The sequence below is a fragment of the Salarias fasciatus genome, chromosome 9 (genome assembly GCF_902148845.1).
Source record: "Salarias fasciatus chromosome 9, fSalaFa1.1, whole genome shotgun sequence".
NCBI classification, from domain to species: Eukaryota; Metazoa; Chordata; class Actinopteri; order Blenniiformes; family Blenniidae; genus Salarias; species Salarias fasciatus.
The window spans coordinates 189,075-319,808 of record NC_043753.1 but is presented as its reverse complement, the minus strand read 5'-3'; the positions used below and the strand labels follow the sequence as shown (position 1 = coordinate 319,808).

Here is a 130,734-nt window from a genome sequence, read left to right as displayed (position 1 = left end):
GATAATTCCTTCATGTCGTCCCGATCAAAAAAGCAAATGGTAACCATATTGTATTATCAACGGTGTTGCCGTGGCGATGGCTGAAGTTCCCCATGTTATTCTAATGGGCCCAAGTGAAAAATCTCCCATCAAATCAAATTTACTGGTTGCCATGGAAATGTGCCAAATTTGACAAACATCAATGAAAGAATAAAACGGGGCGGGTCAGGTAAGCGGCGGGCGAGGGCCTTTTGACGCCGCTCGCGGCTTTAATTCTTTAGGCCCGAGCCCCTGGCCTGCCAAGGGCGAAGGGCCTATTGTTTCTGCAACACAGACGACTAGTCGAGCGCGCAGCGCTCGACCTCAGGCCTTTCACACTCTCAAAACACACAACAATGACAAGTCGAGCGCGCAGCGCTCGACCACAGACATCATTCAACATGTCCAGACGCACACACACCGACACGCACTCACACATACGCGTGTACAAACACAAAAACGCACACACACACACAAATTTTCGAGCGCGCAGCGCTCGACCAAGGCCTTTCACACACTCAAACGTACAAAGATGACACGTCGAGCGCGCAGCGCTCGACCTCAGACATAGGTCAACATGTCCAGACATACACACCCTGACATGCACTCATACACACGTGTACAAATACAAAAAACACACACACACTCTCACACACAAACATGACTTGTCGAGCGCTCGACCACAGACATTCACACTCTCAAACACCTCACAGACACGTTGGGCTTGTCGAGACCTTTCCGAAAATATATAACATGTGGGCGAAATAACGGCAGGAAAAAAAAAGCATATTGTTTTTGCAAAAAATATTATTAGGCCCGAGCCCCTGGCCTGCCAAGGGCGAAGGGCCTATTGTTTCTGCAACACAGACAACGACTCGTCGAGCGCGCAGCGCTCGACCTCAGGCCTTTCACACACTCAAAACACACAATGATGACAAGTCGAGCGCGCAACGCTCGACCACAGACATCATTCAACATGTCCAGACACACACACTCCGACACGCACTCACACATACACGTGCACAAACACAAAAACGCACACACACACACGATTTGTCGAGCGCGTAGCGCTCGACCACAGGCCTTTCACACACTCAAACGTACAAAAATGACAAGTCGAGCGCACAGCGCTCGACCTCAGACATAGGCCAACATGTCCAGACACACACACCCCAACATGCACTCATACACACGTGTACAAACACAAAAAACGCACACACACTCTCACACACAAACATGAATTGTCGAGCGCATAGCGCTCGACCACAGGCATTCACACTCTCAAACACCTGACAGACGCGTCGGGCTTGTCGAGACCTTTCCGAAAATATATAACATGTGGGCGAAATAATGGCAGAAAAAAAAAAAGCATATTGTTTTTGCAAAAAATATTATTCTTTCTTTCTTCTTCTTCTTCTTCTTCTGCTCTTTAAACACGAATTTGACCCCCTGAACATGCTCGAAAACTCACCAAATTTTGCACAAAATTCAGTTCCGGTGAAAAATTTTTTTTAATATGTGTTTCAATATTGGGATTTAAAAATTGCCTCTACAGCGCCACCTGCAAAACCCAAAATGCATTGCGTCAATGGGAGGGGGTCTGCAATAAACTTTGTCGTACATCCACAAAATTCGGTATACACATGCGCGTTGTCGGGACAAACAAAAAATATTATTATGACCCCGCCTTCAAAACAGCAGGAAAGCAGCGAGCTGGGATTGAATTTTCAAAATTGCTGAGTCAGCGTTTTCCAGGACGTCGTACAAAATGTTCGTTTTGATCGCGCGCTTCTCCGAATGAGCTGAAATTTGGTGGACACCATCTACACGAGTAGACAATTAAAAGTTATCCAATTCACAAATCTTCAGATCACGGTTTCCGCGTGGCAACGCCGCAAAGTTGATGTCAAATTTTGCCATTTTTTCAGTGTGATAAATGGCTGCCATTTCTACATAATGACTCCAATCCAAACCAAATTTTAAACACTGATTAATCCTTCCTTCCTGGATACATTGACAGTGAAATTTTCACAATCGGCATTACAGCGCCCCCTACAGAATCAAAATAAAATCTGTATGGGGAGTAAAATTATTAGTTTATCAGAAATGAATGGAATTTGGGTGATAATTCCTTCATGTCGTCCCGATCAAAAAAGCAAATGGTAACCATATTGTAATATCAACGGTGTTGCCGTGGCGATGGCTTAAGTTCCCCATGTTATCCTAATGGGCCAAAGTGAAAAATCTCCCATCAAATCAAATTTACTTGTTGCCATGGAAATGTGCCAAATTTGACAAACATCAATGAAAGAATAAAGCGGGGCGGGTCAGGCAAGCGGCGGGCGAGGGCCTTTTGACGCCGCTCGCGGCTTTAATTAGGCCCGAGCCCCTGGCCTGCCAAGGGCGAAGGGCCTATTGTTTCTGCAACACAGAGAACGACTCGTCGAGCGCACAGCGCTCGACCTCAGGCCTTTCACACTCTCAAAACACACAACGATGACAAGTCGAGCGCGCAGCGCTCGACCTCAGACATCATTCAACATGTCCAGACACACACACACCGACACGCACTCACACATACGCGTGTACAAACACAAAAACGCACACACACACACGAATTTTCGAGCGCGCAGCGCTCGACCACAGGCCTTTCACACACTCAAAGGTACAAAAATGACAAGTCGAGCGCACAGCGCTCGACCTCAGACATAGGCCAACATGTCCAGACACACACACCCCGACATGCACTCATACACATGTGTGCAAATACAAAAAACGCACACACACTCTCACACACACACATGAATTGTCGAGCGCGTAGCGCTCGACCACAGACATTTACACTCTCAAACACCTCACAGACGCGTCGGGCTTGTCGAGACCTTTCCGAAAATATATAACTTGAGCGCGAAATAACGGCAGAAAAAAAAAAAACATATTGTTTTTGCAAAAAATATTATTCTTTCTTTCTTTCTTTCTTTCTTTCTTCTTCTTCTTCTGCTCTTTAAACTGGAATTTGACCCCCTGAACATGCTCGAAAACTCACCAAATTTTGCACAAAATTCAGTTCCGGCGAAAAATTTTTTTTAATGTGAATTTCAATATTGGGATTTAAAAATTGGCTCTACAGCGCCACCTGCAAAACCCAAAATGCATTGCGTCGATGGGAGGGGGTCCGCAAAAAACTTTGTCGTACAGCCACAAAAGTTGGTATACACATGCGTGTTGTCGGGACAAACAAAAAATATTATTATGACCCCGACCTCAAAACAGCAGGAAAGCAGCGAGCTGGGATTGAATTTTCAAAATTGCTGAGTCAGCGTTTTCCAGGACGTCGTACAAAATGTTCGTTTTGATCGCGCGCTTCTCCAAATGAGCTGAAATTTGGTGGACACCATCTACACAAGTAGACAATTAAAAGTTATCCAATTCACAAATCTTCAGATTACGGTTTCCGCGTGGCGACGCCGCAAAGTTGATGTCAAATTTTGCCATTTTTTCAGTGTGATAAATGGCTGCCATTTCGACATAATGACTCCAATCCAAACCAAATTTTAAACACTTATTGACCCTTCTGATCAGGACACATTGACAGAGAAATTTTGAAAATCGGCGTTACAGCGCCCCCTATGGATTAAAGATAAAATTTGTATGGGGAGTAAAATTATTAGTTTGTCAGAAATCAATGAAACTTGGGTGATAATTCCTTCATGTGGTCCCGATCAGAAAAGCAAATGGTAACCATGTTGTAATTTCAACGGTGTTGCCGTGGTGATGGCTGAAGTTCCCCATGTTATTCTAATGGGCCCAAGTGAAAAATCTCCCATCAAATCAAATTTACTTGTTGCCATGGAAATGTGCCAAATTTGACAAACATCAATGAAAGAATAAAACGGGGCGGGTCAGGTAAGCAGCGGGCGAGGGCCTTTTGACGCCGCTCGCGGCTTTAATTCTTTCTTCTTCTTCTTTAGGCCCGAGCCCCTGGCCTGCCAAGGGCGAAGGGCCTATTGTTTCTGCAACACAGACAACGACTAGTCGAGCGCGCAGCGCTCGACCTCAGGCCTTTCACACTCTCAAAACACCCAACGATGACAAGTCGAGCGCGCAGCGCTCGACCAAAGACATCATTCAACATGTCCAGACACACACACACCGACACGCACTCACACATACACGTGTGCAAACACAAAAACGCACACACACACACGATTTTTCGAGTGCGCAGCGCTCGACCAAGGCCTTTCATACACACAAACGTACAAAAATGACAAGTCGAGCGCGCAGCGCTCGACCTCAGACATGGGCCAACATGTCCAGACACACACACCCCGACATGCACTCATACACACGTGTACAAATACAAAAAACGCACACACACTCTCACACACAAACATGACTTGTCGAGCGCGTAGCGCTCGACCACAGGCATTCACACTCTCAAACACCTCACAGACGCGTCGGGCTTGTCGAGACCTTTCCGAAAATATATAACATGTGGGCGAAATAATGGCAGAAAAAAAAAAAACATATTGTTTTTGCAAAAAATATTATTCTTTCTTCTTCTTCTTCTTCTTCTTCTTCTTCTTCTGCTCTTTAAACTGGAATTTGACCCCCTGAACATGCTTGAAAACTCACCAAATTTTGCACAAAATTCAGTTCCGGCGAAAAATTTTTTTTAATAAGAATTTCAATATTGGGATTTAAAAATTGGCTCTACAGCGCCACCTGCAATACCCAAAATGCATTGCGTCAATGGGAGGGGGTCCGCAATAAACTTTGTCGTACAGCCACAAAAGTTGGTATACACATGGGCGTTGTCGGGACAAACAAAAAATATTATTATGACCCCGACCTCAAAACAGCAAGAAAGCAGCGAGCTGGGATTGAATTTTCAAAAATGCTGAGGCATCGTTTTCCAGGACGTCGTACAAAATGTTCGTTTTGATCGCGCGCTTCTCCGAATGAGCTGAAATTTGGTGGACACCATCTAAACGAGTAGACAATTAAAAGTTATCCAATTCACAAATCTTCAGATTACGGTTTCCGCGTGGCAACGCCGCAAAGTTGATGTCAAATTTTGCCATTTTTTCAGTGTGATAAATGGCTGCCATTTCTACATAATGACTCCAATCCAAACCAAATTTTAAACACTGATTAATCCTTCCTTCCTGGACACATTGACATTGAAATTTTGAAAATCGGCGTTACAGCGCCCCCTACAGAATTAAAATAAAATCTGTATGGGGATTAAAATTATTAGTTTGTCAGAAATTAATGAAATTTGGGTGATAATTCCTTCATGTCGTCCCGATCAAAAAAGCAAATGGTAACCATATTGTATTATCAACGGTGTTGCCGTGGCGATGGCTGAAGTTCCCCATGTTATTCTAATGGGCCCAAGTGAAAAATCTCCCATCAAATCAAATGTACTTGTTGCCATGGAAATGTGCCAAATTTGACAAACATCAATGAAACAATAAAGCGGGGCGGGTCAGGCAAGCGGCGGGCGAGGGCCTTTTGACGACGCTCGCGGCTTTAATTAGGCCCGAGCCCCTGGCCTGCCAAGGGCGAAGGGCCTATTGTTTCTGCAACACAGACAACGACTAGTCGAGCGCGCAGCGCTCGACCTCAGGCCTTTCACACACTCAAAACACACAACGATGACAAGTCGAGCGCGCAGCGCTCGACCACAGACATCATTCAACATGTCCAGACACACACACTCCGACACGCACTCACACATACGCGTGTACAAACACAAAACGCACACACACACACGAATTTTCGAGCGCGCAGCGCTCGACCAAGGCCTTTCACACGCTCAAACGTACAAAAATGACAAGTCGAGCGCGCAGCGCTCGACCTCAGACATAGGCCAACATGTCCAGACACACACACCCCAACATGCACTCATACACACGTGTACAAACACAAAAAACACACACACACTCTCACACACAAACATTACTTGTCGAGCGCTACGCGCTCGACCACAGACATTCACACTCTCAAACACCTCACAGACGCGTCGGGCTTGTCGAGACCTTTCCGAAAATATATAACATGTGGGCGAAATAATGGCAGAAAAAAAAAAAGCATATTGTTTTTGCAAAAAATATTATTAGGCCCGAGCCCCTGGCCTGCCAAGGGCGAAGGGCCTATTGTTTCTGCAACACAGACAACGACTAGTCGAGCGCGCAGCGCTCGACCTCAGGCCTTTCACACTCTCAAAACACACAACGAAGACAAGTCGAGCGCGCAGCGCTCGACCACAGACATCATTCAACATGTCCAGACACACACACACCGACACGCACTCACACATACGCGTGTACAAACACAAAAACGCACACACACACACAAATTTTCGAGCGCGCAGCGCTCGACCACAGGCCTTTCCCACACTCAAACGTACAAAAGTGACAAGTCGAGCGCGCAGCGCTCGACCACAGTCATAGGCCAACATGTCCAGACACACACACCCCGACATGCACTCATACACACGTGTACAAATACAAAAAACGCACACACACTCTCACACACAAACATGACTTGTCGAGCGCGTAGCGCCCGACCACAGGCATTCACACTCTCAAACACCTCACAGACGCGTCGGGCTTGTCGAGACCTTTCCGAAAATATGTAACATGTGGGCGAAATAATGGCAGAAAAATAAAAAGCATATTGTTTTTGCAAAAAATATTTAGGCCCGAGCCCCTGGCCTGCCAAGGGCGAAGGGCCTATTGTTTCTGCAACACAGACAACGACTAGTCGAGCGCGCAGCGCTCGACCTCAGGCCTTTCACACTCTCAAAACACACAATGATGGCAAGTCGAGCGCGCAGCGCTCGACCACAGACATCATTCAACATGTCCAGACACACACACACCGACACGCACTCACACATACGCGTGTACAAACACAAAAACGCACACACACACACGAATTTTCGAGCGCGCAGCGCTCGACCACAGGCCTTTCACACACTCAAACGTACAAAAATGACAAATCGAGCGCTATGCGCTCGACCTCAGACATAGGCCAACATGTCCAGACACACACGCCCCGACATGCACTCATACACACATGTACCAATACAAAAAACGCACACACACTCTCACACACAACCATGACTTGTCGAGCGCATAGCGCTCGACCACAGGCATTCACACTCTCAAACACCTCACAGACACGTCGGGCTTGTCGAGACCTTTCCGAAAATATATAACATGTGGGCGAAATAATGGCAGAAAAAAAAAAAGCATATTGTTTTTGCAAAAAATATTATTCTTTCTTTCTTTCTTTCTTCTTCTTCTTCTTCTTCTTCTTCTGCTCTTTCAACTGGAATTTGACCCCCTGAACATGCTCGAAAACTCACCAAATTTTGCACAAAATTCAGTTCCGGCGAAAAATTTTTTTTAATATGAATTTCAATATTGGGATTTAAAAATTGGCCCTACAGAGCCACCTGCAAAACCCAAAATGCATTGCGTCGATGGGAGGGAGTCCGCAAAAAACTTTGTCGTACAGCCACAAAAGTTGGTATACACATGCGCGTTGTCGGGACAAACAAAAAATATTATTATGACCCCGACCTCAAAACAGCAGGAAAGCAGCGAGCTGGGATTGAATTTTCAAAAATGCCGAGTCAGCGTTTTCCAGGACGTCGTACAAAATGTTCGTTTTGATCGCGCGCTTCTCCGAATGAGCTGAAATTTGGTGGACACCATCTACAGAAGTAGACAATTAAAAGTTATCCAATTCACAAATCTTCAGACTACGGTTTCCGCGTGGCAACGCCGCAAAGTTGATGTCAAATTCCGCCATTTTTTCAGTGTGATAAATGGCTGCCATTTCTACATAATGACTCCAATCCAAACCAAATTTTAAACACTGATTAATCCTTCCTTCCTGGACACATAGACAGTTAAATTTTGAAAATTGGCGTTACAGCGCCCCCTACAGAATCAAAATGAAATCTGTATGGGGAGTAAAATTATTAGTTTATCAGAAATTAATGGAATTTGGGTGATAATTCCGTCATGTGGTCTCGATCAAAAAAGCAAATGGTAACCATATTGTATTATCAACGGTGTTGCCGTGGCGATGGCTGAAGTTCCCCATGTTATTCTAATGGGCCCAAGTGAAAAATCTCCCATCAAATCAATTTTAACTTGTTGCCATGGAGATGTGCCAAATTTGACAAACATCAATGAAAGAACGAAACGGGGTGGGTCAGGTAAGCGACGGGCGAGGGCCTTTTGACGCCGCTCGCGGCTTTAATATTCTTTCTTTCTTTCTTTCTTTCTTTCTTCTTCTTCTTCTGCTCTTTAAACTGGAATTTGACCCCCTGAACATGCTCGAAAACTCACCAAATTTTGCACAAAATTCAGTTCCGGCGAAAAATTTTTTTTAATATGAATTTCAATATTGGGATTTAAAAATTGGCCCTACAGCGCCACCTGCAAAACCCAAAATGCATTGCGTCAATGGGAGGGGGTCCGCAAAAAACTTTGTCGTACAGCCACAAAATTTGGTATACACATGCGCCTTGTCGGGCCAAACAAAAAATATTATTATGACCCCGACCTCAAAACAGCAGGAAAGCAGCGAGCTGGGATTGAATTTTCAAAATTGCTGAGTCAGCGTTTTCCAGGACGTCGTACAAAATGTTCGTTTTGATCGCGCGCTTCTCCAAATGAGCTGAAATTTGGTGGACACCATCTACACGAGTAGACAATTAAAAGTTATCCAATTCACAAATCTTCAGATCACGGTTTCCGCGTGGCAACGCCGCAAAGTTGATGTCAAATTTTGCCATTTTTTCAGTGTGATAAATGACTGCCATTCGTACATAACACATCCAATCTCAACCAAATCTTAAACACTTATTGACCCTTCTTATCTGGACACATTGACAATGAAATTTTGAAAATCGGCATTACAGCGCCCCCTACAGAATCAAAATAAAATCTGTATGGGGAGTAAAATTATTAGTTTATCAGAAATGAATGGAATTTGTTTGATAATTCCTTCATGTCGTCCCGATCAAAAAAGCAAATGGTAACCATATTGTAATATCAACGGTGTTGCCGTGGCGATGGCTTAAGTTCCCCATGTTATCCTAATGGGCCAAAGTGAAAAATCTCCCATCAAATCAATTTTACTTGTTGCCATGGAAATGTGCCAAATTTGACAAACATCAATGAAAGAATGAAGCGGGGCGGGTCAGGCAAGCGGCGGGCGAGGGCCTTTTGACGCCGCTCGCGGCTTTAATCTTTCTTTCTTTCTTTCTTCTTCTTCTTCTTCTTCTTCTTCTTCTGCTCTTTAAACTGGAATTTGACCCCCTGAACATGCTCGAAAACTCACCAAATTTTGCACAAAATTCAGTTCCGGTGAAAATTTTTTTTTAATATGTGTTTCAATATTGGGATTTAAAAATTGGCCCTACAGCGCCACCTGCAAAACCCAAAATGCATTGCGTCGATGGGAGGGAGTCCGCAAAAAACTTTGTCGTACAGCCACAAAATTTGGTATACACATGCGCGTTGTCGGGACAAACAAAAAATATTATTATGACCCCGACCTCAAAACAGCAGGAAAGCAGCGAGCTGGGATTGAATTTTCAAAATTGCTGAGTCAGCGTTTTCCAGGACGTCGTACAAAATGTTCGTTTTGATCGCGCGCTTCTCCAAATGAGCTGAAACTTGGTGGACACCATCTACACGAGTAGACAATTAAAAGTTATCCAATTCACAAATCTTCATATCACGGTTTCCACGTGGCAACGCCGCAAAGTTGATGTCAAATTTTGCCATTTTTTCAGTGTGATAAATGGCTGCCATTTCTACATAATGACTTCAATCTCAACCAAATCTTAAACACTTATTGACCCTTCTTATCTGGACACATTGACAGTGAAATTTTGAAAATCGGCATTACAGCGCCCCCTACAGAATCAAAATAAAATCTGTATGGGGAGTAAAATTATTAGTTTATCAGAAATGAATGGAATTTGTTTGATAATTCCTTCATGTCGTCCCGATCAAAAAAGCAAATGGTAACCATATTGTAATATCAACGGTGTTGCCGTGGCGATGGCTTAAGTTCCCCATGTTATCCTAATGGGCCAAAGTGAAAAATCTCCCATCAAATCAATTTTACTTGTTGCCATGGAAATGTGCCAAATTTGACAAACATCAATGAAAGAATGAAGCGGGGCGGGTCAGGCAAGCGGCGGGCGAGGGCCTTTTGACGCCGCTCGCGGCTTTAATCTTTCTTTCTTTCTTTCTTCTTCTTCTTCTTCTTCTTCTTCTTCTGCTCTTTAAACTGGAATTTGACCCCCTGAACATGCTCGAAAACTCACCAAATTTTGCACAAAATTCAGTTCCGGTGAAAATTTTTTTTAATATGTGTTTCAATATTGGGATTTAAAAATTGGCCCTACAGCGCCACCTGCAAAACCCAAAATGCATTGCGTCGATGGGAGGGAGTCCGCAAAAAACTTTGTCGTACAGCCACAAAATTTGGTATACACATGCGCGTTGTCGGGACAAACAAAAAATATTATTATGACCCCGACCTCAAAACAGCAGGAAAGCAGCGAGCTGGGATTGAATTTTCAAAATTGCTGAGTCAGCGTTTTCCAGGACGTCGTACAAAATGTTCGTTTTGATCGCGCGCTTCTCCAAATGAGCTGAAACTTGGTGGACACCATCTACACGAGTAGACAATTAAAAGTTATCCAATTCACAAATCTTCATATCACGGTTTCCACGTGGCAACGCCGCAAAGTTGATGTCAAATTTTGCCATTTTTTCAGTGTGATAAATGGCTGCCATTTCTACATAATGACTTCAATCTCAACCAAATCTTAAACACTTATTGACCCTTCTTATCTGGACACATTGACAGTGAAATTTTGGAAATCGGCATTACAGCGCCCCCTACAGAATCAAAATAAAATCTGTATGGGGAGTAAAATTATTAGTTTATCAGAAATGAATGGAATTTGGGTGATAAATTCTTCATGTCGTCCCGATCAAAAAAGCAAATGGTAACCATATTGTAATATCAACGGTGTTGCCGTGGCGATGGCTGAAGTTCCCCATGTTATTCTAATGGGCCAAAGTGAAAAATCTCCCATCAAATGAAATGTACTTGTTGCCATGGAAATGTGCCAAATTTGACAAACATCAGTAAAAGAATAAAGCAGGGCGAGTCAGGTAAGTGGCGGGCGAGGGCCTTTTGACGCCGCTCGCGGCTTTAATCTTCTTCTTCTTCTTCTTCTTCTTCTGCTCTTTAAACTGGAATTTGACCCCCTGAACATGCTCGAAAACTCACCAAATTTTGCACAAAATTCAGTTCCGGCGAAAAATTTTTTTTAATATGAATTTCAATATTGGGATTTAAAAATTGGCTCTACAGCGCCACCTGCAAAACCCAAAATGCATTGCGTCAATGGGAGGGGGTCCGCAATAAACTTTGTCGTAAAGCCACAAAATTCAGTATACACATGCGTGTTGTCGGGACAAACAAAAAATATTATTATGACCCCGACCTCAAAACAGCAGGAAAGCAGCAATCTGGGATTAAATTTTCAAAAATGCTGAGTCAGCGTTTTCGAGGACGCCGTACAAAATGTTCGTTTTGATCGTGCGCTTGTCCTAATGAGCTTAAATTTGGTGGACACCATCTAAACAAGTAGACAATTAAAAGTTATCCAATTCACAAATCTTCAGATCACGGTTTCCGCGTGGCAACGCCGCAAAGTTGATGTCAAATTTTGCCATTTTTTCAGTGTGATAAATGGCTGCCATTTCTACATAATGACTCCAATCCAAACCAAATTTTAAACACTGATTAACCCTTCCTTCCTGGACACATTGACAGTGAAATTTTGGAAATCGGCATTGCAGCGCCCCCTACAGAATCAAAATAAAATCTGTATGGGGAGTAAAATTATTAGTTTATCAGAAATGAATGGAATTTGGGTGATAAATTCTTCATGTCGTCCTGATCAAAAAAGCAAATGGTAACCATGTTGTAATTTCAACGGTGTTGCCATGGCGATGGCTGAAGTTCCCCATGTTATTCTAATGGGCCAAAGTGAAAAATCTCCCATCAAATCAAATTTACTTGTTGCCATGGAAATGTGCCAAATTTGACAAACATCAATGAAAGAATAAAACGGGGCGGGTCAGGTAAGCAGCGGGCGAGGGCCTTTTGACGCCGCTCGCGGCTTTAATTAGGCCCGAGCCCCTGGCTTGCCAAGGGCGAAGGGCCTATTGTTTCTGCAACACAGACAACGACCAGTCGAGCGCGCAGCGCTCGACCTCAGGCCTTTCACACTCTCAAAACACACAACGATGACAAGTCGAGCGCGCAGCGCTCGACCACAGACATCGTTCAACATGTCCAGACACACACACACCGACACGCACTCACACATACGTGTGTACAAACACAAAAATGCACACACACACACGAATCGACCACAGGCCTTTCACACACTCAAACGTACAAAAATGACAAGTCGAGCGCGCAGCGCTCGACCTCAGACATAGGTCAACGTGTCCAGACATACACACCCTGACATGCACTCATACACACGTGTACAAATACAAAAAACACACACACACTCTCACACACAAACATGACTTGTCGAGCGCGTAGCGCTCGACCACAGACATTCACACTCTCAAACACCTCACAGACACGTCGGGCTTGTCGAGACCTTTCCGAAAATATATAACATGTGGGCGAAATAACGGCAGGAAAAAAAAAAGCATATTGTTTTTGCAAAAAATATTATTCTTTCTTTCTTTCTTCTTCTTCTTCTTCTTCTTCTTCTTCTTCTGCTCTTTAAACAGGAATTTGACCCCCTGAACATGCTCGAAAACTCACCAAATTTTGCACAAAATTCAGTTCCGGCGAAAAATTTTTTTTAATATTAATTTCAATATTGGGATTTAAAAATTGCCTCTACAGCGCCACCTGCAAAACCCAAAATGCATTGCGTCAATGGGAGGGGGTCCGCAAAAAACTTTGTCGTACAGCCACAAAATTTGGTATACACATGCGCGTTGTCGGGACAAACAAAAAATATTATTATGACCCCGACCTCAAAACAGCAGGAAAGCAGCGAGCTGGGATTGAATTTTCAAAAATGCCAAGTCAGCGTTTTCCAGGGCGTCGTACAAAATGTTCGTTTTGATCGCGCGCTTCTCCAAATGAGCTGAAATTTGGTGGACACCATCTACACGAGTAGACAATTAAAAGTTATCCAATTCACAAATCTTCAGATCACGGTTTCCGCGTGGCAACGCCGCAAAGTTGATGTCAAATTTTGCCATTTTTTCAGTGTGATAAATGGCTGCCATTTCTACATAATGACTCCAATCCAAACCAAATTTTAAACACCGATTAATCCTTCCTTCCTGGACACATTGACATTTAAATTTTGAAAATCGGCGTTACAGCGCCCCCTACAGAATCAAAATAAAATCTGTATGGGGAGTAAAATTATTAGTTTATCAGAAATGAATGGAATTTGGGTGATAATTCCTTCATGTCGTCCCGATCAAAAAAGCAAATGGTAACCATGTTGTATTATCAACGGTGTTGCCGTGGCAATGGCTGAAGTTCCCCATGTTATTCTAATGGGCCAAAGTGAAAAATCTCCCATCAAATCAATTTTACTTGTTGCCATGGAAATGTGCCAAATTTGACAAACATCAATGAAAGAATAAAACGGGGGGGGTCAGGTAAACGGCGGGCGAGGGCCTTTTGACGCCGCTCGCGGCTTTAATTAGGCCCGAGCCCCTGGCCTGCCAAGGGCGAAGGGCCTATTGTTTCTGCAACACAGACAACGACTCGTCGAGCGCGCAGCGCTCGACCTCAGGCCTTTCACACTCTCAAAACACACAACGATGACAAGTCGAGCGCGCAGCGCTCGACCACAGACATCATTCAACATGTCCAGACACACACACACCGACATGCACTCACACATACACGTGCACAAACACAAAAACGCACACACACACACGAATTTTCGAGCGCGCAGCGCTCGACCACAGGCCTTTCACACACTCAAACGTACAAAAATGACACGTCGAGCGCGCAGCGCTCGTCCTCAGACATAGGCCAACATGTCCAGACACACACACCCCGACATGCACTCATACACACGTGTACAAGTACAACAAACGCACACACACTCTCGCACACAAACATGACTTGTCGAGCGCGTAGCGCTCGACCACAGACATTCACACTCTCAAACACCTCACAGACGTGTCGGGCTTGTCGAGACCTTTCCGAAAATATATAACATGTGGGCGAAATAATGGCAGAAAAAAAAATCGCATATTGTTTTTGCAAAAAATATTATTCTTTCTTTCTTTCTTTCTTTCTTTCTTTCTTCTTCTTCTTCTTCTGCTCTTTAAACTGGAATTTCACCCCCTGAACATGCTCGAAAACTCACCAAATTTTGCACAAAATTCAGTTCCGGCGAAAATTTTTTTTTAATATGAATTTCAATATTGGGATTTAAAAATTGGCTCTACAGCGCCACCTGCAAAACCCAAAATGCATTGCGTCGATGGGAGGGGGTCCGCAAAAAACTTTGTCGTACAGCCACAAAATTTGGTATACACATGCACGTTGTCGGGACAAACAAAAAATATTATTATGACCCCGACCTCAAAACAGCAGGAAAGTAGCGAGCTGGGATTGAATTTTCAAAATTGCAGAGTCAGCGTTTTCCAGGACGTCGTACAAAATGTTCGTTTTGATCGTGCGCTTCTCCAAATGAGCTGAAATTTGGTGGACACCATCTACACGAGTAGACAATTAAAAGTTATCCAATTCACAAATCTTCAGATTACGGTTTCCGCGTGGCAAGGACGCAAAGTTGATGTCAAATTTTGCCATTTTTTCAGTGTGATAAATGGCTGCCATTCGTACATAACACATCCAATCTCAACCAAATCTTAAACACTTATTGACCCTTCTTATCTGGACACATTGACAATGAAATTTTGAAAATCGGCATTACAGCGCCCCCTACAGAATTAAAATAAAATCTGTATGGGAAGTAAAATTATTAGTTTATCAGAAATGAATGAAATTTGGGTGATAATTCCATCATCTGGTCCCGATCAGAAAAGCAAATGGTAACCATATTGTATTATCAACGGTGTTGCCGTGGCGATGGCTGAAGTTCCCCATGTTATCTTAATGGGCCCAAGTGAAAAATCTCCCATCTAATCAAATTTACTTGTTGCCATGGAAATGTGCCAAATTTGACAAACATCAATGAAAGAATAAAACGGGCCGGGGCAGGTAACCGGCGGGCGAGGGCCTTTTGACGCCGCTCGCGGCTTTAATTAGGCCCGAGCCCCTGGCCTGCCAAGGGCGAAGGGCCTATTGTTTCTGCAACACAGACAACGACTAGTCGAGCGCGCAGCGCTCGACCTCAGGCCTTTCACACACTCAAAACACACAACGATGACAAGTCGAGCGCGCAGCGCTCGACCACAGACATCATTCAACATGTCCAGACACACACACTTCGACACGCACTCACACATACGCGTGTACAAACACAAAAACGCACACACACACACGAATTTTCGAGCGCGCAGCGCTCGACCAAGGCCTTTCACACGCTGAAACGTACAAAAATGACAAGTCGAGCGTGCAGCGCTCGACCTCAGACATAGGTCAACATGTCCAGACATACACACCCTGACATGCACTCATACACACGTGTACAAACACAAAAAACGCACACACACTCTCACACACAAACATGACTTGTCGAGCGCGTAGCGCTCGACCACAGACATTCACACTCTCAAACACCTCACAGACGCGTCGGGCTTGTCGAGACCTTTCCGAAAATATATAACATGTGGGCGAAATAATGGCAGAAAAAAAAATTGCATATTGTTTTTGCAAAAAATATTATTCTTTCTTTCTTTCTTTCTTTCTTTCTTTCTTCTTCTTCTTCTTCTTCTTCTGCTCTTTAAACTGGAATTTGACCCCCTGAACATGCTCGAAAACTCACCAAATTTTGCACAAAATTCAGTTCCGGCGAAAAATTTTTTTTAATAAGAATTTCAATATTGAGATTTAAAAATTGGCTCTGCAGCACCACCTGCAAAACCCAAAATGCATTGCGTCAATGGGAGGGGGTCCGCAAAAAACTTTGTCGTACAGCCACAAAATTTGGTATACACATGCGCGTTGTCGGGACAAACAAAAAATATTATTATGACCCCATCCTCAAAACAGCAGGAAAGCAGCGAGCTGCGATTGAATTTTCCAAATTGCTGAGTCAGCGTTTTCCAGGACGTCGTACAAAATGTTCGTTTTGATCGCGCGCTTCTCCAAATGAGCTGAAATTTGGTGGACACCATCTACACAAGTAGACAATTAAAAGTTATCCAATTCACAAATCTTCAGATTACGGTTTCCGCGTGGCGACGCCGCAAATTTGATGTCAAATTTTGCCATTTTTTCAGTGTGATAAATGGCTGCCATTTCTACATAATGACTCCAATCCAAACCAAATTTTAAACACTGATTAATTCTTCCTTCCTGGACACATTGACAGTGAAATTTTGAAAATCGGCATTACAGCGCCCCCTACAGAATCAAAATAAAATCTGTATGGGGAGTAAAATTATTAGTTTATCAGAAATGAATGGAATTTGGGTGATAATTCCTTCATGTCGTCCCGATCAAAAATCCAAATGGTAACCATATTGTATTATCAACGGTGTTGCCGTGGCGATGGCTGAGGTTCCCCATGTTATTCTAATGGGCCCAAGTGAAAAATCTCCCATCAAATCAAATTTACTTGTTGCCATGGAAATGTGCCAAATTTGACAAACATCAATGAAAGGATAAAATGGGGTGGCTCAGGTAAGCAGTGGGCGAGGGCCTTTTGACGCCGCTCGCGGCTTTAATTCTTCTTCTTCTTCTTCTTCTTCTTCTGCTCTTTAAACTGGAATTTGACCCCCTGAACATGCTCGAAAACTCACCAAATTTTGCACAAAATTCAGTTCCGGCGAAATTTTTTTTTTAATGTGAATTTCAATATTGGGATTTAAAAATTGGCTCTACAGCGCCACCTGCAAAACCCAAAATGCATTGCGTCGATGGGAGGGAGTCCGCAAAAAACTTTGTCGTACAGCCACAAAATTTGGTATACACATGCGTGTTGTCGGGACAAACAAAAAATATTATTATGACCCCGACCTCAAAACAGCAGGAAAGCAGCGAGCTGGGATTGAATTTTCAAAATTGCTGAGTCAGCGTTTTCCAGGACGTCGTACAAAATGTTCGTTTTGATCGCGCGCTTCTCCAAATGAGCTGAAATTTGGTGGACACCATCTACACAAGTAGACAATTAAAAGTTATCCAATTCACAAATCTTCAGATAACGGTTTCCGCGTGGCAACGCCGCAAAGTTGATGTCAAATTTTGCCATTTTTTCAGTGTGATAAATGGCTGCCATTTCGACATAATGACTCCAATCCAAACCAAATTTTAAACACTTATTGACCCTTCGTATCTGGACACATTGACAGTGAAATTTTGGAAATTGGCGTTACAGCGCCCCCTACAGAATCAAAATAAAATCTGTATGGGGAGTAAAATTATTAGTTTATCAGAAATGAATGGAATTTGGGTGATAATTCCTTCATGTCGTCCCGATCAAAAAAGCAAATGGTAACCATATTGTATTATCAACGGTGTTGCCGTGGCGATGGCTGAAGTTCCCCATGTTATTCTAATGGGCCCAAGTGAAAAACCTCCCATCAAATCAAATTTACTTCTTGCCATGGAAATGTGCCAAATTTGACAAACATCAATGAAAGAATGAAACGGGGCGGGTCAGGTAAGCGGCGGGCGAGGGCCTTTTGACGCCGCTCGCGGCTTTAATCTTCTTCTTCTTCTTCTTCTTCTTCTTCTTCTTCTTCTTCTGCTCTTTAAACTGGAATTTGACCCGCTGAACATGCTCAAAAACTCACCAAATTTTGCACAAAATTCAGTTCCGGTGAAAAATTTTTTTTAATATGTGTTTCAATATTGGGATTTAAAAATTGGCTCTACAGCGCCACCTGCAAAACCCAAAATGCATTGCGTCAATGGGAGGGGGTCCGCAATAAAGTTTGTCGTACATCCACAAAATTCGGTACACACATGCGCGTTGTCGGGACAAACAAAAAATATTATTATGACCCCGCCCTCAAAACTGCAGGAAAGCAGCAATCTGGGATTAAATTTTCAAAAATGCTGAGTCAGCGTTTTCCAGGACGTCGTACAAAATGTTCGTTTTGATCGTGCGCTTGTCCTAATGAGCTGAAATTTGGTGGACACCATCTAAACGAGTAGACAATTAAAAGTTATCCAATTCACAAATCTTCAGATTACGGTTTCCGCGTGGCAACGCCGCAAAGTTGATGTCAAATTTTGCCATTTTTTCAGTGTGATAAATGGCTGCCATTTCTACATAATGACTCCAATCCAAACCAAATTTTAAACACTGATTAATCCTTCCTTCCTGGACACATTGACATTTAAATTTTGAAAATCGGCGTTACAGCGCCCCCTACAGAATCAAAATAAAATCTGTATGGGGAGTAAAATTATTAGTTTATCAGAAATGAATGAAATTTGGGTGATAATTCCTTCATGTCGTCACGATCAAAAAAGCCAATGGTAAGCATATTGTAATATCAACGGTGTTGCCATGGTGATGGCTGAAGTTCCCCATGTTATTCTAATGGGCCAAAGTGAAAAATCTCCCATCAAATCAATTTTACTTGTTGCCACGGAAATGTGCCAAATTTGACAAACATCAATGAAAGAATAAAACGGGGGGGGGTCAGGTAAACGGCGGGCGAGGGCCTTTTGACGCCGCTCGCGGCTTTAATTAGGCCCGAGCCCCTGGCCTGCCAAGGGCGAAGGGCCTATTGTTTCTGCAACACAGACAACGACTAGTCGAGCGCGCAGCGCTCGACCTCAGGCCTTTCACACACTCAAACACAACGATGACAAGTCGAGCGCGCAGCGCTCGACCTCAGACATCGTTCAACATGTCCAGACACACACACACCGACACGCACTCACACATACGCGTGTACAAACACAAAAACGCACACACACACACGAATTTTCGAGCGCGCAGCGCTCGACCACAGGCCTTTCACACACTCAAACGTACAAAAATGACAAGTCGAGCGCGCAGCGCTCGACCTCAGACAGAGGCCAACATGTCCAGACACACACACCCCAACATGCACTCATACACACGTGTACAAACACAAAAAACGCACACACACTCTCACACACAAACATGACTTGTCGAGCGCGTAGCGCTCGACCACAGACATTCACACTCTCAAACACCTCACAGACGCGTCGGGCTTGTCGAGACCTTTCCGAAAATATATAACATGTGGGCGAAATAATGGCAGAAAAAAAAATCGCATATTGTTTTTGCAAAAAATATTATTCTTTCTTTCTTCTTCTTCTTCTTCTTCTGCTCTTTAAACTGGAATTTGACCCCCTGAACATGCTCGAAAACTCACCAAACTTTGCCCAAAATTCAGTTCCGGTGAAAAATTTTTTTTAGTATGTGTTTCAATTTTGGGATTTAAAAATTGGCCCTACAGCGCCACCTGCAAAACCCAAAATGCATTGCGTCGATGGGAGGGAGTCCGCAAAAAACTTTGTCGTACAGCCACAAAATTTGGTATACACATGCGCGTTGTCGGGACAAACAAAAAATATTATTATGACCCCGACCTCAAAACAGCAGGAAAGCAGCGAGCTGGGATTGAATTTTCAAAATTGCTGAGTCAGCGTTTTCCAGGGCGTCGTACAAAATGTTCGTTTTGATCGCGCGCTTCTCCAAATGAGCTGAAATTTGGTGGACATCATCTACACAAGTAGACAATTAAAAGTTATCCAATTCACAAATCTTCAGATTACGGTTTCCGCGTGGCAACGCTGCAAATTTGATGTCAAATTTTGCCATTTTTTGAGGGTGACAAATGGCTGCCATTCGTACATAACACATCGAATCTCAACCAAATCTTAAACACTTATTGACCCTTCTAATCTGGACACATTGACAATGACATTTTCAGATTCGGCGTTACAGCGCCCCCTACAGAATCAAAATGAAATCTGTATGGGGAGTCATATTATTAGTTTGTCAGAAATGAGTGAAATTTGGCTGATAATTCCTTCATGTGGTTGCGATCAAAAAAGCAAATGGTAACCATGTTGTAATTTTAACGGTGTTGCCGTGGCGATGGCTTAAGTTCCCCATGTTATTCTAATGGGCCCAAGTGAAAAATCTCTCATCAAATCAAATGTACTTGTTGCCATGGAAATGTGCCACATTTGACAAACATCAATGAAAGAATAAAACGGGGCGGGTCAGGTAAGCAGCTGGCGAGGGCCTTTTGACGCCGCTCGCGGCTTTAATCTTCTTCTTCTTCTTCTTCTTCTTCTTCTTCTTCTTCTGCTCTTTAAACTGGAATTTGACCCCCTGAACATGCTCGAAAACTCACCAAACTTTGCACAAAATTCAGTTCCGGTGAAAAATTTTTTTTAATATGAATTTCAATATTGGGATTTAAAAATTGGCTCTACAGCGCCACCTGCAAAACCCAAAATGCATTGCGTCAATGGGAGGGGGTCTGCAAAAAACTTTGTCGTACAGCCACAAAATTCGGTGTACACATGCGCGTTGTCGGGACAAACAAAAAATATTATTATGACCCTGCCCTCAGAACAGCAGGAAAGCAGCAAGCTTTGATTGAATTTTCAAAATTGCTGAGTCAGCGTTTTCCAGGACGTCGTACAAAATGTTCGTTTTGATCGCACGCTTCTCCGAATGAGCTGAAATTTGGTGGACACCATCTACACAAGTAGACAATTAAAAGTTATCCAATTCACAAATCTTCAGATTACGGTTTCCGCGTGGCAACGCCGCAAAGTTGATGTCAAATTTTGCCATTTTTTCAGTGTGATAAATGGCTGCCATTTCTACATAATGACTCCAATCCAACCCAAATTTTAAGCACTGATTAATCCTTCCTTCCTGGACACATTGACATTTAAATTTTGAAAATCGTCATTACAGCGCCCCCTACAGAATCAAAATAAAATCTGTATGGGGAGTAAAATTATTAGTTTATCAGAAATGAATGGAATTTGTGTGATAATTCCTTCATGTCGTTCCGATCAAAAAAGCAAATGGTAACCATATTGTAATATCAACGGTGTTGCCGTGGCGATGGCTGAAGTTCCCCATGTTATCCTAATGGGCCCAAGTGAAAAATCTCCCATCAAATCAAATTTACTTGTTGCCATGGAAATGTGCCAAATTTGACAAACATCAATGAAAGAATAAAATGGGGCGGGTCAGGTAAGCGGCGGGCGAGGGCCTTTTGACGCCGCTCGCGGCTTTAATTTAAAATGCATTTGGTAGAGGTCTAATTAGTCTGCTATTCTGAACTGCATGAGTGAGGTGAGCTCCTTGCAGCATTTTTTAATTCAGATTGTTGGATTTGATTTGTTGAGCGTATAGATGAATGGAGCTTCTTCAGGAGCCACATCTTGTACTTGAATATGTGGTTCATTATTGTTCAAAACAAAAACTTTAATGTTGTGGTGTTTGGAGTTGAGCGAAGGTTTTGTTGTTGTCTTACATGAACCTGGGAAAGTTGCATTAAATGAAATATCATATACTTGAGCAGAATACTGGTAATTTTTTAAAAATTAGTTATTGAAGACAACCACACATCTTGGTGTCCCACATTGTCACACTCAGATAGTCTCTGTCCCACATGTGGTAAATGGGGATCTGGTCACCCTAGGTGTCCCCCACAAATCCCTCCATAAGCGCCAACTGGTCCAAAACTCAGCAGCTCACATCATCACCAAAACCCCTTCATCTCACCACATCACCCCCGTCCTCCAGCAGCTCCACTGGCTCCCTGTCAAAGTCTGGATCATTTTCAAGATACTTCTGTTTACATTTGAAGCTATCCACAATGCCCCCCCCCCCCCCCCCCCCCCCCCCCACCCCATCTGATCTTGATCTCATACATGTTGCCCCCCCCTCACGCTCCCTCAGGTCTTCCTCCTCTCTCCACCTCTCCGTGCCCTTGGGGAGCAGAGCATTCAGCCACTCTGTTCCTCGACTCTGGAACTCTCTGCCACCAGACATTCGCAACATCAACTCTCTGCCTCATTTCAAATCCAGACTGAAAACCCATCTGTTTCAATCGGCCTATCAATTGTAACCTCAATCTTTCTTTTTAACTCGTTGTGTTATCTTGTCTGTTGTTTTATTTATTTGTAATGTGTTTTTAATCTTTTTGTAAAGCAACCTTGAGTGTCAAGAAAGGCGCAGTGAAATAAAATGTTTTATTATTATTATTATTAAACTGAATTTTAAGGAGAGCACAATATGTTTCACTCTGGTTTGGAGGGTAAAAAAAAAGGTTTCTTACTTTGTGTCTGAAGGTCGAGGTTCACCACTGAAGTTTGGTGGAATGTCATTGGACCAGTCACTCTTCAGAGACAACCTGCTGGATCCTGAAGACTCTGCTGTGTGTCTGAGCTTCTGATAGCTGCATACACACACACACACACACACACACACACACACACACACACACACACACACACACACACACACACGATCCATTAAAAAAAAAATTGAATAGAGTAACAATGCTCACTGTCCTATATCTGTCTCTGTCTCCTAGAGAATTCCATATTTTCTGATGTCCAGTGACATGAGGTGTCTTGAAAGGATCTAATGATTAAAAGCTAGAAATATTAAAGGGGACATATTATGCTTTTTTCACTGTATTAACAGTTTCCTATGGTAGTATGTGTTGCCGTAGCCTCATTATGACGTTCAAATTTGAAAACTGTCTGCTCCCTCCTGTTAGGGATATACTTTATTTAGCACTACTACCATGGAATAATTGTATTAACTGCATATTAGGCCATTCCTGAGAGAAGTACACCAAGGCTATAAGATGCTCTGCTAAAGTGTAAACATACCCACACATTCCGGAGAAACCAACACACACTCACTAGTGTTCCAAAACATACTGGATAAGGATGTCAGCTCTTGGTTGGCAGCTGACATCAATATCAAATTGTCCAGTTGCGAACAAAGTCCAACCTATCTGTCGGGGCAGGCCCAGCCCAGAAGAACATGGAATAAAAACTCTGTTTCATCAACAATTAGGATCCTTTCGGGGCGAAATACCATACTGGCCCGAATATAAGACGACTCCGATTAAAACACGACCCCTATTTTTCAAAGATCATTTTGTGGGGAAAAAAAAAAAAAAAAATGCTGAAGACAATAAGGTCACTCATAAAACAACTTTATATTATACAAATATTATAAACTCAAAAACGCACAACTGAGATAACATTTCACGTGATATAAAATGAAAAAATATTACTACAGTAAGAAACAATAAGCAACAAACAAAAAGCTTCAAGGGGTCAAAACTGCATAAATGATGTAAATAACTTTCCAGTGCCTTCAGCTGAATCACGGCTCTGGTGGTGGACATTCCGTCTGTCCGTTTTTCAGAGACGTATTCACTCACCCTTCTATCAGTCTCTCTGAAGCGTCGCTCTTGGGACCACGGAAAGCTTTTCTCATAGCGTTAGCATCTGGAGGCGTTTTTTCTCTGCTCTCCAATAAGAACGAGGCTCTGCTACACCATACCTCCTGGCGGCTTGGCAGTTGTTTGATGACTCTGCTGCGTTGATCACCATCAGTTTAAAGTTGGTATCATAACTTCGCCTCTGTTGTTTGCTCAGTTGTTCAGCGTTCAGCCCCTTTGTTCCAGATGATCCGCCATTTTTCATCAGATCATTTGATCTCATTTCATCGCTCCACTCGCTCTCTGGTCAGTGATACTTTGGCTTCATCTAGCGGCGTGGATGCGTATTGACCATCTACCGTAAGTCCGCGATTATAACACGACCCCACTTTTGAGGATGCAATTTCTGGAAAAAAACATCGTCTTATATTCGGGTCAATATACTTTGTATATACTTTGTATCTTTCCCTGTAAGGTTCAGCGCTGAGCATTACATTTGGCTATACTTAAATAAACGGTAATAATCTGAAGTCAGTCATTTTGGCATTCTTTATAGCAGGCATAGAATAAAAGAACCGGGTGGAGTCAGCGGGACGGAAGTCTTGGGCTCTGTCCTGCTACACCACATTTTGTGAAAATGAAACTGAGACGGTTGTGTTTGAGTTTGGTCCGCTTATCCTGAAATAAGCGAATGTAACTCCTCCCCCCCAACTGTGCCCCCACCCTGTGTGTGTGTGTGTGTGTGTGTGTGTGTGTGTGTGTGTGTGTGTGTGTGTGTGTGTGTGTGTGTGTGTGAGAGTGGGTGTGGATAGATGCGTTCAAGTGCAAACTGGGAGGCAGGTTCAGAAACAGCCTGTTCTGAGGAGGGCTCGTCAGAGCGACTTTTTAGACTGCTGAAACCGAAAAACTACCGAAAAAAGGATGAATTTGGGGCGAACAAACTTAAATACTATGTTTTTGGGCTTCTGAGACCTATATGACGTGACTGAAAAATAGCATAATATGTCCCCTTTAATTTTATTAAAAAGAAATGTGAGTTAGTTAGATGGATTCAAATACTTTTCAAGCTGCTTCCATCTTTAAATGTGACTGACTGAAGTGTGTTTCATGCTGTGGTTGAATAAGTCTAATTCACTGCAATCTATAACAGCACAGACTTCCCCTGTAGTATTTCCCATGACCCTGACTTCAAGTGGAAAGACGGGGTTAAAGTCCCAGTGTGGATAAACTACACAACACTGAGACAAACAAGGTGGAGAAGGTCTATATCAGTGGGAGTCAGGGTCACCAATACTCTTCCAGAATCTAAAGTTTTTGTCATCACCAAACTAATAACAAACCCAAGTAATGATAACAGAAACTTGATGAGAATAAGCAGGTAACATGGAGACGTAGCACCACCAGATAGAGGAAGTGGATGATAGATAAGATCCATCCATTTTCTGCCGCTTGCTTCAGCCACCCGCTTGTCCTTTTCAAGGTGGCTGGAGCCAATCCCAGAGGGACATGCAACCATTCACACCTAGGGGCAATTTAGGGTGACCAATTAACCTGACATTAATGTTTTTGGACCGTGGGAAGAAGCCGGAGTACCCAGAAGGAACCCATGCACACAGAGGGAGAACATGCAAACTCCACACAGAAAGGCCCCAAGACCCGGCTGGCACTCAAACCCAGGGCCTTCTTGCTGTGAGGCAAGAGTGCTAACCACTGCCCCTAAAGTGCGGCCCTGGCTCTGGAACCAGGAAGAATGACCATCAAGCCCCACCCACCAATGGTGTTCTGTTCCGAGAGCTCTTATTTCTAAAGAAAAAAAAACTTTTCGAACACATTTATTGATTGAGACAACAGATTGTTTAAAGGGAATGTTTTTTCAATGACAATTGAAAAATGGGAAAGATATTTACTCATTTTATGGTAAATTTGATTCTGTTTAAAAATAAAACCATGTCAACACAGCACTTCCAGGAGTATGGAAACAGTTAAGAAGGTCAGCACAAATGGAAACCAGCATGGGGGAAGGTGACCACTTACATGTTGGGAGCAACACAGAACAACCACTCATGAACTCACAACAAGCCAATCACTACAAACTGTGAAAGAGGACATGACACTACAAGGCAGAACCTTTGTCAACTGGTAACATTGTCTGCCGATATTACTGTCAACCAACCAATTGGCTCAAGTTCTCGTTTAAATTTTTAAAGAAAATGTAGGTAAAACTAAAGATGAACAAAGAACAACAAAAGGCAAAACCCAGACAAAACAGCAGTCAATCAACCCTATAAAAGAAAGGACATTACACATTAAGAAAAGAGCTGTTGATTGTGACATTCTTGTCAATTGTGCAATTCAATCCATATCTTGGTGTGTTTGGGCAGACATGACATCCCACACAGCCCAACAGATACCGGTATCAGGGAAACAAGACTGTCAAAGGTACGTTATGTCAAAGTGCACATCAAAGAAATTCCTTAAAATATTGGAAAGGCTTGAAACAATCCTAATTGCCATGCCTAGCCCAGAGTCACAGGGCAGCACATGTAGCACACAGCAGGGTCAAAAGGGAGCCCTGCAGGCACAAGTGCCTTAAATACTCTCAGGGGCGGAGCCAGGGGAGGAGTTGACCCAATTCCCCAACGCATTCAAGTACAATTGGGAAATGACAATGTCCCCACTCCATCATCATGCTGGACACAGACGTTATTGTACACTGACCCAGCTACTTGGTTGTGTCTCTCCATGTGTACAGATCCTGCTTGTATGTTAAAAAAAACATACAAAAAAAACAAAACTATGTTCCAGACTGTCTGAGGAGCATCTTTTCACAGCTGCTCCTTGGATCTGATCTACTGTGGTCAACTCTTTCCTCTGTGGGTCTTGAGCTCAGTGTTTATTCTTGTGTTGCCATGATGGTGAATGTCCTCTTTATTTATATAGCACACTGAAATGAGGCCTTTGGCCAGCCAAAGTGCTTAACAAGACAGTAAAACCATCAAGACAGGAACAGGTATTAACAAAACAAAGCAGCCAAACAATGGAATAGAAAATTATAACATCCAGAGATGACACTGCTCAGCCAAAGGCCAAGGTGAGTAAGATGGTTTTTAGCCGGGAATTTAAGTAGAGAGGCTTCTCACAGACCGCCCCATGGCCTCCCCGCCCCCACTGGGCCCAGTGCTCCAGTGGTTCTCCTCAGGCCTGGCAGGTAGGAGCGCCAGTGTGTCGCTAACCACATGGTTTAGATGGGACTTATCCTTCCTGTATAAAGCTGAACTCTTAAATGACCATGTAAATGCCTGAGAACTTTGTTTGGAATTAAGTTTGAATCCAAACTTAGGCACAACTTTATTCCAGTCATTCTGCCCATGCTTCGCTGTGATGACGCAAAACTCCAAGACGGCGGCCCACGGCCCGCAGTTTGACTTGTATGGAGACGGTTTATTTCACAGGAGTTTTGGAAGAATTGGATATAATGAAACGAGTGGATGGACAGGTGCATAACAATGTGGACATTTTCAAAGCTGTAGCGTCAAAGTTAAGTACATCACAGCCGCCCCCTGTCCAATCAGAACGCTTTGCAGACCCCGATATCAGAGACGATTTAATCCTTTGCTTTTCTCATGAAAACACAAAGTTTCGAGTTCAACAATGAAGACACACAAGCAATCAAAATCATCACACAACAACCTAATGCCCAAACACTGCGAAGCATCTCTGTCTCACACGGGGGTCGCTGCAGCGAGGTGCAGCTGCACGACTGGGCGGTTTGCAGTGTGAGCCCGGCCGGTTTGTGGCTCCTTAAAAGCTTTCTGAAGAAAAGGTGAAGTCCAATTCCAGGTTTGGTCCTCTTTGGCAGCGGAGAGGAGGTGGGATCTCACAGTGACTGCAGCCGGAGTGTCCATTCAGACGATCTCATGCATCAACAAGGGAGAAAAGGAAAAATACGTTCCAGTCCACATCTTGCTCTGGAAGCGACGTGTTGCTCCATGGGGGAAGGTGCTGGACGTCCGTGGCACCTCTCAGAGGGAGAGCAGTTCAGTTCTGGTGGGTTTCGGCTGCAACAGGATTTTAAGGCTGGAGGGTGTGCCGACGTCCAGCCTCGACTCTGAAGGCTTCAACCAGAGGCAGTTTACACTTCTGGGCCCCCTGGGGTGTTCAGCACAGGCCTCACGTGCGCCATCAGGAGGTGGTGAGGTGGTAGTGCACCCAGGGGTACCGGACCCCCGCTATGAGCATCTGGTGAGAGCATGGACCAAAGCGCCATTGCTCTCCGTTCTCTAAGACCCTGGGCCACATGTGGCCAGCCTGAGGTCTCTCTGTCTCCATGCAGCCAGCACTTTCACACTGCCATGAGGACCCGGGTAATTAGCGGGTTTAAACGGGTTTTTTGGCCAGTGTGAAAGGGGTATTTGTCTCCATGCAGCCAGCATGGAGATTTCAACATGATCTCACATGATATACATGAATTACATCACATTTGATGTGTCCATCAAACACGAGGTCCCAACAGAGATGCATTTGTAGAAAGAACTTTAAAACTGTGCTGAGCTTTTCAAGAGTAATTTTTTGATTCATTTACTCAAATCAGATTTAATCTTGTGTATTTTTCCAGTAAACTTGTTTTTCAATGAGATTTCAATCATTTAGAGAGCAGCTGGAATGACATACTGAAAGAGAACAGGCAAACTGCAGTCTGGGACATCAAAGTGTCAAAATCAGCGTGAAGATCAACAAACTGTCACAAAGGAGACGTTCACAATGAGTGAAGCTCACTTTGAGCCAACAGAAACACTGAGAGCTGCATCTCTTCTTGTGTTCGGTGTCTTTATGGATTCTGTACCTGGACTCTGCAGGAGCAGCTGGCGTCTCTTCCCTGTCCACAGACTCTGCTCCGTCCTCCTCTTCACCCACATCACTCATCTTCAGTCAGGCTGAGAGAGAAACCAGCAACAAGAACAAAGCTGTGAAACCTGTTGAAGACTCACCGTCAGCAATCAGACTCCTCTCATGTGGAACCAGCTCCCAGTTTCAGTGATGGAGGTTTACACAGTCTCTGCTTTGAATGTGTTTACAACACACACACACACACTCACAGTCTTGTATTTCTATCCTTGTGGGGACCGTCCATTGACTCCCATTCATGTCTAGCCCCTAATCCTGACCCTTACCCTAACCCTAACCCACACCACAACAAAGCCTAACCCTAAAGAAATGTTTTTGCACTTTTACTTTTTTCAGTAACAACAACATGGTCAAGAAAACACTGTTTCTCCTACTTAGGACCGGAAAAAGGTCCCCACAAGGCACGTCATTCCACGTTTTGCTATCCTTGTGGGGACATTTGGCCCCGACAAGGATAGAAATACAAGAACACACACACACACACACACACACACACACACACACACACACACACACACACACACACACACACACACACACACACACACACACACCTCTTTTTCTCTCTCAGAACTCTTCTCTTCACTTTAAGATGATAATCTCTTAATCTGATGGACAAATTCATTGTTTAAGAAAGAGGAAACATTGAGCAGCTCAGGAATGCAGTTCAAGATAAAGATCAGGACCAGGGATGAATAAAACTTACGAAAAAAAGAGAGCGAGAACCAGCCATATATATAATTCATGATTGTAATTCTAAATAGATTTAGAAAGCATCTTTTTGAAAAAGAAAGATGAGCCGCTCATTTTAAAATCAACGGTTGCATCATTCCAAAGTTTAACCCCAGTAAATAAACATTGCTCAGACAGCAAAAACTGAATCAACGTTGTGCTATTGTCAGCCTGAAAAGTGGAATCAACATTAAAATAATGTTGAAATAACCAGGAACCGACCGTGCCCTGCACCACTTCGCTTCTGAGATCTGGTTACCCGGCATTGTCAAGGCAGTATGACCATGTTGACAGACCACACACATGCACGCACGCACGCACGCGCGCGCACACACACACACACACACACACACACACACACACACACACACACACACACACACACACACACACACACACACACACACACACACACACACACACACACACACAGAGTTTCTTTGGTTCTCAACACTTTGACATTAGAAGACAAGAGTTGGACAAACACTCACCTGCTCCTCCTTCTCTGACAGTCGACTGGAAGTTGAGTCTGAACTCACTCAGTTCTTGTCTTCATGTTTCCTGGTTGGACCGGTTGAACCAATGACGTATAGAATTCTATGCGTTCTATACGTCATTGGGTTGAACAGCTGCTCCTCCTCCTCAGTGTTTGAAATCACACCCTCACAGTGCAGGAAGTGTGAGACACGGATCAGCCTATCAGAATAAGATCATGTGTTTTGGATGCAGTGTGAACAAAGAGAAGAGACGAACTTCACGTCACTGACGATCATCACGATGAAGAAGAGGTCAGATTCTCACAGCATCCAGCAAAAAAACGCAATGTATTGAAAAGACAACAAGGACTCATCCACATGATCATCAGTCAAACACAGACAGAAAATCTGAGCAACAGTTATTCAGCCTTCCATAGTGTGGACTGGAGCCTCCAATAAAAGTCCAGGTGGACCCATTTGCTTCATGGTGAAGTTTGAACTGATCAATCGACCCCGCCGAATGCCTTAATTCTGAGCATGAAGACTCAGGAGCATTGTGTGGTTTGATTGGAAGTTAAAAGCTCTTCTGACATTGTTTGCTCCTTGACATCCTGGTATAAATCCAGTCTGATTAGCGCTGATTCATTTACAAAGATGTTTTTGTTTTCCGGCTGCCAGAATAGAACTGAGAATTCTTGCATCATTTCCCAGCAGGCTAGTCGTCCTACAAGAGGAGCTCCAGCAGGTCCTTCTGCCTCTTTATCAATCACTGTCATTATCGCCTCTGATTAGCTGTTGGGAGGGTCGTTTGTGGTGAAGGCATCCACAGAAACCTTGTAGAATTCACTGAGGAATCCATCTGCTCCTGGGATTTATTGTTTTTAAAGGATTATGGTTGCTGATATTTCTTCGTTTGGGATCGGTGCTGCTCGCTGCTCAGCTTCAGTTGTAGTTAGTTTGGTTCAGTTGATTTCTTCAAATGTCTCTTGCATTTTTTTCTTGGCTTTGCACATCTTCTGATGTGTCATGAAAGATTTGGGAAATTACTTAAATGCTTCAGCTCCCTGGAATCGAGGGGGGAACTGAACCCGTATCATTTCTGTAAAGTCGTCTTCCATAGTTTTTCATTTTTTGTGGTGTGACTGAGTCTGCAAGCATGGAAACATTTAGCTTCTCGTGTTTAAAACCCATTCTTTACAAGACAGCTGGAATCACCTCCCAGTGTTATTATGCAATGAGCTTCCTTTGCTGATATGCTGGTGTGTGAATGTGTGTGTGCATGGGTGAATGTGAATGTGTGTAAAGTGCTCAGGGCTCTGCTGTAGCATCATAAAAAGTGCTATATAAGTGTAGTCCATTTACCATTAACCACTCTTTGAAGAATGTGGAATCATCTTCATTTGGTGCACAGAGATGTTCATGATGGTCAGATCTCTCTTGATCCTATGATTATAATATTTCTGCCCTGTTTGTCTTTTATTTCCCTCTGGACACCGAAATCAACAAATGGATTCTTCAAAATCCACTACTGGGGCTTGATGCAGAAAGAAATGGCTCCACCCACTCATTATTTTATGTTCAGTGTCAATCTTTCTTCTCTTCAGAGGATTTATGATGCCTATAACATCATGAGAGACTCGGTTTAAACCAAAGGATGTTGTCAATTAAGTCTCCTCCTCCCTCCTCATTCCTCCTATTATGCTCAGTCTCGTTAATTCAATCCTCTGGTTTTCTGTTCTTCACTGTTCTTCGCTTTATGGAAACTTACACATTTCAAGGATAACAGAACTATTAGAGAACATATTTAAGTGACCCAAGAACATGTTTGACCTTCAAAAATCCAGTCGGCTGGAAGAAGGAACCCAGCTCCAGGTGGAATTCAGAGTGGTGACTTCTACATCTCTCTGGGAAAAATGGACAGAGTGTTGTCCAAATCCCCCACCAAAGAGAAAAGCCTTTTCTCTCATGAGACTGGAACACCATCTCGAGCAAAAAAAAAGTTTAAAAAAAATCTACGGAGGAGGAAGTGATAGAAGTGAAGGACACTGTCAGTGTTCTGTTACCTGAGCGCTGTTCTCACTGCGGCTTCACCTCCTCCAAACTACTCAACTACATCTGGGAGGAAAAACAATGTAACTCTTTTTTTTTTCTTGCCCATAAAATCAAAAGAAATGAAATGTTTGCTTTCAGTTTCATAGTCTGGAAAGTTGGAAAGTGGTGGAAAGTTCCCCCACCGCTTGTTTAAAGTCAGAATAACAATAATAAAAATATTACTCACATGCCCTGCGTTGATCACACAAAGTGCGTCACAGCATCACCGCGCACCGCTGCCACATCCAGCCGGAGAGGAGGCGCCGAGCGGCCGATCCATGAGGAGAAACTCCGCCGAGGGGAGCCACAGCCCCCCAGAGGAGGAGGCTTTCCTTTAATCCAAACACTGGAACAATGATGATGATGATGATGAAGGAAGAAACGAGCAGGAGTCCGGAGGTGTCCTCCAGGAGCGGACCGTGGCGCGTCTGTCCAGCCGGGGAAGGGAGGGGCGCACCGGGCAGCCTCACTCCGTCTGCTCCGCCGCTTCCTCCTCCGACATCTCCCAAAACTTCCTCCTGCGCCGTGCGCGTTAAATCCCGAGTATCGTCCCGAAAAGTGACTGCCTGCCGAAAAATGACCGCCCCAACACGGGAACGCACAACAACATGTTTCTGTATTTCTCCACTGCTCCCATACGATGTGCGCATGTTTCATAAAGTATTCTTTATGAATATTTCTAAGAGTATGTTTTTACAAATTACACAAACCATTTTATCAACAAACATCCCTCAGTTACAGGGGGCAGTCACTTTTCAGCAGCTGAGTGATGTACGGGGTGACATTGACCTCTTCAAAGGAGGTGAGGGGTGATACTCACAGAGTTTGCAGGACTGAAAGCAGAGGAGATCAGGCAGGTGCATGTACAGTGATTTTGGTCAGTGTCACCCCTCACATCACTCAGTTACAGGGGGCAGTCACTTTTATGCAAGCAGCCGCCGAATAGTGACTGCGCCCTGTAACTGAGGGATGTCTGTTGATTTAATGGTTTGTGTGTGTAATTTGTAAAAAGATACTCTTAGAAATAGTAATAAAGAATACTTTATGAGACATCCGCACAGCGTATGTGAGCAGTGGAGACATACAGAAACACGTCGATGAGTGTTCCCGTCGGGGGCAGTCATTTTCGCATGACACCGGACTGACGCACCCACACACACACACACACACACACACACACACACACACACACACACACACACACACACACACACACACACACACACACACACACTTGGGGGGGCTGGGAGGGCAGCACGCCTCCAGCTGAGTCAGACTGAAAGGAGCCCTGTCATGAAAAAATAGACTTCAATCATGCATATTTGATTAATCTACATAAATATTCAGTCCATGCTCGAGCTCCCCTCCTCTACTGGCTGGTAGATCTACATAGATCGGTGGCAACAATCATGAAGCGCCAAATCCATGTGCCCAGCATCATAGTTTACTTTAGGATGAAGGAAAACTATTTACCTCCATAGACGTTCATCTACTGTTGCTTCTCTGACAAACTCTACAAGATCACGGTATGTAGGCACACCCTTCCACCGTCAGAAGGGGGTGTTGAGCCGCTTTTTGTAATAACGGTGCATTTTGTAATAAATGCCCAAAATGTAATAATTTTGTCGTTTCATTTTGTAATAAACTGCCCCAACGCATTTGTAATAAATTTTGCTGCATTATGTAATAAATTATTACATTTTGAGAAGGTGCTATTTCCCCCAAAGCGGTGACATTCCATGTCCCTAGAGCTAGTCTCTGTGTCCAGGGATCGGGTCACAAGGCACCCTGCCGTCAGCTGCCACCCAATCCACATTGCACCTGGCCCGATGGGTGGTGCTTCTGCCGGAGGGTGGGCCCACGTCGCCCCTTCGGGCTGAGCCTGGCCGGGCCTTTGCCCACAGGGCCCGTTGTGAGGCCCAACCCCAGGCCTGGCTCCAGGGGGGGACCCTGGCTGCGACATACTGGGCGACGTCACGGTCCTTGATTTAACGTTTCTCATTGGGGGTTTCAGACCTGCTCTTAGTCCGACCCGTCACCCAGGACCAGTTTGCTATGGGAGACTCTACCAGGGGCATAAAGCCCCCAACAACAAATAGCTCCTGGGATCACGCCGGCACTCACATTCCCCCACCACTTTAAGGTCGCAGGTCAGGGTTCATAGTTTCGATAAAGGTAAAATGATGCATTGAAAGGGAAACTGGGCTACAGAAGCATGCTTGGTTTATTAGGCTATATTGTTGAAAGTATTGCTACTGAGATGCACTTTTTTCCCACAACACGGCTCAAAGGCAGTGCTACGGCTATCTCATGCTTCCTGCAACCTTCCAAGTCACTCTTGTCTAAGTTTATTGTTTGATGAACAATAAAAAGAGATATTATTACACAATGCACCACGCTATTACATTTTGCTGAAAATAAAAAAGTTGCAAGTGCATTTTGTAATAATCTTCTCAAAATGTAATAATTTATTACTTAATGTGGAAATATTTATTACAAAATGCGTTGGGGCAGTTTATTACGAAATGCAGCTTTATCACTAAATGAAACGACAAAATTATTACATCTTGGGCATTTATTACAAAATGTACCGTTATTACAAAATGCGACTTAAAAGGGAGTTTATATATAATGTGTCTGTGGTCATCATGCACATGCTCTCTTGCCAGTTTATCACATGATAACATGAGAGTTATATGTGGAGAGGTGTGGTTCAGTGAAGTCCAGTTGTTTGGACTTGTTTAAAAGATGGCATATAGAATTACTAAGACTTTGTAATATAAAAGTACTCCATCATGCCACCGGTGCTAAAATAGGCTATAATTGCCTCAAGCTGACTTTGGCAGGCTCAGAAAAGCATGATACAGCTTCTTTAAGGGAGCCGGGCCTCCATCACAGCTCAAGGGAGCTGGAGACGGCGGACCCTCCATGATTTGAGAATGAGAGAGCAAAGAAAATGGATAAATGAGCAACGAGGATGAGTTCACGGAGCACAAGGCTCATTGCTTGACCTTCAAATAGTGGTGAGTAGGACGATAGTTCTTCATATTGAAACTATGGACCATGTTTACCGCTGTGACAGTTTCACTAAACTTTATAGCTACAGGCTCTGGGGTGAAATGGGTTTGGCAATCTTAGAAAACTAGCATGTAGCACGAATGTAGCATCTTGGAGAAGCTCCCATTGGGAGTGGAGACGCAGAGACGTTCGCGTCACGGGCGGCACTTCCATGTCCAGTGCGTTCCTAGCGTAACCTGTCCTCAGCACTTCGTTTCTTCGTTTTTCTTTCTTTGCACTACGCCAAGTTATGGCGCACTCAACGGTCAGTAAACCCCTAAACATTCTTCTCCGCCATTCTGCAACGACGCTCCGTCCTTCTACGCGAGCACTGAACCAGGGTCAGTGCACGCCATTGACATGTACACGCAGGGGGCAGGTCGAACGGCAAAGGGATTGATTGGTTTAAAAAAAGGTGTCCCGGCAAGACTATTGGTTGCTGTTTTTCCCGTTTTACTCCTGCTGTAGATAGCGGATATTTTCTGCTCTACTTTAAAAACACGCTATGAATTGCTTCCCATCGGGTCATAAAGATCATTTTAACCAGTATTTAAAAAAATGTATCTCATTCAGAATGATGTGGTCGCTGTCCGTGGTGCTGAACTGGGCTTTGAGTTTGTGTAGTTTCATCATTAGTGACCATGGAGCCTCATGTTTTTATTGTTCTCTTGGTTTTTTTATACTTCATGGCCGTTTGACTTCAAAATGATACGGTCGCTCTCCGTGGCGCTGAAGTTCGTAAGCCCTGCTGTTGAGGTCATGTGTATGTTGTAAAATGATTGTTATCATTAGCTTGATGATTAAAGGGCCCGGTCATTTGCCCCGGCCAGACTCTGATTTGTTCTATTGACTCTGAATGTTTCAAATCAGAACTTCAGTCCAATTTATAACGACAGATATTGTTCTTCCAACTCCACCCCTCCTTCAGAGAGAGTTGCTCAGGTTGCCAGTTTAGGAGAGAACGGAGAATGTAGCTCCTAAACTCACTTCACTCAATTCATTGAAGATGATTTGAGCCAGCTGCTGTTCAAATACCTTTTTTGTTTTGTTGCTGCCATTGAAAAAGTATTTGGAAGTCGTTTTGGAGATGAAGATTTCAGTGACATAAAATACCAAGCGCTTCTCTTTGTTGGCCAACCTTGGAAACTCACATCTGATTGGCTCAGGAACCAGGAAGTAGTGATGGGGTAGCCCCGCCCTCGAGACTTGTTCTGTTCCTTTACTCTATTTGAAAAGAGAAAAACTACAGAAAGAAAAACAAAAACTTTTTTTTTTTTTATTGATTTTAACTTAACTTATTTTAAGTTATTTTTATGACTTTTAAATCACTTAAAAATATTTTTTTTGGCTTAATTTTCCCTAAATTTCAGATGAATATTCAGGATAATATCTTGACTTTTGTCACATTTAATCTTCTTTAAGGTTTAATAGGATGAACTTCTCAGCAAATATTTGATGACTTGACAACAGCTATTTACTTACATTTGAGATCATGTTAATGGTCAAATTAAAATAATTCTAATAAATATTAAACCAATTTCATGTTCATTTCAGTAGATTTTAGCTTAAAAAGAGAGGGAAAGGGAGATAGATAGGCAGATAGATTTTGAGCAGTTTCATTGTCCATTTAATTGACAACAGTAACGTTAATACATAAAAGAACTGGCCCCAACAATTATTGTGATTAATGTAATGGATTACTGTGAGAACTGTTGAGTTCCTTCCACAGCTGAGGTTACAGTCACTTATTATAACTACTGTTGATGAAACTCTGAGATGAATTTGGACTCAAGTCCAACGACTGTTGCATCACTTGACTTCTGCTGGATGAAAACTAAATTCAGAGTTTCTCTAAAGTCAAGTGCTAAAGGGCTTGTCTCAAAGTATCAGTTACTTTTTGGGTGTTTTACTGCAATGTCAGTTTCAGAATTTCAGTAGAAACTAAAAAAATACAACAATATTGATTTGTAACCCTGAATTCTGAAAACAGTATCAAACAGCTGGGATACATTTTTCATCACAACAGCCACAATATTATCTGCAATTGTATTTCAATTCAATATGTATGTGAGGCACACACAGTGTGACAATCAATACAGGTTGTCCTGAAAAAAAAAAAAAAGATGTTTTGCTTAATTTGACTTCAAAGATTTGAGATTCTAAAAACATTAATTCACAGAAACCAGGACAGAAGCTGGTTTTAAAGGCTGAGTTATCAAACTCTGTACAGCGTGGACCACCTGAGATCATGTTGAGCAGCAGCAGGAGCAACCTGATCCTCCCCGATCAGCTGTGGACGGTTCTCAGAGGAGACATGTTGAGTCCTGATGGGACCAGTCGGCCACAGCCACACTGTACAAAGCAGCTGCAGCAGCCTGCTGACCGGTGTGACGGTGCAGATCACTCAGTGTGACCGACACACAGCGGAGGATTCATTTCACTTTCAAAACACAATCAGAGCCGACTGGAGCAGGAAGTGTCTCTGTTCATGCAGCTCACTCTCTGTGCTGTGGACAAATCCTCAGCTGATGGAGGTGAAGGTGGTGAACAGCTTGATGGAGTGTTGAGCAGCTCCTGGTCCACTTTACAGAAGCTGAGAAACTCCACACAGACCAGTTCACTCTCTGAAGGTTACAGAGTCTCATTGTCCTCTGAAGGTTCAGTCCTCACAGTGTAGGGTGACAGACCCGGCTGCAGAAACAAATTAGAGGGGGGGGCATTACATTTTTTCAAGGGGGGCATAATTTTGTCGAACCTATCTGCCTCAGGCTGAACAGTGGCTCTGTGGGCACTCCTACAGTTTTGATATCCTTTTCTCACTAAAAACAGGCAGTTCATCCATCCATCCATACATGCATGTATATATATATATATATATATATATATATATATATATATATATATATATATATGGTATGCAGTTGTACAGTTACTGTTCTCACATTGTTTTAACACCTCATTTACCGCTGTCGCGGTAAACCAGTATTGACGATAATCGTGCTAATAAAAAATGAAATTTCAATATCGTGCTCAAAATGCGCACATGATAATATCGTAAAGAGGATCTAGTGCCACTTGAAACGTGTATTTTCAAAATCCGCTCCTGTTCTTCCGCCCTGCTTCGTCTCCCTCCTGCAGCCCCCCCCCCCCCCCCCCCCCCCCCCCCCCCCCCCCCCCCCCACCTCTCCCCCTCTCCTCAAATGTAAACACAGCAGCAGCGGTAGCCGCACGGCTCCTAGCTAGTGTGGCTCACAGTTAGCGAGCGTCACGACTGAACTAAACATGTCGGCTACGGCCGACAACGACAGCGAGACGCTCTATCCTCACCCGAAAAAAGTGTGTTTAGCAACACTGACTGCACGTTGATGCAAGCCGGGTAGTAGTGGGGCCCCATTAGGTAGGTTCCAGACGTGTCATTGTAATGTGTCCGGGGGATTTCAAGTTGTGTCGCTGATATCCGCCGTCTTCTCCGCCGGCCCCCTTCCAGCAACGAACCGGTGAGTACTCGGAAAAGGGCGCCATGCGGGGGATTTTCGACACGTTGTCGTTGCAGCGTCGAGTTTAGCGCCTTAAATCTGTCATTGAAATTGACTGATGTCAGCCGTCCCTCGGGGCCCCCTTCAGCTCGGGGCCCTAGCCAGTAGCGGCGCTTCTGGCTGGAGAGAAGCAGCTGCTGCTCATTCCGCCTCCGATTTAAACAAACAAACAAACAAAAGTTCTCGGCAGTGTGGTGGTGGTACAGGATTTCACCCCAACAGGGCCGTAGGTTTTCATAACCCACCAACCCTACGTAAATGACGCCTCTGCTGTGGATCCTCTGTTAATCAGTTCATCAGATTTTAATTAGTTGAGTGTAACTACACTTTTGGTATGCAGTTGTACAGTTACTGTTCTCACATTGTTTTAACACCTCATTTGACAGGTATTCTGAATGTAATTCATCTGGGAAAAGACAGAAAACAAACAAAAATAAAATTAAAGATGAATCTAAATGTTTGTACCATTATTAGTTAAATTTTTGCTGATATCATGATAATATCGTTATCGTGATATTTTTTTGCCCACAATAATCGTCAAGAGAAAATTTGATATCGTGACAGCCATATATATATATATATATATATATATATATATATATATATATATATATATATATATATATATATATATATATATATATATATATATATATATAAATATATATGTATATCAGTGGCGATTGCTCTAAGACTGCAAGGGAAGCTCAACTTCCCCTGAAATGTCAAAAAATAAGTGGTCCAATATTTACTGTTGTGTGAACATTTCATTGACTAAATATGCGCTACAACACGTTCATCTTTTGTTCAGAATTGGCTACTTATCTCAAGTAACTGACTCGGCTTTTTTCTCACTCCTCGCAGCAGAACGGCGCTTTAAACAGCCGGACGCTGAGCGTCCATGCGGAAGCCAGAGTGGGTTGTTCTGCTGCAGTGAAACTGGACGCTCATTGGATAAAATACTGGGCTGGTCCCGCCCACGGACGCTCAGCGTCTCTGGGGGTCTATGGGGCAGTGAGCTGGCCTGGACGCTGAGCTTCTGCGTGGTGATTGGATGATCTGTGTGAAGCTTGATTGACAGCGAAATGAGCAAATCAGCGATCTTGAAGTAAAAAATGCACCAAAGTGCTTCTGAAGTTTTTCATTCTGTTGTTCTGAGTTGATTCGGAGGCTTTGCTGATCCCTGGAGACTTTGTGTTTGTGAAAAACGACTAGTGTTGTGTTTGGAGACTCGTTTCAGTCACTCTGTGGTTTCTGTCCTCGACTAGCAGCTGTGGAGCTTCTCCCCTTCTCTCACACAGCTCCAGCGTCCAGCAGCTCCAGCTGCTCGCTAGCTGCACACAACGGCAGACAATGTGAATGTTGTGGACCGGATTTTGGCGAAGCCATTTGATAGTCTTCCTTACGAAGAGAAAATTGGTGTTAAACTGCATAACAGATCAACTCCTAAGACTGAGCTGGTGCCGAAAGGTGGGGAAAAGTAACAGGTCCTTTCAGCTGTCCTGGTCTGACCAGGTGAGCTGCTGACTGGAAGTGCTGTCACCAATAAAATGTACTGCTGGCCATGCCTCTGGATGAAACTATCTCAGGGAGGTGTTGTCTGGTCACAAGTGGGCTTTGGGGATCTGTCTAACTTTGTCAGGGCGTACAAAAGGCATGAAAGCTAATAGAATTTACATACAAAAAACAGATTACACATATTACAATGTATGCTGAAAATGAGCTTCCCCTCTTTGGAAGACCAGCAGCCGCCACTGATGTATATGTATGTATATGTGTGTGTGTGTGTGTGTGTGTGTGTGTGTGTGTGTGTGTAAAACAACAAACAGAAACCATTAGTGTAGTGCTATGTTTATTTATAACACTTAAAAGATGAAGAACAGCAATGGGAGCTGAGGTGACAAGAAAGCAAAATCCTCGATTTTTTCAACAACACTCGAGTTACGATTTTAATCGATTTTTCCCTCTCTAAAAATAAGCAAAAACATAGTGACATAAAAATGTAACAAATCAAGTTTGCCTTTATGTTGTCTAAATATTTCTCTTTTACTATATGAGAATATAAGACGACTGTGATTATAAGACTACCCCTATTTTTCATATATCATTTTGTGAAAATAAAAATATGTTGAAGACAATAAGGCTACTCATTAAACAACTTTTCATTGTAAGGTTATTCTTGGAAAACTCACAACAGAGATAACATTTCATGTGATTTAAGATCAAGAAATACTACTGCAGTGTTAAATAAAAAACTACATTCTCTTTCTCAAAATCTGAGGCTATGACTCAGTGAATAAGCAACAAATAGGTAGCCTCAAAGGTTCAGTAACTGCAGTAATGAATTAAATAACTTTATAACCATCAAAATCAAGTTATGTTCAACTTCATGAGCATTAGAAATTCAGTCTAATACATCTTGGCCGCTTGGCAGGTGTGTTGACTCTGCTGCGTTGAACCATCAGTTTAAAGTTGGCATCAAAACTTCGCCTCTGTTGTTTGCTCACTTGTTTCGTATTTGAGCCCCTTAATTCCAGATGGTCACCTCCCTCCATTTTTTATCAGATCACTGTGATGCTCCATTGGCTTCCTGGTCACTGCTACTTTGGCTCCATCTAGTGGCGCAGATGTATAACAACAATCTAGTCTTAGATTATAGTATGACTCCATTTTGGAGAATACAATTTCTGTAAAAAAAAAAAAAACTTAAACCTTTGCTGTCAGTCCAGGGCGGGCACACCCGACTCCGTGGGCGGGCACGGCCCCCCAAGGCTTCTCGGGGGTTGATGAATGTGCTTTATTATGCTTCAATGAAGCGAAACTAAGTTCTTTAACACAAATGAAATGCAAAAACTTGTAACAAAATAATAGCTCTCTTGGACTCTTTACAAATATTAGATCATGTTCGAAATATGAACTCTTCTGTTCGAAGATCCAGCTTCAACAACATATTTCTTAATAACTGTAATAAGATAGAAGAATATAAGAGTCTCACCAAAATACTAACTTAACAAACAAAAAAGATATACACTTTTATCTTTAATTGTTTTCTTCATCCTGCTTCTCTTCTACATTCTATTTTTCATCTCGGTATGTTGGAACTTTTTTTTGCAGTTCATCTGAGAAGCTGCTCTTAAGCTGAGGCTTTTTCCTGCTCCGCTGTCAAATTAAGTAGAGAAGGAATTCACCAGTTCTCCATAAATAGTGTTGTAAACAGTCGGAATGCAATGATCTCATACCTTGTATTAAAGCCAGGGTTGGCGATCTTGGAAAACTGGCATGTAGCACGAATGCAGCATCTCCCCAAGGCTCCGCCCAGCTCCCACCCCATTGGAGGAGCTCCGTTGGGAGCGGAGACGCAGAGACGTTCCGCGCGCGCAGTGCGCGCAGCACTTCCGCGTCCAGTGCGTTCCTGGCGTAACCTGTCCTCAGCGCTTCGTTTCTTCGTTTTTCTTTATTTGCACTACGCCAAGTTATGGGGCACTCACCGGTAAGTAAAGCCCCAAACATTCTTCTCCGCCATTCTGCAACGACGCTCCGTCCTTCTACGCGCGCACTGAACCAGGGTCAGTGCACGCCATTGACATGTACGAGCAGGGGGCAGGTCGAACGGCGAAGGGATTTGACTGGTTTAAAAAAAGGTGTCCCGTCAAGACGATTGGTTGCTGTTTTTCCCGTTTTACTCCTGCTGTAGATAGCGGATATTTTCCAAACTTCTTTAAAAACACGCTATGAATTGTTTCCCATCGGGTCATAAAGATCATTTTAACCAGTATTTAAAAAAAATGTATCTCATTCAAATCGCCAACCCCAGCTTTAACGGGGTTAATAAATAGAATTTAGATTGTTCTCTGATCCACTCTAGAGCGATAGGGGGCGCCTGTTGAAATGGTGCCATCCGCCGTTAAACAACACAGAAGAAGAAGCGCTCCGCTGTCTGAACAGCGCTGTCTGCTCCACTCCGTCTGTGTGTGTGTGTGTGTGTGTGTGTGTGTGTGTGTGTGTGTGTGTGTGTGTATGCACGCGCAGCGCAGATCGGCTCACAAGACGCCTCTCGGTAATTACGTCGCACAACAAAGTATCATAGTATTGTGTGCAAAGCGCTGGTCAATTTACGTTCATGTGCTACGAGAAACAGTGAACCCCGGACACTTCCTGGAATTTAAAAAACCCACCCGGACGCCCCGGACAGGACGTAAAGAGAGGACATGTCTGGGGAAAAGAGGACGTATGGTCACCCTAACACAGTGATGGTTCTGCATCACACCCAGAGGAACCCTGGTTCGATGCTGGACTCTCAGCTCTTCACACTGCTCCACTGACACTCAGCAGATCTTCTGGTGGTTCCTCTGTCACTCAGTCTGGATGAAGCTCTGCTCTCCTCAGTAGATCTTCAGGACACTCAGCTTCCTCTCTGCTCTCAGTTCCACCAGCTGCAGAGAGATGAGAGATGATCAACAAGCCTGTGGCTCCTCTGATTGGCTGACTGTGTGTCCTCTGCTGTCCAATCCTGAAGCTGCTCAGCGTTCTCCTCTCACAGCCTCACTGAGAGTCAAACACTGGATCTTTGTTCTCACACTGACTGTGTTTAGTACAAACCTGCTGAAAGCAGCATGGACTCACTCCAACCATCTACTGACCTCAGAGTCTGCAGGCTGCAGTCTGGACTCTGCTGAAGATCAACCAGCTGCTGCACATCTGGAGCCTTGAGATTGTTTTCCCGCAGATGGAGCAACCTCAGGTGGGAGGGGTTGGACTTCAGAGCTGAGGCCAGAGAAGAACAGCTGATCTTTGACAAACTGCAGTTGCTCAACCTGAATAAAGAGAGAAAACATTAGAATAAATGAGGAGGAACCAACCAGATGTGTTGATGGAGAAATGAGCAGCTCCACATTACTGTGTCCTGATCAATGAGCTGTTCTGTTGTTGTGGATCTTCATCACTCACATCATCCTCATGCAAAACTCAGCCACACCTGCTGATGAGGACCAGAGGGCGGGTCCACATGACACCAGCTTTAAAGTCGTAGCATTGGCTCCCTGTCTGCTTCAGGGTGGATTTTAAGCTTCTTTAACTACTTTTTAAATGTCTTAACGGCCTTGCTCCATCTTATTGATCTGATCAGCTTTGACCACATCGACCCTCGTGGATCCTGAGCTCCTCCAGCAGCTCCTCTGATCCACATCAGAAGAAGAACAAAAACTCACAGTGAGGCAGCTTTTAGCCACGATGGCCTCCATCTGTGGAACAGCCTGCTGGAGAAGCTCAGGACTGCAGAGACTGCTGAGAGTTTTAACAGAAGGTTAAAGACTCACCTTTTAAACAGGCTTTTAATTGACCTTTTTGCATCCATTTTATTGATGTATTTTTACTCTTTTAAATGTTCGCTTTATTTTAGCCCTTTCATTCTGTTCTTTTCATCGTTTTTTATACTTTTATTACCTCAGTGTTTCCTCAGGAGGTCCTCCACACTGGTGGCTGTATCAGCTCTGCTGCTGGGGGTTCTGTCCATGGGGCCCTTTGGCCCGGCTGGTTGGGGGGCTCCCCACCTCGGGCGCAGACGCCCCCGGCAGTCATGACCTGTGACCCCTCCCAGTGTGAATGGCCCCAAATCGTGGTGTTTTCTCCAATTCTCAGTGCCATGCCAGATCTCCCGACTGTTACTAGGTGTGTGTGTGTGTGTGTGTGTGTGTGTGTGTGTGTGTGTGTGTGTGTGTGTGTGTGTGTGTGTGTGTGTGTCACTGAATATGGAGGGATGGGTTCTCTGTTTCAGTTTTCCTTTGTTTAGTTTTTGTCCTTGTCAGGATTTTAACTTGTTTTCATTACTTTGTGCTGCTTAATACACCTTTCACACACCTCCTCATGTCCACACACACATCAGTAACCTGCTGCTGAGCTCAGTCCACTCTCTCACTGCAGGATCAGAGTCTCAGATCACAGCTGCTGACAAACATTTCTCCTTCTACAACAGTAACAGACAGTCAACTGACCTCAGAACCTCCAGACTGCAGAGTGGACTCTCCAGAAAACCACACAGCTTCTTAACTCCTGAATCCTGCAGCTGGTTCTCACTCAGGTCCAGATGTTTCAGATGTTTCAGGAGGGAGGGGTTGGACTTCAGAGCTGAGGCCAGAGAAGAACAGCTGATCTTTGACAAACTGCAGTCAATCAACCTGAAAATAGAGAGAAAGAAGTGAGATTAGAGGACAAAGTCTGATGCTGAAGTCATTGAGAGCTGAAGAAGGTTCAGACTGGAAGAGTTTAGAAATGTAAAGTCCAAACAGCTGAAGCCACCAGGAGGAGAAGAGCTCTCATCAACAAGCTGATCACTGACATGCTGCAAAGCTACTACTACACTCTCCTTCTAGATATTATGAATAAGGGGAAACACCTGGAAGGTTATTAGCTCACCTGTTATGTTGCCAAGCAGCCTCACAATCAATACCTCACGTTAAAGACGGTTTGGGATTGTTGGCAGAGGAACCACCCTTCACTGATTCAGTGTTCTCATCCTTTTATAAGTCACTAGGTGTGAGCTTCCTTCAGATTTGACTGATATTTATGCATTTCTGCAGACCCAGAATTTCCATTTCTAAGCATGGACACAGTTAATCAGTTACATTCTCCACTGACTGTTCAGGAACTTAAACTGACTCCACAAGTTTCCAGACTGTATTCTGTTTATTTTGAATCTGTCAAACGACTTTCTTCCTCTGACATTGAGACAAGCATCAGTCAGTGTTCAGTCCTGTCCCTCGTCCTCCAGGCCTCATGAACTGGATCAGTCTTGGTCAACCCCTCTGGCTTTACTGGAAACCTGCTGCTCATTTCCACATGAAAGATTTGGTTTCAGTTTAGAAAGCAGTTTAAATTTAGATCTTCCACCATATCAGCTCCACTGGTTGGAAATCATGTGTTTCAACCTGTGTTTACTGATCCCACCTTCACCTCATGGCTCAATAAATGACTGAAATGTTTTAGGGATCTTTATAAAGATGGGATTTTCTCTTCTTTTGCTAATTTGGCCAGTGAGTTCAACCTCCCATCTCTTTAGGTTTCTCCAGGTGAGGAACTGGGTAAAAGTCTGATTTCCTCTTTTTCCAAAACTCCCACCTGAGCAGATGAGGAGGAACCTCCACAATTCAATCCCCTGCAAAGATCTTTCATTTAAACATAGAGAATCATTCAGTCATATGATGGTTATTGAACTACCAGAACAAAGGAGGCTGGCAGTGTGAGATGGGTTTGGTCTTTGAGGAACGATGGAGGGAATCTGCTCGGAGTGTTTTTCATCAGACTTCCATCTGTGCTACTTTGACATTGATACAGTTGAAGGTTGTGTTCAGATGTCATTATTCCAAAACTAGATTTACTGAAATATCTCTGAACAAAGTCTATGTCTGTGACAGATGTTCTGGTTCACCTTGTAACCTCACTCACTTTTTTCTCCTGCCAGACTCTAGTGACTTTCTGGCCGTCTTACTTTGACATCATTGCTAAGATATTTTCAGAACAACTGACAATTGGGTTTCCTGAAGAACATTCTCATGTTTCATCTGAGCAGTTAGAGGTGTTTGGCATTCACTTCTATGATAGCAAGACTCCATCTCCTCCTCTACTGGAAATCCCAAAATGCTCCATCCTTTGGACCAATGAGGTGATGTTTTCTAAAAAGTAGAAAAAAAATAGATCCTCCAGGCAGGGCGAGCTGAACAAATGTAACATGAAATGGCAACCATTTATGGTTACCTTATGCTAATATTTAGGCTTAATTGCCCCACACTTATGAAATGGTTTATTATTGTATGTTATTTTACAGATTTTGTTCCTAGAGCCATATTTGACACTTTGAAACTTTTTATTGCACATTTTATTGTTTGTTTTTTATGTTGAGTTTGTTCAAGTTTAATTTGCTCGATATATAAAACGTGAAAAGACTAAAGGCGTACAGATGTGATTTCATGTCAGTGCCATAATGCACTGCACCGGACGGTAGAGGAGCTCCGCAGCTCCACCAGTGTCTGACTGAGACCCCACCATCCCCACCACTGTCAGATTGTTCAACTCCACTGTGAAGAAAATGTGCAACAATCCTGGCTATTATAATATCCTGCAATCACCATCACTTTATAACCCCCATAAAAAATCATTGACACTTCATAACGATTCATTCTGCTGCACTAAAAACATGCTTGTACATATTTGTATATTTATAGTTCCAGTTATATTTTTAGATTCAAGTTGTACATACAGTTAGATGTTTTCTTTTTTTTTTCTAGTTTTCTTTGATTCTGACTACGATTTGCACTATTACTTATTCTTTACTTGCACATTGCACTTGCAGAGGCTGTGCCCTACAAGCCTCTGCACCTGTACATTTTTCTGCTTTGAGTAAAGTTAGACTATTCTATTCTAATATTTTTGTGAGATTACCAATAAAAATAGATGAAACGAAATGATTCTAACTGATTTCATCTTTGTTCTTTTGGAGAGCTGAACTGATGTAAACACCGAACAGAAGCAGAGTCCAGTGGAGGACATGCCAACAGCCAAGGTGACTGGACATAAAGCCAACAAGTCAAGAGTTGGCAGAGTTTGAGAGAGTTTGGATCTTCAGCTGGGAGATCAGTGACAGCTTGATCCAGGAGAGATCAGCCTGCTTTGAAAGCTGAAGGTCAACATGGAGCGTGTCAGAGGTTCAGTCAATGATCCACTGCAGATCCTTTCCTCTTCTACCAAGCTTTGAAATGTGGAGCTGCACACGACCCTGCCACATTCACAAGACTGAAACACTGAGAAGAAGTCTCAGTTTCTCATGGAGATCCTCAGAGTGGATCACTCTCACATCAGCCTGATGTCTGCATCTCAGTGTCAACACAACTTTCACACAACACAAACTCAAACATGGAGTCTGACCACATAGTCTCCAGACTGCAGAGTGGACTCTCCAGAAAACCACACAGCTGCTCAACTCCTGAATCCTGCAGCTGGTTCTCACTCAGGTCGAGCCACTTCAGATGGGAGGGGTTGGACTTCAGAGCTGAGGCCAGAGAAGAACAGCGGATCTTTGACAAACTGCAGCCAAACAACCTGAATAAAGAGAGAAAGAAGTGAGATTAGAGGACAAAGTTTGATGTTGAAGTCATTAGGAGCTGAAGAAGGTTCAGACTGGAAGAGTTTAGAAATGTAAAGTCCAAACAGCTGAAGCCTCCAGGAGGAGAAGAGCTCTCATCAACATGCTGATCACTAACATGCTGCAGAGCTCAGTCCACTCTCTGTCCCTCCAACATCTGGAATCCTCCTAAACTCCTCTCAGTCATTTGACTCCAACAGATTCTAACTTCAGACAGTGAACTGACCTCAGAGTCTCCAGGTTACAGTTTGGACTCTCCAGTCCAGAACACAGAATCTTCACTGATGAATCCTGCAGCTCGTTGTCACTCAGGTCCAGATGTTTCAGATGGGAGGGGTCAGACTTCAGAGCTGAGGAGATCACTTCACAGTGAGAATCAGAGAGTCCACAGCCAGAAAGACTGTAATGAGACACAGAGAGGACAGGACGTTATGAGAGAGGACACTTTGTCGGACTGTTGGACATCAGAGCTTCAGATCTTCTTCTGTGGTTTGACTTCGGCTTCATGAAGGAGAGAACATGGAGTTCTGGAGTCATGGAGCAGTGAAGACTGACGGGCCGCAGGGTGGAGTAGAGGTTAGTGCCTCAGAGCAGGAAGGTTGTGGGTTTGAATCCAATACTTTGGATGACGGTCTCCCCGTTTGTGTGTGTGTGTGTGTGTGTGTGCGTGCGTGCGTGCTGAGCAGCAACTTCAGGCAGGAAGAATGACAAATGACTTCTCTTTGTCACCAGGGCTTTTATTTTGAAAGGCACACCGGGAAAGACCTCGGCAAAGACCTGAGACTCGAAGTTCCACCCCTGGTTGCTGTGCAGCTCCTCCGGGATCCCAAACCAGGTGAACATCTCCTCAACGAGCTTCTCTGCTGTCGTCGAGGCACTATGATCTGGCTTCTGGCCACTTAGCAAAGTAATCCATGGCCACCAGGACGTAGCGATTCCCAGATCGACAGGAAATGGCCCCAGGATGTCCACCCCAACGCGCTCTATTTGGGCCCCTACCAGGTACTGCTGCAGCGGCGCGTGGGACCGCTGGCTCGGCCCCTTCTGAGCAATGCAGACGTTGCAGCAGTGCACGTGTATTTACACATTCTTCTGGCAACCCAGCCAGTAGAATCTTGCCCGGAGCCTTGCAGGGTCTTGGCAGTCCCGTAATGGCCGGCCCCCACTGAGCCTTGGACTGTGTACAGGACTTGGGAGCTCCGGGGAACCAGTAGCTGCAGGATGTCACTACCCCAGCCCAGTGCCTGCCATCTCCGTTACAGCAGAACAGCAAAGAACTCGATGTTGCCGCTTTGGGAGTGGTAGGCCTTCACCTCGCGCACACATGCAGATACTTCGGATCGCTCCGGCCGCTGCCCCACTTCCAGCCAACTCTGGAGCAGACACAGCGTCTCATCAGCTGTCTGGTATTCCTGCAACTCAGCAGAAGACAATGCGAGGCTGTGGGAGATACTCACCACTGCCGTGCTCTGGACCTCGAGACGCCGCTCCTCCTGCCATTGGCAGTAGCGGCACTCAGCCGCAACTCAGGGACGCCGGGACAGCGTGTCAGCCTTGCTGTGCTGCCACCCCACCCGGTGCCAGATCTCAAAGTTGAACTCTTGGAGGATCTCAAGCCAGCTCATCAACCAGGTCATTGAGGCGTGATCTGTGCGAAGGAGGAACCAACGACCCAGAAGGTACGGCCGAAACTGGCACAGAGCCAGCACAACTGCCAGCAGCTCTTGATGTGTGACGCAGTAGTTCCTCTCTGAACGGCTCAGTGCTCTGCTGTAATAAGCCACGACTCTCTCAGTCTCCCCCTCTCCCTGTGACAGCACTGCCCCGACACCATCAGTGCTGGCATCGGTATCCACGATGAACGGCTGCTGCAGTGAGGGATACGCCAGGACGGGGGCCTCTGTCAGGGCGGCTTTAAGCTTGTGAAAGGTTGTCGTGCAGCTGTTGTAACACTGGAAGGGGCAAGCTTTGCCTCCTCAGAATGGGGATGTGAAAGTAGACTTCCGTGAGGTCGACCAACGTCATCCAGTCCCCAGGGTGGATGCTCTCCAGGAGGTGTCTGACCGTCAGCATGCGGAACCTCCTGGTGACTATGTGAGCGTTTAGGACCCGCAGGTCCAGAATGGATCTCATGCTGCCGCTCTTCTTGGGAACCAAGAAGTAGGGGGAGTAAAAGCCCGAATGTGCCTCCTCCATGCTCAGCTCCGTTAACGCACCCCAGCGTAGGAGCTAGGACACAGTGTTGTTTTTGGCAGCCTATTTTGATTTAGTTTTAGTCTTAGTCTTTTGGACGAAATGCTTATTAGTTTTAGTCACATTTTAGTCATTTCTACACTTCATCGTTTTAGTCTAGTTTTAGTCAACGAAAACCAAACGGGCTTTAGTCCAGTTTCAGTCATTAAAAAAAGCTTAAACAATACATGAGGAAAAAGACAGACAAAGGAAATTGTAAACCAAACAAACATAATAACATAATAAATATACTTACCGTATTGGCCCGGTATTTTTCTCCAGAAATGGTATTCTCAAAAATGGGGTTGTGCTATAATTGAGGACTAGATGGAGCCAAAGTACCGGTAACTTGTACTGCCTCTGCTTGCATGCAATGGCTCAGCCGCCCCATTAGGGGGAGGTAGTGAGTTGGACAGAGTGTAAGCCTACAGCAGTGTGAGAAGAAGACTGAGCAAGTGTGGCCAGTGACTACGTTTACATGCAATCAATATTCGGGTTAAGGTCAATATTCCAGTTTCTGAATCATTTGGAATAACCCGTTTACATGCTTAAACAGACAGAGTTACTCCTGTTTACATGATCAGGGATATCCCCATTCAAACTGCGGAGCACAAACGACGCCATGACTGCATTTGCACTTCATGCCACTAGGTGTGCTGTTTGCATGTTCAACTTTATTTTACACAGACACCACAGAAAAAGAAGGGCGCTGCAGGCTCTCTCTGCATGTTGTTAGAAAAAGAGTAAGCCAGCAAGACGTGGTAATATATTTAATGATGCGATGCACCATTTTTTTCAGTAAAAGAGAAGAACTGAACGATCATTTTGGCACATTTTATTTACTTAGTAGCAGTTAAACTGTGTCACAAGTAGTTCCTGGACTCAAATGACCGAGATTCCTTGCGGGTAGAACATGCGCAGAGCAGTATTTCATGTCCCTTTCGACCAGGATATTCTGATGTGCGTTTATATGACCAGAAATTCAGGTTAGAAAAGGAGTAACCCAGGGGTAATATTCAGGTTTTTAAAAACCGGAATATGAGCATATTCAGGTTTTTGCACGTGTTTACATGGCTGTGCGCAACCGGGTTATTGCCAATATTCTGGTTAAGAAAGGGTTATTGACTGCATGTAAACGCCCCCAGTGTTTGTTTTTCTAGAGTTGATTTCAAACAGCACATTAAAAATATATGCCTGTAAGTACTCGAATATACTTAGTTGATGTTCAGGATGGAGGTGAAATTGATACTTGTGAGTTTGTCAGTGTGTTTTGAAGTTTCAACACAGATGCTAATTCCGTAAGCATGTTAATGGCGTGTCCATTAGCATTGAGCTAGCGGCTTTCATTTTAAATACGGACTTGTTTTGTTTTTAGACAGTGATGTATGTTGTGATACATCTTGTGTATATGTTCACTTATATGTATATCTTGTTTGTTTTACAGTGCCTTCAGGAGTGTGTAATAAAAGCTCGGACCAGCTGAAATCTCCTGCTTTCTTTCTGAGGAATTGTTCTCTACAGGCCAAACTGAATCCAACATTCACGGAGGGCTGAATTATTAATGTGCATGAAGTTTAATAGAACTTGAATTTGATGGTTATAAAGTTATTTACATCATTAATGCACTTATTGAACCTTTGAGGGTACTTAATTGTTGCTTATTGTGTCTTATTTTGAGAAAGATAATTTATTTTTTATATACATTTTATTATATATTACTGGTTTTTTAAACTTAAATCACGTGAATCATTAACCATGATCCAGGAAGCCAGCCATGCACCTGTCTCTTTCAGACGGCAGCATGGGCTTTCCGCCGGGCCACGGAGTGGAGGTGGGTAACAGGCAGAGCCTCATGGAGTCCTCTATCATAGGTACTCTGGAGACAGGCGGCCAGCCGTCCACGCAGCAGTACTCACAGTAGCCCTTCACCGCCCCCTTGGTGGTGAGCGGAGCACACCAGTCACGCTGCACGTTGGCCTGGAGTGATGACACGGCGGGTCACAGCGCCGCAGTCCGGGATCGACCCGACCGCAGTCCGGGACCCGAGTGCGAAGTCGCGCTGTGCTCCGGAGGCTGCGGCGGGAGTGCCAGGCCAGTGCATTCTGCAGCAGTGGTGAAGAGGCCCGTGAGGTGTTCCACAGGCTCGTGGGGGGGTGCTGTGACAGCTGGCTTTGGAGAACGTGGAGAGGGAATCATTGTGCCGAGCAGATTTCACCAATCCAGAAGAGCTGCGGCAGCTGTGAAGATCCCTGCCCGACTCGGCCCAGTCGGTGAAGGAGGCGGGAACGGCGGTGAGGTCTGCGCCAATGTCGCTCGGGGCGGAAGTCGGTGGAAACGGCGCCCAAGACTGCCGCTCGCCGCTCGGATTCTTCGAGCGTCAGGGTGAGGCAGTCAGGGCAGGATGCCCGCTGGCACTGATGCTGCCAGCCCAGGCAGGTAAAGCAACGCTCGTGGCGGTCTTGCTCCAGGAGCAGTGTGGTGCAGCCGCAGCAGGAGAACGGCCCGACGCCGGATGGCAACTCTTCACGGGCCAGCTTGTCCATTCTTGACTCTTTGTGATGTCTTGAAGAGCTACGTAATGTCTCAAGGGCTGAGAAAAAAGAAGATAGTGGAGCGGGCGCACGCGGTCTGAGTGACTGGCTGGCAACAGAGGGGAGTACCAATCGTGAAGCCCGTAGGTGGGCTAAGCACCACACGAAGTAGAATCCATCCTTTCAAAATGTGTTAACTTCAGTCATGAAACAAAATGTGTTTGCAAGCACGATCTGAGTCCAGAATTATTGTTTTCATTTGATAATAACTAAAAGAGGGACTTCTCCATTTAACATTAACAGCATTTGGTTAAACAAAAAGAGCTACAAGTTGACCTCGCTGCTGAAAAAGAATGGGAAAAAAAACAGTGTGGACATGCAAAGCCGCACAGCAATACTGGAAGAGTGTAATTGCTGTAATAGCTAATAAAAGGATTTTCTACTGACTATTGAGAAGGGCAGGGTTTATTTCGGACATGTCACTTTTTGTTCAAATGTTGACATATATTGTTTTTATACACAATTATTTTTCTTGTACATCTTCTAATTCACATTTGGAAGAAGCCTGTGTCATTTCTGGTCATGAAAGAAAAGGAACTTGCTGGTTGAATACAAGTAACTTTAAGCCAAAGTATGCCTGGAGTATGAAGAATGTTAGGGATTACGTGAATCTTTATCCTCAGGACATCATGAAAATAACTCAAAAATTATGTAGTACATACACCGGGCCTTTAGGTGGCGCTGTAATTCTGCCACAGAAACACAACAAAACAAACAAGTGCACACATACATGGAGCTGAACATTCAGCTTGTGTTCTGGTCTTATTAAACCAAACAGCATCAGGAGCTTCTGCAGCACGATCAACTTGTCCACTCTCACAAACAGACACTGATATATTTTCTTGTTCGGGAATCGGACAGGCTTTAATTTGGGATAGACCAAAATGGATTTTTTACGGCTGATGCCGATAACGATTTTTTTCCATCGCCCTCAGCCGATGGCCAATTCTATACTGCCGATTTTCTTGAGCCGATATTTGGGGCCGACACTGCTTTTGCTCCCTCAATTTACAGAAGGGATGGGCAAACGCATACGGCCCACTCCCTCACTCCATACGGTCCTTAAATTAATTTTTGAAAATTATAAAAATGTTTCGGAAGAATTGATGGCTTTGATAGCAGGGCTCTTAGAACCATCGAGAACATCAGGTGGCCCCAGTGATTTTCCAATGAAGTGCTTAGAGCCTGCACAGGACAGCCCCGAGCATCTTCCTTGGTCGGACAACGCTGCACCCGCTGGCTTGGCCATGTCCTTCGCCTACCCCCAGAACATCCGACATGAGCCATTCTCCAGTCTGACCTAAAGGCCTCAGGCTGGAGATGACCGCGAGGGAAGCCCCGGACCCGATGGCTCGATGTCGTTGCGGGCGACCTCCAACAACACAGAGTTGCTGTGGAGGATGCAGAGCAGCTGGCACAAGATCGCTAGCACTGGAAAACTCTGGTTCATCTGGACGGCTCAACGCACCGGGACGGGATACCCTGACATGGGGCTGGGCGATATGGCAAAAAAAAAAAAAAGATCACGATTTTTTTTTTCATATCATTCAATCTCGATTAAAATCATGATATGTTATATTGTTTTTAAACCAGTTTTAAAGCATCTGCACTGAAAAGTAGAACTATAGAATAGTTTAACATTTTATTAACAAACCAAGCAAATAGCAATGCAAATTAAATAATATAAACATAGAAAAATATAAGAACAATCTCACTTAACAGTGCAGTAAATGGAAAAAAAAAATCTAGTACCAAGATAATAAAATCTTGCGATGCATCGTTTTTTCAGTAAAAAAGAAGAACTGAACGATCGTTAGTTAAAGTGTGACAGTTTACAGCCCATGAGGATTTTTGTTGCGATAAAAGATTAAAAAACTAAAGAAACCACCTGGGGATAATGAAGGTGCTTTAGAATGTAAACATTATTTTCAAGTTATGATGCTAAATATGCTGCTGCTATTATTAATGCTTGCATCAAATGTACAAAATTTAAAGAATCGAGTTTGGACAGATTAGACTTAAAATGTAACAGTACATAACTACAAAAATATGAAAAAAATAGACAAAAGTAATCGTTTTTCTCCTCTTAGAATGTTGCTCGTATGGTGCAGTGGCCTGAAAAGATGACACTGGCTACATTTACGTGCAGTCAATATTCGTGTTAAAGTTAGGGTAGACGATGTTGTCCAAAAGCACTTTTTGTCATACTGAGTGAAATGCTCCTTGCCCCCTGGGAGAAGTCAATACATTATGTGGACGGAAAAAGGTGCGGAAAAAAATCTAACAACTGTAGCGGCCACAGGAGTGTAAAAACTCCGACATATCGAAAGGCGCGGACCACTCTTAAGGAACCAATCAAATCCCTTCGCCGTTCCACCAGCCCCCTGCGCGTACATTTCAATGGCGTGCACTGGCCCTGGTTCAGTGCACGCGAGCGTTGCCAAGGAGCTCTCGGCGCTCACAGCTCGCGTGAAAAATAGAACGAAGCGGAGTGGGCGCACTGCGCTCCTATGCGCATTGTGTGCGGGCAGTCAGAAAGGTTAATAACATTGGAGGCGATCACAAACTCCGTGCGAGTGGCGCCTCCACGCGCACACACGCGGCACTTCCGCATCCAGTGCGTTCGCTCCCAACGAGAGCTCCTCCAATGGGGTGGGAGCTGGGTGGAGCCTCAGGGAGACGCTACATTCGTGCTACCTGCTAGTTTTCCAAGACTGTCGACCCAGGGCCGGCGCAGGCTTCTCAGGCACCCTGGGCAAGCCCGACACGAGCGCCCCGTGGTAGTGTCGCGGAGAGTCGCGCTGCGAGAGCTGTTGAGCGGGGGGAGGAAGAGGCCTCCGAGTGTCGCCGAAAGTTGTCGAGCGGGGCGGGGGGGGCGCAGTCTGCAATAGTTGTCGAGGGCCGCAAGCGAGCGAACCAAGCAGTGTGCTGCTCAAACGGCCGTCACAGCGGCGCACCCTGGGCGGTGCGCCTCAGAGCCTCATCAAGCGCCCCCCTATGGCTCGGCACCCTGGGCAAGTGCCCCGGATGCCCAGCCTAATCGCCGGCCCTGCGTCGACCCTAGCTTTAAGATAAGTATTCTGGTTTCTGAAACATTTGGAATAACCCCAGGGAGATCCTCATTCAGACCACGGTGCACAGACGACGCCATGACTGCATTTGCACTTCATGCCACCAGGTGTGCTGTTTGCATGTTCAACCTTGTTTTACACAGACACCACAGAAGAAGAAGGGTGCTGCAGGCTCTATCTGCATGTTGTTAGAAGAACAGTGTTAGCGGCAAGACGTGGTAATATGTTCAATGGTGCGATGCAGCGTCATTTTCAGTAAAAGAGAAGAACTGAATCATCGTTAGTTCAACTGTATCACCAGTAGTTCCTGGACTCAAAAGACCAGATTCCTTGCTGGTCGGTGTGTTAGCAGCGGTGCGGGTGGAGTAGCCTTTCCTGTCAACAGCAGGCTTATCTTCAGAGGATAACGCCGAGGCATGACTGACTTCATCTGCTTCACTGCCCTCAGCTCCACGTTCATCTCTGTTTACTGCTCAGACAACTTACAGGCGGAAGTTGAGCAGGAAAAAGTCGACTGTGATTGGCTGTGTCACGCACATTTCTGCCATGTCTGATCGAGTAAATGTGCTCACAGCTGATCACGGTGATCGACTGGAAATTAATCGCGATCACCAATCACGATCATATAATCGCCCAGGCCTACCCTGACACTCGCTGGAGCATTAAGCAAGTAAGTTTGCTGTACTGATTCAGTTGTAATGACATACTTTGGCCACCAGATGGCAACATGAATGGAGACGCCCTTCTCGTTTCCAGCAGCGTTCTCCACCAGTGAGGAAGAGAGAGACATGAGCCATGGCGAAGAATGAGTGAATCTCATTTTCAAAAAAAATTACAACTTTTATGCATGCATTTGAGCATGTGAAGTTATTGTACTGTGTGTTTGACCAGTAAACATATCTTATACAAATGTGTAAAATGGCACTTTTATCATATCTGGTTAAGTGTGTGGTCTTATGCGGCCCTCTGGTAGTGTTGACAAAAAAATGTGGCCGTCTCTATCATTTAAGTTGCCCATCCCTGTTCAACAAACATCACTGAGACATTGATCGTGAAGACATGTGGACTCACACAGCCTTCCTGCAGTTCCTCACAGCTGGGATCAGTCTCCGTCGTCCCTCCTCTGATGTGTTGTACTTCTTCAGGTTGAACTCCTCCAGGGCCTTGTCTGACATCTGCAGCATGTAGGCCAGAGCTGAGCAGTGGACCTCAGAGAGATTTTCTGATCTGTTCTCTGACTTCAGGAACTTCTGGATGTCCTGATGTACTGAGAGGTCCTTCATCTCCATCAGACAGTGGAAGATGTTGATGCTTCTGTCAGGAGACATTTCATCACTGTTGATCTCCTTCAGGTTCTGGATGACTCTCTGGATGGTTTCTGGACTGATCTCTGTCCGACCCAGCAGACCTTCTAAGAGTCTCTGGTTGGATTTCAGAGAGAGGCCATGAAGGAAGCGGACAAACAGGTCCAGGTGGCCGTTCTGACTTCTGAGGGATTTCTGCAGGACTTTCTTCAGGAACTCATCCAGAGATGAGAGAGCATCATCAATATGATCCTCACCATCATCCTCTTTGAATAACTTTGACAACTTATCACGAAAAGATTTTTTCTTTTGTCGCATGAGTTTATGGTCCTCTCTGAGGAAGGTGCTCAGTATGTCTGACTTCCTGTTGGTGAAACAGTGGATCATGAAGACTGCAGCCAGAAACTCCTGAACACTCAGATGGACAAAGCTGTAGACGGCTTTCTGGAAGATTACAGACTCTCTTTTGAAGATCCGAGTACAAACTCCAGAGAACAGCGAGGCCTCAGTCACATCCAGACCGCACTGCTCCAGGTCTTCTTGGTAGAACAGGATGTTTCCTTTCTCCAGATGTTCCAAGGCCATCCTGCCCAGCTTCAGAAGAAGCTCCCTGTCAGCCTCCGTCAGCCCCTGTGGACCCGTCTCAGGTCCTTCATGGTACTTGAGCTTCTTCCTGTGTGTCTGAACCAGCACAAAGTGGGAGTACATGTCAGTCAGGGTCTGGGGCAGCTCTCCTCTCTGCTCGCTGCTCAACATGTGCTCCAGAACTGTAGCAGTGATCCAGCAGAAGACTGGGATTCCACACATGATGTGGAGGCTCCTGGAGGTCTGGATGTGGGAGATGATTCTGCTGCTCAGCTCCTCGTCACTCAGCCTCCTCCTGAAGTACTCCTCCTTCTGGGCGTCAGTGAAGCCTCGCACTTCTGTCAGTCTGTCCACACATGATGGAGGGATCTGATTGGCCGCTGCAGGTCTGGAAGTGATCCAGACCCGAGCCGAGGGCAGCAGATCCCCCCGGATGAGGTTAGTGAGCAGCAGGCTGACTGAAGACTGCTGGGAGACGTCAACCAGCCGCTGTTTGCTGCTGAAGTCCAGAGAAAGTCTGCTTTCATCCAGACCGTCAAAGACAAACAGCAGCTTGCAGACAGCCAGCTCCTCTGCCGTCACCTTCTGGAGCGCCGGATGGAAAACATGGAGCAGCGTGAGAAGACTGTACGGCCGCTCTCTGATCAGGTTCAGCTCCCTGAAGGAGAGAACAACCAGCACACTGACATCCTGGTTCTCCAGGCCCTCGGCCCAGTCCAGAGTGAACTTGTGCACCGAGAAGGTTTTTCCGCTGCCGGCCACGCCGCTGGTCACAACCACTCGGATGCATCTGAGCTGCTGGGCCGAGGCTTTGAAGATGTCCTGAACCCTGATGGCAGTGTGATGGAGGCTCTCCTTCCTGGAAGCTGTCTCCAGCTGCTTCAGCTCAGGTTCCCTCTGAAGCTCCTCACTGAGTCCCTCTGTGATGTGGAGCTCAGTGTAGATCCTGTTGAGGAGGCTTCCTCCTCCTGCTTCATCACTTCCTTCAGTCACACGTTCACATCTCCTCCTCAGACTCTTCTTATGTTCTTCTAGAAGCTGCTGCAGTCCTGATGAAGAACCCTGGTCCTGCTGCTCCTCACAGACATCACTGCTCTTCTTCTCTCTGTGGACACCAAGAAACATTTACTCTGAGCAACACGACACACAGCAGAGACACAAAGATCCAGCTTCAACTCTCAAACTGCTTCAAAATATTGGAACTGAATCTGAAAGTGAGTATGAAAACTTTCACTCTGGTTTTGAGGAAATTAAAGGAAACAAAGAGTTTCTTACTTTGCATCTGAAGGTCCAGGTTCACCACTGAAGTTTGGTGGAATATCATTGGACCAGCCACTCTTCAGAGACAACCTGCTGGATCCTGAAGACTCTGCTTTGTGTCTGGGTTTGAGCACACGCACACACACATGATATTGTGTTTTTAGTGTCTTCCTCATTACATCACAGGTGCCCGAACTTCACTAAAATTTGAATTTTCCTCCTTGAGGAGACTGGACCTGATTTACACTACCTGCAAAGTCGTATGCATGGCCTCCCTTTTCCCCCACCCGGGCCTCTCAGATAACATCACTACCATGCTGACACCTGAATACAGAACTGCACTGAGAACCATAAGACCAACCCAAAAGAAGGTGTGTGTGTGGCCAGAGGGGACTTTTTCCGATGCTCTGAAAGACTGCTTCAGCACTACAAACTGATAAGCAACAGCCAGAGTCAACCTGTGCCAAGAAATCAAGGAAACAAAGCAACAGTACAGCAACAAAATGCGATCACTTGATCAGCACCAGAGATGTACAGTCTCTCTGGCATCTTCAAGTCACTCCCAGAATATAAACCTCCATCATGATCCAGTGAGCACAACACCACAATGCTGAACTGCCTCAATGATTTCTTTTGTTTCTTCAACACACCTGCACAGAATAGTACTCCTCTCCTGGATAAGCAGGCCATACATCTGACTCCAGTCAGCAGTGAGAAGGACCCTTTCCAGGATCAACACTCACAAAGCAGCCACAACGGACAACATTCCTGGTCGGTTCTGAAGGACCGTGTCGAGGAGCTGAAGGACGTCGTCACTGATATCTTCAAAATTTTTCTGAGCCAGGCTGTTTTCCACTGCTTTCCCTTTCACTCATTCTCTCTGTAATGACATTCTGGACTCTATTTCACCAATGACTTGAAAGAGTGAAAGGCTCTCCTACGTGATCATCTTCTCAGGTATCAACAGGCGGTGAAAGATGCAAAAGTTGAAAATTTCTCCTCACTTGCTGCTAAAAACATTCACAAACCTTTTTAAAATGTTTGACTCCTTTGTGAACCCCTGTGACGCTGTCTCTGTTAAACCTTATTTAAGGTTAAAGTTCTTTGTAAATAAGATCGCTGCAATAAAAATGCCACTGCCTCAGCCTGCTCGGGACCCCTCTATTATTAAAGTCAGATCAGCTGCTTATCACCAGTTTGAGCCCATTTCACTTCCTGCAATGACTGAACGCCTCCGTTCTGCTAACTGTCTCTCTGAGAAAATCCCATCTAGTCTGTTTAAAAAGGTTTTCAGCTCAGTTGGGTATTTTATCCTTTTTCTCATTGACCCGTGTCTTCGCTCTGGATGCGTTCCATCCTTCTTTAAACATGCCATGGTGAAGTTCTCTTTTAAAAAAGAAAAACCTAGATCCCTGGTTCTGTCTAATTTCAGGCCAATCTAAACTGCTTTTAATTTCCAAGATTTTGGAGAAGACAAAAATTTGAACGATTTCCGAACGATACATTGAAAATGGAATTGCAATCATAAAAATCTGATAAATTCCCACCCCGAACCCCATCCAGACCTGGAGGGGGAGACTGCTGTCGTCCCAGGAGCCAAGTCCCCACATTAAAGCTATAGTGCGTAACTTCGGTCGCCCTCTAGCGGAATTCTACGTTCTTACAACAATAAAGCCGGCGCTTCCACATGACGTGCGCCCAGGTGTGCCCGGTGTTCCCCCTCCCCCTCTCCCCCCAACCGCTGCCACGGTGATTCGCGTTTCCACAGTGCGTAATATTATTATTATTACCGTGTGACATTGTGTTAGCAGGTTGCTAACATTGCAACATAACGCTCATAGCACCATTTTCAAAAAATAATAAAGTACTTATATTAGGGGTGTGAATCTTTGACCCACAAAACGGTTCGATTCAATCTCGATTCACAGGCTACGATTCGATTCAAGGGCGATTCATAAAAAATATTTAGCGATTCGATTCGATCCAATTCGATCCGATTCGGTTCGATACAAATTGACAATTTAGTGTAACTCTCAGGCACTCTGTAACTAAGAGAGAAAAACAGAAATTAAACTTCAAAACAGGTTTTGTTTATTTTTTTGTATCCAGAGTAAACCAAAATAGACTTCAACAACTACAGTAATTTCAACAACTTCAAACTCTGCCTGTACTTAAACCTACACTAAGGAACTTTTCAACCTTAATAAAACATTTTAATATCTTTTGTGATGATACTAAGACTTACAACTAGTTGAATGACCCCTCTGTCACGGCCTGAGGGCGTCAGTATTGCTTTCACTTGGACTAAGCAACTGTGAGGAGGGTGGTAGGAACCCTGCACACTAAAAAGCTCCAAATGTGCGAACTGCTTTACGGCATGCGTCACATCACGATATAACATTGCTTAGCCACCATTAGATTCATTTAGATTCATTACCTCGTTGCTATCCATCCTTCACACAGCCACTGGAAACAAATGAAGGCGAGTTCAGTCTGACAGCACGCCACCGGGAGCAGCAATTTACGACACCACACGCTAGTCCTCATGGGAACTGTAGTATTCGTTCAGGCAAAACACTACCGCGTTTGTCCACTGGCGCCGCCAAAATCAACGAAAACTGAAAGTTCCTCAGTGTTGCTTTAAAATACAATCTCAATGAAAAAACTAAGGTATAAAAAAATTGATTAAAAAAAGAAATTATTACAAAATAAAATACATAAATATAATGTCTATAAATAAATAAAAATAATATATTAATATAAATAAATTAAATAATGATAAATATAAATAAAAAATGGCCAGCAAACAATCATATCTGGCCGACCAGACGATTTTAAGAATCTGAGGCAGCTGCTTCACAGAGGCAGTAACGCCATCGATTAACCTGTCAGGACCAGCTCCTCCTAAACCGCCTTCATTACCTGTGAAACACATTGAAACCCTCTGATTCAGTGAACAACCTGCCACTGTGCTGCGTTCAGGGACACTTCGTAAAAGCGTCCTGCTGCGAGAAGTCGCAGTCAGAGGTTAGCTTAGCTGTTAGCCACCGATGAACTAGCTGGATTTGAACGATTCTTTCATGCTTCAACATCAGACGATGGGACGCATCTCAACTTCTGGGTGGAAAGAAGATTTAAACTCGAGACAGATCGGTAAAGGTGTTGTTGACGGACAGTTCAGTTCTGAGAGTAAGCATATGAGTAGCGGCGGCTCGGAGAGAACGAGGGAAACATTGTTCTGGTAGGTTTAATTTTTGGGTTTAGCGTGGCTGTTTACTTTTCTGCTTGTTGTTTTATCTACATCTTGTTGCTCAGTGATCATGGTGTTGCTCTTGGATGCAGCAGGTGACGGTCGCTCAGCTGTGAGGCGTTCAGGTTCCAAAGTCACAATCAGGCTCTTTTCAGATCAGAGATAAAGCAGTAACATGGCGGCGAAGTGAGACACCGTTTTGCGCCGGAGGCAGCATTTATACTGGGCACAACATGTACTTGAATTTAAAAAACCGATGCGTGGGCATAAATCCGGGCCATCGGACCGTTCTTAATGCATCTGAACCGATCTCGGCTCCGTGGTCCGATCCACTGGGATCTTTTATGTTGCAAAAAGATAACCGATCCAAAATCGGTTATCGTTACACCCCTAACTTATATAATTATAAACCAAGTCACTTACTTATCCAACAGCAGCAAGGCAATCTGTGTCTGCCCTCAGCCCAATTTCTGCTTGCAATGCTCTCCACCGAGGAAAAGCCACACCAATACAAATCCTCGTTTGCCTTCTCTGTAGGTCACTTTCCTTCTTTGCCAGCAATCCTTCTGCCGACCGTCCAGGCTTTTTTTTTGGTGGTAGGATCCACTTCAGGACTTTTTCTCGGCCGTTTCTTTGGATTCTCTGCCATGTCGCTTCCTCGGTCTGCCTGAGCTCTGCCTGTTGCTATGAGACCCTCCCGCCCTCCCCCTCCCTTCTTGTTGTGACGTAAAATGTGTAATTTCCTGCGCGGCAGCATGGGAATGTCGCCGGTCGACAAGCAAAGCAAGAATAATGTACAATGAAAAATCCCACGAGATGTTAGAGGAGCCGATCGGCTTAATCTGCATTTTGTCATCTCCACTAGTAGCGGCTTGGCTGAAACGGACATTCATAGACATTTAAAGTTACGCACTATAGCTTTAAGCAGAGCAGGTCCAAAATAGTGGAAGTGAATCTTGAAGTGAGCACAATATGTCTCACTCTGGTTTTGAGGGGAAAAAAAGGTTTCTTACTTTGTGTCTGAAGGTCCAGCTTCACCACTGAAGTTTGGTGGAATATCATTGGACCAGTCACTCTTCAGAGACAACCTGCTGGATCCTGAAGACTCTGCTGTGTGTCTGAGCCTCTGACAGCTGCATACAAACAAATAAACAAACACACACACACAAAATCCAATAAGAAATACCAGTAATCAGAATAGAGTAAATATGCTCACTGTCCTTTAGCTGTCTCTTCCACAATTCCACATTTTCTGATGTTCGGTGACATGAGGTGTTTTGAAAGGAGCTAATGATTAATATTAATACAATTAAATAGCAATGTGAGTTAGTTGGATGGATTCAAATACTTTTCAAGCTGCTTCCATCTTTAAATGTGACTGAAAGAAGTGTGTTTCATGCTGTGGTTGAATAAGTCTAATTCACTGCAATCTATAGAGGCACAGACTTCCCCTGTAGTATGTCCCATGACCCTGACTTCATGAGGAAAGAAGGGGTCGAAGTCCCGGTGTGGATAAACTACACAACACTGAGATAAAAAAGGTGGAGAAGTTCCACATCAGTTGGAGTCGGGGTCACCAATACTCTTCCAGAATATTATGTTTTTGTCATCACCAAGCTAATAACAAACCCAAGTAAAGACAACAGAAACTTAAGAATGAGCACGTAACATGGAGACGCCACATAGGACATCTTTGAAATTTATGTTGTATGATGACAACCTGTTTTTTTGTTATGTATTGTTTCTTTGTTATGTATTGTATACAGCGCGCACACGGGAAGTTTAAAGGATTCTGAACTGATAAGGGGTAGATATTATAAGCTTTTGCTTCTTTCTGTACCTTTTCATTCATATCTGTGCTGAAGTATGCAGATGCAAGTATGTTGCATTCACTTTTTGTTTTATTTAAATGAATGAAATTAATAAATCAAATCAAAATCAAATATAGCACCACCAGATAGAGGAAGTGGATGATAGATAAGATCCATCCATTTTCTGCCATTTGCTTCAGCCACCCGCGTGTAATTTTCAAGATGGCTTGAGCCAATCCCAGAGGGACATGCAACCATTCACACCTAGGGGCAATTTAGGGTGACCAATTCGTTTCCAACGTATGTATCATTTTCAACAGAGCTTAAATGTGTCAGTCTGGTTCGATACTACAATATAATATTAGCATAAAGCAATATAAAAATTTATTTATGAGCCCCGCCTTCGTCTCATAGACCCCCATGTTATCTGAAAAAGCATCGGTCAACTTCAGCCAATAGATTTCGAGCTTCCGCATTCTCGTGTTGTCAATCAAAGTGTGGAGCAGCCAGAGAGCACGGCCGCTCGCCCAGCAGAGGAGAGTTAGCTACGCAGCAGCCGCCGCGCTTACCTCGGATATATCCACTGTCTGCTGAACATCCACCGTAAACAGCTAAACATGGAGGATGCTGTAGGACTTAGGCAAGGCTCTCATTTTCACCCGACAGATAATAGCGAGCACAATTAAAGGGGCGTGGCTTGGTCGCTCATGAAAGCAGAGGGAGGGGGGAACCTCGAGACATTGGAATAATAAAAAAAAAAACTCTCTCTTTCAAAACTCCGGACACGAGCTTTAATGTTTTTGGACCGTGGGAAGAAGTTGGACTACCCGGAAGGAACCCACGCGCACACGGGGAGAACATGCAAACTCCACACAGAAAGGCCCCAAGACCCGGCTGGTACTCAAACCAAGGGCCTTCTTGCTGTGAGGCAAGAGCGATAACCACTGCTTTAAAGTGCGACCCTGGCTCTGGAACCAGGAAGAATGACCATCAAGCCCCACCCACCAATGGTGTTCTGTTCCAGAACTCTTATTATGAAAAAAAAACTTTACCAACACTTTAATTCATGGAGATGACAAATTGTTTAAAGGGAATGTTTCTTGAATGACAATTGAAAAATGGGAAAGATATTTTTTCATTTTATAGTAAATTTCTTACTTGTTGCACCGTTAAAAAATAAAACCATGTCAGCACAGCACTTCCAGGAGTATGGAAACAGTTAAGAAGGTCAGCACAAATGGAAACAAGCATGGGGGAAGGTGACCCCTTACATGTTGGGAGCAACACAGAACAACCACTCATGAACTCACAACAAGCCAATCACTACAAACTGTGAAAGAGGACATGACACTAAAGCCTGTTTCACACTGGCCAAAAAAACGTTTAAACCCGCTAATTAACCGGGTCCTCATGGCAGTGTGAAAGGGTTCACTCGGCATTAGACCCGGGCTTTTCAACCCTGCAATCGACGCGGGTTTTTAACGGGTCGCTGCTATTGGCTTTTAGTCGGAGGGGCGAAAGGGAGTGTGAAAGGCAGACACGAGTCAACGTGGTAACTTACGTGATGACGTTGACGCAGCGTGGCTACGTTAGCGCGCTAGTTGTTGTTTCTGGACACAGCGTTTCATTCATCAAGATGACCCAGTATTAGCAAGCTAGCGAGACCAGAGAGCTCCTCTGGATCCGTGCAGAAGAGGAGATTCGTCTACAGGTAACGGGGACTGTGTTCAGCTGCATTGTTTACTTTCGCTTTGCTCCGTCGTGCTGATTATGTCATCAACGCGGGACACTATCAGTGCGAGAAGACGCAGCGATGCGGCTCACCAGCAGGCGATTGGATGCGTGTCTGCAGGCAGTGTGAAAGGACTCAAAAGGCAATTATTAGCGGGTCGAAAACACGGGTCGACCCGCCAGTTGCAGTGTGAAAGGGGTATAAAAGGCAGAACCTTTGTCAACCAGCAACCTTGTCTGCCGATATTACTGTCAACAAACCAGTTGGCTCAAGTTCTCATTTCAATGTTTTCAAAAAAGGCTCGGTAAAACTAAAGATGAATAAAGAACAACAAAAGGCAGAACCCAGATAAAAGAGCAGTCAATCAACCCTATAAAAGAAAGGACATTAGGCTACACATTAAGAAAAGAGCTGTTGATTGTGACATTCTTGTCAATTGTGCAATTCAATCCATATCTTGGTGTGTTTGGGCAGACATGACATCCCACACACAGCCCAACAGATACCGGTATCAGGGAAACAAGACTGTCAAAGGCACGTTATGTCAAAGTGCATATCAAAGAAATTCCTTAAAATATTGGAAAGGCTTGAAACAATCCTAATTGCCATGCCTACCCCAGAGTCACAGGGCAGCACATGTAGCACACAGCAGGGTCAAAAGAGGAGCCCTGCAGGCACAAGTGCCTTAAATACTCTCAGGGGCGGAGCCATGGGAGGAGTTGACCCAATTCCCCAACGCATTCAAGTACAATTGGGAAATGACAATGTCCCCACTCCATCATCATGCTGGACACAGACGTTATTGTACACTAACCCAGCTACTTGGTTGTGTCTCTCCATGTGTACAGATCCTGCTTGTATGTTAAAAGAAAAAAAAAAAAAAACACCAAAAAAACCTGAAACAAAACTATGTTCCAGACTGTCTGAGGAGCATCTTTTCACAGCTGCTCCTTGGATCTGATCTACTGTGGTCAACTCTTTCCTCTGTGGGTCTTGAGCTCAGTATTTATTCTTGTGTTGCCATGATGGTGAATGTCCTCTTTATTTATATAGCACACTGAAATGAGGCCTTTGGCCAGCCAAAGTGCTTAACAAGACAGTAAAACCATCAAGACAGGAACAGGTATTAACAAAACAAAGCAGCCAAACAATGGAATAGAAAATTATAACATCCAGAGATGACTCTGCTCAGCCAAAGGCCAAGGTGAGTAAGATGGTTTTTAGCCGGGAATTTAAGTAGAGAGGCTTCTCACAGACCACCCCACAGCCTCCCTGCCCCCACTGGGCCCAGTGCTCCAGTGGTTCTCCTCAGGCCTGGCAGGTAGGAGCGCCAGTGTGTCAGTCAACCACATTGGGTACGTTTCGATGGGACTTATTGTAACTGTATAAAGCCGAACTCTGAAATGACCATGATAACGCCTGAGAATTTTGTTTAGAATTGAGTTTGAATCCAAACTTAGACACAACTTTATTCCAGTCATTCTGCCCATGCTTCGCTGTGATGTTGCAAAACTCCAAGATGGTGGCCCACGGCCCGCGGTTTGACTTGTATGAAGACGGTTTATTTCACGGGAGTTTCTGAAGAATTGGATATAATGAAACGAGTGGATGGACAGGTGCATAACAATGTGGACATTTTCAAAGCTGTAGCGTCAAAGTTAAGTACATCACAGCCGTCCCCTGTCCAATCAGAACGCTTTGCAGACCCCGACAGCATAGAGGATTTAATCCTTTGTTTTTCTCATGAAAACACAAAGTTTCGAGTTCAACAGTGAAGACACACAAGCAATCAAAATCATCACACAACAACCTAATGCCCAAACACTGCGAAGCATCTCTGTCTCACACGGGGGTCGCTGCAGCGAGGTGCAGCTGCACGACTGGGCAGTTTGCAGTGTGAGCCCGGCCGGTTTGTGGCTCCTTAAAAGCTTTCTGAAAAAAAGGTGAAGTCCAAATCCAGGTTTGGTCGTCTTTGGCGGTGGAGAGGAGGTGGGATCACACAGTGACTGCAGCCGGAGTGTCCACTCAGAGGATCTCATGCATCAACAAGGGAGAAAAGGAAAAATATGTTCCAGTCCACATCTTGCTCTGGAAGCGACGTGTTGCTCCATGGGGGAAGGTGCTGGACGTCCGTGGCACCTCTCAGAGGGAGAGCAGTTCAGTTCTGGTGGGTTTCGGCTGCAACAGGATTTTAAGGCTGGAGGGTGTGCCGACGTCCAGCCTCGACTCTGAAGGCTTCAACCAGAGGCAGTTTACACTTCTGGGCCCCCTGGGGTGTTCATAGCGGGCCTCATGTGCGCCATCAGGAGGTGGTGAGGTGGTAGTGCACCCAGGGGTGCCGGACCCCCGCTGTGAGCATCTGGTGAGAGCATGGACCAAAGCGCCATTGCTCTCCGTTCTCTAAGACCCTGGGCCACATGTGGCCAGCCTGAGGTCTCTCTGTCTCCATGCAGCCAGCATGGAGATTTCAACAGGATCTCACATGATATACATGAATTACATCACATTTGATGTGTCCATCAAACACGAGGTCCCAGCAGAGGTGCATTTGTAGAAAGAACTGTAAAACTGTGCTGAGCTTTTCAAGAGTAATTTTTTGATTCATTTTTCAATGAGATTTCAATCATTTTGAGTGCAGCTGGAATGACATACTGAAAGAGAACAGGCAAACTGCAGTCTGGGACATCAAAGTGTCAAAATCAGCGTGAAGATCAACAAACTGTCAAAAAGGAGACGTTCACAATGAGTGAAGCTCACTTTGAGCCAACAGAAACACTGAGAGCTGCATCTCTTCTTGTGTTTGGTGTCTTTGTGGATTCTGTACCTGGACTCTGCAGGAGCAGCTGGCGTCTCTTCCCTGTCCACAGACTCTGCTCCGTCCTCCTCTTCACCCACATCACTCATCTTCAGTCAGGCTGAGAGAGAAACCAGCAACAAGAACAAAGCTGTGAAACCTGTTGAAGACTCACTGTCAGCGATCAGACTCCTCTCATGTGGAACCAGCTCCCAGTGTCAGTTATGGTTCACACAGTCTCTGCTTTGAATGTGTTTACAACACACACACACACACACACACACACACACACACACACACGCTCAGTCTCGTATTTCTATCCTTGTGGGGACCGTCCATTGACTCCCATTCATGTCTTGCCCCTAACCCTGACCCTTACCCTAACCCTAACCCACACCACAACAAAGCCTAACCCTAAAGAAATGTTTTTGCACTTTTACTTTTTTCAGTAACAACAACATGGTCAAGAAAACACTGTTTCTCCTACTTAGGACCGGAAAAAGGTCCCCACAAGGCACGTCGTTCCATGTTTTGCTATCCTTGTGGGGACATTTGGCCCCAACAAGGATAGAAATACGAGAACACACACACACACACACACACACACACACACACACACACACACACCTCTTTTTCTCGCTCTCAGAACTCTTCTCTTCAAGTTCATTGTTTAAGAAAGAGGAAACGTTGAGCAGCTCAGGAATGCAGTTCAAGATAAAGATCAGGACCGGTGGATGAATAATACTTAAGAAAAAAAGAGAGTGAGAACCAGCCATATATATAATTCACCATCGTAACTCACTTAAAATAGATTTAGAAAGCATCTTTTTCAAAAACAATAACAAGTTGCTCATTTTTAAATCAAAGGCCGCATCATTCCTAAGTTTAATTCCAGTAAATAAATATTGTCCAGATGGCAAAAACTGAATCAATGCTGTGCTACTGTCAGCTTGAAAAGTGGAATCAACATTGAAATAACGTTGAAATAACCAGGAACCAACAATGCCCTGCCCCACTTAGCTTCTGAGATCTGATGGGATTCTCAGGCATTCTCACCCCTGCTCTCCCCCTCCCTTCACCACTGAAAGTTCTCTGGAACCTGGAAGTGGCTTTACTCTGAACATCAGTTCTATTATTCATTATAAAACTCATAAAAGTCATCAGTTTTCATAACATGCAATTTAGCAAACTGAATTTGTGTGTGCATATTAATTTTATTTTATTCTGGAATGTTTTCATGATTTATGTAAAGTATTGATTGTATTTATAGTTGATTTGAAGATTGAACCTCACAGTTCTTCAAAATAAGGCTTTTGTAACAGAATAAGTGAACAAGAGATAATCAACAACACCTTCTAATTCGATAGCTCTATTGATTTGTACAGGATTGTCAGTGATTTTGAAATTTTCCATTTATCTAATCAGTGTTTTTACCTGGATAATTTGTGATCAATCGCAACCCCGAGGAATTATGTTTAAACTTTGTTTTAGAATGACAAATTTTGCATCCATGTTTATTTGTAATTAGTCCTTGTTGGAATTAGTTTTTACCTTTTTATTATTCATCCTTGCATCAGTGTTTCAGTGGTTTGGTATATTGTTCTGTCATGCTTTAACTGTTACTGTGGATTGTGAATATTGAAGCTTGAGTCTAAGAGACTTCATGATTTAAATCGAAATTTGATTTTTTTTTTTCCAAAAATCTTTCAGCCCGACCGAGCCTCTTTCCTTGATCATTCACCGTGTTTCATTCTGACATCTATCTCACCCTCAAGCTGGGTTTGCACTTGAACGATTCTGTGGCACACATTGCCACGAATCGAGTTGCAAACTACTCGTACAGTGGCGTGACGTGGCGTGAAGTGTGCATGAACCCGTCGTGACTGTGTGCCATGTCGGGACGAGAATCTTGAAATGTTCAAAATTTTTGTCACGATAAAATATCGCGAACGGGCCGCGATCTGTGCGCCAACTGTCCGTGATCTCCTCGTGAACGCGTCGGGACAATGCGGGAGGATGCGTGCCAGCCGTGGCCACCGGTGAATACCTGGAAAAGGGCCCCATGTGGGGGATTTTCGACACACTGTCGTTGCAGCATCAAGTGTCGTGCCTTTAATTTGTCATTGAAATTGACTGATGTCAGCCATCCGTCGGGGCCCCCTTCAGCTCGGGGGCCTGGCCAGCGCCTTTTCTGCTGCTCTTCAACCAGTGTTGCCAGGTGTACGATAATTATCGTATTTGTACGATAATTTTGGCCTCTGTATGATGTACGATCAATAATCCCAAAAAACACCAAATATCAGATAATTTGACCATTCCGTGAAAGTGTGGTTGTAAATGGTTGTAATCAGACTGTCACAGCTGTCTGTCGGATTTTTTTTGTGAACCCTGAAGGCATCTTTTTCCTTGTGACAAGTTTCAGGCCAATCGTGCTTTTCTAAATGTGAGCTGGCCTCAGAATAACAGTAATGATTGGCTGAATAGTCCGCTGCGCCCGCCCCATGAGTGAGGAAATGAAAAAAGAAAAAACGGAGACAGTTCGAGGACATGTGAAAAGCGCAGCTTCTCTGGCTCTGCAGCAGTCTTCATCAGGCTCAAACATGTTTGTTTATGAACATCGAACGATGTTTATATGTGTTTGCATTTGATAGCCTCCTGTACGTCCAGCTGCCTTGTTCTATGTGTTCTTTTTTTCTGCACCAAAATGACTAGATCGCTCAACAGAGTGATTTGATCCCAGGCAGTGCTTTCTACGGTTTGAAAATTGAGTAAAGGGACATTTTGTGAAAATCAGCTTATTTTGCTTGCCAAAAACGGATTCATGCCTCTGGTATTGTATACAGAGAGATATTTTGCCCCAAAATTATTTAATATAACACAGCAGAGTCAGATTTACAACATTTGAACACAACCAGTACTTTATGCCACTTGAAAAAAGAGTAAAGACATTACAATGTCAAAATCAGCTTATTTTGCTTGACAAAAACTGATTCCGCCTCCTGGAAATCACTTTCTGGCAAAAATCAAGTTCTGGCACGACACAGACACTTTTAAGTTTGCATAAGTGTAGTTTTTGTTTATTTTATGAACTGTTTTCATTGTGAGGACAGAGACAGCGTTGTTTCACTGAAAATAAAATTTCAATACGTGAAGCCAGATCTTTATTTATTTGTCAGTTATCATGAATACTATTTACCTTTTAAACCTGGTGCTATGTCTATTTCCTGACATTGGGTGGCCTCCAGGCCTCATGGTTTGGCTCATCAGTTCCCACCCGTCATTGTTTATGGGGGACACATTCGCCTAACTGTGGAGCTGCTGATGAATCCATTCAGACGTTCTTTGATCCATTCCATATTGGCGCAAAGCCGTGAGTGCCTGTTAGACGCTATTCAACACTAGAGTGACTATATATCAATAGACTTGCTTAGTTTGATTATGACGGGTGTACGATAATTTTCCTCAAAATACGATAATTTTATGTCTCTGGTACGATAATCCTACATTTCCCACCTGGCAACACTGTCTTCAACACAGAGCCGCTGCCAGGTACAGGCATCTTCTCTTCTCCACAATGATGGTGTCTCTGGCATTCAGCATGTTGTCTGTTCCACAGCAAATCCAAAAATGACCCGGGGTTGGGGAAGCCCCCTTTTTTATGACGTGCGTAATTGCGCGCGCAACCACGTTGTGTCAATGCGGGAAGCTCGTAAACTATGCGCAAACTATGCGTGAATGCGTCGTGAATGCGTCGTGCCAGTTCGCGACACGGACGGGCGCATTTGTGAACTATTCGTGAACTGGTCATGAACAGTGCGGGAGCCTGCCGGTTCGTGACTCCAGATTGGCACGCCTTGCCACGACAACATCGTGGCAAAAAGTCGTGCAAGTGTGAACCAAGCTTCACACTCTCACTCTCACTCACACACAAATTTCTTTTGTTCTCAACACTGACATTAGAAGACAAAAGTTGGACAAACACTCACCTGCTTCTCCTTCTCTGACAGTCGACTGAAAGTTGAGTCTGAACTCACTCAGTTCTTCTATTCATGGTTTCCTGGTTGGACTGGTTGAGCAGCTGCTCCTCCTCCTCAGTGTTTGAAATCACACCCTCACAGTGCAGGAAGTGAGACACGGATCAGCCTATCAGAATAAGATCCTGTGTTTTGGATGCAGTGTGAAACAGAGAAGAGACTTCACGTCACTGACGATCATCACGATGAAGAAGAGGTCAGATTCTCACAGCATCCGGCAAAAAAATGCAATGTATTGAAAAGACAACAAGGACTCATCCACATAATCATCAGTCAACAACAAACAAAAATTTCTGAGCAACAGTTATTCAGCCTTCCTCTTGATACTGGCTCTAAATTCATAGTGTGGAGCCTCCAATAAAAGTCCAGGTGGACCCATTTGCTTCATGGTGAAGTTTAAACTGATCAATCGACCCCGCCGAATGCCTTAATTCTGAGCATGAAGACTCAGGAGCATTGTGTGGTTTGATTGGAAGTTCAAAGCTCTTCTGACATTGTTTGCTCCTTGACGTCCTGGTATAAATCCAGTAGGATCGGCGCCGATTCATTTACAAAAATGTTTTTGTTTTCTGGCTGCCAGAATAGAACTGAGAATTCTTGCATCATTTCCAAGCAGGCTCGTCGTCCTACAAGAGGAGCTCCAGCAGGTCCTTCTGCCTCTTTATCAATCACTGTCATTATCGCCTCTGATTAGCTGTTGGGAGGGTCGTTTGTGGTGAAGGCATCCACAGAAACCTTGTAGAATTCACTGAGGAATCCTGGGATTTATTGTTTTTTAAGGATTTATTGGTTGCTGATATTTCTTCATTTGTGAACAGTGGTGCTCACTGCTCAGCTTGCTGATATAATGTCTATGGTCATCATGGACATGCTGTGTGAATGTGTGTGTGTGCATGGGTGAATGTGTGCACAGCGCTCTGGGCTCTGCTGTAGCAGCGTAAAAAGCATGATTATAACTGTAGTCCATTTACCATTAACCATAATTTGAAGAATGTGGAATCATCTTCATTTGGTGCACAGAAGTGTTCATGATGGTCAGATCTCTCTTGATCCTATGATTATAATATTTCGGTCATGTTTGTCTTTTATTTCTCCCTGGACACCGAAATCGACAAATGGACTCTTCAAAATCCACTACTGGGGCTTGATGCAGAAAGAAATGGCTCCACCCACTCTCTTCTTTTCTTCATTATTTTATGTTCAGTGTCAATCTTTCTTCTCTTTAGAGGATTAATGATACCTATAACATCATGAGAGACTCGGTTTAAACCAAAGGATGTTGTCAATTAAGTCTCCTCCTCCCTTCTAATTCCTCCTATTATGCTCAATCTCATGAATTCAATCGTCTGGTTTTCTGTTCTTCACTGTTCTTCACTTTATGGAAACTTACACATTTCAAGGCTAACAGAACTATTAGAGAACACATTTAAGTGACCCAAGAACATGTTTGACCTTCAAAAATCCAGTCGGCTGGAAGAAGGAACCCAGCTCCAGGTGGAATTCAGAGTGGTGACTTCTACATTTCTCTGGGAAAAATGGACAGAGTGTTGTCCAAATCCCCCTCCAAAGAGAAAAGCCTTTTCTCTCATGAGGCTGGAACACCATCTCGGGCAAAAAAAAAAAAAAAAGGAAAAAAAAATACAAGAAGGAGGAAGAATAATCTCCCCATATGTTTATCACTCCTTCAACTTTAATTTGAAAGTGGTGAGATCAGCTGCTCTCTGTAACTTCTAAAGAGACAGGAAATTGATCAAGATAAAGAAAATGAATTAGAAGTAAAGGACACTGTCAGTCTTTTGTTACCCGAGTTTTGTCCTCACTGCGGCTTCACCTCCTCCAAACTACACAGCAGGCGGCTGCAGGTCCGAGTTACCGGAACTATGAACATCTGGGAGGAAAAACAATGAAACTCTTTTTTTTTGCGCATAAAATCAAAATAAATTCAATGTTTCCTTTCAGTTTCATAGTCTGGAACGTGAAAGTTCCCCCAGCGCTTGTTTAACAATGATAATGTTACGGTCTGTACTGAGGCTCAGACGCAGACAGCAAGACGGAGGCGGGTCTGAAGAGTGCAAAGGTCAGTTTATTCTGGGGGTCACTAAGCGGCGAGTCCAGGCGGCAGGTCAGAATTGGCACTGTCCGAATCGTCGATGGTGAGCTTCGGTAATGGCGTCCTGGCTCTGTGTCCTGAGACAGTCTGGGGCAGGTGGGCGGCTGGAGAGGCAGAGAGCTGCTGGGCGCTGCGGCGAGCTGATCGGGACTCCAACTGCAAACAAGAATAACCAAGTTAGCTTGGGTAGCTACTAAGCTGAATGAACGAGCACACGTCACACACGGGTGTTGATGTTACGATCCAGCGCTGACTCCCAGCCTGGGCGTCGCTTAAATAGTGCCAGCGCCTCCAGCAACTGAAAGTCATCCCGCTGACGAGCTGAACCCAAGCTGCAGCAAGCCTCCTCTCCAGCTCCACCCACCTGAAAAACAAGACAAAAGAACCCGCACAGCGCCACTAGGAGGCCGCTGCAGTGCGGGTCATGACAGTACCCCTCCCCCTATGTGGGCCTCCAGGCACACGCGGCAACTGATCAGGGTGGCGGCGATAAAACTCCCGTATAAGATCCGAGTCTTCAATACGCCCCCGAGGAACCCAGGAGCGCTCCTCCGGACCATAACCCTCCCAAACCACAAAGTACTGGACACCCCGGCCCCAGCGACGAACATCCACAAGCCGCTGCACCGAATAAACAAGACCTCCATCCAGCATCCTGGGCGGAGGCGGGGAATGGACAGGGGGGGCCAGGTCACTCTCAGCCACCGGCTTGATCTGAGAAACATGGAAGGTGGGGTGAATGCGCATAGAGGAAGGAAGCTTGAGACGCACCGCACTGGGATTGATGATCCGGTCCACTTCAAAAGGTCCCACAAAGCGAGGAGCTAGCTTCTTGGATTCCACTTTGAGAGGGGAGGTCCTTGGCCCTCAACCAGACCTTCTGCCCAGGAGAGTAGGAGGGAGCCTGAGCAGGGCAGCCCGCGCCCTCTTCCAGACCCGTTCACACCTCCTCATGGCAGCCTGGACAGAAGGCACATCCAACTCCCGTTCCTGGGACAGGAACAGAGGAGGCTGGTACCCCAGAGAGCACTGAAACGGAGACAGGCCAGAAGAAGAGCAGACCAACTAAGCATGTGCGTACTCCACCCAAGGAAGGTGAGCGCTCCAAGCCAAAGGATCCTCCGCCGTCGTGCACTGGAGCAGGGTCTCCATCTCCTGATTTAAACATTCAGTCTGGCCATTAGACTGGGGATGAAACCCGGAAGAAAGACTCACGGTGGCCCCCAGAGCAGCACAAAACGCCCTCCAAACGTCCGACGTGAACTGGGGTCCCCGGTCAGACACGATGTCAGTGAGAATGCCATGCACGTGGAACACCTCAGAGACAAGCAGGTCAGCTGTCTCCTTGGCTGAAGGGAGCTTGTCCAGGGGGATAAAGTGGGCAGCCTTAGAGAACCTGTCCACTATGGACAGGATCACGGTCTTGCCGCTGGAGGGGGGCAGGCCTGTGACAAAATCAAGCACAATATGAGACCACGGCCGACCGGGTACCGGCAAGGGCTGAAGCAGACCAGAACTGGGCCGATTAGAAGTCTTGTTCCGAGCGCAGACAACACAGGCAGCCACAAACTCCCTCGTGTCCTTGTTTATGGAGGGCCACCAGAACCGCTGTCGCAGCACCTCCAACGTTCGAGTAACTCCAGGGTGGCAGAACAGCCGAGACGAATGTCCCCACTGACCTGAGAGCGAACAGAAGTGGGCACAAACAAGCAGTTAGCGGGTCCGTTACCTGGGCCGGGCTCCTGCAGTTGGGCCCATTGAACTAGGGACTCCACCTCCCAAGACAGCGATGCCACAGTGCAGGATCGTGGTAGTCTAGGTTCACTCTCAGAGACGGCATCCTCAGTGGCATACTGTCTGGACAAGGCGTCAGGCTTGATGTTACGGGAACCCGGACGGTAAGTCAGAGTAAAGTTGAAGCGTCCAAAAAACAACGCCCAGTGAGCCTGGCGGGACTTCAGCCATTTCGCAGAGCGTACATACTCCAGATTCTTATGGTCCGTCCAAACAATGAAAGGTTGCTCTGCCCCCTCCAACCAGTGTCTCCACTCCTCCGAAGCCAACTTGACCGCCAACAGCTCACGATTCCCGATGTCATAATTTAGTTCTGCTGGAGTGAGACAGCGAGAGAAAAAGGCACAGGGATGGAGCTTATTATCAGATACAGCTCGCTGAGAGAGAACAGCCCCCACACCAGAGTCAGAGGCATCCACCTCCACCACAAACTGGAGGCTAGTATCAGGTTGAACGAGAATAGGTGCCAAAGTGAACCGGGCCTTGAGTTCCTGGAAGGCCTTGGAGGCCTCAGGAGTCCAAATAAACGGCCGTGAAGTGGAAGTGAGAGCTGTTAGAGGAGCAGCGACCTTACTGTAATCCCTGATGAACCAACGGTAAAAGTTAGCGGACCCAAGGAAACGTTGGAGCTGCTTCCGATCCTCCGGTTGGGGCCACTCCTGTACAGCTGTCAGCTTGGAGGGGTCCATGCGTGTCTCTCCCTGCGAGATGATATAGCCAAGGAAAGACACAGTGGACCTGTGAAACTCACACTTCTCTGCCTTGACATACAGGTGATTCTTAAGGAGTCGTTCCAGGACCAGGCGAACGTGCTGGGTATGTTCCTCAACGCTGCGGCAATAGATCAGGACATCATCAATGTAGACAAACACAAAGCGACCAATGAAATCCCTCAGAACGTCATTCATGAGATTCTGGAACACTGCTGGGGCGTTTGTAAGTCCAAACGGCATAACCAGGTATTCGAAGTAACCCAGTGGTGTGTTGAAGGCCGTCTTCCATTCATCTCCCTTCCGGATACGGACCAGATGATAGGCATTGCAAAGATCAAGCTTGGAGAACACCGTGGCACCGTGGAGGGGAAGGAAGGCGGAGCTGAGCAGAGGTAAGGGGTAGCGGTTTCTAGTTGTTATGCTATTCAGTCCCCGAAAGTCAATGCAAGGCCTGAGCAAACTGTCCTTCTTACTCACAAAGAAAAACCCTGCACCAACCGGAGACGAGGGCGGGCGTGTTATGCCAGCTGCCAGGGACTCACGAATGTCGGTCTCCATGGCAGCGCGCTCGGGTCAGGACAGGTTATACAGCCGGCTGCGGGGCAGAGTAGCTCCTGGAAGCAGATCAATAGGGCAGTCATACGGACGGTGTGGCGGCAGAGAGAGGGCCTCACTCTTACTGAAAATCTCAGCCAAGTCGTGGTAATCCTTAGGGACTGCTGACAGGTCGACAGGCTCAGGTGGAGGAGACTGCGGAGACACATCAGGGGTGAGTGCCGAGCGTAAACATTTATTCAAACAGAACGGGCTCCAGGAATTAATCTCCTCCTTTATCCAGTCGATACGAGGATTGTGTTTACGCAGCCAAGGAAAACCCAGCACCAACGGCAGCTGCGAATGATCAATGAGGTGGAAGGTTAGAGTCTGATGGCTCCCGGCAAGCACCAAAACCACCGGACAGGTCTTATGACTGACCTGAGCAAGGTCGAGACCGTTCAGTGATCTCACAGCTAGCTCAGACTCAAGTTGAACGAAAGGAATGTTTAGCTGACGAGCGAGCTGGATATCCATGAAACTCTCCTCTGCGCCCGAATCCAAAGCTGCAACAGGAACGGATTGAGAGTGAAAGCAGAGAGTGCCGGTTACCTGAATGCGTTTAGGGGACTTGAAGGAGGTTCGGCTCACCTGCAGCCCCTCGTCTACTGGGGAGCCTGGTCTTTAAACGGCCACTTGGAGCAGTCGGCGAAGTAATGTCCAACCCCACCGCAGAAGAGGCACGCATTTAAGATAAGATAAGACTTTATTGATCCCACGATGGGGAAATTTCACTGTTACAGCAGCCCAAAGAAGAAGTACCACAGTCGCAAATAAATATCAATAAATAGAAAAACAAGAGCACAAAGTGCAAAAAAGTTTGCAGGCAAGCATTTCACACATTTTGCAGGCAACCACGTGCACATCCTCAGCACCAGAAACAGGAGGATGGGGCATGCGCCACTGCCCATAAATAGATGGTTGAGTATGCAGACCGGAGGAGGCAAAAGCACATCAAAAACACCACAGGGGAATTTATACAGTGGCATTGAAGAGTCTGACAGACGCTGGAATAAATGACCCGCGAAAACGCTCCTTCTTACACCTAGGGTGCACTAGTCTGTTGCTGAAGGAGCTTTTTAACGAGTTCACAGTTTGGTGCAGAGGGTGGGAGGAGAGACCCGGCGCTGCCTCCTCCTCTCCTGAGACGACATCTGGGCCCGGCCGATCTGCATGGGCTCCGGATCCTGAAGCGCAGTCGAAGCCTCTGCTCCCGCCGGCTGAGATGAAGCCGGAACAAAGGGTACCTGGAAGCGAAGTGAGTGCGCATGCTGGGGCACGCTGGGGCTCCCTAATACGATTGTCGATGCTGATGCACAGAAAAATAAGGCTCTCCAAATCTGGTGGTTGTTCTCGGGTGGCCAGTTCGTACTGTAAATGATCCTGCAGACCCTGTAAGAAGACGCACTGAAGAGCGCTCTTGTTCCACCCGCTCCCCACGGCTAAGATAAGGAACTCAATGGCGTATTCGGTCACACTGCGGCCTCCCTGAATGATTATCGTTAGCCGGTCGCCAGCGTCCCTGCCCCTCACTGGGTGATCAAAATTCCTCCTAATCTCCTCCGTGAAGGCCTGATAGGACTGACATGCTGGCGATTGACTGTCCCACAAGGCTGTTCCCCAGGCCTTCGCCGGGCCGGAGAGGAGGCCGATCAGGTAGGCTATACGGGACCGGTCGGTGGGGTAAGATAGTGGCTGCAGCTCAAACACCAGCGAAACCTGGGTGAGGAAGGCCTGGCAGGAACCAAGATCTCCGGCATAGCGCTCCGGTGTAGGCGCTGACTCCCAGCCTGGGCATCGCTTAAATAGTGCCAGCGCCTCCAGCAGCTGAAAGTCATCCCGCTGACGAGCTGAACCCAAGCTGCAGCAAGCCTCCTCTCCAGCTCCACCCACCTGAAAAACAAAACAAAAGAACCCGCACAGCACCACTAGGAGGCCGCTGCAGTGCGGGTCATAACAAATAAAAACATTACTCACATGTCCCGTGTTGATCACGCAAAGTGTAGCTGTGCATCACAGCATCACTGCGCACCGCTGCCGCATCCAGCAGGAGAGGAGGCGCCGAACGGCCATCCATGAAGAGAAACTCTGCCGAGGGGAGCCACAGCCCCTAGGAGGAGGAGGAGGCTTTCTTTTAATCCAGAGGCTGGAACGATGCTGATGATGATGATGATGATGATGATGATGATGATGATGATGATGATGATGATGATGATGGTGATGATGACGGAGATGAAGGAAGAAACGAGCAGGAGCCCGGAGGTGTCCTCCAGAAGCGGACCGTGGCGCGTCTGTCCAGCCGGGGAAGGGAGGTGCGCACCGTGCAGCCTCACTCCGTCTGCTCCGCTTCCTCCTCCGACATCTCCCAAAACTTCCTCCTGCGCCGTGCGCGTTAATCCCGAGACGTGCGCTCCTCCTCCCGCTCCTTCAGCCTCTCTTCATCCTCCTCAGGTGCGACAATGACACCCTCCAAACAAGAATTAATAAAGATTAAAATTATTAAAATAAAAACAATAAAAAGTCCACCTCAGCCTCCAGATGTTTCGTTCGTCGCTGTTTCCTGCGCAGAAAAGACGCAAAAAGTGAGAAGTTGTGCGGAGCTCGAAGCGATCTGAAGGACTGTGAGTCAGGTAGATCTGACCAACCGGACTGACGCACACGTCTGCATTTTTGATATGTGTTTGCTGAATTAGAGACGAATTCATAATTTTTCTGTAATTTTAAGTAAATTTTGCATTATTTTTACAAAAATTTGAACAACGTTTTTGATGATTTCATTCAAAATTTTAGTCAAATTTTAAAGGTGAAATAAGTAACATTAAGAGGGGCTTCAGGGGGCTGGGAGGGCAGCATGCCTCCAGCTGAGGCGGACTTAAAGGGAAACCAGATTGTAAAAACGACCGTTCCCCTTTAAAGGAGCCCTGTCATTAAAAATGGACTTCAATCATGCATATTTGATTAAAGCTTTGAAACTTTAAAGCTATGAAACTTTTTTTAATCAATAAATGTTTTTCAGAATCCCTGTGGGGGTAAATAAAGACTTTTCACGTTGATTCGCCGGTCTCTCCACTCCCCCTGCGGTCCTTGTCCTGAAAACAGCACTTGCAACTTTTAGGGGAGCGGACTCGACTACATCTCGCGAGAACAAACCTGCTTTACAGCACTCATATGGGAGTACAAGGATAAAAGTGCTTAAAACAAACATGAAACCCTCGCTAGCATTAGCAGCGCCACTCTTAGGTGCTCACGTATAGCAGAACCAAAAAGACAAAAAAAAACTTTGACTATTGAAAAAAAGGAAATGGAAGTGGGACGCTCTCTGCACGCCGGGGCGGGGGTGGGGGTGGAGGGGGGGGTGATGTGGAGAAGGTTTACGACAGTGATCTTTCACAGGAGACCAGTAGGGGGCGCGCTAAAGCAAATCTTGCATAGTTCTCCTTTAATCTACATGAATATTCAGTTCAAGCTCGCGCTCCCCTCCTCTACTGGCTGGTAGATCTACGTAGATCGGTGGCACCAATCATGAAGCGTTAAATCCATGTGCCCAGCATCATACTTTACTTTAGGATGAAAGAAAACTTTTTCCCTTCACGGACTTTCATGCACTGTTGCTTCTCTGACAAACTCCACAAGATCGCGGTACATATGCACGTCCCTCCCATTGTGGAATTTTTGGTGAATCAGCAAAAGATGACGAGTCAAGGTGTTGACGCTGCATAAGGAGGATTTATTGAGGATTGCAGAGGAACCACACACAAATCAGCTGATTGAGAGCAAGGCTGTTGCTCCGACAAGGATCCAACCTCTCATGACTCTGGCATGACTTCCGGCCATGCCATCTCATATAGCCAGATCTCACGAGACTAGCAGACGCTGTTTCCAAGTGACTTCAGACAAAACAGAGCAGCCTTCACATTGTGTTCCTGAGAACTTTGAAAACAAAGCATTATTCCTTATCACCTCCACAGTCGGCAGGGAATTTATGTATAATATGTCTATCATGGATGTGCTGTTTTGCCAGTTCATTACATGACAACATGAGAGTTACCAATATGTGGAGAGGCATGGTTCAGTGAAGTCCAGTTGTTTGGACTTGTTGAAAACATGGCATATAGAATTACTAATATTTTGTCATATCAAAGTACTGCATCATGCCACAGGTGCTAAAATAGGCTAAAATTGCCTGAAGCTGACTTTGGCAGGCTCAGAAAAGCATGATATACGACTTCTTTAAGGGAGCCGGGCCTCCACCATGGCTTAAGGGAGCTGGAGACGGCGGGCCCTCACATGATTTGAGAATGAGAGAGCAAAGAAAATAGACATATTATAATATTATAATAGACGAATTCACGGAACACAAGGCTCGTTCTATGACCTTCAAATAGTGGTGAGTAGGTCGATAGTTCTTCATATTGAAACTGTTAGTGACCATGTGAGCCGCTGTGCCAGTTTCACTAAATTTTATAGCTGCTGTTACAGGCTCTGAGTTGAAATAGTTAAAGCGGGTGTCAGAATTATGTGGTCGCTGTCCGTGGTGCTGAGCGGCTTTGAGTTTGTGTAGTTTCATCATTAGTGACCATGGAGCCTCATGTTTTTGTTGTTCTCTTGGTTTTTCATACTTCATGTCCGTTTGATGGACTTGTAGATTGCACGGTCGCTCTCCGTGGTGCTGAAGTTCGTAAGCCCTGCTGTTGCGGTCATGTGTATGTTATGAAATGATTGTTATCATGAGCTTTATTTGTGTTAAAAGGCCTGGTCATTTGCCCCGCCCCCGGCCAGGCCCTGATTTGTTCTGTTTGTGGTTCTTTTGACTCTGAATGTTTAAAATCAGAACTTCAGTCCAATTTATAACGACAGATATTGTTCTTCCGACTCCACCCCTCCTTCAGAGAGAGTTGCTCAGGTTGCCGTGTAGGAGAGAACGGAAAACGTAGCTCCTAAACTCATCTCACTTCACTCAATCGAGTAAAGACAGTTGCTGTTCAAATACCTTTTCTGTTTTGCTGTTCCCATTGAAAAAGTGTGTGGAATTTGTTTTGGAGCTGAAGATGTTGGTGACATCAAATACCAAACGCTGTTTCTTGTTGACCAGGAACTACCCGGAAGTAGTGATGGGGTAGCCCCACCCTCGAGACTTGTTCTGTTCCTTCACTCTATTTGAAAGGAGAAAAACTACAGAAAGAAAAACAAAAACAGATATTTATTGATTGATTTTAACTTCACTTAACTTAACTTATTTTAAGTTATTTTTATGATTTTAAATGACTTAAAATATATATTTTTTTGCTTTATTTTCCCTAAATTTCAGATGAATATTCAGGATAATATCTTGATTTTTGTCACATTTAATCTTCTTTTAGGTTTAAAATTATGAAATTCTCAGCAAAAATTTGATGACTTGACAACAGCTATTTACTTACGTTTCAGATCATATTAATGGTCAAAATAAAATCAATTTTAATAAATATTAAACCAATTTCAATGTTAATTTCAGTAGACTTTAGCTTTAAAAGAGAGGGAAAGGGAGATCGATAGGCAGATAGATTTTTAGCAGTTTTCATTGTCCATTTAATTGACAACAGTAATGTTAATACATAAAAGTAGAACTGGCCTCAACAATTATTGTGATTAAAATAATGGATTACTGTGAGAACTGTTGACTTCCTTCCACAGCTGAGCTAACAGTCACTTATTATCAGTGTTGGGCAAGTTACTTTTAAAAAGTAATTAGTTAGAATTACAAATTACTTCTCCCAAAAACTAATTGAATTAGTAACTCAGTTACCTCACTGTAAGAGTAACTAGTTACTCAGCAAAGTAACTGACATTATTTTTCATGTTCTATACATTACCACATTCTATAACATCATAAATGTTTATATCAACTGATTAAAGAATAAAAACACTTTATACAGTATTTCAGAACATTTGTATTTATTTGAACTAAATTGCAGCTTTCACATTAGCTTTTCACAGGTAGGATTGAAGGTTTTTTTTAACATTACACCTGACTGCAGAGTCATTTGCAAACAGCTTGCTCATTCACAATTATAGGAACTTTTAGGAACAGGTTTGCATTAATGTGAAAAACGAGAATGAGAGGTTCTAAGAAACTTAAAGGAAGATAGAGAAGATAGAGTAAAATAGAGTGAAAAAGGAAGAAAGGGTGCTCTTTTTTAAGATTATTTTGTGGTGATCTTCTGTTTTATTTTGCATATTTCCTAAAGACAGAAATGGTAAATGGACTACACTTGTATAGCGCTTTTTACCCTGCTTGACAGAGTCCAAAGCACTTCACACTGCAATATCACATCAACCCTTTCACCCCGTACTCGCTGGTGGTAAGCTACTACTGGAGCCACAGCTGCCCTGACAGAAGCGAGGCTGCCAATCTGCACCATCGGCCCCTCCGACCACCACCAACCATTCACTCTCACAACTTTCATACTAGGCAAGGTGAGTGAAGTGTCTTGCCCAAGGACACAACGCCAGCTTTACACCTGCGGGAGCGGGGATCGAACTGCCAACCTTCCGGTTATAAGACGACCTGCTCTACCAACTGAGCTACTGTCGCCCCAAGAAGTGGGAGATCGCTCTAAGGAGTGAGAATTTCCCAGCAAGAGACTCGTCTGTGCTGTATAGTGAGACTTCAGAGAGCAGGATTTTCACAGGACAGGACAAGGTTGTCCGCCTTAGAGATGGCGTTATTCCATCCATCTTTTTTTTTTTTTCTTTTGCACATATTGTCAAAACAATATGAGTATGTGCATGGGAACGAAAAACAAAAAAGCCAAAAATCTTGTATAAATGCTGCTCCTGCACAAACTCAAAGTGAAAAAAAAGAAATGACCATGTAAAAGTCGTACATAAGAAGATGACATAAAATCCAGCAGAAAAATAGAAAAACAAAAATACAGAGAAAAGAAAAGAAAAAAAAGAGAAATCTTACAAAAATATAAACTACGAATAAAAAAAAAACAGACAATATAAAGCAATTCCCAGGTATCTCATGTATCTCTCATTGTGTTTGGATTAGGTCAGATATTGCGATATTAAATTGTTCTTTAAGTTACTTTTGTAGTTGAACATAGACGAAGCAGGGACAGGCACATTAATATCTAGATTCTCCCTCATTGGTGATAGAAAAATAACTGATTCCAGCATTCACAATGATCATGATAGAGAGAATCCGTCCAAACAGATGACCCCCCACCCACACCCCCCAAAAAACAAAAACAAAAAGACAAAAAGACACATAAAATGAGTAGAAAAAAGCAAAAACAGCAACAAAAGAAAAGAAAAGGGAAAAACAAGCCAAAAGACAACACAGAAAACATGCTTTAAGTGTGTTCTAAGTCTTTAAGTTTCCAGATCTCCTCCAAAGAGCAGGAGCATCACAATAAGACTGTTAGCACTGATGAAGGAAAATATTCTTTTGATTACAGGACATAAATTACTTATCATTGTGATTCTCTCTCCGTCTATCTATCTATCTATCTATCTATCTATCTATCTATCTATCTGTCTTGTCTTCATTTTAAAATAGACAGTCTGCCTCTATATGACATTATATTATACTTTGACATGTGTATATAAATAGATAAATATATATATAAAATTAAACTAAACTAAATATAAATGAAAACATTAAATTAGCCGATTAAAACCACCAGTTATTAATAATTATTGAGACATAGCAGGAACCTCGCTCTAATTATACTATGGCATACAGCTCTTCCAGCATCTTCTAAAATATTATTTCATTCATTATAAACATTTGAAAACACCAAAAATTGTGGCCTCTATCATGCCTCTTTGAATGACATTTGCAGATTAAAAAAAAAGAAATGCGTAGTATTGAGCGAACTATGAATCATTTAACGAGCTGAGACTTCATTGCCCCGGTCAAACAGCGGTGCAGAGTGAGGTGGACGACCGGACCAAGATGGCGGCCGCATCGACAGCGCCCATTCGCGGTAGCGGCTAATGCGGAGTCTACTCTTTATTATGTTGTAGCGACTGCGGCGGTCGCTAGGGGCGCTAGAGAGCCACTGCCCCAGAACTGAGTGTTCCAGGAAGCCGCAAGGCATTATGGGAGCTCCCCGTTCGGGACTTTTGGGACCATTTGCGGGGTTTCACTGCATTCCTGGGGTTTGCTTTTATTATGGTTTGTTCCACCTTTGTGTTACTGTCTTGTGAGTTAATTTGTGTTGCCTTTATGTTTATTATGTGTCGGACCGTGGGCCAGAGGGGTTGCTTGGGGGCTGACCTGGGGCCTACGGCCACCATGTTTTTGTATTGATGTGTCATGTTTCCTTGCTTGGTTGTTTTAACAATAAAGCGTTGGTTGAGTAAGAGTGCAGACCTCATCTCGTCTTCTTGTCCGTAAGTCGCCGCTCAAAAGCCACAATGTCTATGCTCCCACCCCTGTCGTTTTTCTTCCTGTGACCTTTGACCTCCACATCTACAGCCTGTGTTCAATTACTGCCACAATGTGTCCAACGAATGCAACAATAAATATCTAAATGAAGTCAATGACCTGCCAACAATGAATATAAAAGGCTGCTATAAACAGACCTGATGAAAGATGTGGAGTCATGTTTTGTTTCTTTTTACAGCATAAAACCGACCAAATCCTGACAAAATAATTCACACAGCAGACATCAGTTTCTCTCAGTTCTGATCAGAGATGAAAAGTCAGGCTCACAGCAGCAGCTCAGCTGTGTTTACATGTGGTGCAAAGTGAAGTTGGACTATTGTTGGACAGTTTGGGCTCATGGAGTGTTTCAGACATTTTCTAAACCAAACATTCTGAAATCTGATGCAGCTGTTTTGGTCCATATTGGATCTGATACTGATCCAGAATCTCAGATCAGACCATCTCCACTAGAAACAGGATGAGAGCAAAAACAGGTATATGTGTGAAGCACACACAATGTGACAATTCAGATTGTCCTGAAAATAATAATAAAAAAAGATGTTTGGCTTAATTTGAGTTCAAAGACTTGTGATTCCACAAACATTAGTTTGAAGGACAGAAAGTGGTTTTAAAAGCTGAGTCGTCAAACTCTGTACAGTGTGGACCACCTGAGATCATGTTGAGCAGCAGCAGGAGCAACCTGATCCTCCCCGATCAGCTGTGGACGGTTCTCAGAGGAGACATGTTGAGTCCTGATGGGACCAGTCGGCCACAGCCACACTGTACAAAGCAGCTGCAGCAGCCTGCTGACCGGTGTGTGACAGTGCAGATCACTCAGTGTGACCGACACACAGCGGAGGATTCATTTCACTTTCAAGACACAATCAGAGCCGACCGGAACAGGAAGTGTCTCTGTTCATGCAGCTCACTCTCTGTGCTGTGGACAAATCCTCAGCTGATGGAGGTGAAGGTGGTGAACAGCTTGATGGAGTGTTGAGCAGCTCCTGGTCCACTTTACAGAAGCTGAGAAACTCCACACAGACCAGTTCACTCTCTGAAGGTTACAGAGTCTCATTGTCCTCTGAAGGGGACTTGTTAAGGTCCAGAATGAAGGAACATGATTCAAAAGTCAATAAAGAATTGAGAAAAATAAACAAAAAATATCAAAAGCTTCAAATGACAATATGAAGAGGAGGAGGAAGTTCAGTCCACACAGTGATGGTTCTGCATCACATCCAGAGGAACCCTGGCTCGATGCTGGACTCTCTCAGCTCTTCACACTGCTCCACTGACACTCAGCAGATCTTCTGGTGGTTCCTCTGTCACTCAGTCTGGATGAAGCTCTGCTCTCCTCAGTAGATCTTCAGGACACACAGCTTCCTCTCTGCTCTCAGTACTTCCACCTGCAGAGAGATGAGAGGAGATGATCAGAGTCTCTGTGAAGCAGCGAGGACTTCAGTCCTGTTCAGAGCAGCAGTCAGCAGCTCAGAGCTCATGAAGGACCACCACTGTCACACCAACACAACAAGCCTGTGGCTCCTCTGATTGGCTGACTGTGTGTCCTCTGCTGTCCAATCCTGAAGCTGCTCAGCGTTCTCCTCTCACAGCCTCACTGAGAGTCAAACACTGGATCTTTGTTCTCACACTGACTGTGTTTAGTACAAACCTGCTGAAAGCAGCATGGACTCACTCCAACCATCTACTGACCTCAGAGTCTGCAGGCTGCAGTCTGGACTCTGCTGAAGATCAACCAGCTGCTGCACATCTGGATTCAGCAGATTGTTATAGCTTAGGTCGAGCTCCTTCAGGTGGGAGGGGTTGGACTTCAGAGCTGAGGCCAGAGAAGAACAGCTGATCTTTGACAAACTGCAGCTCCTCAACCTGAATAAAGAGAGAAAGCAGCAGAATAAATGAGGAGGAAACAACCAGATGTGTTAATGGAGAAATGAGCAGCTCCACATTACTGTGTCCTGATCAATGAGCTGTTCTGTTGTTGTGGATCTTCATCACTCACATCATCCTCATGCAAAACTCAGCCACACCTGCTGATGAGGACCAGAGGGCGGGTCCACATGACACCAGCTTTAAAGTCGTAGCATTGGCTCCCTGTCTGCTTCAGGGTGGATTTTAAGCTTCTTTAACTACTTTTTAAATGTCTTAACGGCCTTGCTCCATCTTATTGATCTGATGAGCTTTGACCACATCGACCCTCGTGGATCCTGAGCTCCTCCAGCAGCTCCTCTGATCCACATCAGAAGAAGAACAAAAACTCACAGTGAGGCAGCTTTTAGCCACGATGGCCTCCATCTGTGGAACAGCCTGCTGGAGAAGCTCAGGACTGCAGAGACTGCTGGGAGTTTTAACAGAAGGTTAAAGACTCACCTTTTAAACTGGCTTTTAACTGACCTTTTAAATTCTTCCTGTCTGTGGGCATTTTAGCAAAGTTATACCTATGACAGATTATAAAAACACATTAGGCTACATTAGGTTGCATTACACTTACAGTAACAAGATTGTAATACCTCATGATCAGTTTGTATTTTAGGCATACATGTGACACAGTTATTATTCAAGTATATTTATTGCTAATTGTGCAAAATAACATTAAACAACTGCTGTCTCTTCTGGATTTTAACATTTTCTTTTTGCATTTTCAACAAAAAAAAGTGTAAAATCAAAACTTAAAAACCTTCTGAAACAAAAAACCCAACAAGGTGCAGAATCTAAACTGAAAACACACACTCACACACACGCACGCACGCTCACACGCACGCACGCACGCACGCACGCACGCACGCACGCACACACACACACACACACACACACACACACACACACACACACACACACACACACACACACACACAAATACTGTGGATAGTGCCTGCCTGCCTTCTCCCTATCTCTGTTTCTCCTTAAGATGTACACACGTGGACAAAACTGTTTGCAGGCTCGGCTCTCGGCATAGGCAAACTCGGCGGCCACTTAGGGCGCAGTGTCCAGGGGGGAGGCGCTGTGGCCGTAGACATGGGTGCCCTGACACTCCGTGTGCACCACACCACCAACGCCACGACACCCCCAGCTCCGACGGAGGATTGCGGTCAGGGCTCATAGAACACCACTTGAGAACAGTCCAATGTTTTCCTCTTGGCCATTCCTGGGTGTTTTTAGCTGTGTGTTTTGGGTCATTGTCCTGTTGCAAGACCCACGACCTGTGACTGAGACCAAGCTTTCTGACATTGGCAGCACATTTCTCTCCAGAATCCCTTAGTCTTGAGATTTCATTGCACCCTGCACAGATTGAAGACACCCTGTGCCAAATGCAGCAAAGCAGCCCCAGAACATAACAGAGCCTCCTCCATGTTTCAGAGTAGGGACAGTGTTCTTTTCTCAATATGCTTCATTTTCCCTTCTGTGAACATACAGTAGTATAAAAAAGTATCTGAACCTTTCGGAATTTCTCACATTTCTGCATAAAATCACCATCAAATGTGATCTGATCTTTGTCAAAATCACACAGATTAAAAAACAGTGTCTGCTTAAACTAAAACCACCCAAACATTTATAGGTTTTCATATTTTAATGAGGATAGCATGCAAACAATGACAGAAGGGGAAGGAATAAGTAACTGAACCATCACATTTAATATTTTGTGACGCTTCCTGTAGCTGCAGATCAGTCTGGCACATCGATCAGGAGTCATCTTGGCCCATTCTTCTTTACAAAACTGCTGTAGTTCAGTTCGATTCCTGGGATGTCTGGCATGAATGGCTGTCTTGAGGTCATGCCACAGCATCTCAATGGGGTTCAAGTCTGGACTTTGACTTGGCCGCTCCAGAACGTGTATTTTGTTCTTCTAAAACCATTCTGAAGTTGATTTACTTCTGTGTTTTGGATCATTGTCTTGTTGCAGCATCCATCCTCTTTTTAGCTTCAGACAGCGTCTGACAGACGGCCTCAGGTTTTCCTGCAAAACATCCTGATAAACTTTTGAATTAATTTTTCCATTAATGATTGCAAGTTGTCCAGGCCCTGAGGCAGCACAACATCCCCAAACCATGATGCTCCCTCCACCATGCTTCACGGTGGGGACGAGGTGTTGATGTTGGTGAGCTGTTCCATTTTTCCTCCACACATGACGCTGTGTGTCCCTCCCAAACAATTCAACTTTGGTTTCATCAGTCCACAAAATATTTTGCCAAAACTTCTGTGGAGTGTCTAAGTGCCTTTTTGCAAACATTAAATGAGCAACAATGTTTTTTTAGATAGCAGTGGCTTCCTCCGTGCAGTCCTGCCATGAACACCATTCTTGGCCATTGCTTTTACATATAGTTGATGTGTGCACAGAGATATTGGACTATGCCAGTGATTTCTGTAAGTCTTTAGCAGACACTCTAGGGTTCTTTTATACCTCTCTGAGTATTCTGCGCTGAACTCTTGGCGTCATCTTTGGTAGACGGCCACTCCTTGGGAGAGAAGCAACAGTGCCAAACTCTCTCCATTTGTAGACAACTTCTCTGACTGTTGATCAACATCCAGACTTTTGGAGATGGTTTTGTATCCTTTCCCAGCTTTATACAAATCAACAATTCTTGATCGCAGGTCTTCAGACAGCTCTTTTGAGAGAGCCATGCACATCAGACAATGCTTCTCATCAAGACAATTCTTACCAGGTGTGTGTTTTATAGTGGGCAGGGCAGCTTTCAGCCACTCAACAGTGATTGGGCACACACCAGATTTAAATTGTTTGGCAAAAATTGGTTTCATTTGCTCTTTAATTAGTCTCCTTAGGCAGAGGAGTTCAGTTACTTATTCCTCTCCCCTCTGTCATTGTTTGGTTGCTATCCTCATTAAACCTATAAATGTTTTAGTTTTAGTTAAAGCAGACACTGTTTATTCATCTGTGTGATTTTGACAAAGATCAGATCACATTTGACGGTGATTTTATGCAGAAATGTGAGAAATTCCAAAAGGTTCAGATACTTCCTCATACCACTGTAGAGCTGATGTGCCTTGGAAAAAACTTCCATTTTTGTCTCATCTGTCCATAGGACATTCTCCCAGAAGCTTTGTGGCATGTCAACATGTAGTTGGGCAAATTCCAGTCTAGCTTTTTTATGATTTGTTTTTAACAATGGTGTCCTCCTTGGTCTTCTCCCATGAAGTCCACTTTGGTTCAAAAAACAATGGATGGTGCGATCTGACACTGATGTTCCTTGAGCTTGAAGTTCACCTTTAATCTCTTTGAAGTTTTTCTGGGCTCTTTTGTTACCATTCGTACTATCCGTCTCTTTGGTTTGTCATGAGTTTTCCTCCTGCGGCCACGTCCAGGAAGTTCGGCTACAGTCCCATGAATCTTAAAGGGCAACTCCGGTTTTTTGACACCTGGACCTTATTTCTAGGTGTGTGCATGCTCATATACTCACTCAGACAAACACTGTGCAGCTCGGAGTCCTTCAGAAGTTATTTAGATACAACCGATTTAGCGGTGGCCACTGCAAGGGAGCTTCAGTGCGGGACATAATCTCTGCAAAGTCGCTCATTTCGGCTATATTTTTTCATCCATCGCCAGTGTTATCATAAAGTCAGCTCGTCTACCATCTTCAGGTGGGTCAGCTGACAGTTTTCGCTAACTTAGCCACAATTAGCTCGGATGGGAATGTTGGAGCTCCTCTCCCGAGCAGAGAGGCACTTTGAGTCAGCCTCGGCTGTCACGGTGCCTGGGTGCCTGATCCCAGGGGCCAAGTTGGGGCCAAGTTGGGGCCAATTGGGTAAACAGCCCGGAGCTGCTCCACGGAGGCAACGGGAGAGCTCCAGCAGCCGCACCGCGGCCCGCTTCACGCAGGTCTCCGCACCCTCCGCGGCCGGCAAGGAGCGCATCTCTGCCCGGGAGCAGAGATCCAGAGCTCTCCTGTCAGCGGGAGAGCTCTGGATCCGCGCCGTGGCTGCTGGATCTCCGCTCCTGGGCGGAGACACACTCCGTGCTGGCCGCGGAGCACGCGGGGACCCGCCGCATAACCACGTAGGTGTGTGGAGCAGGCCGCGGTGCAAGTGCCTCTCTGCTGGGGAGAGGAGCTTCAACGTTCCCATCCCAGCTAATTGTGGCTAAGTTAGCGAGGTGTCAGAGAAGAGGTAAGCACAGCAGATCCCATCAGAGCAGAGCAGAGCTTTGAGCATCCAACCCCAGACCGAAAGACAACCCGGGGTCCCCACGGGGCCCCCCCCCGCCCGGCATGGCGCCCAGCGCCACCGCCATGGCGGACGGTTCCCCCAACCCAGCGGCCCAGCCTCCAGGCCTGGCTCCGCAAGCGGGCGACTGGACCCACGCGCCAGCCATCCCTGGCCGTCTGACCGTCTTCAGGTATGTCAGCTGACCCACCTGAAGACGGTAGACGAGCTGACTTTATGCAGCCTCCCGGCGTGTCGGACGCCCGGGTGCTGTGACAGCCGAGGCTCACTCAAAGTGCCTCTCTGCTGGGGAGAGGAGCTCCAACATTCCCATCCGAGCTAATTGTGTCTAAGTTAGTGAAAACTGTCAGCTGACCCACCTGAAGACGGTAGACAAGCTGACTTTATGATAACACTGGCAATGGATGAAAAAATATAGCCAAAATGAGCGTTTTTGCAGAGATTATGTCCCGCCCTGAAGCTCCCTTGCCGTGGCCCCCGCTAAGTGCGGCTAAATCGGTTGTATCTAAATAACTTCTAAAGGGCTCCGAGCTGCACGATGTTTGTCTGAGTGAGTATATGAGCATGCACACACCTAGAAATAAGGTCCAGGTGTAAAAAAAACGGAGTTGCCCTTTACATTTCTGAATAATATGTGCAACTGTAGTCAGAGGAACATCAAACTGCTTGGAGGTGGTCTTATAGCTTTGACCTTTAACTAGGGGTGTCTTCAAACATTCGATGATCTGTTCGAAGGGGCCTGATTCGAAGGCCAATCATACAATCGAAGCATCACAAAATGTGGCGATGAAATGAAGACCATTCCATTACAGCTGTATGGGGGTGCTGAGTGACTGAATAAAGCCTATTTGATATACACGTTAGCCCATGGCCGCGGGAAGTAGGGGTGCGGAGGGTTCTGCAGCACCTCCTCGCGAATGTAGCAAAAACTTCCATAACTGAAAACTCCATTTCTACTTTTATTTTATAAATAATAATTAATTTAGCTATGTTTTCCCATTAAATGTAATTTGATGACAGCTTGAAAATAAATTCAATTTAATGAAATTAATCTGCATTCTGAATTTTCACAAAGGGTGATGTTGCGCGCAGCGCTCACACTGGCTGCTCTTACAGTGCTGGGAAGTTGGTCTATTTTCAGAGAGTCGGCTTTTTTAGCTCAACTCCCAGACAAGAACCGACTCTTTCGACTCCCGGATGACTCTCCATTATTACCTTAAGGTTGTAAAACTTGATAGCTTATGTTTAGTGTTTTTATGAAAATCACCATAATTGCCAATATTTGTGCTTTCATTCTGTCATAAAATCAATCTTAATGCGGATTTCTGATTCACTACAAAGAATCAGGTCTGAGAATCATTATTTTGATAGGCCAAGAGCACAAAAGCACATTTGGAAAGTTATGACAGCAGGCTGCAGCACAAGGTAGAAACACTGCTTGATTATGATTTTGCTGCCGTGCAGTCAGTAGACATGATTTATCAACTGCTGAATTGTATTGAAACATCAGTTTTACTAAGGCTGTATCATGTGATACCATCACTAATCCTGTTAGACATGTGTTCAACATGTGTTTGTTTTTTATTCTGCCGCTGAGCAGTCTGCATTTTGTGATGATTTTAATGTATAGTTCATGGTCAGCAACACGGTCAGCACAAGAGCATCTCATAACGTTAGGCCTGGTAGCTGTGTGTGTGTGTGTGTGTGTGTGTGTGTGTGTGTGTGTGTGTGTGTGTGTGTGTGTGTGTGTGTGAGTGTGTCTGGCCCCACCCTCTTTTTTTTCTCAGCACCCGCTGTTAAAAAAAAGTTCCCTCAGCTATGTGTTAGCCTATCAAATTCAAAAAATTTACTTAACTTGTACTTTTATTCAATACTCTATTTAGTGTTTGTGAATGAACCACCATGGTGAGTGGCACAACCCGATGGTGATTTGGCTTAACTTTAAAAGGCTCAGAATGTCAGAAAAAAAACTTCAGCAGTGTGGAAACATTTTGATCAAGTCAAAGATGATCCAAAAAAAGTCAAATGCAAGTTTTGTCAGCAGCTCCTTTCATATCACGCCACAACAACTAACATGGCTTTCCATCTTAAACGGGTAAGTAGCCAGATAACTGGGCTAATAAAAGACTGTTCTGTCACTCACTTCTCATTTTTAATGTAACGCTAGTACGCCAGGCATCATATCATGCTATCTGGGCTTATAGGATATATAATTATTTTTTCTAGATTCACCCGCAATATCAGAGTGGCCACAGCTCATCAAGCCCATTTGTTTGATGTTTAGAGTTACCGAGACTTTGTTCCAGTCTGTTTCAGTTGTGTGTAGGAAAAAAATAAAAGTATTGTTTTACCTGCCTGCACTGTTTTTTTTTTTTTTATTACTGCAACATTCTACTGTAACCTATATTCAAATGAAAAAAAAAAGAGTATACATTCAACTGTTGATGATTGGCAGGATCGGACGAATCAGATTCGACTATGTAAATTCTTAGTCTGGGACACCGCTACCTTTAACTGCTTGTCTTTAATTTTCTCTCTAATCTCCTGAGACAACTCTTTTCTTTGCTTCCTCTGGTCCATGTTGAGTGTGGTACACTTCATGTCACCTGTCACCCTCTATATGAGCCACTGACTGATTACAAGATTGTAGACACCTGTGACGCTAATTAGTGGACACACCTTGGATTGACATGTCCCTTTGGTCACATCATTTTCAGTCTTTTCTAGGGGTACCATCATTTTAGTTCAGGCCTGTTTCTTGAGTTTATTTTATTTAAATAATGTTGTAGATGTATGGTTGAAAAGCAATGCCTGACTTTCATTAGTTAAATTTCAAAGAATTTTTTTCATTATTTTATTTTTTATTATTACTTTCGTCAGATTCAAGTTATTTCTCTGACCATTGTGAATTTTTTTTTCATTAAACAAAGGCTACCAACAATTTTGTCCACGTGTGTATGTGTCCATCAATGGGAAGTGGGGGAAGGCTGTGACTGTAAGAGATTGGTCCTGATAGCTGGGAGGATAAATGCAAATATGCACCATAATCGTGCAAATGTTGATACAAGCAGCAAAATTGGCATGGTGACTCCTTAAGGTGCACTCAACAGATCTGTCCAACTAGCCACCTGAAAATCCAAAATGGTGGCCATTTTTCAAGATGTCGCTTGCAATAACAATTTTCCTCATGAATCTGTATCCAACCCAACAATTTTAGTGATCTTGGTGTCAAATTGTATGTTTTTGGGTATGCTGAATTCATTTTTGACACTCTCAACACTCTCAATTACATATAGTGTCAGAATATGGCCAATTATATACATTTATTTGGTCAATTTATATGATTTGTATCTGGTTGCATGGCTCTGTGTCGCTGCTTCATTTGTTTTATATCACCAGGTGCTTATGCATGAGGTGTAAGGGTGTAGTGGTAGAGGCAGCACACAGAAGTTTTCTGTGTGTGAGAAGTATAGCCTGTCTAGCTCTAAACATACTGGAGATGAAGATAATGATGGGTCATGACTTGAAGACAATGTCTGATGAGTAACCCCCGATGCACACTGGATGCGGTCCGGCTACGGAACGGCTCCGGTCCGGTTCCGGCCCGGTACGCCGGAGCACTGTGATTCACACCGCCTGCGGTGTCTCCGCATTCAAGCCAGAGGAGGTTGCCAGATCTGTCGTTATCCCCCGTAGACAATTTGAAACTCGTTTTGCTCAATAGAAAGCAGCCCAAACCACCATCTCGGATGAAAATGCACGTCAAAACCATATTTGTATGATAAAAAACACGTCATAAACACATAATCATTTCATCAACCAGTCCAACGTGTTCAAAAAAGACGCTTGATTTGGAACAAACCCGCCCAATCTGGCAACATGGAGCTGTTCCGGTCACAGAGCTGTTTTGAGCCATTTTGAAGTCATTTGGCTTCTCAGCAGTGACGAAGAACAAAACAGTTCATTCTTCTAATGCCTATAATGACTAAATGACGTTGTTTGTTCTGTTCTACCAGAAGAAGTAAAAAAAATAGAATATTAAGGCAAAAACACGACACAGATTTTATTTTGCAGTGACTTATTTTAGAACACGTATCGCGTTTCCTTCCGGGCACCCGACTTGCTTCTGTCTGAATTGACGCGGTAGGGCTCCGGCATGCGGAAAAATAGGATCTTTGCGGAAAGAGACCGGAGCTCCGCAGAGGCTCCGCAGCTGGACCGGAGCCGGACCGCAGCCGGACTGCAGCCGGTGTGCATCACAGCATTGATTTTAATGACTATGGATTAGCTGCGGTGTCCGGATAGGAGCCGTTCCGGAGCCGGACCGCATCCAGTGTGCATTGGGGGTATAAGACTGAACTATTTAATTTCCTCGCAGAGAAAATTTGTGACGCTGACACCATCATCGTGACAAGGGCAGATAATGCCATCAGCAACAGAGTGAGGTCCCTGGATGCCGTGGCCCCATGCTCCCAGGAGGAAGCTGACATAGAGTGTTTGCACATGCCAGGGACGCAACGTTGCAAGGTAGCAAGTCCATTATCATCAAAGCAAATGACACTGATGTTGTCGTTATAGCAGCGTCGACTATGTCATCTTTACAAGAGCTTGGGCTAGAAAACTTGTGGATAGCCTTTAGACAAGGAGCCAGTGCTCAAGGGATTCCGCTCCATGAGCTGGTTTCTTTAACAGGGCCAACAGGTAGCTGTGGTTCAGTGGGGAGAGTGCTTGTCCCACAATCGAGAGTTTGTGAGTTCGATTCCTGTCTGACCCCTGTCTGTATGTCGAAGTGTATGACACTGAATCATGCAATGGACTATATGCACAACTCAACCACTTCCTGAACTTCAGGAGGCTCTTTGCTTCCTGTCTTTCATGGTAGGACGAGCTGATTAATCCAGGTGTGTCTGACCTCTGTAACCACAAAAGTAATGGTCAGACACACCTGTATTAATCAGCTCATCCTGTCACGAAAGACAGGAAGCAAAGAACCTCCTAAAGTTCAGGAAGTGATTGAGTTGTGCATAGAGCCCATTGCCCCCAATTGCACGATTCCAAAGCAGACACTATGGATAAAAGACAAACTTCTCCATGAGAAGTTTCAGATGATGACCAGCAGAAACTGGAGAACTTCATTGTCCTTAGACAGATCCAGTGCAGCCAGTTGTGTTAAATGAGGCAAGGCTGGATCTCTTTGCCTGCAAGCAGAGGACTTATGATGCAATTCCACCAACCACAGCTGCCTTGAGGGAGCACGCTAAAAGCGTGCTGCCAACCAGCATCTGGGGCCAAGCAACTTAAACCCAGAAACCAGCACTCCTGCCGACTGGGGCTGGATTCAAAGTGAAAAGTTATGGAAAATACACTGGACAACCCTTCCATCAATAGCCACATGCTGCCAGGAATTGACCAAATGCAGCTGCAAGAAAGGCTGCACCTGGAGGTGCCTATGTTTCCGCGTGGGACTTTCTTGTACCACTCTGTGTAGCTGTGTTTTTGACCAGCAATGTCACAGTGAACCGAGTTCAGTAAATGAACATTTGACAGCAGATTTTGAATATTTTGAGCATTATTATTTTAGCATTAATGTGACGTTCATGTTCAATTAAGTCAGTTTCTGATTTATAATGATTCTTTCCTTTTATTTTGCATGTGACTTGTCGTTAATAAAATATGTTTTGATGTTGTAATTTTTTGTTTATTTTATTAATAGTCATCTACATGGTGCTTAAATGCTCTTGAGAGTGTCAAAAATGAATTCAGCATACCCACAAACATACAATTTTACACCAAGATCACTAAAATCGGTGGGGTGGATACAGATTTATGAGGGAAATTGTTAGTGCAAGCGCCAGATGGTGACCATCTGGAAAATGGCTACCATCTTGGATTTTTCAGGTGGATAGTCGGAAAGATCTGTTGAGTGGACCTTAAAGAGTCATCATGCCAATTTTGGTGCTTGTATCATCAAATGCAAGAACAAAAGAAAAACATATTAGGAGAGAGTTAAGAAAATCTGAGTCCGATAGCAAAAATTAAAAATACAATAAAAATTTACTTACTTACTTGGCCTTTAAACCCCTAGAGGGGCATAGGCCATCCACAGGTGAGGTGAGTTCACCTATTTATTTCTCCAGGGATATTTCTTGCTTCTTTTAACAGCATCCAGCAACTCCGTGACTTTTTGTGCAGCAAAAAAGAAGTCATTGCAGGACATGTCCATGCCTGCCTCGCCGGTAGTCACTCGCTACACACTACAGCGTGCATGTACCCACACACTGGGACTGAGTCACATGCACATAAGCACGTTGGCTCTGAAGCCACAGGTTGAAGCTGTGGCTGCCTATCCTGGCTGTCAACTGAGAGGTCCTAGTGCCCATAGTTTACAGTTGGCCATGCAGGCAGGCAGGCAGCCAGACATGCAATTCATGGCGCACAGAGAGACAAAAATAAAAGCACCTTGCTTTTACCCATGCGGCTGGGACAAACAACGTCCCATACGGGGTGCGCCTTTTTTGGCTCAAATACGTGACGTCCCGGCTAATAGGGGACGGTCGACAACCTTAGTGTTTGTGTGTGTGTGTGTGTGTGTGTGTGTGTGTGTGTGTGTGTGTGTGTGTGTGTCACTGAATATGGAGGGATGGGTTCTCTGTTTTAGTTTTCCTCTGTTTAGTTTTTATCTTTGTCATGACTTTAACTTGTTTTCAGCACTTTGTGCTGCTTAAAGGTTGTATGGAGGATTTTCCATGGAGAGAGAAATCCAGTGACTGTTAGTCCTTTTTGAAATGCTGCACATGCGTGACCTACACCCCCTCCTCCCCTACTCTCTCCGGAGGACCGCCTCCTCCTTACGCAGAAAGTAGCATGTAGCATGTAGCAACTTAGCATCATAGCGCTAACACATAGCTACCGTGTCTTTTTGAACAAGATAAAACAGCGAATATGAGTAAAATCCTGCACTTGCGCCAAATCCTGTCCCTGATCCGTCCCTGCTCTCGGGTGGATCAGAGGAGGACCGGGGGAGGTTTGTGTGGCGCTGCATGACTGGAGCAGACTCACGCTGGGAGCTCACAACTGATCTGTGTGTGCACTGCAGCATGCAGGCATAAACAACCCCCCCCCCCCCCCCCCCCCTCCTCCTCTCACTCTCCGGACTTTTTCATACAAGTTTTTTTCATACAAGGCACATTGCAGCTATGATTAAGAAAAATTGTCTCAAGTCTACAGGTGAAAAGGTGTTGATAGCGGCAGCAGAGCCTAGCATGGGTGGAGTGGGGTGGAACGTGTGGGGGAGGGGGGACGAAAAGGGCGTAAGAGCATGACAGTTACGCTACAAATGTAGAGAGGTTGATTGACACGTTAGAAAACCAATAGATAACGAGGCTACCTCATTATTGATTGGCTAAAGTAATGTTGGTTTTACAATGTCCAGAGTTGATTAATGTTTATTTTCTTTTTTTTAATCACAATAAAAACAAGGCTGCTACAGCTTAATAACACCATTTTTTAGCTTTAATTCATTTTTGTTAGTAATAAAGATCTTCTATAAAACCTTTAAAGTAAGTTTGATTGATTTATGTCAGCACAACAGTCACACACCTTCTCATGTCCACACACATCAGTAACCTGCTGCTGAGCTCAGTCCACTCTCTTACTGCAGGATCAGAGTCTCAGATCACAGCTGCTGACAAACATTTCTCCTTCTACAACAGTAACAGACAGTCAACTGACCACAGAGTCTCCAGACTGCAGAGTGGACTCTCCAGAAAACCACACAGCTGCTCAACTCCTGAATCCTGCAGCTGGTTCTCACTCAGGTCCAGATGTTTCAGATGTTTCAGGAGGGAGGGGTTGGACTTCAGAGCTGAGACCAGAGAAGAACAGCTGATCTCTGACAAACTGCAGCCCTTCAACCTGAATAAAGAGAGAAAGAAGTGAGATGAGAGGACAAAGGCCCAATCCCATTTCTCTTTCTAGCCCTCCCCCTTGGCCCTACCCCTATGAAACGGAGTGCTAAGGGGTAGGGCAGAAAGTAAACCCCTCCGAATTGGGACACCCCTCTGACAATCGCGTACGTCGTCAGTAGTCGCCGCTGCTGATGATGCAGGCAGATGCGACAATTGTTTGCCGAAGAAGAATGTTTTTCTTACATTTTAAAACTTTATTAATTGACAAAATACTGACATTTATGAAGTTCTTTCGTTGCGGACGCTGCCAACTTGCTGATCTTGGAAGGTCTTCTGAGAAATCTGTCATTCGGTGGTGGCCGGTGGCGAGGGGCGCTTGTTTTGTTCGCCTGGACCGTGACTTGCGGGCGGGGTTAGTTCACTTCCGCTCATTTCCCACCCGCGCATTCCAGGCGGGCAGTGTTGAAGAAACCAGTTTATTTAAAATGATCGTCTATCTGTTGTGTTTGGAATGCGCCTGGAATGCGCGGGTGTGGAAACGATCGCTCCCACTAATGCGGAAGTGAATCAACCCCGCCCGCCAGTCATGGTCTAGGCTGAAAGAACAAGCGCCCCTCGCCATCGGCCGCCACTGGATCATAACCCTCCGTTTGAAGTGTGCCTCTCGAGAATCTCCTTTTGGAGGGGTGACTGGCCCTCCTTCTTGGCCCAACCCCTACATCATAATGACAATTGGGACGTGCAAAACGAGTGGAAGGGCCAAGGGGAAGGGCTAAGGGGTGAAATAGGATTCAGCCAAAGTCTGATGTTGAAGTGATGGAGAGGTGAAGAAGGTTCAGACTAGAAGAGTTTAGAAATGTAAAGTCCAAACAGCTGAAGCCAACAAGAGAAGAGCTCTCATCAACATGCCCCCCCCAACCCACACACACACACACACACACACACACACACACACACACACACACACACACACACACACACACACACACACACACACACACACACACACACACACAGTTTTTGTATGTTGTTCAAATGTGAATCTATTCTGTATAGAACTCTAAATCCTGTAAGAGACTGGGCGCAGATGAGAGCACCGGGCTCTCTCTAAGGAGGAGGAGAGAGGAGCTACCTGGCAAAGGCAACCTAAATAACCCAGAACAGAGGTGAGACTGTTTAAATTGTGTCTGTGACTTTAAAACTTTTTTTTTTTTTAATAACTTGAAAAACTCTGTAGTTTTACTGCTGCAGGTATTAAATGAATGTTGTGATTAATTTTCACAGACTGGGCTCGCCTCACAATGAGCTATGAACTCCATCTTCAGTTGAAACCCTGGCTGCAAGTCTAGATTGTGATGGTGTGAGCACACAGTGTTTTTCAGCCAGCATATGTTGAGACACTGGAGGAGCTCCAAACTGGAAACATACTGTGACTGTGCAAAACGTTATTTGTAGTTGTACTGTATTTAAAATAATAATAATAATAATAATAATGATTATGTAGAGCAGATTTTTTTTCCCTTGAACTACAGCTTTCTCATCATCTTTACCTCTTTGCAAGGAATTTTTGTTTTCTATCAAGAGCTTTCATGGTGCTTTGACTTTTCTGACTGGTTCTCCCATGATCACCTCACTGCATTTGTAACTGAATTCACGTTTGTGTAATTTAGGCCGTAAGTCTTCCCTTACAATGGTGGGAGCTAAATTTGACAATGCCATTCCTCTAATCACTCGACCGGAAGGAGAGGATCTTCAAAAAGATGGGATTTTCTCTTCTTTTGCTGCTTTGGCCAGTGAGTTCAACCTCTCATCTCTTTAGGTTTCTCCAGGTGAGGAACTGGGTAAAAGCCTGATTTCATCATTTTCCAAAACTCCCACCTGAGCAGATGAGGAGGAACCTCCACAATTCAATCCCCTGCAAAGATCTTTCATTTAAACATGTATAGAATCATTCAGTCATATGATGGTTATTGAACTACCAGAACAAAGGAGGCTGGCAGTGTGAGATGGGTTTGGTCTTTGAGGAACGATGGTGGGAATCTGCTCGGAGTGTTTTTCATCAGACTTCCATCTGTGCTACTTTGACATTGATACAACTGAAGGTTGTGTTTAGACGTCTTTATTCTAAAACTGGGTTTCCTCAGATGTCTCCCAACAAAGTTGACGTTTGTGACCGATGTTCAGGTTCACCCTGTAACCTCACTCACATGTTTTTTCTCCTGCTCGACCAGCTATCTCTGGGTTTCCTGAAGAACATTCTCACTTCTCATCTGAGCAGTTAGAGGTTTTGGTGTTCACCTGTCTGATAGCGAGACACCATCTCCTCCTAATCCCAAAATGGCCCGTCAAATACACTTTGGACTAATGAGGTGATGTTTTATTGAAAATAGGAAAAAATTTGATACTCCAGGCAGGGCGAGCTGAAAAAAATTAACAAAAAGTGGCAACCATTTCTTTAATTTTTATGTTTATTTTTAGGATTAATTTCTCACACACTCTGCCTTTTTTTCAAGTTAATTAAAATGTTTGTACATCTTTTTTATTGTTGTCAGTCATTATACATTTTGTTCCCATATGTATGACACTTTTTTTTCACAGTTTTTGGTTTATTCTTTAATTTGCTCTACATATAAAACTTAAAGGTGTAATGTAGGATGTTGTATTTGCTTTGAGTTCCGGGTGGATCATCAAAATAACTGGTGCTCCTGTTTGTCAATCATTTTGCTGTGCTGTTTTTGTAAAGCCGTTGTATGTGCTCGCTCCCATTCAGGTTCTACTTACTGCACATGCGCATTCAGAGTGTTTCTGTAGCCGGTGAGCTTCGGTTTCAGCCAGTACTTACTGATGGCGAGTCTGACATAATGAAACTGCAACTGCTTCGGAAGATAAGCTTTATGAGCGAGGCCGATCGCAGAAACTAAACAGAGCCGTGCACGCCCAGGGAAGATGGGCTCGCGCTCGCACGCTTCCGACATTTGATAGGCGTTTCCCTGGGAGAAGCAGTAGAGCAGGTAGGATAGTCGTTTTTCAAAAAGCCAGTAACAGACGTTTGGCTTCATCTTTTCGAGAAAATCCTACATTACACCTTTAAAACAAGAAAGATGTTGAAATGTGATTTCATCTAAGTGCCATTATACTTTGGCTTGCTGACCAATAAAAATATATGAAACAAAACTATTCTGACTGACTTGATCTGAACTGTTCAAGTGAGTCAGAATAGTTTTTCAAGTCCAGTGGAGGAAATGTCAACAGACAAAGTGACCTGACATGAAGCCAACAAGTTAAGAGTTTGCTTAGTTTCTTCTCATGGAGATCTTCAGTGTGGATCACTCACAGATCTGTCGTTCTCATCGGTTTGCACTTCAGTGTCAACACAACTTTCATAAAACACAAACCAACAGGGAGTCTGACCTCAGATCCTCCAGACTGCAGAGTGGACTCTCCAGAAAACCACACAGCTGCTCAACTGCTGAATCCTGCAGATCATTCCAACTCAGGTCCAGATATTTCAGATGTTTCGGTAGAGAGGGGTTAGAGTTCAGAGCTGAGACCACAGAAGAACAGCTGATCGTTGACATCTTACAGTTCCACAACCTAAGTAAAGAGAGAAAGCAGCAGAATCGATGAGGAGGAACCAAACAGATGTGTTGATGGAGAAATGAGCAGCTCCACATTACTGAGTCCTGATCAATGAGCTGTTCTGTTGTTGTGGATCTTCATCACTCACATCATCCTCATGTCAACACAGTCACACACCTCATCTCCACACTGGGGCTGTCAATCGATTAAAATATTTAATCGCGATTATTCATATGATTGTCCACAGTTAACTCTCGAATAAACGCAAATTGAGCGCACTTTTTTTTTTTAATCTACTCTAAATGTCCATTAAAGGGAACATTTTCAAGTTGTTAATACTGCCGTCAACATGGGAGTGGAAAAATATGCTTGCTTTATGTAAATGCATGTTTATTGTTGTCGTCACAGTCCAGAACAATATCAAATACTGTCCAGAATAATCTCCACATAACCTCAAACAATCTGCAGGCTCAGAAATAGGCCGGAAGGACATTTTGACCTGAATGGAACATCATTTAGTAATAATCTGACCATGTAGTGTCCAACCAATGGAACCAGTCCAAACATTTTTCAACACAGACTGATTGAGCTCCTGCATCACGATAAGAGACTTCTGAAGCAGTAAGTCCTTCTAGTCAGTAATAGAAGATAATTACCTTGAGCTTTCAGAAAAGAAAAGAATGGCACACCCTCCATATTTCTCTCTGCTCCTCATCTAACATGTTGTCACCACAGACTTCAGATACAGAGACGCTGCTTTCACACTGTGGCAGCCATCTTGTGGAGGAGCCACTTGCAGCCACGCACAACGTAATATGTGTGATTTTTCCAAACTGCTTATCCTTCTTCTATTTTGGTGGATCAAAAACAGCTTTAAAGTGCATACCGCCACCTACTGTACAGGACTGTGCAGTATCACAACACAGACCTCAGTTTCCCAAATTACGGTGTGAGACAAAGGTTACGAAACGTGCGCAAGTTAACATCGTGTCAAATAAAATTGTGGCGTCAATAGGAATTTGAATTAACTTGTTATTATCGCACCAATTTTGACAGCCCCAGTCCACACACATCAGTAACCTGCTGCTGAGCTCAGTCCACTCTCTCACTGCAGGATCAGAGTCTCAGATCACAGCTGCTGACAAACATTTCTCCTTCTACAACAGTAACAGACAGTCAACTGACCTCAGATACTCCAGACTGCAGAGTGGACTCTCCAGAAAACCACACAGCTGCTCAACTCCTGAATCCTGCAGCTGGTTCCTACTCAGGTCCAGAAGTTTCAGATGTTTCAGGGCGGAGGGGTTGGACTTCAGAGCTGAGGCCACAGAAGAACAGCTGATCTCTGACAAGCTGCAGTTCCTCAAACTGAATAAAGAGAGAAATAAGTGAGATTAGAGGACAAAGTTTGATGTTGAAGTCATTGAGAGCTGAAGAAGGTTCAGACTGGAAGAGTTTAGAAATGTAAAGTCCAAACAGCTGAAGCCACCAGGAGGAGAAGAGCCCTCATCAACACGCTGATCACTGACATGCTGCAGAGCTCAGTCCACTCGCTGTCCCTCCAACATTTTTTTTTTAGTCAAAACAATATGACTATGTGCAAGGGAGCGAAAAAAAGCCAAAAGGCTTGTACAAATGCCGCTTCTGCACAAACTCAAAGTAAAAAAAAAGAAATGACCATGTGAAAGTCATACATGAAAAGATGTAAGTCCAGCACAAAAGTAGAAAAAGAAAAGAAAAAGAGAAAAAAAGCAGAGAAAAACAAAACAAAAACAAAAACAAACAGAAGTCCTACAAAATAAACAAAGACTAAACAAGACATACAATCTAAAGTGATCCCCATATATCTCATGTACATGTCATTGTGTTTGGATTAGGTCAGATATTACGATATTAAATTGTTCTTCAAGATTCTTTTGTAGTTGAACATAGATGAAGACGCTTCTAATAAGTCCAGATGCATATTCCACACTTTAGGTCCATTAAATCTGAGCGAGAACTGCTCAGGATTTCTCTTGTATAAGGGTAAGTGCAAACCAGGAGCCTGTCACGTGGCATAATTATGGAATTGGTTATTAAAGGAGAGGTAGAGCTTGATGTGCGTCGGCCAGTCCGAATCATAGAGAGCTCTGTACACAAATATACATCTGAAAAAAGTTTTAATGTCAAAAATAATTTACAAGTCAAATTTAATAAACAAAGGTGCACTTGAAGCATCAGATTTAGAATAAGTGGCAATTCTCAAGAATCTCTTCTGTAAAATGTTAATTTTGTGAAGATAAGCGGTGAAGGTATTTCCCCACACAACATTACAATATGTCAGGTCAGGATAGATCAGACTGTAATAAAGAGTAGATAAACACCTAGTCTGAATCAAATGCCTTCTTTTACTTGTAATCCCAATAGACTTTGTTATCTTTTTGCATACATGCTCAATATGTTCTTTCCAATTTAACTTATCATCAATCCTCACACCAAGAAAACTGATTGAGTTCACTCTGGTCAGCTCTTCATGACTAATGCAGGTTTTTATTGAGTCACTGTTGTATTTTTTATTTCCAGCAAATAGCATCAAATTTGAATTTTTAACATTCAATGTAAGTTTGTTTGCTTTAAACCATTCAGAATAGTTTGAAAGATCATGATTGAGCTTCTCTATCAGTACATTTAGATACAAGTAGATTTGTGTCGTCAGCAAACAAAATTGGAAGAGCATCTGCAGAGAAAGAAGCAAAATCATTAATGTAAAAAAATAAAAAATAAAGGTCCCAAAATTGACCCCTGTAGTACACCATAGATGGCAGGATTCATACTTGAGTTGTGATTGTTCATACATACATATTGTTTTCTATTTGTTAAATAATGACACAGCCAATTATACTCATTGTCTCTAAGCAAACATCTGGAATTCTCCAAAACTCCTCTAAGTCATTTGACTCCAACAGATTCTAACTTCAGACAGTGAACTGACCTTAGAGTCTCCAGGTTACAGTTTGGACTCTCCAGTCCAGAACACAGAATCTTCACTGATGAATTCTGCAGCTTGTTGCGACTCAGGTCCAGATGTTTCAGATGGGAGGGGTCAGACTTCAGAGCTGAGGAGATCACTTCACAGTGAGAATCAGAGAGTCCACAGCCAGAAAGTCTGTAATGAGACACAGAGAGGACAGGACGTTATGAGAGAGGACACTTTGATGGACTGTTTGACATCAGAGCTTCAGATCTTCTTCTCAGGTTTGACTTTGGCTTCATGAAGGAGAGAACATGGAGTTCTGGAGTCATGGAGCAGTGAAGACTGATGGGCCGCATGGTGGAGTAGAGGTTAGTGCCTCAGAGCAGGATAAATCTTATAAGTTCACAACTTGCCACACGATACGGCAAAAATCTAAAAATATTTGGCCACAACATGAACTTTGCTCTGTGCAGACTGCACCATGAAGACGCAAGTTGAAATGAAGCTGACGGCGTACGTGAGTCAATGTGAATGTGGAGCAGCTTGACGGGAAGCAGAGACCTTTCAATTTATTCCGTATGGATGTAGAACAGTTGAATCATCAATTTCAGCTGATAGCTCCTCATAGGGGTGGGCGGTATAAACGGTATAAACGTATGCGATATAAATTTGGCCCATGGTAGGGATTTTGGTCATACTGCCCAACCGCGATAGCACATTACGCCCTCTAGGTGGCAGTAAAGCACCTTTTTAGATGCCCCGTTCCCCGAAGAAGTAATAATAATAATAATGCATTGGTTTTATATAGCGCTTTTCAGGATACTCAAAGACGCTTTACATTGCATTATTCATTCACACCATACTGGGTGGTGGTAAGCTACTGCTGTAGCCACAGCTGCCCTGGGGCAGACTGACGGAAGCGAGGCTGCCAATCTGCGCCATCGGCCCCTCCGACCACCACCAACCACTCACTCACTCTCACAACTTTCATACTGGGCAAGGTGGGTGAAGTGTCTTGCCCAAGGACACAACGACAGTTTTACGCCTGCGGGAGCGGGGATCGAACCGCCAACCTTCCGGTTATAAGACGACCTGCTCTACCAACTGAGCTACTGTCGCCCCTGTAGTACACAACAACAGCGATGGCTGCGAGCAGTGAACAGACAGAGGAAGTGCTTGTGAAAAAGATTGGTGCAACATCTATAACAGCGATCTGTAACTGGCGGCCCACCGGCCGAACAATAATATCTGGCCCGCCAGATGATTTTGAGAATCTGAGGCAGCTGCTTCACGGAGGCAGTAACACCGTCCATTACCTGTTAGTATCCAGCTCTTCCAAAACCGCTTTCATTACCTGTGAAACACCTGGAAACACTCTGCATCAGTGAATAACCTGAGCCTTGCAGCTCCTGTTGCCTTCAGAGACACTTCGTAAAAGTAGCCTGCTGATAGACGCTACCAGTGCCTCAGTCAGCTGTTAGCTTAGCTGTTAGCCACCGACGAACAGGGATCAGTCACAAAAAAAATTGGCCCTACGCCAAATCGAGTTGCCGACCCCTGATCTATAATCTGGACATGGTTTGGGTTCAAAGTAACTTGACTTATGTTATTTAATAGTTTAAAAACTACTTCCTGCTGCCATGCTTTCACCATGTGCTATGGTAACCATTAAAAGACTGTTATGCTGAAATGTATATATCAAATTATACCGTGATATATACCTTCTAGTACCGTGTAAGTTTCAAATTATACCGAGATATAAATTTTAGGCCACATCGTCCACCCCGAGCTCCTCACATTGGTGTCAGATGATTGCCCCAAATTTCTGACAATATGGAGTAAATTTAAAGCACATTGCTCCCCACCCCAACAGTTTGACAAATGCGGGAGCAAGCAAATTCAGCTGGCCGTATTAAACCAAACAGCATCAGGAGCTTCTGCAGCATGATCAAGTTCTCTGGTTGAACAAGCTGTTTGACATATTTTCGGGTCCAGAATGATTGGACAGGCGTTAATATCGAGCCCTGATTGAGGAACATCTCCACAGAGGAATTACAGGAACTACTTTCTACAAACATCACTGAGACACTGATCATATCATGTGGACTCACTCTGCCTTCCTGCAGTTCCTCACAGCTGGGATCAGTCTTCGTCGTCCCTCCTCTGACGTGTAGTACTTCAGCAAGTCCAGCTCCTCCAGGACCTGGTCTGACATCTGCAGCATGTAGGCCAGAGCTGAGCAGTGGATCTCAGAGAGTTTCTCTGATCTGTTTTCTGACTTCAGGAACTTCTGGATGTCCTGATGGACTGAGAGGTCCTTCATCTCCATCAGACAGTGGAAGATGTTGATGCTTCTGTCAGGAGACATTTTATCACTGTTGATCTCCTTCAGGTTCTGGATGACTCTCTGGATGGTTTCTGGACTGATCTCTGTCCGACCCAGCAGACCTTCTAAGAGTCTCTGGTTGGATTTCAGAGAGAGGCCATGAAGGAAGCGGACAAACATGTCCAGGTGGCCGTTCTGACTTCTGAGGGATTTCTGCAGGACTTTCTTCAGGAACTCATCCAGAGATGAGAGAGCATCATCAAATCCAAATAACTTGAACACTTTTCCAGAAAAAGGCTTTGGTTCCCAGTCCTGCTCCCAGTCCTCTCTGAAGAAGGTCTTCAGTACGTCTGTCTTCCTGTTGGTGAAACAGTGGAACATGAAGACTGCAGCCAGAAACTCCTGAACACTCAGATGGACAAAGCTGTAGACGGCTTTCTGGAAGATCACAGACTCTCTTTTGAAGATCTGAGTACAAACTCCAGAGAACAACGAGGCCTCAGTCACATCCAGACCACACTGCTCCAGGTCTTCTTGGTAGAACAGGATGTTTCCTTTCTCCAGATGTTCCAAGGCCATCCTGCCCAGCTTCAGAAGAAGCTTCCTGTCAGCCTCCGTCAGCTCCTGTGGACCCGTCTCAGGTCCTTCATGGTACTTGAGCTTCTTCCTGTGTGTCTGAACCAGCACAAAGTGGGAGTACATGTCAGTCAGGGTCTGGGGCAGCTCTCCTCTCTGCTCGCTGCTCAACATGTGCTCCAGAACTGTAGCAGTGATCCAGCAGAAGACTGGGATTCCACACATGATGTGGAGGCTCCTGGAGGTCTGGATGTGGGAGATGATTCTGCTGCTCAGCTCCTCGTCACTCAGCCTCCTCCTGAAGTACTCCTCCTTCTGGGCGTCAGTGAAGCCTCGCACTTCTGTCAGTCTGTCCACACATGATGGAGGGATCTGATTGGCCGCTGCAGGTCTGGAAGTGATCCAGACCCGAGCCGAGGGCAGCAGATCCCCCCGGATGAGGTTAGTGAGCAGCAGGCTGACTGAAGACTGCTGGGAGACGTCAACCAGCCGCTGTTTGCTGCTGAAGTCCAGAGAAAGTCTGCTTTCATCCAGACCGTCAAAGATGAACAGCAGCTTGCAGACAGCCAGCTCCTCTGCCGTCACCTTCTGGAGTGCCGGATGGAAAACATGGAGCAGCGTGAGAAGACTGTACGGCCGCTCTCTGATCAGGTTCAGCTCCCTGAAGGAGAGAACAACCAGCACACTGACATCCTGGTTCTCCAGGCCCTCGGCCCAGTCCAGAGTGAACTTGTGCACCGAGAAGGTTTTTCCGCTGCCGGCCACGCCGCTGGTCACAACCACTCGGATGTGTCTGAGCTGCTGGGCCGAGGCTTTGAAGATGTCCTGAACCCTGATGGCAGTGTGATGGAGGCTCTCCTTCCTGGAAGCTGTCTCCAGCTGCTTCAGCTCAGGTTCCCTCTGAAGCTCCTCACTGAGTCCCTCTGTGATGTGGAGCTCAGTGTAGATCCTGTTGAGGAGGCTTCCTCCTCCTGCTTCATCACTTCCTTCAGTCACACGTTCACATCTCCTCCTCAGACTCTTCTTATGTTCTTCTAGAAGCTGCTGCAGTCCTGATGAAGAACCCTGGTCCTGCTGCTCCTCACAGACATCACTGCTCTTCTTCTCTCTGTGGACACCAAGAAACATTTACTCTGAGCAACACGATACACAGCAGAGACACAAAGATCCAGCTTCAACTCTCACACTGATTTAAGATGAAGGCACTTGATCTGAAAGTGTTATTTTGTCAGGTCATTCACTTAAAAACCAGTTAATCCGGAGGCACTTATTCTTCAACACTGAAACTTTAATGACACCAACTTCATACACTGAAGACTGTCATCGTATCATGCCCCACCTGATATACATCACATAATTTCATGTACACATTCCCTCAGTGCAAAGTGAGTCCCTCAGTGAGCAAATCATCAGTCACTCTGGTTTTGGGGAAATAAAAGGAAACAAAGAGTTTCTCAATTTGTGTCTGAAGATCCAGACATGGACCAAGTTGTACAAACTAACTATATTTTTCAACATATACATCTCTCTGCATGACATTAAAAAATTCAAATTGATATTCAAAACAAAATTTTGTATTATTTATTTGTGCTTCAGATGTGTGTACTCATAATACTGCAATAATTTTGCTCCTTTTCTACCCTGAATCAACCAATAAGTCAGCCTGTCTGTCTGCATGCATATATTACATAAAAACATTGGGGTCATACCTTTTCACCTTTCTAAATGCTTTAACTGTATTTATGAAGATTGTGAACTGTTGATGTAACATCAACAGCAACAATAATGGCTGATGAATTGACTAAATCATTTTGGGAAAAAAAGTAAAGGACAGCAGCCCTCAAATATGTACGATCTGGGTTGAATTGTGTGTGCGCACGTGCACAAGTGTGTATGCTATATTTTTAACATTCTTGTGGTTCAAAAATACAAATTCTGTTTCCACTATTTCTTGAAATGAGAAGGAAAAGTCCTCCATGGGGCTGCAGTCTGCTGGGAGAGATTATACACATTTTAAAGTGATTATCATGGTTCATGTACTGTCCTGTATTTTTGTGGTGTTTCTGTCGTAGGGTTTCAATTCACCTTTTGGAAATGTTTTGACATGACAAAAAATGCTGAGAAGTTGCAAAAAAATCTTTTAGAATTAGAGGATGTGGATTTGTCCACGTATCAAAAGAACAAAATTCAATTTATTGCTATGGAAACAATTTTTGCGGCTAAACAATGACTGGACCGGATACCACTTCACACATCTGGACCGGATATCACATCAAGCTCAGTCGCTGTGCGATTCAGAAACAGAAAAAAAGAGCAAAATAAACTCTAATTCTAAAACAAATTAAAACAAACCAACGATTTGTGCTTCATTTTCTTTAAATAATCTGCAATGAAAAGAGCAGAAAAACGGCTTGTGGAAAAATCACTCGGAGGAGGCGGGTCTTAGTAGCAATTCCACCAATCACTGATTAACCATATAAATGAATAACATGAAATTAAACCAACATTAGTGCATTCTTTGTTTTGTGGGACCCTCTCTGATAACAATAATGAGGGATTCTCCTTTTGTAAAATATTTAAAAAATAATACATGAACATACATAATGTTGTATTTTCTTTTTGTGCATTTTAACTAAATTCACTCAAATTTTAAAACATTTGAATGGAAAACTGACTTGTGTCTCTTCTTTCAGGCTCTGTGGCTCCTGTCCTCATGTCTAAATGCTGTTCCCCACTCTCATATTGTTCGCCTGTGCCTGATTGTGTGATTGCAGGCACTTGTTTCTCTGGGGGCTCACTGTCTGTGTTTTGGCTGGTGGACAACAGCACTGTAGACATGGCATGCAGAAAAGATGATCCACGTGTGCTCCGGTGTTTCTGCCCTCAGTTGTGGCAGAGTTGTGCTCGAGACCGCGGCGGACTGCTAAGTTGCTTTTGTGGATGTTTTTGGGGATTTTTGGTTTTGATTACAGACATTAAAATGTGTGTTTAAGACGCTACTCTGTCAATTTGTCATTTAAATTTTTGGGGGGAAAATATCGTGAATAATTAATTGCTTTTGATAATGGCTGAAGTAATAGCTAATAGCTATAAGGAGGTACTAAAAGTAGTTACCTCTGTTTGTTGATAACCTTGAAAATAAATAACTGAGTTAGTTGTTTCAGACAGAATGAGTTCTAGATATTAGGAGTACAGGCTTCAGGAAGACTTCCTATGAGTCTCGTAAAGATCGTTATCGTAAACCCACGGAGAAATAAATCATCTTCACTAACTACACCACCACCAGGACAAAGATCACAAAATCCAAATTTAGTGAGTTCTATTTCATCCCTCCTGGCCACCAGAATTATTAATTCTGGTGTCATCCCAGGTTCGACTCTGATGCTGGACAAAACAGGTATATACACACACACACACACACATATACACATATATATACAGAGGTGGGAGATTGGAGCCTGATCAAGTCATCTCCATGCCATGTTTTTGCCCTCACCATGTACCACAGACAAGCTGAGGAGCAGGGTTGATTAGATTCACCTGGTGTGATACATGGTCAGAGCAAAATCATGGCATGGAGATGACTTGATCAGGCTTCAATGTCCCACCTCTGTATGTGTATATATATATATATATATATATATATATATATATATATATATATATATATATATACACATACACATATACATATATATATATATATATATATATATATATATATATATATATATATATATATATATATACACACACATGCATACACATATACATACACATATTTGGGCTCGCTTCAGAGGAACCAACTCACCGTCTGCTTGGGTTCCCCTGAGGAGAACCACCACATACTATTCCAGGTGGCCCTCTTTTCTGGCCAGCTCGGGCATGGTTTCCCATGCTGCACAGTCTCTCGCAGCAAACCGTGCCAGCTCCGCTTATATGGAAGCAGCAGAATGGAAGTCTGGCTGCTGTTATGTGCCTGACAGATTTGCTTTTCCAAGAGAGCTTATAAGTATAAAGCTCCTCTCGTTAACATCCTTTTTAATTTATTTTGTTTATTTTGAATACTGATACATGATATTGCTGGACCTGACAGGGGGACAGAAAGACAGGTGGATCATCTTTAATGTCAGAGCACCGTCCATCCAGCTGCAGGATGACTGTTGGTGAAAGTTGAGTGGCACAACATCTGCAGGGGGGACCCGGTACAGGCAATCTTGGATTATTCAAGACTTCTCTGGAGGGAAGTCGCCCTCCTTCTTCCCTGAGGTTGAATGTGGCAGCATTATCAGCCCGGTATGGTAGAGCTGCAAATGGGGCACCTGCAGTGGGTGCCAAACAAGACTACATTTAGGTGGCCATCACCTTGGTGAAATGCGTGGTTGGGGTACACGCTTCGCCTATCAGCCATTATGCCTGAGGTGGCATCCAGATGTTAGGGGTGCCACTCTAAGTCCAACCGTTGCCATTTTCCCAAAGGTGCTGTCAGGTCTACAGGCTGTCCAACCTATATGGCACACCATGATGGCTCTCCAATGAGTGTTCCTACATAGCAACTCTTGTGCCCAGTGAGAGCCCTGGGATGCAATATTGGCGCTTCTATGGGAATTCATACCTCCAAACAGCCTTGGTCTGTTACGGAGGCCCTGGCGGAGACTCTGCTCTTTCCAAGCAACACTTATATCACTGATCATGGATACCATTCGCCATTCTTGTCAGGTGGGGCGCCACCCTCCACCATCAGGTGTGTGCTACCACTCCACCAGAGCGGTGTCCACACTCTGCATAAGCTTCTCAGTGAGGTTGGTCTCTGGGATTCCTCGTGACCATGCTGGTAGTAGTCATTCAGTGCTTTGAGCACTGCTTTCTGGCGGTCAGGAAGGATGAAAAAGAGCTACGAACGAGAATTACAAATCTAACAACGGTTCTTTGAATCCCACATGAATTCTTGTGATCACGCGAGAAGATTCTGTAGGAGCCAAACCTGGGATGACACCGGAATTAGCACCTTTCTGGAGTCACCCAAAGGGTCACAAGTGACATTGTAGGTATGGATACTGGAACTGCACATGCACAAAAGGGAAGATTCAGTGCTTTGAGCACTGTCTTCTGGTGGTTGTCTGGGATTCATAGAACTGTAATTAGATAACAAAGTAACTCTCAATTTAACTCAACATTCTACAGGGAAATAGCTGTGAGGACAGAGTTTACTGAGAGCAGTCAGTGGTAATCCAGGATACAATACACCACTAAATACAATAACCAGTCTAACTTGTGCTTCATCCAAACCAATTCAAGGAACAATGTTATTCCCTCTGAATTACAACTACTGTATAATCAAGATTCTAAATGGAGACCACACATTTCCCCCTTCGATTCCTCCTGCTATCTTCACAGCAGAGCTACCAAAGGAAATACATCTGGCTGAATAAAGGTGAGTGGCCACACGGTCGCGGCTTGAGGCCTATCTTTGTGGAGTATGCATGTTCTCCATGTGTGTGCGTGGGTTCCCTTTGGGTACTCCAGCTTCCTCCCACGGTCCAAAAACATGCATATCAGGCTAATTGACAACCCTAAATTGTCCCTAGGTGTGTGTGTGACGAGTTGTCTGTCTATGGCCCTGCAACAGAGTGGCGAACTGTCAAGTGTGTACCCTGCCTTCGCACATATGAAGCCGGGATTGGCTCCAGCCCCTGCAACCCTTAGGGAAATTAATGAATTAAGGTTCGGGACAGAATGTGGCTTCTCTGCAAACACCAACGTCCAACAAACACACAGAACACATACAATGATGAGATGTGTCTCAGGGAGAACCCTTGAGTTCAAGGCTGAAATCCAAATAAGAACAGATTTACTGAAGTCAGTACTGTTGTGGTGGTCAGAGCGTAATAAAAATGTAGACTGTGTGGAAGTTGACAAAGGAGAAAGTATGCAGACATTCCAACCAGGTGAGTTGCCACTTCCTTCCTTTAAACCCCCACGTCAGTGCACCACACCTCGACACGCCCTTCATCTCACCAAAACCCCACCTCTTCTAATGTGAGGTCTCCTCCCCCAGTGGATACCACAACTGGATAAATTATAAACACCTGAGGAAATAGATTAATGCTCTTGTTTTATTCATAATGTCGATTTTAATCCGTTTAGCCAATACCTCTCAAAGGAAAGATGTAACTGAAGAAAATGTTGAATTTTCTTATATAATTTTACAGTCACATGACATGAACACAAAACACTGACAGGTGTTTCTAACAATAGTTTCTTACTTTGTGTGAGAAGGTCCAGGTTCAACACTGAAGAGTGGAGGATGGTCATTGGAGTGGTCGCTCTTTAGAGACAACCTGCTGGATGTGGAAGACTGTGCTGTGTGTCTGCGCTGCTGACTTCTGCAAATACACACACACACACACGCACACACAAACATGTTGTACATTGTTAGACCATGACGAAGATCAAATTATAACAAAGTGAACAAAAATCACAAATATGCTCTGTGTCTTTTACATGTGTATCAGTAACAGTTTCCTCCTCTACCCTCTTCTCTCACAGTTTTCCTCTTTTTCTCACTTGTTTCTCTCCCGTCTCAACACTGTCATGACTGCTCCACAATTCCACATTTCATCATGTCCACTGACATCAGGTGTCTTGAAAGCAATGAATAACACCCATTAACAGTGATGTTTAAATACATTTCTATTGTGTGAGCACTTGAATAACTGTCTGAAAAACAAGAAATATATAACAGGAAGTTCCTCACAGTGTTACTGGAGGTCTAAGTAATTCAGTACAGAGTTACCAACTGTTTAGATCATTTCTTACTCTGGTGTTTTGGGTCAATTATAATAACTTCTGTTTCATTTGAGTTTAGAAGCAAAAACATGCAACTCATCCAGGTTTGAATGTCTTTGAGACAAGCTCATAGTTTGAAAACTTGATCAGTGTCGTCTGGTTTCTTCAAAATAAATAGATTTGTGTTTCATCTCCACATTATTTATCAAATGCAGTATTTAATATGAAGCTGCAATAAATGATCTCATACAGTTGTGGTCAAACATTTACATACACTTGTAAAGTACATAATATCATAGCTCTGTTGAGTTTCCAGGTGTTTGTACAACTCTGATTTTTCTCTGATAGAGTGATTGGAATAGATACTGCTTTGTCTCGGAAACATTCATGAAGTTTGGTTCCTTTATGACTTTATTATGGCTCAATTGAAAATGTGATCAAATCTGCTGGGTCAAAAAGCCAGGACTTTGGGAAGTCCATTGTAAAACCTTAATTCTAGCCTGATTTAGCCATTCCATTACCACTTTTGTTGTGTGTTGGGGTCATTGTCCTGGTGGAACACTGTGCCCAAGACCCAACCTTCAGGTTGTTGATTTGAGGTCATTTTGAAGAATTTTAAAGGATAAGTAAGGTTTAAACAGCTTTCACATTGTTTACAGAATGAAGTACAACAATATACTCACCTCGAATGCTTTTCTGATCCAAACAGTACTTCCGGAGAAATTTAGATCCAAAATCGAGCGGTGGACATCCGTATACTGTTAGCAGACGGGGCATCAGTAACGCCGCTCCTAAAATGGCTTTAATCGTCCAAAAACCCATTAGTTTCACCAATATTTCATCATGGTCCGCTCACACCACCCCTCCATGACAGATATTCGTCCATTTTGCACTAAACTGGAAGAAGAAAGTTGTTGTGTAGCCTCCAGTAGCCCCTGAAACAATGAGCTGTACTGCGCATGCGCACGGCAGCCGTAAACAAAGCTTCCAGTTCAGGTCAGCAAAACCACAACATGTATCTTGTAATATGTTCTAATGAAGTCCAGAGGCGTTTGGCAGCGTGAGGATGTTTGTTCCCGAGAGCAGGTATCAGACACATGCGTTGGCATCGGCAGTCAAACACACACAACAACAATGCAGCTTCCGTAGCTCAGGCCAGGGGCAGACTGGGGGGGTAAAAGCGGCCCGGGAGACATGGACAGACTGGCCCACTTCATCCGTAGTGTGGCAACCAACCAGCCAGCAACACAAGTTTCATGTTCCTGAGTTCCTCGCTGAAAAAAGAACCAATTTGGACCACAATCGTATAATAATAATTAACCTTAAGCTTTAAGTAGCTTACTGTAAAATAATTGCAGGTATATTATGATTTTATAGCATGTTGGTACAATAGAATTTAGCTTACCTATTTGCCAGTCTGTTAGTGACACCACCTGTCTATACCATGAGTAAATCACTAGAGGGCAACTTAATTACAAAATAAGTTCATTTCACAAAGTTTGCTTTATTTAAAAATAGATGAACAATATAGATGTTCATATAGATAATCATCATCATCACGCATCATCATCAGTAGGTATTTTACATAAAAAAGAAAAAGAAAAATAAATTCTGGGATGGTATCATGGAATTATTCTGACAGCGAACTTGTACAGACAAGTAAACAATTCATTAATTTATGGTCATTTAGTATTACAGTCAATTAATTGATAAGAACAGGTTAATTTCAACCAGATGACAATGTGGCTACAAAGGTGAAAGACCCCATCCCATCATAATTAGCAACAGCACAGCCAGGCTCACATCTACAGGAAATGTCGCTGTGCTGAATTATCTCACTTTAACCAAATACATTTTCATCAAAGCATCAACAAGTACCAAACATAACTTACTTGCCGGTCATGAAGGGATTTTCTCTTTTTGTCCCTGAGCTTCTCAGCGCCACCTTTTCGTTTTGTTTTGCCCCATATTTTGTGCATTCTTGCATCCATCCAAAGTTGCCGTCAGATGTCCGTCTAGTCTGTGTGTGATTGACAGGTGACAGCAGCTGCAGAGTGAGGGAGTGGGTGGGACTTAACCACCGCAGGGATGAAATGTGATTGGCTATCAGCAGCAATCCCAGGTAAACCAGCCTATGGCATCAGGAGCTGTCCAGCTGACAGTCCAGCCTCCTTGTGGAGCGGACCATAGCGCTGTTGGTGGTGTTGCGTCAGACTTTTTTTTTTTTTCTCTCGTGTTCCGACCGGCCCCACTGAGGCAGCGGCCCACCGGGAAACCTCCCGGTGCTCCCGATGGCCAGTCCGCCCTTGGCTCCGGCTTACCTAGACATAGATATCTAGACACGCGTGCACTTCTTACCGAACATATACCTGCATATATGACATATCTCGAGACACCGGACTGTCGTGGAGGAGAGGCGTGAGCGGACCGTGATGAAATATTGGTGAAATTAATGAGTTTTTGGACGATTAAAGCCGTTCTAGGAGCGGCGTTACCCATGCTCCGTCTGCTAGACGTATACGGATGTCCACCGCTCGATTTTGGATCTAAATTTCTCCCGAAGCACTGTTTGGATCACAAAAGCATTCGGGGTGAGTATGTTGTTCTACTTCACTCTATAAACAACGTGAAAGCTGTTTAAACCGCACTTATCCTTTAAGGCAATCCTCCCTCATTATCCCATTTACCCTCTGCAAAGCATCAGTTCCATTGGCTGCAAAAACAACCCCAGAGCATAATACTACCAACACCATGCTTGATGGTAGGCATGGTGCTCTTGGGGTTAAAGGCCTCACCTTTTCTCTTCCAAACATATTGCCGGACATTGTGGCCAAACAGCTCAATTTTTGTTGTGTTTTGTTTTGACCACAGAACCTTTCTCCAGAAGGTCTTATCTTTATCCATGTGATCAGCAGCAAACTTCAGTCGAGCCTTCAGGTGCTGCTTTTGGAGCAAGGGCTTCCTTCTTGCACGGCAACCTCTCAGTCCATTGCGATGCAAACTGACACCTGTGTTCCAGCAGCTTCTAATTCTTGCCATATCTGCATGTTGGTGGTTCTCGGTTGAGTCTTCACCCTCCTGACCAATTTTCTCTCAGCAGCAGGTGATAGCTTGCATTTTCTTCCTGATTGAGGCAGTGACAAAACAGTACCATGCACTTCATACTTACAAATGTTTGCACTGTTGTTCTTGGGGCCTGCAGCTGCTTCGAAATGGCTCCAAGTGACTTTCCTGACTTCTTCAACTCAATGATTTGCTTTTTCAGATCCGTGCTGAGCTCCTTTGACTTTCCCATTGTAAGTTTGTGGGTGTTTGAATCCAAAGCACCCTATTTAATTGGCCTCACTGGGAGACACACTGGATGCGGAAGCGCCGCGCACGGAGTTTCTGATCACCTCCCATGTTAACGTATCTGACTGCCCGCACACAACGCGCGGGGGAGCGCCATGGCTCGCGCTGCCCGCTCTGCTTCGTTCTATTTTTCAAGCAAGCCGCAAGCACCGAGAGCGCCAATTGTCAAGCTGGATCAAGCAGATCAGACCAGACAGGAAGTTGGAAACAGAAAAGGCAAGAGAATCCGGTCAATTTTCAAAATAAAATAAATTAAATGACGATTAGTTACGGTGTTGCTTGTCCGTCTATAATTTGTCACTTGGGTCTAATCACAAGAGAGATGGACACACACACACACACACACACACACAGACATATGCACGTACGCACCCAATCAAACAAACAAAAACACAAACACACACACACACACACACACACACACACACACATACACACACACACACACACACACACACACACACACACACACACACACACACTTAGTGACAGAGATTCACGTGATGCAGAAAAAAAGAGGACAGGAGGAGAAAAAGTCGCGCCACAGGTCACCAAAACAAACACATCCATACTGGCAGAGCGAGACAGAGGGAACAAACGTGAAAACCGAGAGCAGACGGATCCAGCCGAGTGCAGCCGATGTGTGACCAGCGCGGAGAGCGCAGGCAGCAGATACGCCTCCAATAGGAACAGCCAAGCGCCTGTGAGGAGACGTTCACGGCGTGCGCAGCGCTTCTGCGTCCAGTGCGTTCCTGGTATCAGACAAGTCATCAGCTGTAGTCACTCATAATCTTACAAGAAGTTAAGAGACCATGAAGCTCATTTTAATAACAAAACTTTCTGAGTCACCAAAATTGCTGACCCAGCAGACTTGGTCACATTTTCAGTTAAGTCATCATAAAGTTATTAAAGAACAAAACTTCATGAATGTTTTTTGTGACAAAGAAGTTCAATCATTCTGTCAGAGAAAAATCAGTTAAAGGTATAATGGACGATTTTCTCGAAAAAGTCGAAGCCAAACATCTGTTACTCGCTTTTTGAAAACGCACATGCGCCAGACCATCCTACCTGCTCTGCTGCTCCTACGAGGGCGCTTGACGGCGTGACGCAAGCATTTCTTCAGTGTGATTGACATGTCGGAGGACCAATAGTTGACGCTATCATCACGCCATTCATTGGCTAAAACATCGTCCATTATACCTTTAACTGGTAACTCAAAGGAACCATGAAAAAAGTCATGTTTTGTACAAGTGTAAGTAAACTTTTGACTACAACTGTATATAGCAATGAACAGCATATCCATGAGAATAATGCATCACAGACTGACCATGATCTGAAAACCCTAGAAGAGGACAGCTGACCCAGCCTTTTGCAGATTCTGAGAAAATACCCCAAGATATTTCAACATGACAATGTGGCTTTATAAAGCAAACAGATTGACAGTCACATGACATGAACTCAATACACTGCCAGGTGTTTCTAACAATAGTTTCTTACGTTGTGTCTGAAGGTCCCGGTTCAGCGCTGAAGAGTGGAGGATGGTCATTGGAGTGGTCGCTCTCTAGAGACACACTGCTGGATGTGGAAGACTGTGCTGTGTGTCTGATCTGCTGACCTCTGCGCACGCACACACACACACACACACACACACACACACACACACACACACACACACACACACACACACACAGGTTGTACATTGTTAGACCATGACAAAGATCAAATTATAACAAAGTGAACAAAAATCACAAATATGCTCTGTGTCTTTTACATGTGTCTCAGTAACAGTTTCCTCCTTTCTCTTCTTCTTCTTTGCTCACAGTTTTCATCTTTTTCTTACTTCTCCCATCTCAACAATGTTATAACTGTTTCAAATTCCACATTTCATCACGTCCACTGACATCAGGTGTCTTGACAGGAATGAATAACGTCCAATTAAAAGTGATGTTTAAATACATTTCTATTGTGTGAGCACTTGAATAGCTATCTGGAAAACAAGAAAGATATAACAGCTCCTCAGTGTTACTGGAGGTCTAAGTAATTCAATCCAGAGTTACTAAATGTTTACATCATTTCTCGCTCAGGTGTTTTGGGTCAGCTATTATAACCTCTATTTCATCTGAGCTTATAAAAATTGCAACTCATCCAGGTTTTTATGTCTTTGAGACAAGCTACCAGTTTGAAAGGTTGATCAGTGTCATCTGATTTCATCGATAAATAGATTTGTGCATCATCTCAACATTATTTATCAAATCCAGTAATTAAAATAAAACTGCAATAAATGAGCTCATATATCTCCAAGAAAAAACAGCATCTCCATGAGAATAATGCATCACAGATTGACCATGATCGAAAAACCCGAGAAGAGGACAGCTGACCCAGGCTTTTGCAGATACTGCGAAAATACTCAAATACTTCAACATGACAATGTGGTTTTATAAAGCAAACAGATTGACAGTCACATGAAATGAACTCAATACACTGACAGGTGTTTCTAGCAATAGTTTCTTACGTTGTATGTGAAGGTCCAGGTCCAGCGCTGAAGAGTGGAGGATGATCATTGGAGTGGTCGCTCTCTGGAGACAAACTGCTGGATGTGGAAGACTGTGCTGTGTGTCTGATCTGCTGACTTCTGCAAATACACACACATGCGCGCGTGTGCGCACACACAGAGATTGTAAATAGTTGCGCCATGACAAAGCTCAAACAAGAATTTAAACGTTATAGAACCAAGTCAACAAAAATCAATAATATACTCAGGGGGTTGGTGGAGGATGAGTGAGAGTTAGAGTCACTATCGTAGATGAAACATCTAAAATCCAAGAATATATCAAGAAGACGATCCCAAAGGATGAGAAACTCAGCGAATGAATCAGACAGCAGAAACCCGATGAAGATGAGGAGCAGGTAACATGGAGAGACAGGCCTCTACATGGCATGCAGCACCACCAGATAGAGGAAGTGGATGATATCCTGACAGATCCCTCTTGAAAATCACTTTAAATTACTGTGAGAAACTATGGAGACACGAATCACATCAGCACAATAACAGGCAGTGAGCGGAGAGCAGTAACAGTAAATTTCATTGTTATAATTTGTTTCATATGAACTTTAATCCATATGTTTAGTCTCAAGGTTAGATCTTCTCTGGAGGGAGATAGGAAGAAACCCGGACATTCCGCCTGCACGGATGTTTGAGGATTAGTCCATGTTCACTTCAGTCTTACAGGCTGAGATATTATCAGGCAACTCATGGACAATCTCAGATTAGCTTGCATTTCATGACTTGTCTCATGTTGAACGATTCAGAATTAAATTGTCTCAACAGTCTAATCCCTCTCATATTTTGTCTCCTCAATGTTTTATGAGATATTTTCTTGACATGCTGTAGTCACAGATTAACTTTTATTCCTTGTTTTTTATCATGCAGATAAAGCGGTGTGCGGTTGTAAATGTTGTTCTTCACTCCGTCAACATGCAGCTAAATTGTGAACCGAATCTGAACTTTGGAACAATCATGGTTCCATGTCTGATAACTTTCAACCAGAGTGTGTGTCATCAAGGATTGACTTCTACAGATGAATTTTCATAAATGAGGAGCCATAGTTCCACCAGGTCTTTTCCTCAATCAGTGGACCTGCAGTGGACTTTCAACCAGTGTGTGTTTTACAAAGGGACTGAAGACAGCAGAGATGATTGTGGACTTCAGAATGAACACAGAACCACTCAAACCCCTCACCCTGAGACTCCCCAGTGGACACTGTGGAGTCCTTCTGCTTTCTAGACCACACACAATCTACTGTTGCTGATCATGTTACGCACCCATTAAATTTTCCCTCTGGTGAAACCTGTACAAATTTAAATATCTATATAAATAATTTAAAAACTTTTTTCAAATTGTTATATTGTTTTGCTGTTTCACTTATATTTTATATTTATATGTCTGTCTTTTATATTTTCTATATTATTGTTGCACAAACCAGCAACACAGTAGGAAACATTTGAAAAAAACTGTACTTGGCACAAAACCTGTTTGGTAAGTAAAATTTATCTATATAGCACTTTTCACAGAACAGCTGTCAAAAAGTGCTTCAGTAGTAGAGAATTAAAGGTTGTATAGAAGATCTTTATTACTAACAAAAATGAATTAAACCTAAAAAATGGCGTTATTAAGCTGTAGCAGCCTTGTTTTTATCATGATAAAAAAACAAACAAACATTAATCAACTCTGGAGGTTGTAAAACCAACATTACTTTAGCCAATCAATAACGAGGTAGCCTCGTTATCTATTGGTTTTCTAACATGTCAATCAACCTCTCTACATTTGTAGCGTAGCTGTCATGCTCCTCCGCACTTTTCGTACCCCCCTCCCCTACGTGCTCCACCCCGCTCCACCCATGCTAGGCTCTGCTGCTATCAACACCTTTTCACCTGTAGACTTGAGACAATTTTTCTTAATCATAGCTGCAACGTGCTGCCATTTGGCGAAACTGTATGTTTAATCTTAAAACAAGACTTGTATGAAAAAGTCTGGAGAGTGAGAGGAGGAGGGGGGGTTTGTTTATGCCTGCAGGCTGCAGACACACACAGATCAGCTGTGAGCTCCAAGCGAGTCTGCTCCAGTCCTGCAGCTCCACACAAATCTCCCCGTCCTCCTCTGATCCACCCGAGAGCAGGGACGGCTCAGGGACAGGATCTGGCGCAAGTGCAGGATTTTACTCATATTCGCTGTGTTTTGTGTTGTTCAAAAGGACACGTTGGTAGCTATGTATTAGTGCTATGATGCTAAGTTGCTACATGCTACTTTCTGGTAAGAAGGAAGCTCCTCCGTAGAGAGCAGGGGAGGAGGGGGTGTGGGTCACGCATGCGCAGCATTTCAAAAAGGACTAACAGTCACTGGATTTCCTCTCCATGGAAAATCCTCTACACAACCTTTAAGTGAGTATACTGGTAAAAGACTGTGAGCACACACCTAACAGAGTGGACATCTTGCCAAACGTGGACAACAGACTAGTTTTTCTGTTAAATTCCAGTCCAAGCGGACAGGAAAACGGCCAAAGGGTGGTCAAAATACAATTTTTAAGTCCGTCTCCCAGTGTCCTGCAGAAGGTCCAGAAGTTAATAAAGCTTCATCTCCTTGGCTGTGTCCGAATGTCCACACTATTCCCTATATAGGGCACGACATAGTGAAGACGCTATGGTAGGGCTGTCTGAATGTCCAGATAGCAAAAAAGAAGGGCACTAGAAATTTCCCACAATGCATCTCGAAAAGTAGTGAGCATCAATGGTCCCTAGAGGGCTCAATATTACCCATCCTGCATTGCGAATCTATGTATGTATGAATGGATGAATTGAATTTCTTCAATGATTAGAAGGATGACAAGGAAAGTAAAATGCAAAATAAGAGCACACTTAAAGAAATATATTACAAATGTTTTTTTGTGTTGTGGAATTATGTCATCGCGAGCCGATGCATCTGGTTACCATGGTACAGGCAGGGGGTCACGTGATGAGCGCTGAGGGAAAAAGTAGGGAGCTGCGTGTCCGAATCACCAACGGATTCAGGGCACTATAAAGTCCACTATGTAGACCAGCACTATATAGTTTCAAACTCCACTCCTCGAGGGCCGCAGCCCTGCATGTTTTCCATGTCTCCCTGCTTCAATACAGCTGATAGTAATGGTGCTTGTTATCAGGCTTCCTGTTGGAGTTGGTCATGAATCTTCATGGGATTCAGGTGTGTTAAAGCAGGGAGACATGGAAAACATGCAGGGTTGCGGCCCTCCAGGAATGCAGTTTGACACCCCTGGGTGTGGACATTCGGACACAGCCCTTGTGCAGAATTTGTTTACAAAGCGCAGCGGAGTATGGTGCCCAGTGTCTTCTTCTCGGGTGAATTTCTCGCAAAGTTACAGCGCTGCCTAAAGGCCTGGCATAGGAATTAGGCCCAAAGTTACTTTAATTCATCCCAAAAATATGTTTTTTAATTTCATTTACCAGATATGATGCAGGCATTTTGCAGAAGTTAAGAAGTGGCATGTCCAAAATTATTCACACCCTTCCCAATAATTAATGTAAAAGCCTAAATTAGCTATGACAGCAATCAAACTCTTCCTATAATTACTGAGCAGCTTGTTTCATGTCTCCACTGGTATTTTTGACAATTCATTTTCAGCAATGAACTCCAACTGTTTCATTTTAAAAATGGCCTCCATCCTGCCCCTCGAAAGAGACGTCTGTCTCCAGGGGACACTACTGCTTTCATTAGACCTGTTCACAAAATGCACCTGCATTGTTTCTGACTACTAAATAAAAAAAGTCAGTTTTTCCAGTCATATATTTTATCATTTTAATTTTCTTAAAAGTAAAGTGGAAATCTCGTCTTGTCTCGTGATGGTAACCCCAATATCGTGTCTCGTCTCATCTCGTCTCGTGAGCTGAGTGTCTCGTCACACCCCTCGTATCAATGGTAAAATTAATTTGAAAAATCAACCTTTTCTGTGCGTGACCAAAAGATGGAGAGGTGGACATTGACACAGCTGGACGAAAGGGATGCAATGCCAGAGAAATTCTGACAATGTTTAGCTGTTGTTTCTATGCCTGTAGTTTCCGACCCAGGGTCTGGACAACAAATTCTACATTGATATTAAAGCACTTTTATCCCATTCATAGTAGCAGGGTGTCTTTGAGCCAATCTCGGCTGTGAGCAAGATCTGCACAGATCACCAGGGTTTACCTCAGGATCAACAGGGCAAATATAGAGTGACAGATTAGCACACGCTCACATTCACACATAGGGGCAATTTAGGTTCACCAATTGACCTCACATGAATGTTTTTGGACTGTTTGTGAAGCACTGTGTTGTGAATATATTTCACAGACATACATATCTCCAGCACTGACAGCTGAGAGGGTTTTTTTTGTTGTTGTTGTTTTACGCAGCGGCATCAAGACCTTGGTTAAGCGGAGCTGTTCAGCCAATCAGGGAGTTTTATTCCGAGGGCGTGGACAGGTCAGCTCGGAGCTGATTGGCTCCTCTCAGAGCACCACACACCACAGGATTTGCGATCGGAAATATTAAACATGTTCATTATCTACAATCTGCCCTTCCGACGCCTCCTGAGAGGCTCCAACTGGAAAAAATTTCTCTGAACGCACCGCACACCAGAGGAAGATTGAACCCGAACTCATTTGCATACTCCTGACAATCGGACCTTGTTGGCTTCGATCGGAAGTAGACAATTGGGGCAAAATTCGGCCCGATGATCCTGCAGTGTGTGCTGGCCTTTACAGATCAACCTCACCACAAACACCTGCTCCATGAGCTCGGTGATCATGCAGTGTGGAGACGTTCACACTGAGAGAAGCTCACTTTGAGCCAACAGAAACACTGAGAGCTGCATCTGTTCTTGTGTTTGGTGTCTTTGTGGATTCTGTACCTGGACTCTGCAGGAGCAGCTGGCGTCTCTTCCCTGTCCACAGACTCTGCTCTGTCCTCCTCTTCACCCACATCACTCATCTTCAGTCAGGCTGAGAGAGAATCAGGACAAACCTGTTCAAGAGGCACAGATCATTTCTGTTGATGACCACGGAGAAAAAAACTCAGTCACTCTTTGACATTAGAAGACAAAAACTGGACAAACACTCACCTGGCTCTCCTCCTCTGACACTGCTGACAGTACGTTATCCTCTTGAATTCTTGGTTTCCTGGTTGGACTCTTGTCCTCAGAGACATAATTGTACCTGGATTACGTGAACACAGCTGCTCCTCCTCCTTTATGCTGACAGGAAATCTGAGACGTGTCCTCCAGTTCCCGGGCTGAGATTGGACTTTAGTCCAACTCCACCAAAATTGAATCTGCTCCTCTTTTTATTGTTGCCATTTTATTGTTTTATTATATTTTATTGTTTTATTTTTTTCAGTAAATACAATCTGACACCGACTTGGGAGTGTGTGATCCTCCGCAACAGTAAGATGGTATTGTGGCAGGACAAACAATTGGTCAAGATGGTGAAAATCTGAGAGTGCCGAGTGTGGACATGCAGCAGAAGGGAAACAAGCCCAAAGTTCCCTTGATGAAGCCAGAGTGTGTGGTGGCATTCAACTCCTCCATAAATGAACCTGGACTGGAAAACAGCCGACTACACCTTCATCTGAAGGTCGCTGAACTGGCCAAAGAAATTCATCAATATATCTGTCCCAAATGTGCAAGTTCAATGCAAATGTACTATACAGGTCACGAAATCCAGACAAGAGTAAAATCCTCCTGGAGGTCATGCAGAGGGTAAGCTAATGGATTGTGAAGAGACATGTGGATAAACAGGAGGAGGAAATTGCAGGTGTCAGGGTTGAGGTGGGTGGAGACTTGGAAGAAGAGCTCCATACAGTACCGACCCAGGCAGCAGGCTGGATGGGCAACTGGCAAAACACACTCTGCAACATTTACAGCTCACCATACCAAGGCACAGTATCATTGCAGGGGAGAAACCCCACCACAACAGTTCAGAAATAATTCCTGACAGATATGTGGAAAATTGTTGAACTGTGCGTAATTCCATCAATAGCCTTGATCTCAGTGTTGTTGTTTTTTATATATATATATATATATATATATATATATATATATATATATAAGGAAAACAATGTTCAGATGTTTGAGGTGTCACTAAAGTAAAATCCATTGGTGTCTCAGGAAATGTTCCAAGATATGCTTTTTTTGTTTAGTTTTTTTTTTCTCCCAAAGCAAGCTGTGAAATGAAAATTTTCTTTTGAAACAAGCTTGTGTTTTCCTTTTTTTTTTTTTTTTGGTCATAGAAAGTTGTTTTTGGTGAAACCACCCTATGTTCTCCAGCTGATTATTAAAGACTGGTACATGGCAGAAACACATTTAACTGATGAAAGAAGAGGGTTTACTCTTTCATTTTGTAGCTTCAGTGTTTAAACAGTCCTCGAACTCAATATTCTCTGGGTTTTGAAAAGTCAGTCAAAATGCTCTAAAATGGCTGGCAGTGAATGAGTCAATATGTACAAGGAAATATCATCATTAAGAAGACAAATCATGAATAAATATATTCACTGAGAAAGGCTTAACAGTTAAAAATGCTGACTATGAAGTGTTGTGGCCAGTGTGAACTGGATTTACTGCTGACTGGTGACCCACTGGCATGACAGATGCGATTCCAGAAATCCAAAATGGGTCTTAATATAACCTCTGCAAATGTGCAAAATTTATCACATGGTAAATATTGTTCATACAGTTTGATTTTACTGTAGGAAATCAAGCATATTGTCAATCTAATACATTTTCTGCATGATAAAATTCCTTCAGTAAAGGTGCCACGATATTCACAAATTCAGAATTTCCAGTATCAATAATTCTGGTCAGCAGGAGACCAGTGAAGTGAGTTGTTGTGATTTACACTGCAGTGATGGAAACTGTCGTCTTTACTGCTGCAGCAGTCTTTTTTGCAGACAGTCCCTGTGTGTCAACATTATTTCAGCTGCACAGGACACAAACTTGATTTAAAAAAAAAAAAGGAAAAATGAACTTGTAGCATATTGTACATCCCGCAACAACAGGAAAGAAGTGTCCTTTGTGCATTGATGATGTTTTTTTTAAGGGTTACTGATGGATGCCGAAAATGTAAATCTGTGAATATCAGGCCAACTTCGCCGAGGTTCTCTGGTATTGTTTTTGAAACTGCTGCTCTGATTACCAATTCTTCATTGGTTGGTGTCCTGCAACTTGACTGGATGCTGTGTGCAGCTCACACACTTGCAGAGCATTTGTTAAAACATATTGTAACGGTGGAGGCAGCGAGGAAGGACTGAATGCTCTGTAGAGTTAACACACAGGAGCTTTATTGACACACAAGTAAGCATCCCGTTAGCACACTAGCACCCCCCTGGACAGCGTGCAGGCCACGTCATCTCCAAAACAACCCCCCTGACACACGGTGCAACAAAAGTGAACACAAAAGCACAGAAAACATGGCAACAGCACAACAACAATAAGCAAAACACAACCATAATGAAATGTAACACAAATGAACATGAAAACACACATAAAACCCCGGCCCGAAATGGCCCAAACAGTCCCGCTACCCATAAGGCCTTGCGGTGTCAACACAGTCACTGGGGCAGTGGCCCCAGCGGCCCCCACAGCCGCTACAATATATTTACCTCCGCCAGGAGGTTATGTAATCACGTTGGTTTGTTGGTTGGTTGGTTGGTTGGATTGTTAGCAAGATCACGGAAAAAGTAATGGACGGATTGCAATGAAACTTTGTGGAAAGGTGGGTCTTGGGCTAACTTAGAATCCATTAAATTTTGGTGATGATCCGGATCATCACGATTTTTTTAAAGGATTCTTTATCATTGACCAATAGGGTGTACCGCCCAGCGGAACTTTAGTATTAGTTCCTAGTCGGACCTGTTTCACGGACGGAACAGTCGCGCAGCGGCACAACAAAATCGCCACAAGTTGGCTTCTCTTTAGGGCTGAAACGATTCATCGAATAAATCGAATAATTCGATTATAAAAAAGCTTCAAATTAAATTCTGTTGCTTCGAGGATTCGTTTATTAATTGTGTACAGTGAAACTACCGTGGAACCGCTAGCGTGTAGCGCCCGGAACTAAAGCGCAGCATGTTTCCGCACGAGAGTGTAAGCCGCACGGACATGTCGGAACGAGTAGATGCAGCAAAGCGCGGTGAAACGACGCGAGAAATGGAGCTGCGTCAAAATACAATTGAAAAAAAATGGGAACGCGCGTTCCACCAGCGACGAGACGCGGACGCGTCGGACGCAGCGCGATGTCGCGACGCATCCGACGCGTTCTCGCGGCGCATCGGGGCGTTGAAGAGCAGAATGAAAAAAAAAATGCTGACGAAAAGGAGGACGGACGACAAAGAAAACGCCAGAAAATGTCAAAAGTTTGGGACAACTTTATACGGAAAAAAAGGAAGAGCTCGGTGCAAAGTTTGCACTGCCAAGCAGCACCACGTCGATGCTTAAAAAAAAAAAAAAAAAAAAAAAAAATGACTGTCTTCTGAAATTGTTGTTTGCACTCCTTTGAATGCACTTTAAAATTTTAGGGCAGCTGTCAGTTTAAAAAGGTGAATGTGCTGTTTTGGACTCAGCCTG

The 130,734-nt window shown here is 44.3% G+C and overlaps 1 protein-coding gene and 2 long non-coding RNA genes across 3 annotated transcripts; all 3 read right to left on the bottom strand.

The window, feature by feature from the left end:
* Window positions 1–42,591: 42,591 nt before the first annotated feature.
* LOC115394189 (NACHT, LRR and PYD domains-containing protein 12-like) lies at window positions 42,592–110,494 on the bottom strand (the record flags this gene model as incomplete). Its single annotated transcript, XM_030099405.1, has 10 exons — window positions 42,592–42,923; window positions 43,131–43,304; window positions 44,481–44,663; window positions 47,407–47,580; window positions 47,850–47,920; window positions 87,669–87,798; window positions 99,838–100,020; window positions 104,778–104,960; window positions 106,564–106,737; window positions 108,657–110,494. Coding segments are annotated over 10 exons (3,123 nt in total), but the record flags the coding sequence as incomplete, so codon positions are not given.
* Window positions 47,978–56,705, bottom strand: LOC115394196 (uncharacterized). Its single transcript, XR_003932041.1, has 3 exons — window positions 56,591–56,705; window positions 56,167–56,171; window positions 47,978–48,023 (listed from the first exon to the last, which is right to left on the bottom strand). It is a non-coding gene; the product is annotated as an uncharacterized LOC115394196 (long non-coding RNA).
* LOC115394194 (uncharacterized) lies at window positions 58,468–68,446 on the bottom strand. Its single transcript, XR_003932039.1, has 3 exons — window positions 68,284–68,446; window positions 62,930–63,040; window positions 58,468–58,511 (listed from the first exon to the last, which is right to left on the bottom strand). It is a non-coding gene; the product is annotated as an uncharacterized LOC115394194 (long non-coding RNA).
* Window positions 110,495–130,734: the final 20,240 nt, after the last annotated feature.